Consider the following 144,179-nt stretch of genomic DNA (forward strand, 5'->3'; position numbering starts at 1 on the left):
GCTGGTTGATGTTTCCCTCTTGTCGATGTTTCTAACTCTCTATCTCTCTCCCTTCCTCTCTGTAAAAAAATCAATAAAATATATTTTTTAAAAAATCAATAAAATACATTTTAAAAAAATCAATGGAAAAAATATTCTCGGGTGAGGATTAACAAAACAAATAAATGGAAATATTTTGGCATGAAATTACATTATTTTCTTCTCCACAACAATCATCTTTCTACTCAAATAAGGTTACTCTATCTCACTTTAGTCTCTTTAATTTCTTCCCCCTTTTGGTATGCAGAGGGAAAATACAGATACCCACTTTAAAACAAAAAATATCCTCACCTGAGGATGTGTTATTATTCATTTGAGAGAGAGAGGAACATTGATCAGTTGCTTCCTGTACATGCCCCAATCGGGGGTCAAACCGGTAACTGGGTATGTGCCTTGACTCACAAACCTTTTGGTGTATGGGATGATGTTCCAGCCAACTGAGCCACCCAGCCAGGACTGATGTCTACTAATTTTAATGCATGATGTCACAATTCAAATTTGGTACTCATGAAGGAGAACTGTGCTCTAGTAATGTAACAGAAAAAAAACCCACAAAAGTTTCCTTTTCCTAACCTCACATCTGGTTTGGTGTTTTACTAGGATCTTAGTAAGCAGTAATGCCTAGGGCTGACTCAAGGATAAGTATTAAATTATAATTATTACAATTGCAAAGCCATGTGTTTGCAGAAGATGCTCCCTCTTGTTTTTAATTAAAAGATTAAAAGGTAAGATTGAACCAGGAGATATGAAGTCTAATTTCCTCGGAATGAGGAATGAAAAACCAAGACAAATAAGCACTGTAAAATTGTTTTTTTAATGGCAGGTCAAATATCCTGAAACATACATATAGTTTGATAGTCTTCTAATCCCAGTTGAGTTCAAATATTAAAGTAACACACACAAGCTAAGAGAATTCAATATTGTTCCAAGGCACTTACTGAATCTCCATGACTAGATGAAAACAAGAACAATTAGGATAGACAATTAGACAATATATAATATAAAAATAACTTTTTGCTTACAATTTACAAAATGTATTATTATTACAATCTTTGATTTCTGATAACCTGCAATGCTGGCTGCATGAATCCAGCAATTTTAAAATTCAGAAACTATTTTCTAAAACTTCAGGGCAAATAATTTACAAATAAAGTACACAGAGATTTAGACCATGCAGAAATTTTACATCTTCTGTTAATAATATTTTATGACTACAACTTTGTCAAATTATATACCTACTTGCCCTGTACATATACAAAATAATGCATACATGATAAAACATTAGCAAAAGAGTAGTCCTTAAACTCAATTTATAATAAAAGTATTACTATATTAACATGTCTACAAGCAGCGTGTAACAGGGTTAAGAGACATTAAGGCAATAATACTTGAAGTTAACAAAAAAAACACACACAAGAAAAAAAACTCCGTATGTAATACTTTTTCCTAAGTGTATGTAGTAAAGCAGGTAGATAGTCCCGGCAAAAAATGCAAAGGTAACAATCTACACTGCGGTTAGTCCCACATTTTAAAGAAGGAATACTATAAATCTGGCTTTCAGTGGCACTTGAATTTTCCAGTATAATTTAAAGTGGTTTTTGGCTCCCTGAATCATGTCCATTCTGAAGGTGGACCTCTTGGTCCTTTGGGTTTTCCACAGCGATTACCAAAACCTATAAAGACACCACAATAATTGGTCAGTGTTCAGAAATATTTTATGCTGTATAGACCATGTCAAACATCCTTATCTTCTTGAACAAATAAATTTCCACATGGGAATTTAGAATTTAAACTAAGCAAAACTATAAACACAAAATCAACTTTCAACTTTTGGAAGGACACATATGTAATATCTTAACCAATAAAATATATATATATATTTTAAAAAAAAGAAACTGAATAAATCATAGCACAACGTTTGATAAACTTTGCCTTCAGGAAATCCTGGAATGATGGCAAATGATTTTTTCTCATTCTTGCCAGTATTAATGACATAATTCAAGTTTTAAAATTACCAATATCGGTGGCTTTTGTTGGACTTTCTGGTATTGGATCTTTCTTGTTACTGGAAGTAGGTGGACATTCTGTACAAGTCTCTGGGTGAATACCTCCTGCTGGATGATATAAAATGCAAAATAGAGCTACTGTTAATCACCATTATTTGTAGCATCCTATGTATAATCTTCTAATTGTTTTAATTTGGAAAGTAAAGAATAAGTTTTCTCTTGGGGACATCATGATTTTAGAAACCCAAATAAATATAAATGATGAGGTAGAGAGCACAGGAAATCATACTAAGTGTTCTTCATGGCACCTAGAAATCTGCAGTGAGTACTTCTGCAATGTGAAGATTATCCTTATGCTCTGACTTTATTTAATAAATCTGGATCTTGGCGTATTTTATTTCCTTACATTAGTTATACTGTGTGCTAATAACTGCAACTGAAATGCTTTTTATATGGAAACCAATGAACTTACTATTTGCTACTATAAATAAGTTTTACATTACTTAAGTTTAATCACTTAATTATTAATGTGTAAGATTAGTTAACCAAAGAAATTAACGGCTATGATTCATCCATTCTTTCACAACCTTTATCACATCCCTACGCCTCTGTAAGAAAAACTTTTCTGGAAACTTGGAGTATAAGTCAAATGACCTTTTAATATATGTTAACTCCTTTTCGGTTTCCCTCCCTTCCCTATCCAATCTAGATACTATCCTGCATCGTTCCAGTCACACTTGCAATGATCCTCAACTTTATGACCCTTGTCCTTAGGTGCTTAAGGTCCAAATAGAGGGTCAGCAAACTTTTTCTGTAAAAAGCTAGAGAATAAGTATTTTAGGCTTTGCAAGCCAATACAATCCTGTCACATATTCTCCACTGATTTTTGTTTCTTTGTTTTTAAGCAACTCTTTCAAAATGTAAAAATCACTAGTTTAGATCAAGGGCAGAACAAGAATAGAAGCCAATGGCAGGATTATGCCTGTGTGGTAGTTTGCCGTTCCTGGTCGATTAGGAAAGGCAGAAAAGTACATTAATTATTATAGTAGTGTGATAAATTTTATAATAAAATTATAAAAGGGTGCAATGGGGCAGAGAAGAGAGGTATGTAGGTGGAACTAGTAGTGGTGAGGTATTCAGTGCTGGCTTCTAGGAGGAAATGATGATCTAGTCTGAAGACCTCAATTTTCTCAGCAAAGTAAAGGTCATTTGCTAAGAGTTAGTGGGATGGATGATTTTAGAAGAAGTAAAGATTTGGACAATTCAGGTACAAACTAGAGCATTTAAGATAACCAAGCAAAGCTGAGGATCCAACTGTGGAGAAGACCAGAATTGTAGGCTAATCTACAGTATTCAGTAAGCCCAAGGGAAAAAATAATATGGTATGGGAATTAGGAACAAGAAAATTTGAAGATAATTTTCAGTGTGACTAGAGCAGGGGTCCTCAAACTACGGCCCTTGGGCCACATGCAAATACAAATATTGTATTTGTTCCTGTTTTGATTTTTTACTTCAAAATAAGATATGTGCAGTGTGCATAGGAATTTGTTCATAGTTTTTTTTTAAACTATAGCCCGGCCCTCCAACTGTCTGAGGGACAGTGAACTGGCCCCCATTTAAAAAGTTTGAGGATCCCTGGACTAGAGTGATGGAGGATAGTAATTAGATTGGTTAGAGAAGGAAGAGGAGCCAGAAAGGAGTTAACATATAGTAAGAAAATAAAAGATTCAGGGATCCAGCCATAGCAGTAATAGTAATGTAAAAAAGATAGTCATAATAGCATTGCTGCCATGTGAGTGCCTCTCATGTGCCAGGCAGTGTTTGATACTCTATGTATGTGATTCAACAATCCTCTAGAGTAGGTACTATTTATCTCCATTTCACAGAGAAGAAAACTAAGGCTCTGAAACATTAGGCAACTTGGGCAAAGCCCACATGGTAAAAATGAGATTCCAGTCCAGATGGTCTTGATTCTAAAACGTTTGCTCTTTTACATATAATATGTTGCCTCAGAAAAGTAGATAGAGAGTAATAGCTGATATGGAGCCCCATTAGGCAAACATCCGGAGAGAGAAGCTGAAGCAGAATGGAGGATAAAGGCAGAAAATGATAGATGAATTGAGGAAATTACATAGGCTAGGATGTTTGATGAGCTGCTTACATGGTCACTGATTTATAGGAATTAACAATAACTTGACCTATTTTAGCATGACAGTAAAAAGTAATGTGGTAGGAAAAAATTTTAACTTATAACACTCGGTTGAGCTACATAATCTTATGGTCTTCATAAATGTATTAAGTCCTAAAAGATTTCCAAAACAATCTATTTTTAGGGACCTAATTCAATCACATAGATTAATTACAGGGCATTTATTTAAATCATTGCCAGATCTAGATTCTAGGTGGTTTTATAACCAACAGAAAATAATACACTGGGAAATACATTAAAATAATTTCTTTCCTATCAGCCTATAACTATTAATAATAAATGCTGTTATTTTCCAGATCAATAATAATCTCTGGAATAGTAATTAATTTGGAAGAATTATACTACATAATTCTGGTTTTAGGTGTCCTACATATCTTCACGTACAAAAATAAACAAGTAAATAGCATATACCATAAGACATGCTATTTTATGAAAATTAATCTATGTAATCTATAGCAAAAAGGAACAAAATCTAACTTACCACATTTTTCACTCCCAGAGGTTATCAAGCCCTGTAAGGATGACATTTAATAACTTTATAAACAAATAGGAAAAAAATTTGTTATGAGTATCTATCCCAATAAATTAAGCTTTATCAAGATACTCAGTGTCAAGGGAAAAGAAAACAATGATGTTTGCAATTAGGCTTAAAAAAATTTCCTCCCCAATAAACTAATTTTATTTATTTTTAAAAATATAATAATGTTACATGCAATAGACATTAGTATTTCAAGACAAATAATCTTAAATATGATGTTACATGCAATAAACATTAATATCTCAAGAGAAATGATTTTATCCCTGGCCGGTTTGGCTCAGTGGATAGAGCGTTGTCGGTCTGCGGACCAAAGTGTCCTAGGTTCGATTCCATCAAGGGCGCATGCCTGGGTCGCAGGCTCGATCCTGACTAGGGGGCATGCAGGAGGCAGCTGATCCATGGTTCTCTCTCCCTCTCCCTTCCTCTCTGAAATTAATAAAAAAATATTTTTAAAAACATGACTTTAAATATGTTACATGCAATAAACACAATTACTCAAAAAAAGCAATCTTAAATATAATATTACATGCAATAAACATTAATATTTCAAGAAAAAAAGGATTTTAAGTATAATATTACCAAAACTGTACTACCATAGTATGATATCACAAAAGTTGTAGGAAATATTAAAAATCTGCAAATAACAGGATTACCTCTATTATATTCTAAAATATTTTTTTCCCTCTCGATCTATTTTTGTTCATCAGTTTATGTTGTTCATAGGCTTAAAACTTTTAAATGTATGGTACTTTATATTGGGAGTAAAAGGATAGGGAAATTCCTTTTTTCTTCTGGATGAAAACTGAAAATGCAGGAGCTGTTACACAAAGGAATATACACACTACTGCATTTTGTCAGTCTTTTACCATATTCATCAAATTATGATACCATGGATTGTAAGACATACCGTCATTCTTACAGGTTACCACTATTTTATGTGAAAAAGTATATCAATGGTTTTTAATCAACTGTAAGATGTACCCTAATTTCAGTGATATTAAAATATGGGAGAAATAGGAAAAACATTAATGTTAGCAAAAAAACACATTTTTCCACAGCTAAAATATTTAGTTACCAATACATTTCCTGAATGTGAAAGGAAACCTCATACCTAGTGTTATAATGGAAGGAAAAAAGTCTAGGAAAGTACTAGGACCCTGAAAATAGTAAGTCCAGTTCCATTCATACCTCCAGAATGATTTGGAACATGGCACAATTTATGAATTTCAAAAGCAGCTTGGGAAAATAACTCAAGTGTTGGGACAGTTATATATAGACCATGTTGCCCTTGTAAAAACTCCAGATCTCACATTTCATCTGTAATCTTTGCATAAGAAATGCTGTTAAAAGTTTTATTTAATAGTCTTAAGCTACAGTTATTATAAACTAACAATATGGAGGCATGGAACAGACTGACATATCTTGATGTGGGGGACGAGAAGAGATAAACCAAAGAATTTATAAACTAATATGCATAGTCCATGGACACGGGCAATAGGGTAGTGAAGACCTGGTGGGGGAGAGGGAGGGTAGGAACTGGGAGGAGGGGGGTAAAACTATCAACAATAAAAAAATATTTAAAAAGAAAGTAAAAATTTTAAAAAGCACATACTAAAAAAAAAAAAAAAAAAAAAAGAAAAGATAAACACAACAGCAAAAATATTGAACTCTTGCTGTTTTAATACCAAAAGGACTCACTTCAGATTTTTTTTCAGATTCTTCCTGACTTTGAAGTTCACTCCATTCAGATCTTACAGGTGTATCTGAGAAAAATGAAATCTTACAATTAAAATTAACATCTTTACTTCTTGAAATTTCTTGCATTAGGTAATATAAAAACATCCTATAGATTTTTAGAAATTATCACACTTTCATAAAAAATTGTTTCTATCAATTTAAGAATATTTCTTTAAGTTTCCCTCCTTAAAATATAATTAAAATAATTTACTCATCAGAGTTTAGTATAAGCTCACTATAATCTATAGATTTGACAGACTTAGATTTAATATTATTGAAGTATATGGCTTCACTGGTCTTAACATTCTTAAAATCAGTTAAACAGATAAAGAGTAGTGAGCACCTCTGTGAATATATTAATAAAGCTGTTTCTGTACTCTTTCTGGAGGGGAAGGAAGAAAAATACAGTATCAATGCTTTGAAATATGACCACTTTTCCCAGTTCTCACCGGTAACTCTTGTGGCCTGAAGTGTCCCTCAATTAACACAACTGAGTGATACTAACCTACAACCCAATTTAATGTGTACTTACCTGAACTGGCACCAAGTGAACCAATCAATGTCTTTTCATAATGAATGAAAAGATACCAAATTGAAAATACATTTATAATTGCGTTTAACTGGATTATAGTATCTAACATAAATGCAGCCCATTTTAGCAATGTTAGCAAGGAAAAATACCATTTCTAAAAAGTATTTTTCATACAAGGAATTAAAAACAGTTGTCAATATCAATTCAACCTTGTTTTTGAATTTAATTATGTAGTTCAATAGCAACTAGATTAAAATCAGCCATGTTTCCCAGAGTTTAAAGTAGAGTATGAAGTATTTTTGTAAAATTAGAAGAGATACTCACTATGTTCACTTGCTAATACAAAAGATTCAGGAGTTCTTTCAGGGAGAGGAGGAGGTAAATCTTCACTAACATCAACATCTATATTAAATACATAACATTTAGACAAATTATGAACTTGGTTAAAATGTTGACTCATTAAAAATGAACTTATCTAAACAAAGACCTTTCTTAAAATTCTAAAACTCACTACCACAAGTATCTGAGAGAACTAGTTTTTTAAATGTGAAAAATAAACAAGAAATCTTTACCACTTTACTTGTTATCAAGAATTATGACAGTCTTCATTCTTAAAGCCTTTTTTTTTTTTTTTTATAACTGTGGCCCTTTCTTCTCAACTAAATGTTCCTCCCTGGATCTCTGGATTGTATTTTCTACGTTATAGAGGTTATTCAACCAAATTTTGCAAATCATACACTGTGTGGGAGCCTAGTGTAGCCAAGTTTGAGAAATCTTTCAGGACACCCGAGCCAGTTTTAAAATCAGAATTCATAAACAGGAATTTTTGTCAGGCAGTAACTTATGCCAAAGGTTGTTTTAGGTATCAAAACAAAATTATTCTCTTTAATTTCCTAACAAGTTCTACTACAAGGTAAATAATTAGCAACATTAAAAACAGGACTGCCCTGGCTGGTGTGGCTCAGTTGGTTCAGCATTGTCCTGTGCATTAGGAGGTTGCTGGTTCAATTCCCAGTCAAGGACACATGCCTGGGTTGTGGGTTCGATCTCCAGGGGGAGGGAGCGGGGGGCATTCAGGAGGCAGCCATTAGATGTTTTGCTTTCACATCGATGTTTTTTTCTCTCACCCTCTCCCTTCCTCTCCCTAAAAATCAATCAACTATGAAGAAGAAGAAAAAGGTCTGCTTATAGTTATGTTGCAGCACAGAATGCTTACAAAGGAAAATCTTCAGTTAATACCAAACGAATGTAGCATAGTCAGGGAAGGGTGAAAAGAAACCTGAAATCACAAATTTCAGCTATCTTTGCTTTGAAATACAAACAAAATAAAGCAGAAGTGAGCTGCTATAAATAGAGTGCTTTTAACTATCCCTGTTCAGTATTTTAAAGAAACTCCTGTTATCACCAAAAGACTGGACATGTGGCAGAAAATTTAACAAGCATATCACATCATGCATCCTTCCTGTCCTCACCAAATTCTATTTCTAATAGTCATTAAAAAAAAAAATTTCCTAGACCAAGACACATGCCTGATATCACCCCCCCCCCACAAAGCACCCCAAATCCCCAAATGAAAATTTCTTATCTACACATTTTTTTAAGTAGTTACAACTTGGTAGTTATATTTCTTTTTATTTTTTTAAAAAAATATTTTTATTTATTTCAGAGAGGAAGGGAGAGGAAGAGAGAGATAGAAACATCAATGATGAGAAAGAATCATTGATTGGCTGCCTCCTGCACGTTGGACCGAGCCCGCAACCCAGGCAAGTGCCCTTGACCAGAATCGAACCTGCAACCCTTGGATTCGCAGGCCGACGTTCTATCCACTAGGCCAAACCAGCTAGAGCAAGGTAATTAAATTTCAAACTCTGAAGTTGAGGGAGAAAAATATATCAACAAATTTAAATTATGGCCAACTGGTAAAGTAATATTTATTGTGGTAACCATTATCTTCTGAAGATCCTTCAAATAAAACACAGAAGAGTCAAGAATATAGAAAATCCTAAAAATTTAGGAAACTAGCATAGAGTCTCATCTACTCTACCAGATACATTCTCAAGATAAAAAAAAAATATAGTATGTCTGAGTTGGAGAAAATAAAGGTACAACAAAGGTGGTACTTATTGGGTCAGAAATAGAAAAGGAAAATCACCTTTCAGGTTCACAGTACCTTTTATGCCAGTACATTATAAATAAGTCTGTACATGTCAATTATAAAAGTTCACTGACAAGTAAATGACCACTGATAATCTATCAGTAAATAGCTTTCATGTTTATACATTTGCTCTCAACTTTTTGGTCTGTTTAAGAAAGCAGCCATGATTACTTTCAGCAGATCAAATTGTTTCAAGAATCAATAATACATATTGGGAACTGACCACATGCATTATGTTGAAATACTAAGACTGCTTAATTAAATAAGAGCAGTGATGACTAAATACAGATATATCCCACTCACTACTGAATGGATTAAAATTCAGTCTGCTGAGTAGTTGCAATATTGCTTCTTACATTAAACTCAGAATTGAAAGCAGCTTTTTCAAGAATTTAGGAAGTTTTAAAAAAATTTTGTAGTTAAAAGAGCATCAAAAGATAACAATTAAGTATTTATTATAGACATGAGTGGAATTAAATGGCCAATCAAGCCATTCTACAATATTTGTGCCACTGTTACTTCAAGCAATTATCTTTCTTAAATTATTTCTATTATACAGATTTTTGACCCATGTAAAATACTAAAAGCTATAATACAGAAAAAAAGATAAAATTTTTCAGTTACAACAATTGAAACATTTTGAAAACACAAAATCCAGCAATGCAATGTGATCATATTAAGATAATAAAAGCTTACTTAAAAAAATTTGTCTAAAATAATGAAATTTTGCTGTAGGTTTTACAGTAAAGTGTGGAATAAAACATAATGAATTAGTAATACAGCTAAAGTGCTTAGCACAGTGACTGGCACATAGTAAACATATTTAAGTGTTAAATACTATTATTACCTTTTTCAGCACCTGAATGTATTGTTCCTGCTATATCATGCCTAGCAATGGACATTGGCAATACTTTCCTTGTAGATATGCTTTCAGTACTAGTGGAAGCAGAAACTGTGGCACTTGCTGTTGAAATATTAGTTTTATTCTTGGACACAGCACTATCACAGTTCCTTTCATCTGAGTCTGAGTCATCCGAGTGAAGAGGATTAGTAAAACTGAGGGGTGCTCTGAATAGAGGTGAACTGCTTTGATGATCCACAAGATCATGGGTTTCGACTTGTTTTGTGGGGCTTGGTGTTAAACTCACAGTTTTCATTGTTTGACAGTGGGTATCTGAGGATATCGCTTCAGATGAATCAGACAGGGGTAAGGTATTTTCGGGTCCATGAAATGACCACGTTACATGTCCTTCTTCATCAAGAGGCAAGCAGTCTGGCCTTGGAGGTGTGTCTGAATTCTTCTGTGATTCTTCTGGTGGGATAACTGAAGCTTTATTTGACAGTGTTCCACTGCAGTCCACACAAGAATTCTGAGAAATATCAACTTTCAGATCCCCTGAACCCAATTCCTGTGACTTAGAGATTTTATCAATTATACAAGGTGAAGCTGATTTAATTTTAATTGCATGTCCCCTATTCAAGAGTGTGTTCCCATCAAAACTTTTTGGTCCCTCTTGGAGAGGGACCTTCTTAATTTCAAAACTTAAATTTCGCTCCAATTTTTTATCTATATGTTCAATTGATTCATTTTTCCCTGGAAGTTCTGCTGATTTATTATAATTTCTGTTGAGGTCTGTTGAATGTTGTTCTGATGAAACCACATGCAACACGGGCTTCGGATGGTATCTGTCATTGTCCTGCCACACAGTAGTGACTGTTGGAAAAGCTGAAGGGGGAGAAGGTGTCAAAATGGGTGGCACTGGGTGAGGCTCTGGTGGCTGCAGTATTTCTTCCTTAGCATCCCCTTCTACGAGGCAACTGAAAAAAAGCATGAATAAAAGGCTATTGTAAGAATGTTCATCCTTTGTAAAATAAGTTGATAGGTAACTAGTATATAGTTAAATCTATAATATTAAGTCAGTAGAGTCTATAATTTGTATGAACAAAAAAGTATAAGTTGTCAAACTAAGAAAATTTAATGTTTAACAAGGTAATACATGTACACAATTATACCATGATTTTATATCTCTTCTTATACACATTTTTGTGTTCCCCTGCTAAATGATTTGGGTTTCTGATGGATTGGTTTTCTATGTATCATCAGTAATTCAGCCTTGTAACTTTCCTTCAGATTGGTATACCTCTCTCACCTAGTCAAGCACATAGGCATCCCTCTTAGAAACTTTGGGCCTCCTGCTTTAGTGTGGGCTACTGCCTCTCTAGGCTACCAGAGTTGAGGTTTTCTCCTGTTTCCCAGGTCCCATCCTCCTTATTCTGGGTATACTCCCTTATTTTGGCGGGTTACATCCTCCTCTAGTTGCTTAAGAACTATATTTAGGAGGCAAATTTCTTGAGGCCTTGTATATTTAAGTATTATATTTTCAAGGTTATTCATTTTTTAAAAAGGTATATAATTCTAGATTAGAAATAATTTTCCCTCAGAATTTTGTAATTCTGATTCCTGTTCCTTTAAATGTGAACTTGTTTTTTTTGACAGACCTCCTGGTTTGATTCTCTAATTTCTTCTCTCTCCGATTAAAAAAAAATGTTTTTGTTGATTTTTAGAGAGAGAGGAAGACAGAGGGAGAGACAGCAAAATCGATGAGAGAAGCATCATCAATCGGCTGCCTCCTGCACGCCCCCTATTGGAGATTGCTACTGGGGATTGAGCCTGCAAATTGAACCAGTGACCTCTTGGTTCCTGGGTTAATGAGCCACACTGGCCTGGCTGATTTTCTATCTCTTTGTATTTGTTCATATTCATGGAAGATTTCCTTATTCTCTCCCAACCTTCTGTTTAATTTAATTTTTTTTGCAATATTTCCAATAGCTTATTTTTTACCATCAGTTCTTATTTCATGGTATCAGTATTTTCTAATGAATGAAAAAAAAAAGGAAAAATATTTATCCCTCCCCGCCCCCCCCCCCGCAATCTTTATTCTATTATGTATTTTCTTCCCTTTTTCCTGCTTTTTGGGGGCTGTCTTTCATAGTAGGGGATTTGTCAAAGGTCTGATATTTCCTGCTTTGGTTCACTCTGTAAAGTGCATGATTGTCTAAACACTATGCATCTGAGGCTAATGCAGAATGGTGTTGAATATAAACTAATTGGGGAAAAAAGTATACATTAAAAAATTAATCTATTAAATTCCACCTGAAAAAGAGAATGAAATATGAAAAATGACTAGAAGATGTGTATGTATAATGTAAGAGGGGAGGGCTTGAGTCTTAGTGATTGTCTCACTGCATGGGAACTGAACATAGCTCTTGCAATATCTATGGTAGGCCACAACCATCAATGATACCTTTCTTCTCTTGGGATAGTAGTTTTTCAAGAGAGAGATACTGTCAACACCAGAAGTAGCTACCAATATTCTGGGAGCCAAATAAAGGGTAAGAGCAAGGGAGCTGGAGAATCTCATTATTCAGCATGCAGATTCCTGTTTTCAGTAAGACACACAACCCCATCATCAATTGGACCTGATGTCCTTGAATCTAAAGCAGCGGTTCTCAACCTGTGGGTCGCGACCCCTTTGGGGGTCGAACGACCCTTTCACAGGGGTCACCTAAGACCATCGGAAAAACACATATATAATTACATATTGTTTTTGTGATTAATCACTATGCTTTAATTATGTTCAATTTGTAACAATGAAATTGGGGGTCACCACAACATGAAGAACTGTATTAAAGGGTCGCGGCATTAGGAAGGTTGAGAACCACTGATCTAGAGATTCCCTGGTTCAGCCAATCCAGAGTAAATCCCTCATACTGTGTGTGCCCAGGATGTGAGAAGCAGTCATCTGTCTCTTCAATCTGATGAAAGGAATCTGGGGTTGTAAATACTCTTATAGTGCCATTCAAGTACTCTTCTTGTTTTCAGTACCATCTTACACAAGAGCCTTAAGTAGGATCTCCAATTTCTGAGCCTCTCTGGGGATTTTTTGAAGAGAATTATCCTGCTTCTTATTGCTTTGCCCACCTACATGGCAGCAAGTTTTAACTTTCTTTGTTCTGTTAGGTCCCTTTTCATTGGTCAATGTGCTCCTCACTTCCCTATATTTTGTCAGCACCTCATATAATGACATTATCTGCTCCAATTTTTTAAAAAAATCTTTACATATTTTTATATTTCTTCACCATAATTTTAGGAAGTTTAGAAAGGGACCAGAGATAAGTATTCAAATTGCCTTATTTAACCAATAATCTTAGAAATGCTTTTAGAAGAAGTAGTCTATGCATGATGTTGACATGTACATAGTAAAATATTCTTGGCTACTCACATTTTTTTTTAAAAAATATGTTTTATTGATTTTTTTTTTTTTTTTACAGAGAGGAAGGGAGAGAGATAGAGAGTTAGAAACATCGATGAGAGAGAAACATCGATCAGCTGCCTCCTGCACATCTCCTACAGGATTGTGCCCGCAACCCAGGTACATGCCCTTGACCGGAATCGAACCTGGGACCTTTCAGTCCGCAGGCCGACGCTCTATCCACTGAGCCAAACCGGTTTCGGCAGGCTACTCACATTTTAAAAGGTTGCTTTATTAAGGTATAACTAATAAACCAAAAACTACATATTTAATGTATATAATATGATGAATTTGAACATGTGCATATACCCATGATACTATTACTGCAATCAAGGTAATATCCATCACCTCTAAAAGTTTCCTTGTATCCTTTGTGGTATTTGTGGCTACTCAAATTTGATTGGTAATTATAATGACAGACTTTTTTCTTATCCTCCCTTATTTTAAGGTTGGTTGAAACAAGGCTTAGAACACTTTACAGTATTTTCATGTGCACAAAAAATGATAAGCCCAGTCACACAAAAACATGCTAAATTCTGATTTACCACTATAGTAACTAATATTCATATTTTCACTACTCTAAAATAAAAAAGTTCCAGTGAAGACATACAGTATGATTTGCATCATTCTTTTTATAAATATTGTTCTTGATTTCACCTGTTCTGACGAAGGCATTTTTCACTCCTCAAAAATAAAACAAAATATTCAGAATCTACTACATGCTAAGCTAAGCATTATTCCAGTTCCAGAAGAAGATAAAACAATGAATATAACAGTTTGGGTCCTTATGGAGTACAGAGAAATATTGAAAAATAAGGTTAAAAAGATAGGATGAAGCTATCCTATGAAGGCCCAAAATTTCACAGTAAGAAGTTTGTACTTTATAATAAAGAAAATTTACATTTGTTTGACCACGTTTTAAAATGAGTAACACTACAACTTCTGTTTCAAATTTGTATTTTATAGGAACTTATAAAATTACTTTTCTTATAATAATTTAGGTATTAGGCATGTATAAAGCATAATCACATGACAGATTAAATCTAACACAACAAACATGTAGTCTAAATAACCAGTTTACTTACTGCAGCCATACTGAAAATCAAAGTATACCATTCTTACTTTTTATTCATCTTATGCTCTTGTGGTTTTATTTTCAGTTAACAATTCTATATAATAAAAGCCTAATATTTTTGAGGAGTGAAAAATGCCTTCCTCAGAAGAGGTGAAATCAAGAACAATATTTATAAAAAGAATGATGCAAATCATACTGTATTTCTTCACTGGAATTTTTTACTTTAGAATTATCAAGGGAATCACTTAGAAAATTATATAATTTTCTAACCACTATGCATACACCTGAAACTAAGAAAATCTACACAGTAATAAACTCATCTTTCCTATAATGTTATAAAACATCTTCACATAAATTCTTCAATTTGCATATAATTTTTGGCAATCATATTACCTGTATAGTATGAAGAGAAATTGTAATCTTTAGAATATTTAAAATTTTACTTGTTGCCGAAACCGGTTTGGCTCAGTGGATGGAGCGTTGGCCTGCGGACTGAAAGGTCCCAGGTTCGATTCCGGTCAAGGGCATGTACCTGGGTTGCGGGCACATCCCCAGTAGGAGATGTGCAGGAGGCAGCTGATCGATGTTTCTCTCTCATCGATGTTTCTAACTCTCTATCTCTCTCCCTTCCTCTCTGTGAAAAATCAATAAAATATATTTAAAAAAAAAAAAAAAAAAAAAAAATTTTACTTGTACCACATACCAAAACATGATTATGCTCACTGTTCTTATATATTATTAGTAGCCCGGTGCACGAAATTCGTGCACATTAAAAGGGAATTAATTGCCCTAACCGGTTTGGCTCAGTGGATAGAGCATCAGCCTGCGGACTCAAGGGTCCCAGGTTCAATTCCGATCAAGGGCATGTACCTTGGTTGCGGGCACATCCCCAGTGGGGAGTGTGCAGGAGGCAGCTGATCGATGTTTCTCTCATCGATGTTTCTAACTCTCTATCCCTCTCCCTTCCTCTCTGTAAAAAATCAATAAAATATATTTTTTTAAAAAAGGGAATTAATTAGCAGAGATATTTTAATATTGCTATTTGCCCTTTCTCTACAATAGAAGTGTGAGAGATGAAAGGAAATTAGTAAAATGTATATGAAAATAATATATAAATTTATTAATAAACAAACAGTAACAAAAGGATATAAAAACGACGAAAACATATGAAAACAACAAAAACATGATATAAAAACAACAGTGATGCAAACAATGACTGATAAAGTGATTCAACTTATTCTAATATCTCCCTGTACACCACATTAAGAGTGAAAACACTTTCAGAGTGCTTGACTAATTTCCCTTGTGATGAAGTACTTAGAACTTTAACTGTAACATCACATGCTCTTCAAACTTGAGAGAAAGCAACATATAACTGACCATAGATTCAGGTAGGAATATGCCTACTTTGTCTAGAGTTTGTCCTTGTGATTTATCAATAGTCATCACAAATGCTGGCATCCCAGGAAAGCGTCGTCGAATCAATTTAAATGGGAGGCCAGAGTCAGATGGGAACAAATTAATTCTTGGAATCAGAACAACCTCTCCGTCTGCAGATCCTGTTAATACTTCAGCTTCGATAATGTTAGGTCGTAATCTTAAGATAATAAATCTGGTACCATTATAAAGACCCCATTTACTATTGAGATTTCTCAATAGCATGGTGATTGCACCCACTTTCAATTTTAATTTATGACACGGCATTCCCAAAGGAGTAATACTATTAAGAAATTCGATGGGAAAATTTTCCTTTTCAGCATCATCTGTGGAATCAATGGACTCATCACTCAAATATGTGTGAAAATCTCCATCAAGTATATCCAAATTTTCTTCATTTAATTTTTGAACATACTCATTTTTTGGACAAAGAATTGCACGTTTAGATATATTTTTAATATTATCTATAGCAGTGGTTCTCAACCTTGGCTGCACATTAGAATCACCTGGGAATCTTTTTAAAATCCTGATTCCTGGGCCTCATCCTCCGGAAATTGTTTCTTTGTTGTGGGGTGGGGCCACAACATTAGTAACAAAGAAACAGATTTAAAACTTTATTGTGGGGAGCCGCTACAGTGTTTTGGACAGGTTCAAGCCTTGGACTGATGAGAGGGCACAGTCCTCTCTTTGACACGTGCAAGTCCCAGCTTGGAGAGCAGGTCCCTCCCGGCACAATTACAGCCAACAGCTGTAGTTGTAAGCTTGAATATATGGTCCGAACACGTGGCCTCACGTGCCTGAGTGATGTAGGCTTGATAGAGTTCAGGTGCATGTAGTTGAGAAGGATTGAAACCCAGGAGAATGTTGTAAACATCTTGGTCACACACTTACTTTGCCTTGTAGCATCTGCTATAAAATAAAGGCATGGCTGTGGGTATGGTCACTGTCTCTCAGAGAAGCGGCATCCCACCGAGACCTGGCTTTCATTCTCTTGTCTGTCTTTTCTAAGCCTTTCATCCGCCCCCACTCAGGTTTACCCCTTGCCATGCTGGCGCGGCACACTTTAGAAAGATATGCCTCCACGCTCCCAGGACAGGTTCCTGCCTCAAACCCTGCCCTTACAGGAAACAGCTCCGGGAAACAGCTCGGGGGAGGGCGCAGCCATTGCCAAGACAACCCCTGCAGGACTGACTTCCTTCCGCTTGGTCATGGCGGTTGTGGTCGTGATGAGCACCACCCATGGTTTTTATATAAGTAGATACTACTGAAATTTTATCAAGTGAAACAAAATTTATGTAGTACAATAATAAATTAATTGTTATACATATGCTACATCCTAAACAAAAGACTAATAAAAGTTATGAAGAAAACTTAGAAATTAGTCAGCATTTGTTATTTTAAAAAACAGTGAGTAAAATAAAAGTGTCCTTTAATAGAAAATTCGACATACAATACCTGCGAGTCCTTGGTGGTTTTGGAGGGGGAGAATCTTGTTTGTCAGAATCTATGGAGCTGACCATATTTTCAGTGTTAATTTCATTCTGCCAAGAGAGGAAAATGCTTCATTAAAGTTAGGAAAAAATTAAGTTTCTTTCCTCATATTTCAAATAAATTGTTTCTGGGCTTTTGAAATTTTCAAATATTACCAATTTTTCCAAGTAACAAAATGGGCCTTATATATTCCATATTATAGCCTGAGGGGCTAACAAACCCGGTCCATCTCCAGTTACTGAAAAATCAATTGTGTACAGCAGCATTTCAACGTACTTCAAGTGCTTCAAGTGCTACTATAAAAAGAAAACAGACTTTCCCAGGTTTCAGCACCAAAAAAAACAAAAAAAAAAAACCCCAAAACCCAAAATAACAGATTTCCTAAGGAAATAAAGATAAAAGATATCTTTTTTAACACATCACTACGCTAGAAACTTAACATTCAGTGGGAAAAAGCCAACAACAAAATAAGGCTTATACCCTTCACCCTCCCAACCTATTGTGGACCTCTATTGCTACCTAGTACATTTATTAAACAGGTCCCAGAACTCATTTTAATCATTCCTTGTCCTACTCTCCCTCTGTCACTACATTAGTGTCCATTACTGTAGAGAGCCCTATATCACTGCAGATCAATGTTTATCTCTCTCCCTAAAATCAGTAAACATATCCTTGCGTGAAGATTAAGTCATGGGATGTAATGTACACATAACTACAATTAACGATCTGTATTGTATATCTGAAAGTTCCCAAGAGAGTAAAGTTTAAAAGTTCTTATCACAAGAGAAAATTTTTTTTAACTATGTGTGGTAATGGATGTTAACTAGACTTATTTTTGTGATAATTTCACAATATATACAAATATCAATCATTATGCTGTATACCTGCAACTAATAGTCTTATATGTAAATTATAGCACAATAAAAAATAATTTGAAAAAAATTTTCTATATGATTAAAAATGTTATTGGTTGGGGGCAAGGGGAGGTGCAAAAGGGTATAGGGAGATAAATGGTGGTGGAAACTTGATCTGGGGTGGTAAACACAGAATACAGTGTACAGATCATGTGTTGTGGAATTGTGCACTTGAAACTTGTAAAATTTTATAGACCAGTGTCACCCCAATAAATTCAATGAAAAGGAAAAATGGTTAGAATATTTTTCATTTCTATATACTAAGGACATGAGGGTTTAAAACATCTGTATTTCTGTAGTATAAAAACCTTAAACTTTGAAATTAATATTGCATTTATGGGGGGAAAATTGGTATATTTTTCAATTAAAGTTTAAAGAAAAATGCACACATATTTAGCTTTTTGAAATATTAAATGAATCCCAAATTAGGTAAGATTATATGCAATAATATGTTAGCATTCTATTCTATATTATAAACTATTTGGCTACATTTAGCACAGGTTATAACAGGCTTTAGTTAAACTAAAGGGAAAAATGATGACAATGTATGAGGCCTAGTTGTACAATCATTACTCTGTTAATGAAGGAAGTAAGAATGAGGTCACATAAATGAATTTTTACAAATCTGAAATTTTCACTTGGCTTATAAAGGAAGAATACAGTTCCTACAACTCATGGATTAATGTTAGATTATACTAACACACTGAGATCAGCATTTGATAACAAATATCTCATTTAGAAAACCAAGAAATTTCAAACAAATAGTCTGGGAAGTTGCCAAAACCATGGAAAGAGGAAAACGAAGGTTACAAATTTTGCAACTCATTTCCTCATTTTACTTCAATTATTGGAGCTAAGCTGGTTTATCATGTGATAGTTGTCTTAGGGTTAAATGATAAAAATGTAAAAAAATTTTACTAAAAAATAGCCCCCATATCTTTAAGGACAAGGTGATTATATAGGGAGGAAAGAAGAGAGCTAGTTTGAAAAACAGGCAGAAAGGAGAACAATATAAGAACATATATTTTTATCAGGTAAAAAGTTTGGATATCTGCCTGGTATGTGCTCGATGGTTGAGTTTATACCTATGAACCAGCAGGGCACAGGTTCAATTCCTGGTCAGGGCACATGCTCAGATTTAGGGCTCGATCCCTAGTAGGAGGCAGCCAATCAATGATTTCGCTCATCCTTGATATTTCTATCTCTCTCTCCACCTCTCCCTTCCTCTCTGAAATAACTAAAATATATATGAAAAACAAGAAAGTTTCGATATCCAATAAAAACTTTTTACTAAAATTTACCTTTATCGTTTTCATTTTTTAATTTTCACCTGAGGAGGATATGTTGATGTTTTCTAAAATTGAATTTTAGCCCTAGCTGGTTTGGCTCAGTGGATGGAGTGTGGGCCTGCGGACTGAAGGGTCCCAGGTTCGATTCCGGTCAAGGGCATGTACCTTGGTTTCAGGCACATCCCCAGTGGGAAGTGCGCAGGAGGCAGCTGATCGATGTTTCTCTCTCATCAATGTTTCTGACTCTCTGTCCCTCTCCCTTCCTCTCTGTAAAAAATCAATAAAAAATATTTTTAAAAAATTGATGTTTAGAGGGAGACCAAGATGGCGGCGTAGGTAAACACCGGAGACCGCTGCCGCAAACAACCATTTCAAAAATACAACTAAAAGACTGAACGGACATCACCCAGAACCACAGGAAGGCTGGCTGAAGAGAGACTCTACAACTAGAAGGAAAGAGAACAGCAAATCGAGGCTCAGAGGCGGCGCAGTGTGGAAAATACAAAGGTACCGAGGTGCGCGCGCAAAGCGGGCTGGTGGCTGAGGGCGCGGTTGTCGTTTTCGGTCGGGAGTGAGTCTCAGACTCTGGGCTCCAGATCCGGGCGAGTCTCTAGGGACCCAGACTCAAACGGGAGAAGCGGGATTATCCGGCATCAGTTGGAACCTGAGGGCAGCTTTCTCTCCGAAGTTTGCAGCGGCTGCCGGGGTTCTGAGAAGCAGAGCCTCTGGGAACGGGACTGAGCGTGGCCATAACTGCTCCCTCCGCCCGCCCTGTTGATCCCGCCCCGCCCAAAGCCTGCGCACAGCCATTTGCCGATCGCCTCAGGCAAAGGCTGGATTAGCGCCTCCCCAGAAGGCAGACGTTTTCCTTACAGCTGATTCCTATAGCCAGTCGGCCTGGGGGTCAAATCCCTCTAGTGTTAACTACAACAATTAAGGCTTGGCTAGAACAAGACTGCGCACAGAGACCACAAGGGGGTGCACCAAGAAAGCATAAAAGATGCGGAGACAAAAAAACATGACAGAAATGGAGGATATGGAGCTAAGAATCGCAATTTTGAGGGCTTGCCATAAATTTGTGCAGAGCCTCACGAAAACTAATGAGACCCTCGATGCTACGATAAAGAAATTAGAAAGTAAGCATACACGGACTGAAATAAAGAATATTATACCCAATAGCAGACCAGAGGAGTACAATAATCAAACAAAAGATTCGACAAAAAACACCCAATTGGAAAAGCAAAATGAAAAAAGAATCCGAAAGTGTGAAGATAGTGTAAGGAGCCTCTGGGACAGCTTTAAGCGGACTAATATCAGAGTCATTGGAGTGCCAGAAGATGAGAGACAGCAAGATATTGAAAACCTATTTCAAGAAATAATGGCAGAAAACTTCCCCCACCTGGTGAAAGAAATGGACTTACAGGTCCAAGAAGCGCAGAGAACCCCAAACAAAAGGAATCCAAAGAGGACCACACCAAGACACATCATCATTAAAATGCCAAGAGCAAAAGACAAAGAGAAAATCTTAAAAGCAGCAAGAGAAAGAGGCTCAATTACCTACAAGGGAATACCCATACGACTGTCAGCTGATTTCTCAACAGAAACTTTGCAGGCCAGAAGGGAATGGCAAGAAATATTCAAAGTGCTGAATACCAAGAACCTACAACCAAGATTACTTTATCCAGCAAAGCTATCATTCAGAATTGAAGGTCAGATAAAGAGCTTCACAGATAAGGAAAAGCTAAAGGAGTTCATCACCGCCAAACCAGTATTATATGAAATGCTGAAAGGTATCCTTTAAGAAGAGGAAGAAGAAGAAAAAGGTAAAGATACAAATTATGAACAACAAACATGCATCTATCAACAAATGAATCTAAGAATCAAGTGAATAAATAACCTGATGTACAGAATGAACTGGTGATTATAATAGAATCAGGGACATAGAAAGGGAATAGACTGACTATTCTTGGGGGGAAAAGGGGTGTGAGAGATGCGGGAAGTGACTGGACAAAAATCATGCACCTATGGATGAACACAGTGGGTGGGGAGTGAGGGTGGAGGGTGGGGTGGGAGCTGGAAGGAGGGGAGTTATGGGGGGAAAAAAGAGGAACAAATGTAATAATCTGAACAATAAAGATTTAATTAAAAAAAAAAAAAAAAAAAAAAAAAAATTGATGTTTAGAGAGAAGGGGAGGGAGGGAAGAAGGGGAGAGAGGAAGAGAAAGAAACATCAATGTGAGACACATAGATTAATTACTTCATATATGCACCCAGACCCAAGATCGAATCTACAGCCTACGTATGTGCCCTAACTGGGAATCAAACCTGCAACATTTCGGTGTATGGGACAATGCTCCAAGTAACTGAGCCAGTATGATCTTTTAAGGCTAAAATAACATTGAATTAAGTCATGCCAAAAAGGGACTCAATTGTGGTCCTATAATTCTACTTTTTAAAAAACCATGTACATTCCTATATAATAAAGAGCTAATATGCAAATGGTCATCACGCCCTCAAGCCCTTGTACTGGGGGACCTGAGGCCACGCCCCCTGCCAGGGGACCTGATGCCACACCCCAGCCTGGTGGGGCTTGACAGGGGACCTGAGGCCCCACCCCCTGCCCGGTGGGGCTTGACGGGGGACCTGAGGCTGCGCCTCCCTCCTCCCCCCCCGTGGGGCTTGATGGGGGTGATTTTACTAATTTTTTTTCATCTCTGACACTTCTATTATAAAGGGCAAATAGCAATATTAAAATATTTCCTCTAATTAAATCCCTTTTAATGTGCATGAATTTTGTGCACCAGGCCACTAGTGTAACATTGTCATGACCAAAAACAAAATAAAATTCATGTAGAACCAACTTACAATTAGTTGGGGGTGGCAGCAAGAAGAGAGAACCGTGAAGGAAAAGGGGCTGGCTACCTGGCAGGCCCAACAAGCTCAGTAACTGAAGGTAATAGCACAGGATGGTTTCTTTGTTTGTTTTTTTTTTAAAAATATTTTATTGATTTTTTACAGAGAGGAAGGGAGAGAGATAGTTAGAAACATCGATGAGAGAGAAACATCGATCAGCCACCTCCTGCACACTTCCCACTGGGGATGTGCTCGCAACCAAGGTACATGCATGCCCTTGACCGGAATCGACCCTGGACCTTTCAGTCCGCAGGCCGAAGCTCTATCCACTGAGCCAAACCGGCCACAGCGCACAGGAAGTTTTGATCATAAAAATTTCTAAATCAACAGGTTATAATGGGAAGTCAGGTCCTAGGTCTATGTGATAGATTAATCTTTACCTTGAGGAGGTCCTATATATTGTTTTTGTGTATCTAAGGTAATATATTTAAAATGTCACAATATCTTCTCCCGCCTTGAGAGATAAACACGGGTACTGGGGCAAGACACCCTTAACATTCCTTATTGTTATTTCTTATCTGCATATCTTTGTAAACTATGTATATTAAATGTTAACTATCTTGCACCCACCAATGTAAAAGAAATATGTACCTTTCCATTTTGCTTTTTATCCAATCCTAGAGATTTCCTGCTTTACTTTCCCCTGCCTCCTCCTACCACCAATGGATTTACTGTCAACTTCTTTACATCTGCTTTGATTCTACTGTATAAAATAAACTCCAAAATGGTCATTTTCCAGAGTATTTTCTCAATGCATTGAAATTTTGCTTCCAAGTCTGGCCCTCAGCCTTGGCTCAAATAACCTCTTTAAGCCTTTCTTTAGGTTTGGAACTCTTGTTTATGGAACAATGCAGCTAATTTTTTAAAAAGTAATTTACATTTGAAACAATAAAAAATATGAATTTTGACATAAGAACTACTTTCCTAATGTATTATTTATAATATTATGTAACTTGTATTGGAGTTATTAAATATGCATCATAGTTGAGTGTTTCAAACAGGAAGGAAAGGAGTTAAAATCAAGGTTAAATAAAAATAAGAACTGTCATAGATATTCTCATGTTATATAAGACACAAAATGACAATTAAAAAGCTAAATATTACATCTTGGTAAAAGGATTTCTAAAATTAATAGGCCAACAACACCTACCACTCCATCAGCAATTTTTTGGACTCCATGAATTTCATACAGTTGTAGCTGTTTTTCAAACAATTGGGCAATAGCTCTATGAACAAGCTCATACTGCTCCTATTAGAGAGATGAAATGATAAACAAAGGAAAAACATTAAAAAACCCCAAAAGGCAAATCTAAAAATATAGTTTATAAAGTAAATTAAAAAAACTATACCTTAGTTTGTACTGCAGAATGCCTCTGTGTTCTCATTTCTTGTATTAAATTAAATACATTAAACTCCTCTGGTATTTTCTAAAACAAAGAATGTAATACATGAACTCTAAATAACTCTTCAGAAAAACACTAAAATAGTCTTCAATTTTTCATATAGACCTTATACACGTGCTGGCTAACTGAAAACATTCTGAATACCACCTACCTTGTTCAGAAACTGCTTGGCATTGTAAACTTAAGCTCACCTTGACTCTCAACAGTCAAGCTAGTGAGCCAGATACGTGAACAAAAAAAAAGAAAAAGTCCAGCCAAGCCATGACTGTAGTGCAATGGGAATAAAAATGCTGTGACTAACTCTGATTGGTGTATGGAATGAAAAGTGAAGGAAATATAATCTATCTGGAGAGTTGAGAAGCTTGATGTGGATAAAGCCTAAGACTGAAAGAAGGAGAGGTATTCAAGAGAGGAGAGAAGATAGGCTACTTGGTTGGGATCATACTATCCTATATAATAAAAGCCCAGCCACCGAACGGCTGAACGACCAGAATGAACGATTGACCAGTTGCTATGATGTGCACTGACCACCAGGGGGCATATGCCCAATGCAGGAGCTGCTCCCTGGTGGTCAGTGCACTGGCATAGTGGGAGTGCTGCTCGACGGACAGGGATGAGCAGCGCTCCCACAGCGGACCGATCCCTGCAGGCCATGCCCTCCCACCAGTGCATGAATCTGTGCACCGGGCTTCTAATATAAACATAATAGAGTTTAAACTCATTCCACAGCCCAGTGTTTCCTGGGCTAGCTATATAAGGACTGGCTAAGAGAGCTAGGAAAAATCAGATCTCTCAACTACATCCCTGGAGACTGTTTATCCTAGACAATTCTTTTGTACATTTGTAATTAGAACTACTGAAGTATGCAACCCTGGCATGAACAAACTTTATATTCAAGCAACTTTTGTAGCAAAGAAGATGGCATTCTGAAAAGAAGAGAAACTTGGTAGAGGTATAGCAATATTTTAAAAAAGATAGAAAGGTAGAAACAGATTGCAGGCACATTTCTGAGGCAAAACTATTAGAAATTGGGAATCAATAAGAATATTTTGGAGTGATAAAGAAGACAGAAAAGAACAATTCCCATTATTTACTGCCTGGGAGTCTTTGCATATATAAAAATATTTCTTTTTAATTTGTAAAAACTTATTTATAATGAGAGAGAAATAGATTTGTTGTTCCACTTATTTACGCATTCATTGGCTGAATGATGCATGGGCCCTGACCGGATATTAAATCTGAAACCTTGGCATATCAGGTGGACTCTAACCAACTGAGCCACCGGCCAGGGCCCATCAAAAGATTTTTACATCAAGTCCTAACCTATGGCCCAAGACTATATTTATGTTAAGTCAAACTGAATCAAATGGGGACTATGTTAAAAAAAATACAACTTTTGAAATGATCAGGAGTTTATTTTGCTTGCTGCTATTCATCTAAATGCCTCTTCCAATTCCAATTTTAATTTCTGACTTTTATGTTAAAGTCAGAATCCTATCTAAATTGTATTCACTTACAATTTTTCAATTGAGCATTAGATTAGTTTTGAGGAATACAAAAATAAAACTTAATCCCAGAGGGTTTTATCAGAAACTGTCTAAAATTTAAATATAACCTAGCAAAAGTGAAAACTGACAAAAAGATAAGGGAAAGAAAAAGAAAGAACGGAAGGGGAAAAGAAGGAAAGAAATAAAATACTATTAATCCTATTTTATACAAGACATAGATTGACATATTCAGGAAAATCATAAAGCTATGAGGAATTAAAAGCTTTTCCCTAATGCATAGAAACCAGACATATTATAGAATCAACAAATGAACCAAATCTATGTATAATAAGGAGATTGTGTTTTTCAAATCCATAATGAGAGCTGTGTCTTATTTATCTCTATATCCTCCATATACTGTTTGAAAACAGTAGTGGTAATAATAGCAGCACTAGTAATAAAAACGAATACTAAACTGAGCATTTGCTATGTGCCACACATATAAAGAATTTTACAATGGTTAACTTAATTCTTATGAATTATTAATATTATGATTTCCATTTTTAGATCAAGAAATTGAGGCACAATGAGATTAAGCAATTTGACCAAAATTCCACAGCTGGTCAATGATGGAACCAGAATATTAATCTGGGCAATTTGGCCAACGAGGATTCTGTATTTTGAAAAGTCAATGCAGATTTTACATCCCCAATGCAGGTATTAATTCACAGAGAACAAATGGGTGACATGTTTACCTTGCTCCCAGTGTATTATCTCAAGTAAAATGCATCATTTATACCTTTTTGCTAACCTGTATTTCATACATACCAAAGCTACTTCTAAAAAAGTAACAAAGCATATGGTGTAATTTACTGCAATTAGTCATTATATTTGAAAATCATAATAGATCAATTGGATATAATGTTACATAAAAATATTCTTACCCCAGCTTTTAATAAATTCCACGTATAATCTATGGCACAAATGGCACCTGTTCTTCCACAGCCTGCACTATGAATACAGAGTTTGAAAACACAATTTAATTTTTGTAATAAAAAAACTGTAAAATAAAAAGCATGTTAATATATTTAGAAGCAAAACATTTTTTAAGAAATTTGACAAAATTCTTCTTAGAGTACTTAAAGTACTGTATGTGCACCTTAACATTAGTATTTAGATCTTGTTTTTATTAAGTTTAAAGAACTTTCAAGAGTGACTCACAGAATACCTAGGAGCCTTTACTGTGGAAGTCCAATTCTACCTCAGAAAACCTTAGTTAAGAAAATATCTTGCAGAGATAAATTCATTCCAAAAATATAAGTAGTTTGTTAAACACATAATCCAGAAAGTTCTGATAAAGTACATTATAATCAACTTAGTATGATCTTAAAAAAGCTCTTAATAATGAATAGAAATAATATTCATTTTAAATTGATACATTTGTCAATTCCACACATTTCTAAAACATTTCTAGAATTTTAGAGTCTAGAATTACAAGGGCTAAATAATATATATTTAAAACTTGATGGTTAAAAGTGTAATAAATACAGAGACATAGACAACTAGATAAATGAAACACAACAGAAAGTTCAGAAACAGATCTGAGCATATGTAAGTATTTATTACATAATGGATTCTTCAATCAAAGGGGAAAGACTAGACCACTCAATAAATGATAAGGGAAAGTTAGCTAACAATGGAGAGCAAAAAGTGAATTCTTACCTCTGACCTTAATCACAAAAAAATTACAGATGAATTAAAAATAAAATGTTAAAAAAATATAAAGTGCTAAAAAATATAGGCAAAACTTTAAGTGCTACTGTGTTAGGGAAGGACTTTCTAAGCATATCTCAATAGACATAAATCATAAATGAAGAGAGTCATAACTCTGACTACATAATTTAAAATTTATACATGGCAAATCAGGCAGAATAAAAACCATGAAAAACCACGATCTAAAGTTAACATCCTCCAATATATAAAGAATTTGTAGTGTATAATTATTAAGAGATAAATTACTACTACTATAAAATAACTGGCAATGTATACAAACAAGCAATTCACAAAAGAACATAAATGACATAAAATAAAAAAGGGAAAGCTTGCCCTATCACAGGCATTAAAACAAAGTACTGAGGCAACTCTGGAGAAATAGGCACTCACACAAACTGGCAGTGGTAGGAATATTTCTAATTAACATCAGCTTTATGGATAACAAATTTAACAATATGTATTAAAAGAATTAAAAATTTTACATCCTTTGACTTAGATATCCCACTTCTAGATCTATTTCCTGCCCTGGCCAGTATGGCTCAGTTGGTTGAGCATCGGTGCACTGAAAGTTCGCCGGTTCGGTTCCTGGTCACTGGTCGGAGTGCATACTGGAGACAACTGATTGATGTTTCTCACATCAATGTTTCTCATTCCCTTCTACCTTCCTCTCTCTCTCAAATCAATAAAAAACATATCTTTTATATCTATCCTTATGAAATAATTACAGATGTGCACAAAGATTTTGCCATTGGATGTTTAAACTGTTTATAATTTCAACTAATTTGTAAAGAACTCAAAGAATTTGCTTTATCTTTTAATTTTACAATTAAGTAGGTCTTTTTTCTTTTTAACCAGTCAACTACTTGATTAAAAGGTCAACCAACCACTCAATTAACTACAGAAAAAAAAATTTTTTTAAATCTTCACCAAGGATACACTTTTATTGATTTTTAGAGAGAGGAAGTGGGAGGTAGGGGAGATATGTGAGAGAAAAACAGTGATCGGTAGCCTCTTGTACAAGCCCTGGGGATCAAACCTACAAGTATGTGCTCTGATTGGGAATCGAACTGGGAGCTTTTTGGTGTATAGGACAATACACTAAACTGAGCCACCGGCCAGGGCCATAATAATATTTTTTAATTAATCAATTTGTTAATTGACTGTCACATCTCCATCAACAAGTCACCTTTTCTGGCCCCAAAATAAAAAAGCAGCCCTTCTACTAACGTAGGCTTTACAATCAGATCAGTTAGATAAGAAAATAACTTTAGTATTCCATTTAACTACTGAATTAATTAACCAGTAAATATCCAAGTCACTTAAAGAGATAAATTGATAGCAGTTTTATGAAGTAAGTACTATGGAAGTCTCCTAAAATAAGCTAATGTAAATGAGAGATTAAGGGAAGAAAAATTGCCTCAGGATTCAGATAGCTTTTATGATTTGGGAATCCGTATAATGACCTAATGCAAATTCAAAAATTAGGCTCCAAAATACAACATATCACCCATATTATAAGGCCACCTATATTCCAAAGTATTTAAATATTTGGAAAATTCTTTTGTACCTGCAATGGATACAAATAGGCACATCTTCATGTTCTTGGTATTTCCTCATTAAGCTTATCATATCCAGAATAGAATCAAATGATGAAGGAACATCATGGTCTGGCCAGTTCACATAATGAAACTGATATAGCCTCCGAGATTCCTTCAAGAATAACAAAAATTCAATAATTATGAAAATACATTTGCAAATTTTAAAACATAAAGAAAAGCTGCATATCTCACTTTACTGCCATTTCAAGATAGTTGTATGGTATTCAGTGTTACATTAAAAAAACAAAGTAGGTTGCGGGTTTAATCCCCAGTTGGAGTGTGTACTGAAGGCAATCAATCAATCTCTCTCTCTCTCTCTCTCTCTCTCTCTCTCTCCCCCTTCCCCTCTCTCTAAAAACAAAGCAATAAAAATATTTAAAGAAAAATTTAAAAAACAAATTAGTGATAGTCTACATTTATTGACTATTTACCATCTACCTAGTACTTAATTGCCATATAATGTCATAAGAAAGGTACTGTTAATACTATTCTCATTTTATAGGTAATAAAATTGAGATAACCTGTTTAAAATTTCATAGCAAGTAACCAATGTGGGATCTGAACTCAGGCAGTCTTACCTCCAGAGCATGCTCTTTAAACATTACACTGTATATACTATTTAATTAATCCAGAGCATTAGGTGGATGAACAATATATCATAAGCAATGTTAGAATTTACTGCAACTAGAAGACTAATAGAATATTTAAACCGAAAAAGAAAATTAGAAATGAGCCTGTTTAACCCCAAACCCACTTGTCTTCTTTCAGATGAGTCAGTATGTATGGGGGAACTCCCAACCCCTGACACTTTCAGAGGATCTGTGAGTTTTAAAATATTTTCATAGTAGTACTAATGTATTCTCTATTTGCCTTTTCACTCTCATTCTCTCATGTGTGTACAGCAGGGTCTTCCCAAGACTACTTGACTTATGATGATGTGATCACTTTGACAGCTAATAGAATATATGCTTGTGTATTCATGCTTTTAAGTTTTCTTCTGTTTAAATTTCCAATATAGTAAATATTGAAAGATATAACCCACATAAACAAAAGATCTTTGAATCTTCAATAATTTTTAAGAATGTAAGAGTTCGGCTATGAAAAAACCTTGAGAATGGTTATTCTAAGTGTTTAACTGAAAGAACACCTGCTCAGAATCCAGATTAAAACTGTATTAAAATTCAATTTCTGCCATTTACTGAGTAACTTTAGGGAAGCTAGTTAACGTGTTAAAGACTCTATATCTTCATTAATGTGCAATGGAGATAACCACTATTTGAAATGCCTGATACATTACTAAATTTAATAAGGTACCTATCATTATCACCATAAAATTAAAAGTAACAACCAAAGTATAATAAATAACTCAACTAAAGGAACATGACTAGTCAAGTCAGAATGGGGAATAAGAGTACCAGTACCATGTTTTCTTATAAATAGCAAAGTAGGAGTTGTAAGTTTGTTTACAGATGCATTAGTTGGGGAAGAATGATGAACTTCACGTCAAGCTAAATTATATAATATGGTTTCAAAATTAAGCTAATAAAAATAGAGAAATTGAGGAAGAAGTCGACGAGCATTCTCTAATGTCCATCAGATTTTTTCTTTGATTTCTCCCTAGACAATTATCATTCCATATGGCTCTGAAACACTGAAGTCAAGGGCCCTTGAGTGAAAACAATATGTATCTAAATGATTACTTGGCTTTGATGGTAGTTTGTCTCTTTCTAAAATACTATAGACTGTAAAAGTGGGTAATAATTACCTAAACAATGCTATAATATGCTATTGCAATGAATACATTTGTAGCAACGAAACTAACTATTCCAAATACAGTAAATTTAATATAGGGAGAGCTGTTCTAAGTTAGTTAAAATTTACCTTATTTTATTTATTTTACTAGAGGCCCGGTGCATGAAAATTCATGCACTAGAGGGGAGGGGGTGGGTGTCCTTTCACCTGGCCAGCCCCCTTTCACAGTCCGGGAGCCCTCAGGGGTGGGAGGCAACCTGGCGATCAGGGGAAGGTGACGCCCCCATCACATCTCTGCTGTTGCCACTGCCAGCAGCGCAAGCCTCGGGCGGCCCTGGGCGGCTGGGCGGCAGCCATATGAGGCTTGCCTGCGCCTCAGGCTGGCCCTGGGGGGTTGGGGGGCTGAGGGGAATGGGGGACTTGTGAGCACTTGGTATGTGCCACACATATAAAGAACTTTACAATGGTTAACTTAATTCTTATGAATTATTAATAGTATGATTTTCATTTTTAGATCAACAAATTGAGGCACAATGAGATTAAGCAATTTGACCAAAATTCCACAGCCGGCGGGGCTGAGGGGACTGGGCGCCGCCATCTTTGAGGGTATGGCAGTCAATTAGCATATTCCCTCCTTATTGGCTATAGGTGCCGCCATCTTTGCAATGGTGTGAGGGTCAATTAGCATATTCCCTCTTTATTAGATAGGATTATTATTTATATTACATTACTATCTAACTTTATAAGCATAAAGCTCAAGATACTAAATAAAACATTACTCTGATTTTCTTCATTATTGTACATAACTAAAACGTTTTTTAAGTCTCCTTAACTATGTAAGACAGTATACATTATTTATGCCTTCTCTTTAAAAATTATCCTTAGAGTCCTGGCCGGTGTGGCTCAGTGGGTTGGGCGTCATCCCATGCACTGAAAGACAGCTGGTTTGATTCCCAGTCAGGGCACATGCCCAGGTTGCTGGCTAGATACCCGGTAGGGGATGTGCAGGAGACAGATTGATGTTTTACTCTCACATCGATGTTACTCTCTCCCTTTTTCCTCTCTCTCTAAAAAGCAATACAATAATCTTTTAAAAAGTTATCCTTAGAAATTATCTCTAAATGAAAAATACTTACATTCTGGAATTCAAGTAAGAGTGTCCTAATGAAGTAGTCTGGTCTTGCTTGTTCAGCTTCCTAAATAAAGGGGGAAACACTTGTGAGTCAGTAACATTAAAACATATACAGTAATCACCAAAACAAATAAGAAACTCGTAAAGCCTACACTCTAAAATTAACAATTACTTGGTGTACCTAGTAATTGCAAAAATAATCATTCTAAAAGCCATGAACTTAAGCTTTATATATATATATTTTCCCATTCAACAAAAGGGAAACTTTATTGAGGCCTCAGGGCCATGGGATTGAGGCAGAAGGCCACTATGTGGGCTGAGGAGGTGGCAGAGGGGCCTCATTTAACCTTCTTGGGGCACAAGTTGTTGGTGTGGCTGCACTTCTTCTGGCAGTTTACAGTGCAGGGGTGCAGGCAAGTGTAACAAGTCACAACTGTACTTCTGAGTGAGCTAGCATAGAGACGACTTAATTGCTGCCACCCCACAGACAAAGCACCAAGTCAGGGTGGACTCTTTCTGGATACTGAAGTCTGAGGGAGTGCAGCCATCCTCCAGCTATTTGCCCGCAAAAAATCAGACGCTGCTGGTCAGGCGGGGTGCCCTCCTTGTCTTGGATTTCACTTTGGTATTCTCAAATGTGTCACTGGGCTCAACCTCAAAGGTGATGGTCTTGCCAGTCAGGGTTTTCACAAAGATCTGCAACTCTGCGTCTGCTGAGGACGCTATTCCACCGCATAGTTGAAGAGAAAGAGGGTGGTGTATATATACTTTTAAATAGAAGTATCTGTTAATTCCTTAGCTAAAACTCTATCTTCCAGTAAAAGCAACAAACATCACCAGAATCATGTAATAGAAATAACACAAACAAAACGTCACTTCTTAGTACCTACTACCACCTACAACCATTACATCTTTCCATAAAGCTTTCCTTTCCCTACTTAACACTCAACTTTGTTAACTGGATCCAACTATAGAAGGAAGGATACGCTCAGAAATTGCCAAATTGTTATTCTGATTAAGGATAACATTACCACTTTAAAAGTCTTTTACTACCATTTGTCAAAGTATTAGAATAAAACCTCTATGTCAGTTTGTCCCTAAGCAAACTATGCTTTATTTCAGTAGTTAAAACCATAGGCAATGACTGTCAAGAGCAACATATTGTTTTATTGATAAAAAACAATCCAATATTATTCTGCTTTAATTTTTAAAGTCATCCTAATTTACTTTGAACTTTTCAAATAACATTAAAGGAGAAGTATTTTTGTTTATTTTCATCTAAAATAAGTACGAATAAAAACACTGGCCCAAGACTTAATTTTTTTCTTGTCTGTAAAGCTAGTAAATATTTTTGGCTTTGCAGGCCATAAAATCTCTGTCTACTCAACTTTGCTATTGTGATAGGCAAATATGTACATTAATGGGCCTGATTGTACTCCAACAAAACTTTGTTTACTAATCAGGTAGTGGTTAGATTTACCCATGGACAGTGTGCTAACATCTGGTCTAAGTGGATTACATACAGCAACTATGATCCGTGACTGAGCTCCTGCTAGCCACTCCTCTCACTTCCACCGACTCTTTACCCTCCTCATTCCCAAACCAAGAGAGCTCCCGATACTGTCCTTCCTTAGTCTCAAACTCTGTCAAATAATCAAGTCACTTACTATGGTTACTTTCATCAACTTGTTTCTAAATTTTATTTTTGTTTACATCAGTAATAACAAATCCTAAGTTGTCTGAAACAATCACAAGACAAATTACCTTCCTTTAAAAAAAATTTTTTTTAATTGATGTCAGAAAGGGAGAGGGAAAGAGTGATACGAACATCAATGATGAGAATCACTGATTGGCTGCCTCCTGCACAACCAACACTGGGGACTGAGCTCGCAACCCAGGCATCTGCTTTGATTAGGAAGCCAACTGTGACTGCCTGATTCATAGGTTGATGCTCAACCACTGACCCACACCAGCCAGGCCAAATTATCTTGCATCTTATAAGAAAAAATTTGTTTCTTCAGCAAGAATCAATCCCAATGCTGACAAATCAAACCAGCTGTTACGAACCAAATCAAACCTCATTAAGGACTTTGTAATTATTTTTAGTTCAATTGAAAAATTACCCAAAAACTCATCTTTTTTTCAAATTATAAACTATGTTGGAAATTTTAAAGTTGTTTTGCTGTTGAATGTTAAGCACTATGTATTTTCACCTGAATTTTAACACTGAGTACAGTTATTACATTAAAATTTGCAAATGTTCAACGCAACCACACTGCACAGTACTGGACTGTCAGGGAGTTAATATTGTAGAATACTTCCTGGGCTGGCGAGGGGGGATGTGTTCCCTCATAGAAGTAGAAAATATGGTATGTATTGATTTTTATTAATTTCAAATAATATGAAATGCAGTATGATTTTTAAAAATGCTTCTATTTAACACAACAAACAGTTCATTCTAACCAGGACTTTAGAGTATTGACTTTATATTAATTCCAGGCAGTTAACTCTGAGTTATAGTTAACATTACAAAACCACATTGTATTTATAAAGGAGACTGTAACATAAGTTGAGTCCTTTCTATATCAATGTAGGAAGCACTAAGCTTTGGGTATGCATCAGAGGAATTCACAAGTTATAAGTACAAATAAATCATAAAATTATGGACTTCTTAAACTCACCAATTACAAGTAAAATCATAGAAATTGTTTATCATTGAACCATGAAAAACAAAGTAAAAAGCAAGCAATTCTGAAATGGGGAATGTGATAGTTAATTTTATGTGTCAACTTGACTGGACCATTGAGTGATTAATATCAAATGTTTGATATTTGATCAAAATTATTCTTGGTGTTTCTGTAAGGGTGTTTTTGGGTGAGATTAATATTTAGATTAGTGGACTTTACGTACAGCAGATTGCCCGCTATAATATGGGTGGCCCTTACCTAATTAGTCAAGGCCTAAATAGAACAAAAGGAGCAGACCCCCCCACCCTCCCCCCGCAAGTAAGAGAGAATTCTCCAACAGACTGCTTTCATCTGCAATATCAGTTCTTCCTGGTTCTACAACAAGCTGTCTGAACCAAAACTGAACAACAGCTCTCCTGGGTATCCAGTTTCCTCACCAACCACCCTGCAGATTTTGGACCTGCCAGCCTCCATAATAATGCGAGCCAATTCCAAGTAAAAAATCTCTTTCCTTTTATAGCAGTGATGGCGAACCTTTTGAGCTCGGCGTGTCAGCATTTTGAAAAACCCTAACTTAACTCTGGTGCCATGTCACATATAGAAATTTTTTGGTATTTGCAACCATAGTAAAACAAAGATGTATGTGTGTGTGTGTGTATTTTATATTATATTATATTTTATGTGCCTCAGGCATGAAACAGCTCTGGCCACTGACACAGGCATCAAGCTAGGATGAACTAAGGACTGCACATCTGCTCTGCCCCTGACTGATATAAGAGCAACACCACCAATCAGGTGTCTCCTTGCCCATTGCCAGGGGGTAAAGGATGTATATTTTTGATATTTATTTTATATATTTAAATGTCATTTAACAAAGAAAAATCAACCAAAAAAATGAGTTCGCGTGTCACCTCTGACACGCGTGTCATAGGTTCACCATCACTGTTTTATAGATACACATGATATTGGTTCTCTTTCTCCAGAAAACTCTGACTAATATAGGTAAGTTACTGAACTTCCATGTTTGCTCAATCCTGGATCTTTCGAATTGAGTAAATAAGAAAATACACTTCCTTTAGGTCATTAAAAAAGGTGCCATCATGTGTAACCCAAAGCAAATTATTGTTACTATTTTAAAGCTCGCTTATATTTAACTATGTTTTTTCTTCATGTTTTGTTTTTAAATTCATTTTCTCAGATTTCTGTTACGTTATTTTTAGGACTTCAATTTAATTCATTTCCAAAGCTCATTAAATAGTTACATATTTTAAGTTTCTTATCAAATTGTCTGCCACAAAGATCAAACTTTATGTCTCACATGGCAATTCTTAAACCTATCTTTGTATGTAATTAGAACATTCTGGAGAGAATATCAGATATGAAAAATTAACATGATCAATACATGTCAGTCATCAAGGGTTTCAAATAGATCACCCAGATGACAGCTATTCCATTTACTCAAATATATACACTTACTATCAACTTTGATATTCAAAGACTAACAGAGAATTAACATAAGGTACAAGTGATTTATATATTTATGAAGTCATTCCAAAAACTTCTAAATTTTAAAGCAATATAAAAATGATATTACTATTTGTTTAGTATAATTAAGTGTAGATTTACAATGGAAACACTGAGTGTGTGATTTATATAAAACTGGGTTTGTACCATATTATAATTTAATTATTCATCAGTCTAGCATGCCAATTTTCTGATTAAAGTAACATACATATAAACAGGTACTTACACAAGAAATTTTAAATGGTGCAAATGTTATAGGGTCTTCTTCATACAAAGGCCAATAGCGCTCACACTTTTTCTGTTGTCAAACAAAAAAACAAAAGTGAGTAAGTAATCAGTGACATAGTTTTTCTTGAACTTTTATTAATATTTTGTGCGCAGGTGTTTAGCTTGTCGTTCCTTCCCAGAAAACAGAAAAATTGCCAGCAGTAGGCAAGGAGCTGAGACAATGCATACTTGTCCAATTGTTCTTTTTTATTATTACCATTAAATATACTTTTTATTGATTTCAGAGAGAGAGAGAAACAGAAACATCAATGATGAAAATCACTGATTGGATGCCTCCCGCACACCCCACACTGGGGATCACGCCTGCAACCTGGGCATGTGCTCCCGATCAGAATTGAACCCGGAACCCCTCATTCCACAGGCCAATGCTCCATCTACTGAGCCAAATCAGCCAGGGCCCAATTGTTCTTAAAAATGAGTTACTGTGGGAGAAACCAAGATGGCGGCATAGATAAACACCTGAAATTGCTGCCTCGCACAACCACTTCAAAAATACAACTAAAAGACAAAAAAAAAACATCATCCAGAACCACAGGAAGGCTGGCTGAGTGGAAATTCTACAACTAGAAGGAAAGAGAAAAGCACACTGAGACTCAGAGGAGGTGTGGAAGTAAAGTGCAGAGGTACGGAGGCGCACAGAGAAAGGGCTGGCAACTGAGGACGCGGCTGTCTTTTTCAATCGGGAGGGAGTCTCAAGCTCCCGACTGCTCTCAACTCCAGTTCCGGGTGAGTCTCTGGGGACCCAGACTCATACGGGGAGAAACTGGACTGTCTGGCATCGGTCGGAACTCAAGGGCGGCTTTCTCTCAGAGGTGCCTGCAGCGATTACTGGGACAATGAGACTCGGGGCCTCTTAGGGTAGGACTGAGGATCAGCCCTAGCTGTTTGCTCCACCCTGTTGATTCCCTGAGACCCCGGCCCACCCAAGCTGTGCACAGAGGCTTCTGCATATGAAAGGCCTGGCCCTTTGCAATCTGAAAATTACCTAACAAACTGCAGCTGGGTCAGAGAGACCCAGAACTTCCAAAAGAAGGCTCAAGGCCCCACAGCAGCTTGCATTGCTTCACAGCTGGGCCTCATCTGGGCACCTCCAAACCCAAAAAAGAGGAATCTGCAGATCTCTCCAAAGGTGCTGCTGGGTAGTCTCAGGCAGAGGCTAAATTAGCACCTCCTTAGAGATCCAAGAGCCAGTGTACCCAGTGGTCAGAGTGGGACCATCCAGATTACAACTCCTCAGATCCATAAGGGACACACTCGGGGGGCAGAATCAGTGAGCACCAAAGCCCCATTGAAGCAAGTCTTGCCCCAGAAGGGTGTCTCCAGCACAGAAGTTCTCCCACCATAGACACAGCTGGTTCTCACAGCCAATTGGCCTGGAGGTCAATTCCTCCCAGTGATACCTACAACAATCAAGGCTTAACTACAAGACTGTGCACAAAGCCCACAAAGGGGTGCACCAAGAGTGTCCACCTCAGGTAACTGGGGAGGCTGAGCCACTGGGCACTATATGACACCTAGCACACAAAGCCACTCTATCAACACAGGGAAGCATAAAAAATGCGGAGACAAAGAAACAGGTCACAAATGACAGAAATGGAGGAAAGCAAACTACTGAATATAGAGTTCAAAACCACAGTTCTAAGATTTTTCAAGAATTTTCTAGAAACAGCCGATAAATTTAGTGAGACCCTCAAGAAATCTAGTGAGACCCTTAAGGATATGAACAAGGACCAACTAGAAATTAAGCATACACTGACTGAAATAAAGAATATTATACAGAGATCCAACAGCAGACTAGAGGATTGCAAGAATCAAGTCAAAGATTTGAAATACGAAGAAGCAAAAAACACCCAACCAGAAAAACAAAAAGAAAAAAGAATCCAAAAATATGAAGATAGTGTAAGGAGCCTCTGGGACAACTTCAAGCATACAAATATCCGAATTATGGGGGTGCCAGAAGAAGAGAGAGAGCAAGATATTGAAAACCTATTTGAAGAAATAATGACAGAAAACTTCCCCTACCTAGTGAAAGAAAGAGACTTACAAGTCCAGGAAGCGCAGAGAACCCCAAACAAAAGGAATCCATAGAGGACCACACCAAGACACATCATCATTAAAATGCCAAGAGCAAAAGACAAAGAGAGAATCTTAAAAGCAAAAAGAGAAAAACAGTCAGTAACCTACAAGGGAGTACCCATACGATTGTCAGCTGATTTCTCAACAGAAACTTTGCAGGCCAGAAGGGAGTGGCAAGAAATATTCAAAGAGATGAATAGCAAGAACCTACAACCTAGATTACCTTACCTAGCAAAGCTATCATTCAGAATTGAAGGTCAGATAAAGAGCTTCACAAATAAGAAAAAGCTAAAGGAGTTCATCACCACCAAACCAGTATTATATGAAATGCTGAAAGGTATCCTTTAAGAAGAAGAAGAAAAAGGTAAAGATACAAATTATGAACAACAAATACACATCTATCAACAAGTGAATCTAAAAATCAAGTGAATAAATAATCTGATGAACAGAATAAAGTGGTGAATATAATAGAATCAGGGGCATAGAAAGGGAGTGGACTGACTATTCTCAGGGGGAAAGGGGTGTGGGGGGTGCGGGAAGAGACTGGACAAAAATTGTACACCTATGGATGGGGGGGGGGGGTAAGGGCAGAGGGTGGGGGGGGAACCGGGTGGAGGGGAGCTATGGGGGGAAAAAAGAGGAACAACTGTAATAATCTGAACAATAAAGATTTATTTTTTTTAAAAAAAGAGTTACTGTGTTCTCTCCAAGATTAATCATAAGAACATTATTAACATCCTCCTCTAGGGAAAAAAAAAAAATAAAACCTACTTTTAAAAAAGTGCCTGGCACAAGATCCATTTCGAATGAAGAGTTGTCAGGCAAGTTTTAAAGCCTATAAAATGGCATCCCCTTCATATCTGGCTGAATTCTCATTAAATGTAAAATCTGTGGCATAGTAGAAAGAGCATTCTACTTGGTATCAGAAGAATTTCACAAGTACTAATTTTCCTGTTTAATTGATCTTTAGTTCCTTTACCAGTAAAAATGGGAATGATCCTAATCTTATATGATTGTTGTGAGTACTAAATAACAATACATTTCAAATGTTCTATTGATGGCAAAAACTCATTAATTAAAGTTTAAACTATCCACTTTTATTTGAAACTAGAGACCCGGTGCACGAAATTCCTCATGAAATTCGTGCACTGGAGGTGGTGTCTGTCAGCCCGGCCTGTGCCCTCTCACAGCCTGAGAGCCCTCGGGGGATGTCTGACTGACGGCTTAGGCCCGCTCCCCGCAGGAAGCAAGCCTAAGCTGTCATTCGGACATCCTTAGTGCTAATGCAGAGGCAGGAGAGACTCCTGCCACTGCTGCTATGCTTGCCAGCTGTGAGCCCAGCTTCTGGCTGAGTGATGCTCCCCCCGTGGGAGCGCACTGACCACCAAGGGGCAGCTCCTGCATTGAGCGTCTGCACCCCTGGTGGTCAGTGTGTGTCATAGCAACCAGTCATTCGCTATTCGGGCAATTTGCACATTAGCCTTTTATTATATAGGACTAGAGGCCCGGTGCACAAAAATTTGTGCACTCGGGGGGGAGGGGGGGGGGGTCCCTCAGCCCAGCCTATGCCCTCTTGCAGTCTGGGACCGCTCAGAGGATTTCCATCTGCTGGCTTAGACCTACTCCCTGGGGGATCGGGCCCAAGCTGGCAGTCAGACATCCCTCTTGCAGCCTGGCAGCCCTTGGGGGATGTCCACTTGCCAGCAGGGAGCAGACCTAAGCTGCAGTCAGACATCCTTAGTGCTGCTGAGGAGGCAGGAGAGGCTCCCGCCACCACCGCTGTGCTGGCAGCCATCAGCCTGGCTTGTGGCTGAGCAGAGCTCCCCCTGTGGGAGTGCACTGACCACTAGGGGGCAGGTCCTGCATTGAGCATCTGCCCCCTGGTGGTCAGTGTGTGTCATAGTGACCAGTCATTCCCAGTCGTTCTGCTGTTAGGGTCAATTTGCATATTACCCTTTTATTATATAGATTACAGAAAATGTAATCCGTTTCCCCTCTTACCTTCCTGTTTTAAATAGGTATAGAAATAAAACACTCAATTTTCATTGGTTTTCTAATATCAAAGCCGATCATTTTAGAAAATCAGGTAAGTAAATGAAAGCCCAATGTAATAGAATATACAATGATTCTGATGCTAAGAAATGACACAATTTATCAAAACCCAATAAAATGAAAGCCTTTAAATAAGAATCTAACTTAAACTTTCAGGCAATAGGAAATGTATCAGTTCTTACTAAATTCCTATAGCTTCAAATATCGTAAATGGAATTATTACCTACAGCTTGGAATTAACCATAAGCTAATAATATTGCTCAGAAGGCAACAAATTTGACCTATCTAGTATTGTTAGTTTGACTTACAGCAACACTATTAGTATGTTAGAAGGCTAAAAACTACACACCTCCTTTCCCAGAAGTTTATAGAAACTGATAAAAATAATTAAATTATTTTTGAGGATTGTTTTTGGTCTTCTACCTGGTAGTTTTAACATCTTGAAACAGAGAGAAAACAAATTATACAAGATTAATTTAGTAAGAATTAAAGCTGTGTGACTAACACCACAGTAACAAAGGGTTATATTGGTATTTATATTTCAGGTATAAACTAATGACTATTAATATCAAAAACTATTATGTTAAGCACTATACATACATTACCTATAATCATATATCATTCATGTTAGGGGTGAGAAAAGTGAAGCTCAGAGAAGAGTATAAAAACACCATTATTACAAATTTGGGATTAAAGAAATTCACTGTACCATGGTCAAAAACTAGTTAAGTGTAGATTTGTTTGATTTCATTAATTATGCTCTTTCCATTAGGTCACATTCTAAGTAAAGGTTATCAAATAAATTAACAGTCACTGACTGCTTACTACAAACAAAGCACTATCATTTTCAAAATCTTAGTTTCAAAAAGCTTTTCATAGGCCTGCCCAGTATGGTCCAGTGATTGAGCGTCAACCCATGAATCAGGAGGGCTTGGTTCATTTCACCTGGGTTTTGGGCTTGATCCCCATTAAGGGGCAGGCAGGAGGCAATCAATCAATGATTCTTTCTCATCATTGATGTTTCTATCTCTCTCCCGCTCCCTTCCTTTCTGAAATCAATAAAAACATTTAAAAAACAAACACAAAAAACCTGCACTCAATTCAACTTAAATTTTTCATCAAGTATTATTACTAATATACAATGGGAACTTATTAAAAGAATGAAAAGAACCGGTCTGGAGTGGCTCAGTGGTTGAGCATCAACCTGTGAACCAGAAGGTCATAGTTTGATTCCCGGTCAGGGCACATGCTCAGGTTGTGGGATCGGTCTCCAGTGTGGGGCATGCAGGAGGCAGCTGATCAATAATTTTCTCTCATTAATGATGTTTCTATCTCTTGCTCCCTCTCCCTTCATCTCTGAAATTAATAAAATATCCTATATAATAAAACCCTAATATGCAAATTAACCAAACAGCAGAAGGGCCAGTCGCTATGATGAGCACTGACCACCAGGGGGCAGACGCTCAATGCAGGAACTGTCCTCCGGTGGTCAGTGCTCTTCCACAGGGGAAGCACTGCTCAGCCAGAAGCCAGGCTCAAGGCTGGCGAGCACAGGCAAGCACAGCGGTAGTGGCGGGAGCCTCTGCTGCCTCAATAGCAGAGTTGAGGACCCCTAGGGGGATGTCTGTCTAAGCTGGCAGGCAGACATGCCCTGAAGGGTCTCGGATTGCGAGAGGGTGCAGGCCAAGCTGAGGGGATCCCCCCCACCCAGTGCATGAATATCATGCACTGGGCCTCTAGTCTATACTAATAAAAAGGTAATATGCTAATTAGACCGGGTCAACTGGCCATCTTCCAGACATCTGACTTCCTTCCAGACAAAGTCATGGTGGTGGGGGATGAGGCAGACAGAGGCAGTTAGGGGCTATCTAGCAGGGGTGGGCAGTTGGGGGCGAGATCAAGCCGGCACAGGAGGGCAGTTGGGGGTGATCAGGCAGGCAGGCAGAGAGAGGTGAGGGGCCCTACTTTAATTGATGAATTAATAAGTATAAAGAAAACTTCAAATCACCATATAACTTGTTTTGTAAGTTTGATTTGTGTTACACTTATAGAAAAGGACACAAAGTTTTATTTAATATCTACTTTATAAATATGTTATCCCCTCTGACAATGAAAACATAGTTGATGATGCGAGATCAAGTGAGTTTAAAACTAATTTCACTTGTACAGAGTATAAAAACACCATTAAAAATTTTGGATTAAAGGATTTTCTTTGAAGATAGCATAAACAAACAAAAAATGTATTGGTATTTGAAGGAAGAAAAATAAAAATATTCAATTTATAAATTTATAATAATTAATCAGAATTATTTTATTTGGCTCATTTTCATTGCTCAATTTTATTCCTGTTTTTAAAATACCTCTCTACTTTGGTCCATAAATAGTATTCTATTTACACCACCATTACATATTTGAAGATTACTAAGCAACAAAAATATCTATTATTTTAATTATATAATAAAATAAACAAACACAAAAAAAAATAGCATCTACTTTAGCTACTAGAGCTCAGAACATAATAAAAGACCAAGAATATATATCCATAGAAATAAAGTTACAAAAAGGATATGCCATAATTAGTTTAAGTGTTAATAGGTATACATACCCTTCCCATCTCAAATTCTCGACAGGCCATTACAATGATCTAAAAAGAAGTGGGGGTGGGATAAGAGGAAGAATTTATCAGTTAAACACAACTTTCTCTTTTTAATAAAATATAAATTTCAAGAATTACTTTTTACTCTGAGCACAAGTACACTTGGCTTGCCAAAACAAGTAGTTTTAATATGAAAAGTATGAGTTAAAAGGGCTTTCTAGCAAGAAATTATATTTTATGAATATTATAGATTTATTTCTGACTTGAAATTTAGCAAAATTAGCTAAAAGTTAAATGCATTCAACTGTCTTTAAATGTAAGGGTATTACATTTGCTTCTCCACTCCAACATTTTATAATGTAACTAGAGGCCCAGTGCACGAATTCGTACATGGGTGGGGTCTGGCCGGCCGGCTGGGATCGGGGCTGGGCTTGTCAGGAGGAGATGGCGGGAGGTTGGCCAGCAGGCCCCATCCCTGATTGGGAGCAGGGCTTGCTGTGGGGAGGGGCTGTGGGCAGTGGGCCGGTTGCCCCTGCCCCGATTGGTATTGGGGTGGCTGACTGGGGACAGGGCCATAGCTGCTGGCCTTGCCCCTGATCGGGGTCAGGGGGGGCCTGATCAGGGATGGAGCTGGCTGGGGGGAGGGGCCGTGGGCCAATGCGGGGGGCCTATCTAGGGTGAGGGCGTGCAGGGGGATGGGCTGCAGGTTCACCAGCCTGCCCCGCCCCCTATTGGGGTAAGGGGGGCAATCAGGGGCGGGGCTGGCAAGGGGGAGGGTTCGCTGGGGGGTTGGCTGGCCGCCCCACCCTTGATTGGGCTGGGAGAGGCCGACTGGGAACAGGGCCTACCCGGGGGAGAGGTCGCGGAAGGTTGGGCGCCAGATCAGGCGGTTTGCTGGCCACAGTGGGTGTTATAGTGACAGGTTGTTCCAGCGTTCTGGTCGCTGGCTTTTTATATATAAATAGTTGTTTTAAACATAAAGCAAAAAATAATTTTACAGTAAACACTATATAACTGCCATCTATTTTCTACAATTAATATTTCACTATACTTGATTTATCATATAGTTGTCTCTCTATCCATCTGACTATCAATTTAGGAGCTGTCTTATTAGTTACTGACATAATACAAGATTTAAAGTGTTATCACACCCTCTTTCTACCTAAATTAATGCGACATCCTAGAATCAGCTTCTGGCTTTTTAGTACACATTAGCTATAATTAAGATATCATTATGGCTAAAAAGTGCTTCCATGTCTTAATTCAGTAAAACATTCTAAGTCACTACATGTAATACTTCTCAAAATAGATTGTGAAAAGTAAATTACTTACTACAACATTGTACTCCCATATCATCCTCCAAAAATCTATTACTGTATTTGCTAAAGGACCTTGGGTTGCCACGTATGCTTTTGGCCCATAAACACCCTAAAATGGTTAAAAGCAAATTTCATTATCATCACCAAAAATATTTCCTTACCTAAATTTCAAGGTTTCAAATTTTATTAGTAGTACTGCTGTTTTCACCTAAAAGCATTTTCAAATAATTTTTCTTTCATAGTACATAAAAGCATGACAAAATACAATCATTTCACTTCAGCTTTTTAAAAAATGCTATTACTTTTGTGTATTTATTAGACAAGGTACACAGAATTAGTATTAAACTGCCTTATGCTAACTTAAAAATTATTATTTAGCCGTAACCAGTTTGGCTCAATGGATAGAGCGTCGGGCTGCGGACCGAAAGGTCCCAGGTTCGATTCCGGTCAAGGGCATGTACCTTGGTTGCGGGCACATCCCCAGTAGGGGGTGTGCAGGAGGCAGCTGATCGATGTTTCTCTCTCATCAATATTTCTAACTCTCTATCCCTCTCCCTTCCTCTCTGTAAAAAATCAATAAAATATATTTTTTTAAAAATTATTATTTAGCTAGGAATTAAAAACAAAAGCCCCAATTTTAAGCCAACAAAGTTAACTATAGCAGAAACATAAAAACATCCTTTGATTCTAAAAACAAAACAAAACTAAAACTAGCTAAAAGTTCTTCCTTAGCTAGATTCTTCCATGGCTACCTTTAATTATTTATTCAACTTTAAAGTTTATTGCATGCCTACTACATGTTTCTAATAATGAACCTGAGAATAAAACAAATAAGATAGCAGACTAAAATACTAAACCAGTATGTAATGGAATCATACAACAACTCAGTGTTATTAAAGTACAATTAAAAACTAGAACTTTTTAAACAAATGTCCTTTTATAAACATTTAACAAATGTTTATAAAATAATATAAACATGAAAAAATATCTGAAATAGCAAATCACTTTTGTATTAGTTTTTGTTTAACCTATTTGTTTTGGGTTTTGTAATAAAACTGTTGGGAAAAATAGGTTTTTATTTGAAACCCTACTGTTCAATATTGACATAATATTAATTTTACCATATAACTCTTACTACTTAATACTTTTTGTCAACAAAATACTGTATCAAAATTTGTATAAATATCACATATAAAATAACTAAAATTATTCTATCATATAATTAGAAACATTCAAAAACAGAGCAGCTAATGGAATAAAGTAGTCAAATACAGTTTGAATTTGTCTCTCTATTGATAACCATGTAAGAATTTAACTGCTTTTGATCAAAGGTTAACTATATGAAGACTATATTTAATCTTACATTTTGGGTCTCATTTGAAATGGTGGCAACTGCCAAAAGTTTTAAATTTAAGTTTATATTCTAAAATTTTAAATCAGTATTACCCAGTAATTTCAGCCCTGGCAATTTATCCTAGGAAATTTTTCAAAAGAATAATACTATTCATTGCAATATTACCATTAAGAAAAACTGAAACAACCTATGATGTCACAATAGGGAATGATCATATACATCTGTGTACATAAACTCGAAGGGACAACAGAGAAAATGATTTAGTGATAGATAAAGTGTTTATAAGTCCTTAAGGTAAAAAGAAGAAAACTATGGCAAAACTCTTTACCTTTATGAAAAAGGACACTAGAAGGCAAAGTACGTAAAAATGTGTCAGGGCTGTGATTTTATTTTTATTTCTTTTGCTAGTATAATGTTTAGTCAATTTAAAACAATTTAATAAACTAGTATGAAGAAAGACATTAAATATGGCAGAGTAAGATTTAAAGCTAATATATACCTTAATAAAATTTGCATTGATATAGTCTGAATCTTGAGAAGGAGTCTTTAGAGTCAACTTAACTCGGCTGTGATCAACTACAAGAAAAAATATTTCACAAATTATGTTCTGTTGGCAGACATGTGCTTTCTCATGAACCATAAGTAAGATTAAATAAATAAGTAAAAATATTTACTTTGAAAAACAATTAAAATTGACTCTGGGTACAGAAGAATACTTTTTAACATCATATTGACAGGAAGTCTTTTTTTTTTATCCTCACTCAAGGATATTTTTCCCATTGATTTTTGGAGTGTGCGAAGGGGAAAGAGAGTAAGGGAAGGAGGAGAAAAACATCGATGTGAGAGATATTCATTGGTTACCTCCCGCATGTGCCCCAACTGGAGCCAGGTATAGAACCTGCAACCTGGCCTGGAATCGAACCCAAGATCCTTCGGGGTGTGGGCTGATGCTCTAACCACTTTGCTACACTGGCCAGAAATATTCTTTAAAAACAAAAATCTGATGATGTAAACCTCTGTTTTAAAGATGCAATCGGTATAATCTCAGGAGCTCTTTTAACATACAAATTCCTGGGGATCATCCCATATTTTCTAGACAAGAGTCTGGGTTTTAAACCTCTGAAGCTTTTAACAAGCATATATGTGGTTAGCACTACCTACCAATACACAAGCTCATTTGCAAAAATTCTTACTAGGAAAAAAAGCTTTCATATTTCGCAAAAAGAATAAAAATTTAGTAAATTGTGACAGATGAATGAATTAAGTTGATATATAAGAGTACTCAATACTGCACTTGGCCAATACTATTTATTATTAAACTAGAGGACCAGTGCATGAATTTGTCACAGGTGAGGTCCCTTGGCCTGGCCAGTGATCGGGGCCATCTTGCCCAGTCCCAATCGGAACCGATCAGGGCTGGCCAGTCGGGGGGAGGGACTGCAGGAGGTTGGCAAGCTGCGGGAGGTTGGCTGTGGGAGTGCACTGTCCACCAGGGGTCAGGTCCTGAGTTGAGCATCTGCCCCCTGGTGGTTAGTGCACGTCATAGTGACCAGTCATTCAGTCGACTGGTCGTACCGGTCATTTAGGCTTTTATATATAGAGATAAATCTCTACTTGTAATAAAAAACAATCTTTACAGTAAAGTCCAAAAATATAAATTTCATAAAATTGTGGTTTATTTCTAAAATAAAAGTAATACATGATTTTCAAAAATTAAATCTTAAAGAAAGATATAAAATGAAAAGCAATCTTTGCCTGTCCTTGAATTCCAGGGCTCTCTCTTTCCCAGCAAAGATATTAAGGTTCTTTTTTATCTTCCAAAAGTAATTTTTATGCATATACCTAAATAGTTGGAAAAAACTACACAAATACAACGATACTATACATGTTGTTCTTTATCTGTTACTTTTTCAGCCTCTATTCAAAGTATCTTAAAGGTAGAGACTTTGTATAATAGTTGATTGACCACCTGAATCCTCAGTAAATGTTTCTGGGGATTGTGAATCCAAATAGTAACAGTGGCTCAGAAATGACAGTCATGACTGGTGCTGCTGGGCTGCTATATGCAAGATGAGAATTGTAAAATTTTCCTTGATGGAAAATTTTATGCATATACAAAAATATAATAATATAATGGATCCCCATATGTCCATTACCAGGCTTTAATAATTATTAACATTTTGCCAGTCTTTTTTCTTCCACCTGTAATCAGACAACAGCTGGGGGCCGGAGAAAGCAAGTTAAAACACAAGATCTCTGAGTCCCATACTGCAACAAATTGAATTTAGTAATTCAAGATGGGGCACAGAAATGGCTTTTTATAAATTAACTAGAGGCCTGGTGCACAACATTCGTGCACTGGGGGGCATCCCTCAGCCTGGTCTGGGACGCCCTCTCGCAGTCCTAGGACCCCTCGGAGGATGTCTGCTGAGGGGTCCTTAGTGCTGCCGTAGAGGTGGGAGCTGCACTTGCCAGTCTGTGAGTGCGCACTGACCACCAGGAGGCAGCTCACGCATTGAGTGTCTGCCCCCTGCTGGTCAATGTGTGTCATAGCGACCGGCTGTTCCACAGTTTAGTCAATTTGCATATTGGGTTTTATTATATAGGATAGAACAGTGATGGCGAACCTTTTGAGCTCGGCGTGTCAGCATTTTGAAAAGCCCTAACATAACTCTGGTGCCGTGTCACATATAGAAATTTTTTGATATGTGCAACCATAGTAAAACAAAGATTTATATTTTTGATATTTATTTTATATATTTAAATGCCATTTAACAAAGAAAAATCAACCAAAAAAATGAGTTCACATGTCATAGGTTCGCCATCACTGGGATAAGATAATATGCTGCTTATTATATAACATCATCAAGTACATTTTAACATTCTTCATTGGTACTCCTATTAAGCATAAAAATGAGTAGATAGAATGTAAAGAATAACAAAGCAATGAAAATAATCATTTCTCCCCATGGTTTTGCTGGCTGCCTCTACAATCTCTTAAGAATTCAACTCCAAATAGATAAAAATCTATGTCGCCTACCCAAGAGGCTCTTTAAAGCAACAAATTTTTTTTCTTTTTGAACAAATACCGACAACCTGTGGCAACAAAAAGAAAATAGATAAGATTGTTACCAAGGAAAGAGAAACCACAAGAGACTAAATCCAGGTCTAAGAAATAAAAGGATCTACATAATTAACATTAGATAGGCAGAGCACCCTGATACATCACTGCTAAAGGCTAGCCAGCTCAGTTTTAGCCCTCTAACACACAAAGCACAGGTCATTCTTGACACAAGGAGTACCTAGAAATTTCTTAATTCTGGTACTGGCTTCAATGCTCTAGTATAAAATAAATCAGACATTCAAGATAGCTCCAGAAAAAAACTAATTTTTCTTTGAATAGTGATGAAACTACTTTTAATTTATCAAAAGCAAGGATGTCTGCTCTTGCCACTTTAAGTTAACATTATACCAGCAGTTCTAGCCACTATAATAGAGCAAAAGAGAGATTCATATTAAAAAGTAGCAAAATGAAAAAAAAAAAGTAGCAAAATGGTCATTTGCAGATGACATGATTTTGTATGTGAAAAATCATAAAGGATCCACAGAAAACTACTAAAGTAATAAATGAGTTTAGGAAGGTCGCTAGATTTTTTAGAAATCAATATACAAATATAAATTGTATTTCTACACAGTTGATCCTTAGACAACGTGGGAGTTAGACACTCACTACCACCACCCTTTATGGAGTTGAAAATTCACTTACAACTTTTGACTCCCCAAAATTTAAGTTGTCCCTTGAGACCGCACCTCCCCCACCTGTGAATACTAAAATCTGCAGATGCTCAATTTCCCTATATAAAATGGCACAGATCATGCATAATTGGCCCTCTGCATCCATGGATTCCCAACTTCAAATCTAAAATAGTAGTTAGTTATTGAAAAAAATTCATGTATAAGTGGTCCCATGTAATTCAAACCCATGCTGTTCAAGGGTACTAGTAAAAAAGAAATGTGAAAACAAAATAACAATAATTTCATTTACAACAGCTTAAAGAAGTTTTTTAAAAGAAATACAAGACTTGTACACTGAAAATCATATAACATTACTCAGAGAAAGGAAAGAATCCTATATAATAAACCCTAATATGCAAATCGACCAAATGGTGGAATGACTGGTCGCTCTGAACTGACCACCAGGGGACAGATGCTCAACGTAGGAGCTACCCCTTGGTGGTCAGTGCACTCCACAGGGGGAGCACCGCTCAGCCAGAAGCCAGGCTCACGGCTGGCAAGTGCAGCGGTGGTGGCAGGAGCCTCCGCAGCAGCACTAAGGAGCAGCAAGCAGGCGGGCGATAAGGAGCGAGGGGTCCCGGACTGCGAGAGGGCGCAGGCTGGGCTGAAGGACCCCTCTCCCACCCCCAGTGCACAAATTTCATGCACCGGGCCTCTAGCACAGTGATGGCGAACCTTTTGAGCTCAGTGTGTCAGCATTTTGAAAAACCCTAACTTAACTCTGGTGCTGTGTCACATATAGAAATTTTTTGATATTTGAAACCATAGTAAAACAAAGACTTATATTTTTGATATTTATCTTATGTATTTAAATGCCATTTAACAAAGAAAAATCAACCAAAAAAAATGAGTTCGCGTGACACGTGTGTCATAGGTTCACCATCACTGCTCTAGTATCTATATAACTGAGAGACGTTTTCTGTTCATAAACTGCAACAGTCAGTATGCCTTCAAATGACAATTTTCTCAAATTGATCAATAAATTCCTACTGGGATTTTTGCAAAAATTGACAAGCTGATCCTACAATTTATTTTAAGATGCAAAGGACCCAAAGAACCAAAATAATTTTTAAAAATAAGAGCAGAGTTGGAGGAATTACACTTCTTGCTTAAATTTTACTATACAACTGAACAGTAATCAAGATAGTGTGATACTGGCTTAAGAATAGGTTAATGGAATAGAATTAAATGTGTGGGTCAAATGATTTCCAACAAAGCTACCAAGGCAATTCAATGGAGAAAGAATAGTATTTAACACATGGTGCTAGAACAATCCCACATGCACAATTATTTTAGATCCTAACCTCACACCATGTTAGAAAAAAATAGTTTTACAAATCATGTATCTGAAAAAAACACACCCACTTGTAACTAAGATATATAAAGAATTTTTATAACTCAATAGTATAAAAAATCAAATTTTAAAAAAGTACAAATGGTTTCAAGACACTTTTCAGCAAAGAAGATAATAATTTGTATGGAAATGTTTATAACAGCATTGTTCATAATGCTCTTCAACTGGTAAGTGGTTAAACAAAATGTGGTATAAATGGAATATTAACTGAATAATAAAAAGGAATGAACTACTGATGTTACAACACGGATGAATCAAAAAATATGCTAAGTGAAAAAGCCAGGCACAGAAGACTACATATTGTATAATTACATTTATATGAAATTTCCAGAAAAGGAAAATCTATACAGACATAAAGCAGAGCAGTGGTTGCCTGCGGCTGAAGATTGCAAACTGGCATATCATCTTATTGGAGTGATGGAAATGTTCTAAAATTGTATTGTTTTGATGGTTGCACAACTCCATAAATTTAGTAAAAATCACTGAATTGTACACTTACTATGGGTAAATTTTATGGCATGTAATCCTATATAATAAAGAGTTAACATGCTAATTAGAGTAGACGGTGAAACCACCTGCCGGAACCACGTGCCAGAATGACAGTGGGTGGGGGGCGGGGACAGTGAGCCTGCGCTGCCAAACTAGCCATGGCAGTCCCGGTGCCTCCCCCCCCCCCCCCCCCCTTCTGCAGAGGCAACGGGAGAAGGGGCTGCTCCGTCCTGGTCCTGGCACTGCGCCTTCCACAGAGGCAGCTGCAGGGGAGCCGGCGTAAGCCGCAGTTGGACATCCTTCCAGGGCACCCAGGCTGCCAAAGGGATGTCTGACTGCCAGCTTAGGCCCAATCCCCCGGGGAGTGGGCCTAAGCTGGTAGGTAGACATCCCTAGAGAGCTCCGGACTGCGAGAGGGTGCAGGGTGGGCTGAGGGACCCCCGAGTGCACAATTTTTTGTGCACTGGGCCTCTAGTTATATCAATAAAGCTGTTTTAAAAAATACTGTGTCTGCAAGCACTGGCCATGCTAAACATGTAAAAGAAACTGACAACTTTAACATTATGCTTTTAACAATAAATAAACATACATCTATAAGTACAATTACTTTCAATATAGTTTTCTAAATTAAAGTGACTACAAACTTATTGGAAATTGACTTATCAAACCTTATTATGATTTAAAGGAAAAGACACTGCCACTCTGACTATAGCCCATAGCTCAGGTTCTAGGGCAAGGATTCTCAACCTTAGCACTATGGGCATTTTGGCCTTAGATAATTCTTTATTGTGGGGAGGAGGCTTTGGCCTCTGTACTGTACACATCCTACACCCACTAGATGCCAGCAGCTACCTGCCTACTGCACAACCAGTTTTCACAACCAAAATGTCTCTGACATTGCTAAATGTCATTTCAGGGGCAAAATCATCCTAGATGAGCACCAATGTTCTGAATATAAACTGCCTGGCCTTAAATTCCCATCCACTCTATTACCTGTATGACAAGCTATTTTATCTCCCTGTCTCAGTTTCTCATCTGCAAAGTAGCATATTACAGTATCTACTTTATAGTTTTGTTGTGGTGATTATGGCAAATAATCCATTCACTACAGAAATTGGCAAATAATAAAAAATTAGGGCTTTCATTTTTCAAAGGGCCAATTTAACAACACACTACTGATACCCCCCTATTTAAAATTGTAAAGCTTCCCCATTCTGTTCTCAGCTTTCTCTATGCTCCTCATTTTTACTATATTATTCTCAAAACAGCACTAGTCACCATTTGACAGACCACCCATGCTATTTGTATTCATTATCCAACACCATGACTAGAATATAAAGTTTTATAAGGGCAGGAAGTTTTGTCACTTTGTTTTCTATAGTATCCCCAGAGCACAGTATAGGATCAAAATATTTTATAAAATCAATGAATGAAACATAAAAAACAGAAACCTGAAGCTGTTTAAGATTCATTTTCCCAGATTATAGAAAAAGGTGGAGAAACTGTCTTTTTTTAAGAGTATGTAATTAATTCTAGAGCACAGTTAAGAGTATTTTAAGATTATCTTGCTTAACACTATCCAGAAGAAACCCATACCATCCACTATTCTGAGGTGAATTGGAAGGAAAGCGGAGTGTATTTTCCAAAAGCTTAATGAGTGGTTACTATGCTATTTAAGAATATAATTACATTATTATTACTAGAATATAATGCTATCAGTATAGGGTTGGGGTAAAAGTAGGTCTATAGTTGTTAGTATTCGAAACAGAGTTTAATCAGCAAAGTTTTTTCTTTTCTTTTCTTTTTTTAAAGAAAGTTTGACTCTTAGAGGGAGAGGGGGAGAAAGAGGGAGAGAGGGAGGGAAGGAAAGAGAGATTGAGAGAGAGAGAGAGAGAGAGAGAGAGAGAGAGAGAGAGAAACATTGATGTGGAAGTGCAACATCGACTGGCTGCCTTCTGTACACCCTGACGGGGGATCCAGCGTGCAACCTGGGCATGTGCCCTGACGGAGAATCAAACCAGCAACTTTTTGGTGCCCGGACAACGCCCAACAAACTAAGCCACATCAGCAGGGCTCAACAAAGGTTCTAATTGTGAATAAACAACAAATAAAAATTAATAATTTAGCATTTAAAAAAATTTATTGCCCTGGCTGGTGTTGTTCAATGGCTAGAGTATCAGCCTGCAGACCGAAGGGTCACAGGTTCAATTCCTAGTCAAGGGCATGTATCTGGGTTGCAGGTTTGATTCTCGGCCCTGTTTGGGGCACATGTGGAAGGCAACCAATCAATGTGTTTCTCTCACATCAATATTTCTCTCTTTCTCACTACCTCCCTTCCACTCTCTCTCTGGAAATCAATAGGAAAAATATCCTCAAGTGACAATTAACAAACAAACAAACAAACAAACAAACAGTTTTATTGAAGTATCTGTCTATATTATTTTACTTTTAATTTATTGATTTAGAGAGACATCAATATGTTGTTCTAATTTATGCATTCATCAGTTGCTTCTTGTATGTGCCCTGACCGGAGGAGATCAAACCTGCAACCTTGGTGTATCATCAGGAACATGCTCTAACCAACAGAGCTACTCGGCCAGGGCCTATATTATTTTATTTTAATGAAATAACTTTGAATAGGGAATCCACAAAATTTTTGGATTTTTCAGTATTTAAAAGAAAGTTAAGCCCTGACTGGTGTGTCTCAGTTGGTTGACTATCCCAGGCCCAGAGGGAGGTTGCTGGTTCAATTCCTGGTCAGGGCACATGCCCAGGTTGTGGGCTTGATCCCTGGTAGGAGGTGTCTAGGAGGCAGCCAAGTGAAGTTTCTCTCTTACATCGATATTCCCTCTCTCTCCCTCTCTCTCTAAAATGAATGAAAACATATAAAAAAGAAAAAGAAATTAGTACCAGAGTAATTGTAATGCTTAGAAAATTAAACAATAAAAAACATAACAACAAAAACTACTCAGAAGGAAAAACAAGAAGCACAAAATCAAATTGTTATCTTGTAGTGTACCTTGAGAGATTAATTACTACCTCATTAATACTCAAATTCATTAGAAAAACTAAAACTAGTGTAGGCTACAAATTGCTAATTAGCATTTCCATTTCTATGAAGGGCATTTCAAACTTACATGGCAGTATGTCCTTATATCTGTTCTTTTTAACATTTTCTTCTTTTTCTCCAGTGGCTGTGGGATAAATCTTTTCTGTTCTGTATTTGGTAGACAATCTTCTTAGTCGCTTAAAATACAAAAGAAAAAGAAAATTCAAGTTTAGAAAAACATTAATATTTTCAAGTTTTTAATGATTTACAAATAATTCTTCACTGAATTTTGCTAACTCCAATTCCTCATAACTCATTTCCCAAAGTTTACAGTATCTCACCACCCCTTAATAATTAACCCCAAGGATGATTTTTATTAAGTGCAAACAAAAGATTAATATCACAAAGTAGCAATGAAAGAAAACTAGAATAACTTAGTCATTTTAGTTAAAGAAACCATTAATAAGCTGAATCAGAACATTTAACTCAGTCCTTAACTTATTCAAGTTATATTTGTTTTAATAGGGAGTTTCAAAAACCAAGTTTTAAAACCATGCCTAGAGACTTCCCTTTGATGGCAGCGTAGGTAAGCGCCGTACTTGCCTCCTCCCACAACCACATCAAAATTACAACTAAACTACAAAACAACTATCAGTCAGAACTACCTGAAATCTGGCTGAATGGAAGTCCTACAACTAAGGAATTAAAGCAGCAGCCCCATGGAGATTGGTAGAAGGGGTGAAGACATGAAATGGGCTAGATAAAAATTGTGAGGTATATCTCAGATGCACAAATCCCTCCACCAGGCCCCCCAGACCAGGGTTCCAGTGCCAGAAAGAGAAGTTCACATTACTTCTGGCTATAAAAACCAGGGGAATTTAGAATGAGGGAGTTTGAGGGTGGCTGGAGTCCCAGGCAGTTCTTCTTAAAAGGTCTGCACAAAGATTTACTCTGACTCCCTCCTTCTGAGCTCCATTGCTGAGGCAACAATTTGAAAGACACCGGAGACATATGGGGAGGAACTGAATTGTCTGGCATCAGGGCAAGAGCTGAGATGGGGGGGTCAGCTTTCTTCCAAAAAGAAGTCCTGGCAGAGGCCACTGTTCTTTTGATGAGCCCTCCCCCCACAGAGCTGTCAGACAGGCATCTTATCTGAGACTCCATCAACCCGGCTCACAAAGTTTGCCCTGCCCTGGTGATTAATATTCCAAATAGCACCCAATTTTCAGGCCCACCAAGGCTGTTTCCAGTGGTTTTTCCATACAAGTGACTTGTTCTTGACTCATGCTTCAGATTTTCCTAAAATCTCTCAAACAAGTAGCATATGGCCTCAGTGTGCCCCATACCTCTTGCTAAGTGGCCCCAAGCCCTGAACTAGCAGCAGCAAGCCTTGGTTTGCAGCTGGGCCTTGCCAGGGCGCCTCCAAGCTCAACACAAGTAGCAGCCACCTGCAGATCACTTTGTAGCTCATACTGAGTGGCCCTGGGCAGAACACAGGCAGAGGCTGACCTTGGCCTGCAATCTTCCAGGATGACCCAGAGCCAGCACAGCCAGACTCAAACCACACTGAAGCACCATAACCAAACCACCTCCCAAGCAACACACTCAAGGAGCAGACTCAGCGGCATCAGAGCCCGCTGATCCTCCACAGTGGTGGAGCCAGTCTTGGCAGCTAATCGGCCTAGGTGTCAATCCCTTCCATTGAGGTGACAAAAGAAAGCAATGCTGAACTACAACATGAGGGTGTACACAGCCCACACTGTGTGTGGGGGGTGGGGGGGTGGGGGGGGGGTACATCGAGTGCCAAGCTTAGGTGATCAGGAAGACTGTGCCACTTGACCCTATAGAACACTTACTACATTAGGCCACTCTACCAAGCTAGGGACATATAGCAGTTTTACCTAATACATAAAAACAAACACAGGGAGGCTGCCAAAATGAGAAGACAAAAGACCCAAGTTAAAGAACAGAACAAAACTCCAGAAAAAGAACTAAACAAAATGGAGACAAGCAAACTATTAGATGCAGAGTTCAAAGCACTGGTTATAGGGATGCTCAATGAAGAGTAGATGAATTTAGTGAGATCTATAATAATAAAAGCATAATATGCTAATTAGACCGGACAGCCGAATGACCTTCCAGATGAAGTCGGGGCTGCGAGGGCCGAGCCCCTTGCACAAATTTCGTGCATTGGGCCTCTAGTAGGAAACATAAAACAGAGCAGAAAACATAAAAAAGAACCAGTCAGATATGAGGCCCAGTGGGTGTGGCTCAGTGGTAGAGCATGGACCCATGAAACAGGAGGTCATGGTCATGGTTCAATTTGGGGTCAGGGCACATGCCTGTATTTCGGACTCGATCCCCAGTAGAGGGTGTACAAGAGGCAGCTGATCAATGATTCTCTCTCGTCACTAATGTCTCTCTCTCCTCTCCCCGCCTTCCTCTCTGAAGTCAATAAAAATACATTTAAAAAGAAAGAAATGAAGATACACTAGCTAAAATGAAGAATACATTACAGGGAATCAACAGTGGAGTAGATAAAGCAGAGAATCAAATCAGAGATCTGTAAGATAAGTAGAAAACATCCAATCAGAACAGCAAGAAGAAAAATGTAAAAAAAATTTTTTAAAAAAATGAAGATAGTATAAGCAACCTCTGGGACAATTTCAAGTATGCCAACATTCCCATCATGGTGATGCCAGGAGAAGAGAAAAGGTAAGAAATTGTAAGCCTATTTGAAAAAACAATGACAGAAAACTTCCCTAACTTGATGAATGAAATAGACATACGAGTGCAGGAACCATAGAGTCCCAAACAAGATGAACACAAAGAGGCCCACACCAACACACATAATTAAAATGTAAAAGATAAGGACAAAGAGAATCATCAAAGTAGCAGAAGAAAAGCAGTTAGTTACCTGCAAGGGAGCTCCCCTAAGATGTCAGCTGACTTCCCTAAGACTGTCAGTGTGGCAAGCATGGTGGCCATGGTTCTTCTACTCTATGCCTCTGATCTGCTGCTGCCGCCAGGGGCCCATAAGGCAGAGGTCTGTGCTGGTAAGCCTGGAGAGGCTTGCCCATTTCCCTGCAAGGATATCTATGATTATGATGATGCGAACATGGCACATCTTCTGGAACAGTGGAAGAAAGATGATGACCTAGAAGTAGGAGACCTCCCAGAGCACAAAAGACCCTCAGTACCTCTGGACTTCTCACAGATATCCCAAGCAAGCCCAAGACCATATTTAAAATGATGGAGAAAGGGAAGTTTCTCATGTTTGTCACCATATCAGGAAGCCCCAGGGAGAAAGAGAGGGAGGAAATCACCAGCCTCTGGCAAGGCAGCCTTTCTAATGCCAACTATGACATCCAGACATTCATCATGGATCAGACCCTGCCATCTTTATGCCGTGTGATGGGAGCTATGCCTAGAAGATCAAGGACTTTTTGGTCAGTCAGAGCAGGGGTGCTGATGTCACTCTGGAGGGACAGGTGTCATCAGCAAAGGAGGAAGAGGCAAAGAGAAAAAACAAAGCAAAAAAATGGCAAGGAGAAGAAGGAGGGAGACCCAAAATCTCAGTTTTCAAAGGAAGGCAATGGAGCTGAAAATAAACAAGAGACCTGTAACAGGGCAGCTGTGGCCTCTGCCTGGAATTCATGGGACAGAGCTCAGTCAGGGCTAGTGGGGTGGGGTGGGCGTGGGAAACCACACAATGGACAGAATTCTAGTTTTCTCTAGAGAGAACCTGCCACATGACCAGTCTGTGGTCAGAGTAAGAATTACTATTGAAAGGCTTCAAGTAGGAAGACAGGTTTTGTATTAACATTGGACACTGCCAAATTCAGATTTACTATAAAATCACTTTAGATGAAAACTTGACTGTTGCTTTTTCCTATTTAAATTTGGGGGATTCTTGCCTGGCCAGTGTGGCTCAGTGGTTGAGCACTGAACCATGAATGTCAGTTTGATTCCGGTAAGGGCCCATGACCAGGTTGCGGGCTCAATCCCCAACGGGAGGCATACAGGAGGCAGCCAATTGATGATTCTCTCTCATCACTGATGTTTTTCTCTCTCTTTTCCTCCTCTCCCTTTCTGTTAAAAAAAAAAAAATTAAAAACAAATGAATACATTTGGGGGAGTCTCTAGTGTTGTGTCACCACCCCGTCAATACACCTGTTATGATGGCATGTCCTACAGTGTCCGTGCTTTTTATTTTCTACTAATTGGAAGGATGCTAGGTTCTAATCCAGTGGTTCTCAACAAAGCTACAAAAAGAAAAGAAAGACACAGATAGCTCTAGCACAGTGGTTCTCAACCTTCCTAATGCCGCGACCCTTTAATACAGTTCCTCATATTGTGACCCCCAATTTCATTGTTACAAATTGAACATAATTAAAGCATAGTGATTAATCACAAAAACAATATGTAATTATATATGTGTTTTTCCGATGGTCTTAGGCGATCCCTGTGAAAGGGTTGCTCGATCCCCAAAGGAGTCGCGACCCACAGGTTGAGAACCGCTGTAGACAAACATTAAGACTTGATTTAATTGAATCAGGCTCTTCACACTGCAAAAAACATCATTTCATTACTATGAAACTAAAACTTGCCATGGGAGCACTGCATGGAACTCTGGTATTTAAATACCCAATCAGGATGCCAGGATGTGTAAATCTCACATCTTCAAAAAATGCAGAGAACAGAAAATAATGTAACTTGGAGATGTTAAGTATTTCCTTTGAATTTCTTGGAATTAAAGAGAACTCCTCAGACCATCTAACTCAATTGTTAGGTAGTCTATGAAGTTCAGGGATCCTGTTCTGTGTCCTTATTTAGGAAACAGTATGCTGGTGATGAGGTTCCTATGTTCTTCTTAATGTGACAATTTTAAAAGGTGTAAATTGGGAATCAGCTGAGTCCTTCACAGAGTGTGGCATAACCTCTTTTCATTTGTAAACATGTTTCTTTTATAAAATGCCTAAATTTGTGGCATTTCTGTATTGTATTCACATGATCCCCTACCTGTTAATGTCGGATTTTGCTGTTAAGAGTTATGGAATTTATAAACAAGTGTCATTTTTAAGAACTAAAATTGTTTGTAAAAACCTCCCACTGTGATTTTTAACAAAATAGCATATGTACATGGTTAGAAAATGCCATTGTTAAAGAAGGGTACCGCTCTAACCAGTTTAGCTCAGTGGATAGAGCCGAGGCCTGCGGACTCAAGGGTCCCGGGTTCGATTCTAGTCAAGGGCATGTACCTTGGTTGCAGGCACATCCCCAGTAGGGAGTGTGCAGGAGGCAGCTGATCGATGTTTCTCTCTCATCGATGTTTCTAACTCTCTATCCCTCTACCTTCCTCTCTGTAAAAAAATCAATAAAATATATATTAATAAAAAAGAAGAAGAAGAAGAAGGGCACCAAATGGAAGGTCTGTGCCTAACCACTGCTGCCACAATTGTCTCAGATGAAGCTGCTATTAATGTTTCCAAAAACACATATTTACCAGCTTGGAAAAATAAAGAAATGTTAGTGTCTTCTTTAAGAAGAAGGAAAAAAAAAAAGATAAAAAATATGAACAATTAAATGGCAGTGAGTACACATCTATCAGCAATTGAATCTGAAAAAACAAAGGAAGAAACAGAAACAGAGATAACAGAACATTTTGACAGTTGCCAAACGGGAGGAGATTTTTGGTGGTTGGAAAAGGTGAAGGGATTAAGAAGTACAAATTGGTAGTTAACAAAATAAACTGATGAACAAAATAGATCCAGAGACACTGAAAAAACAATAACAATAACAACAACAACAAACTGGTAGTAAAAAAATAGTCATAGGGATATAAAGTACAGCATAGGGAATATAGTCAATAATATTCTAATAACTATTAGAGGGTGCAGGCCGGGCTGAGCACCACCCCCGCAAAGTACACAGATGTCGTAATCAATAATATCGAGATAACTATGTATCAGATGGGTACAAAATTTATCAGAATAATTATTTAGTAAATTATGTAATGCCCAATCCCTGGGATGTACAACTGAAACTAATATAATAATGCATATCAACTCTAAAAGAAAATTAAAAAGAAATGGTTTAAAATTAAAACAAACAAATAAAACCATGCCTAAACGATTATGTGTAATTTTCTTTATTCTGTCTTAAACCTTGAGCATTAATGATTGTGCCAGGCTCGTTCTAAAGCATAAGCTAATAATTACTTATAAGACACTACAAAACAAAGTTCTTTCACATACTGAATTGGAAATGTCCAACAAAGACCAATTCTGCTTATTCACTGCATTACAGAAGTGGTTTGTGAGTTAGTGACAAATTCTTACCACATATGGCAGAAGGGGATGTTCTATGGGCTGGAATATTTCTGCGTGTCAGTAATACACTTCCTGCTTTCAGAAGCACTGAAAGTCAGCATTGTGAATTGTTTAAATGCACTGCTGAACTACATTGATGAAATTTAATTTCACAGGAGCCTACTTTCTCCCAGGCTTAAAGACATATTGAAGGTATTCTGGTTTTACTATTCAATAAATTATCAAATACCAATGAAATGAAAAACTCTAGTAACATTTTAACTTTTTCACCATTTTACTTTTGCTACTTGTGATGCTGATATTTAAGCAACTAAGACTATTATGTCTATATTTTTTAAAAATCATAGAACTTTCAAGATTCTTAACTTAATCTTGTTATAATATAGTTTTAACATATAGCAGTTGAAATAATCTTACAAATAGGCACTTATATATAAAATAGTGAGCCTTTAGGTTTTCTTTGAAAAACTAATAAACTTTATCACCACAATCGTAGAGGCCCAAAACAAGAATACACTTTTTTCCCTTTAAGATGAAAAAAATGCCAAAGTAAAATTCCTCACATTTATGATGCTGCTTTCTTTGGCAAAGTTCTCAAAGTGTAGTAGGGAGGGAAATTGTATCTAAAAGCAAATGAACTGTTGGTGAGGGCATGGGAAAACCAGAACTTCATTAAATGCTAGTAACAAAGAACATTTTAGCATAACCCTTAGAAAGGTGATTTGGCAATTACAAATAAACATGACCCCTTAAACCAGGAATTGTACTTCTATAAATTTGTCCTCTAGATAAACAGCACACAGAGAAAAGTATGTATGTACAAAGTTACTTATTGCAGCATCCTATATAATAGAAGCCTAATATGCTAAGTGTCTGGTTGTTCGTTCAACCAATCAAAGCATAATATGCTAATGATATGCTAAGGCCACTCAACCGCTCGCTATGACGTGCACTGACCACCAGGGGGCAGACGCTCCAACCAGTAGGTTAGCTTGCTGCTGGGGTCTGATCAATCAGGACTGGGCAACACAGGCTGAATCCGCCCTGGAGCCCTCCTGCAGTCCCTGCCTGGCTGGCCAACCTCCCACAACCCCCTCCCCAAGGCCAGCAGGCGGACGTCCCCAAGGGGTCCCAGACTGCGAGAGGGCGCAGGCCGGGCTGAGCACCACCCCCCCAAAGTATACGAATGTCGTAATCAATAATATCGAGATAACTATGTATAGGGCCACCAACCACTCTGTAAAGTACATCACTTTGCTGTACATCTGAAACTGCTATAGAATAATACTGAATATAAACTGTAATTGGAAAATAAAATTTTAAGAAGACATTTTCAATTAATTTTACCTTTAAAAGTATTGAAAAAAATCAGATAAACCCCCTTAAATAATTTCATTTGTATCTCAGCGTTTCTGTTCTAAAAGACAAGTATGATAGTTTTAATTTTAGCCCCACACATATAAATCCTCCAATGTGTCTATCATCTTCAAGATAAACTACCAATTCCTCAGTTTAAATACAACATATTTTGAATGTTTCCTGTCTAATTTCCTAGCTTTTTTTTTTATAGCACTCTCTTACTTAGAGTTTGATGCTTCAGCCCTATAGAATTACCAACACCACAAGCACCCCTCCACCCTTTTACATCAGAGTTTCACAATTTTTACTCATGTTGATGAGTTAATAGGACTCTGGCTAGAGTGCTATTTCCTTTCTGAAGCCTTGCTTAAACCACCCTTCTTAACCACCCCTCAGCCTCCAGCAGAGTAGTCAATACTAGATTGCTCTATTACCACTTGTGAAAAGTATTTCAGTAATTGTCTATCTCACCCACCAGACTATAAAACTGACGGCAGACATTGGACTATCTTATTGGACTTTATAAACCAGTATGCAATGCAATACAAATCACACTGAAAGGGTTAGTTAGCTAGCTTAATTAGAAAGGTTTGCCGAGTTTTAGGAATGAGGAGGGCCCATAGGAGAAGAATACATAAATGGAGACTGGAAGACACCAGGGTGCTTATCTTCCTTATACAGAGGATAGAGAAATGCCACAGGAAGAGGGGTCCAGGCAGATGGAAACATTTCTGGCCTGAGGAATTAAACAGCCATAAACCTAGGACAGACAGGGGTATCTCTGGCCTGAGTAGTTAAAGTGACCATAAGTTAGACCAAAAGAAGCCCTGACCTGAGCAGCTGGGAAAGCTGTAAGATAAGGCTTTCTATGCCAGCACAACTGGGAGAAAACCATAAGATAAATCAGAAGTGACTCCAACCAGCAAGATAAGGGGGTGAGAAAATGGGAGACACCACGTGGGCTTTGAGCTTTGAAACTAATTCTATGTAACAGAATGACCAAAGAGGAAAACGTGTGTGCGTGTATGTGTATGTGTGTCCCAAATTAAGAAAAGGAACCAATTAAAAAAGGTCAGATTCAAACAAAGAACTGCAGCATATATAAACTGGAGACAAAGGGACATGAGGCAGGGGATTTTTTTATTTTCCCATTAGAGAAAGAGAAAGCAGGCTTTTCCCATTGGGGACACCCCTGCCCAGATGGAGTTTGTATCTGCTTCCAAAAAACTTCTACATTTTTGTATTAAAGAAGCCGTTTGTCTGTGAGTTTATTCTTCAAACTTCATGAGGACAAGAACCCACAGGGAAAAAAGTCTGCACTCCGAACTCCATGTTTCAACATTAAAAATGGGTAAATTTAAAAATTATTTGAGCCTTCTCAGACAAGTCACAGAGATGTCTCTAATATTAGAATTTTTGATGCAAACAAAAACAGAGTTTAATATTCAGTTTCAAAATTCCAAACAAATTATTTTCACTTTGTCTCTTAAGAGACAAAACATTTTATTCCCTTAAACCTAAATCAGTAAACAGAGACTCAAAGGCCTCTAAAAGTCACACGCAGTATGACTATTTTCTTTAAGGTACCCTTTGTGTGTCAAGATTTAAGTTCTTTAAAAGAGTATAAGTTTCACTGTTTATCTAACAACCAAAGCTAATGAGAACATGTTGTGTGATGTTTATTGAATCTCTCTAAACAGCTGTCTAATGTATTGTCCACTGAGTGTCTCATGGGCATCACAAACCTCCAAATAGTACCACCATTCAACAGTTACTCAAGGCTAGGAATCATTCCTTCACTTACCTCCCCCTCACCCTAGATATCCAATACATCAGCAAACTGTGTTAGCTTCACCTCTAAAAAAGATCTAAATTTCTTCAGTCACTGAACAGACTTAGAATTCAGAACACATTAGGCAGGGACAAGTATTAAATTTAACTGTTGGCTAGATTTTAAGTCAGGACAAAGAAAAGAAAGGGACACCAAAAGAAATAGAGCTAAAATGGAAATTAAGCCAACTCAAATTCTTTTTGTAATAAGATGGGATATACATAAATTAAATATTGGAGCTCAAGACTTCCCATGCTCTGTTACTAGTCCACACACTACTGCCCCAAATTCCTCAATATCAAAACACTTAAACAGTATGAGTTTCATAAGACAATACTTTTAGTAAATATGCACACAATATACAAATCTTAAACTGTACCTTAAAAGGAAATAAAAATGTAATTACTTTAAGCCTAAGAGTTACAATAGGCAAAATATAACAATAACTAATCCATAAAATAGCATGCTTTTGCTATTGCTCTGAAAATTTTCTAAGGCAATTACTGAGTCAATCTGGAATTTTAATAGGTGGGGGGCGGGCACATAGTTGGCATTCAATAGTAACTATTAAATGAATAAATTCATCTGGTTTGATAACTGAAATATTTAATTGTCCTACATCACAAAGCCACTCAATCTAATACTACTAAGTTAACCCTACCACACAAATTGCATAATTATTAAACTAAAATAAAGTCTGTGTAAAATCCAAATAGCAACAAGTAGTAATATCAGAGTAAAATTTCCACCAAAAGCATACTCATTCTGACTGTTCTTAAATCTTTAAAAACATATTTATATAAAAACAAGAGGCCCGGTGCATGAAATTCATGCAATGGGGGTGGAGGGGGGGGTCCCTCAACCCAGCCTGTGCCCTCTCACAGTCCGGGACCCCTCACTCCTTATCGCCTGCCTGCTTACTGCTCCCTAACCCTTGGCTCGCTGCTCCTTAGTGCTGCCACGAAGGTTCCCACCACCTCCCCTGCACTCGCCAGACATAAGCCTGGCTTCTGGCTGAGCGCACTGACCACCAGGGGGCAGCTCCTACGTTGAGCTGTCATTCCACTTGTCATAGGGACCAGTCATTCCACCATTCAGTCGATTTGCATATTAGCGTTTTATTATATAGGATATGCATATCTCTAAATAATATTACAAGCAACTAAAATAACCAAAGGGTCTATCAACTATGCAATTGCAGCACCCACCTCTGATTACAAAATATGCAACTGTCCTCTCAAAATTCATATTTTTATCTTTGCTCACACTTTACCTACTGCTGCATAACAGACTAACTTGCCCGCCATTCTTTTGCAGAAAAGCATGGTTGTGAATTCTCATATGAAGCTAAGTCAGGACTGATGTTAAAAGAACATAATTTGAAGTAAATAGGGGCCAATCTTATGGGTCTTTGGGTAACAAATGATTTTTTTCTTTGTTCATGTTGATTTCAATGCTTCAGTTATTTTCCTAGTAGTCTGCCAAGCAAACTCCTTGCTTTCTTCTAGCTCAATATAGAAATCATCTTGCTGAAACATTTCCTGAGATTGCACTAGCACCCATCAGCTCCATCTTCCACTTCCTCCAAAAATGTTTCTTTATCTCTAATGACAGCTCTTCAAATACATCTCTAATATAGGACATATCCCAATGTACAATAATTACTCATATATGCACATAGTGCCCCTGACAGAGCATGAATTCCCTGAAGATCCAGGCCCTACCTTCTTTTTCTACTATACCAGCTAGTACCAGCATAACCCGTGACAAATAGCATCAATAAACTGTTTAGGTCTTCTCAGGTGGTAATGCTCAGTTTAGAGAAAACAGATGCAAATCAGAACTGACCAGTATATTTAAGAAACTATTTCCCCTCCCCTCTTACACTTCATACTACTTCACAATGAAGTAGTAATGAGTCAGAGCACAATGAAATGCTCTGAGTCAGAAAAGCTGGGGTTCAATTCCATCAACCACTAGCAAAAGAGGTCTCAACACAGTTGTTTTATAATCCTCCCTGAATGAGTGCAGTATTAAACTTTAATTTAGAGAATATATATCTAAATAAAATTTTGTTCTACAAACATATTTAAAAACAAATATGGGGAAGCATAAAAACTAAAAGGAAAAAGGTAATATAAAAATTTCACAACAAGTTTAATTGATTTTTTCAACAGCCTAGACAACAAGCAGATGCTTTCTTTCTTTTTCTTAAAGCTCCTGTTTTGATTGGGGAAAAAAGTATTTCTGTATAGTGTTTTCTAAGATCAAAATAAGTTAGGAGGTGTAACCCAAGTTTTCTCCATGCTATATTATTATGGAAATAAAGTAGAATCGCATTTGAATTGAGAACAATAAAAATATTGTCATATATATTATTTTTAGTGAACTGACTATATTTAATACCAAAGAGAAAAGTGCTCCTGAGTTTGATTATTTTATTTCCATTTGTTCCTATTCACAAAGCCATCACCTTCTCTTTCATCCTTTTCATCATCATCTTTATCTATTTAATGCCCCTCTAACCATTTAACTCATGAAACCAGTGGTTCCACAATTTCCAAGTCTATCTAGCAAATTGCTCAGAAATTCTGAAATCTGGGTATTAAAACTATGGCTCCTGACTATGCCACCTTTCATCTGGTTTGGTGTCTTGATTTAAGAAAAGAAAAGCACTATAATCCCTTTCAGCCTTCAGACTCCAATGCCAAAACCAAACTCTCAAAAGTAGTCCAAAGTGCCCCGCTGGTGTGGCTCAGTGGTTGAGCGTCGAACTATGAACCAGGAGGTAACAGTGTGATTCCTGGTCAGGGCAAATGCCAGGTTGCGGGCTCTATCCCCAGTGTGGGGCATGCAGGAGGCTGCTGATCAATGATTTTTTTTCCTGATCATTGAATGTTCCTCTCTCTCTTCCTCTACCTTCCTCTCTGAAATCAACTTAAAAAAATTATTTTTTAAAAAAGTAGTCCAAAGCAATCCATCACTAATCTCATTCCTTAATATGTATGTAAACATACAGTAAAATTGAGACTATTAAGTTCCAGCTTTAACATATTAGTATCAACTGTCCAACTGAAAAATAAAGCAAAGAAGCCTCCCAAGTTAATAGTATGCATGCAGAATTCATATTTATCTTTGCCAAAACAAATATAGCACAGGAAGAGTCACCTTTGCAGTTTGAGAGCTCAATACATACATATTACCACTATATGGAAATAAATGATGGTTTGCTTGGCCAGACTACCACTAAGCTGTGGTCAACAGACCAAACTTTTAAAGAGAAACCTACACTTCCTGGTGAACCATTAACCCCTGAATCCTCTGAAAACATTCTGAAAGTACTTTATGAAGTTACCAATAACCTTTAAAAAGCATCTAAATCTCAAAACCACACCATATAGTTTTCTTTTTAAAACACAGATGAGTACTTAACTCCTTTCTTAGATTTAGATTCCATTGAAACAACTGTCTCTTACTTTTTCTCTCACCAGCCAATGAGTCCTTTCTGGTTCCTCTTCTTACAAGCCTCTAAACATTGGTGTTCTCTGGAACTGTTCTCTCGTCAGATTTCATCTTTTAGCAAGTTTCTCTTCTCCCTATTGTGCCTTTAACTTTTACATTTCTGAGTATCCCAAAATCTCTACTTCTAGTCCTGACTTTTCTCTTCAGTTCCAGTTCCAAATTCAAACTGCTTACTGAACATACCAACAGAAATTAAAACATAAATAGAGAAAAATAAATTCATCTCGTTTTTCAAATGCTTCTAGGTCCCTTTCTATTTTCATGGCACTCCTGCCCTCCTTATCCATTCAGGCTTTAAAACCTCCTAGTAGCTTTGGACTTTCCTCCCTTATTATCTAGGCACTTGCTTCCCCTCACATCCAATAAGTTTCAAGTTCTGATTAGTCCACCTTAGTAAACATCTCCCAAACTTGGCCCTAACTTTCTAGACCCGCTGCCCTAGAAGAAAGACAATTGTTTTAGTATAGAATCATAGGTAACAACTTTCTTTCAATAACATTGTCATTTGAATTAAAAATAAAAAGACTGAAGAAACACTGGCCCTGGCTGGTGTGGCTCAGTTGGTTGAGCATTGTCCCATGCACCAAAAGGCCTTGAGTTCGATTCCAGGTAGGGCACATAACCAGGTTGCAGGTTTGATCCCTGGTTGGGGTGCATATGGGAGGCAACCAATGTTTCTCTCTCACATCAATGTTTCTTTATCTTTCTCCCTCTCTTTCTCTCTCTCGCCCCCTCTCTCCCACCCTCCCTCTCTAAAAATCAGTAAAAACATATTTAAAAAGAAAAGAATCCATGTGTCAAGGAATAGAGTCAGGAGAAATGCATTTATATTCGTTAAATCGTGTAAGTACCCTATACCACACCTACCATAGAGCAGGCCTTTAAATATGTGAAAACTGAAATGAGTATGTAAGATTTATTAATAGATGAGGAATTTTAAAAATTAATTTATTTTCTAACTACACTTGACATACATTATATTAGTTTTAATTATATAACATAGTGACCACATTCATATACCTTATGAAGTGATCACCCTAATAAGACTAGTATCCATCTGACACAATATATAGTTTTACAATATTATTGACTATATTCCTTATGCACAGATGAGGAATTTAAAATTATAATTAGCTACCTCAGATTAGCTGAACTCTTCTTAAAACTAGAAAATACCAAAATATATTTATTTGTACATTCAAATACTGCCAAATTTTTTTGTCCTTAAAGAAGATTTTGATCCCTTTTTGTGTATATTCTAGAATTTGGTACTTTACCTGAGTAGGATAGTTAAGATCACATTGTTCATTACCAGCCCCAGTTCCTGCTTAAAAACTCAGAAAACAATTTCTAACGTACATTGCAAGTTTATTTAGATTGCATTAGACAAAATAAATCATGGGCCAAATTCTAGAATGGCAAAGGAAACTGTTATTGATGTTCTCCCCAATCCTTCCATTATCAATCTACACAGAGATCAGAATCAAGTCTAAACTTTAATATTTCCAAAAGCTTAAAAGTTACCTGGCAAACTACAATAACTTTATAGGCTATGTTTTTGTACGTTCCCAAATTCCCAGGTCTAGTAACACATAAAGCATTGCTATTAAGGGATATGCTGTGCCATTTCTTTCTATCAGTGCATAAATATGTTCTTAATAAAGAATCTACTTTGACATAGCATTTTCACTTTTCAAAAAGAAAGAGACCAAGCAGTGATAAAATCAAGATAGGTTGCCAAACTTTTGTCTGTAGAATTGTTTTAAATTCTTAATAGAAACAGAAAGTGGCAATTCCTCAAAAGGTTAAATATAGTTACCATATGACCTAGCATTTCCACTCTTACGTATATATACCCAAGAGAACTGAAAACACAGCCACAAAAAAACTTGTACACAAATGTTCATAGCAGCATTATTCGTAAGAGCCAAAAAGTAGAAACAACGCAAATGTCCAACAACTGCTGAATAAAACAAAATGTGGTATCTACACTAATAAAAGAGAAACATGGTAATTGGCGTACGACCGCTACCCTTCCCATTGGCTAATCAGCGTATCCTTATGCAAATTAACTGTCAGCCAAGATGGCGGCCGGCAGCCAGGCAGCTGATGCGAACAGGGAGGCTTGCTTCCTTCAGTGACAGAGGACTCCAACGTTCCCCGCCGGCCTCTGAGCTTCAGTTGGAAACATAGTAACATTTATAGAAGATAAACAAAAGCCCAGAAACCTCCTGTCAGTCAGCCGGGATCTCAGAGCTGGAGTCGCAACATTGTTTCGAATACAGAAAACAAAGGCCAGAAACCTGCTTTCAGCGGAGCCTCAGAGAGAAAGCCGGCTCTCAGCTCCACTGACAGGCATAGAAGGTAAATAAATGCCAGAATAAAAAAAAAAGAAAAAAAGGAGAGGTTTGGAGCTCCAGTAGCCTGCCAGCCTGAAAACGGCCCTCAGCCCCTCACCCAGACTGGCCAGGCACCCCAGTGGGGACCCCCACCCTGAAGCAACAAGATGGCGGCTAATTTGCATACTGAAGGCAGGTGGCAGCAGGCAAGGCTGTCTGCGGTCTGGGACCCCGATCTGTGACCCGGCCGGGTGGGATCAGAGGAGCCTCGGGGCCTCCCGGCACCAGGATCAGCGTGACAGGGGGCAGTGCCCAAACCCCGATTGCCCTGCGGCTCTGTGTGTGACAGTGGCGGCGCCCCAACCCCCCCTCACGGGCCCTGCTCTATGTGAGACGGGGTAGAGCCATACCTCCCCATCGGCCCTGCCCTGAGTGTGACAGTGGCGGCGCCCCAACCCCCTGATAGGCCCTGCTCTGTGTGTGACAGGGTGTGGCGCCCCAACTCCCCCCCCCCCCCCACAGACCCTGCTCTGTGTGTGACAGGGGGCGGTGCCCCAACTCCCCTATTGGCCCTACTCTGTGCGTGACAGGGGGGAGCTCCTCAACCCCCTGATCGGCCCTGCTCTGTGCATGACAGGGGGGAGCTCCTCAACCCCCTGATGGGCCCTGCTCTGTGCGTGACAGGGGGGAGCTCCCCAAACCCCTGATCGGCCCTGCTCTGTGCGTGACAGGGGATGGCGCCGCAACCTCCCCATCGACCCTGCCTTGAGTGTGACGGGGCGGTGCCCCAACCCCCCAATCGGCCCTACCCTGAGCGTGACTAGGGGTGGCATCGCAACCTCCCCATCCGCCCTGCTCTGTGCATGACAGGGGGCGGCGCCCCAACTCCCCAATCGGCCCCGCTCTGAGCCCGACCAGGGGCTGCACCTAGGGATTGGGCCTGCCCTCTGCCACCCGGGAGCAGGCCTAAGCCAGCATGTCGTTATCTCCTGAGGGGTCCCAGGCTGCGAGAGGGCACAGGCCGGGCTGAGGGACCCCCCTCTCCCCCTCCCCCCGAGTGCACAAATTTTTGTGCACCGGGCCTCTAGTATCCATATAATAGGATATTATTGGGGCATAAGCACTAATATAGGGTATCCCCCAAAACTTCTGTAACTCTAACCCAGGACCAGGAAGACTGAAAATAAATGAATTAAACCTGAACCTGGGTAATTAAGAAAATATGTGTCCTTAAAAGTTTTAGTATATTTCTGCTGTTAAAAAGAAGGAACTCTTACCATTTGCAACAGCATGGATGGAACTGGAGAGCATTATGCTAAGTGAAACAAGCCAGTCAATGAAGGAAAAATACCATATGATCTCATTCTTTCATGGATAATTAAGACCATTACAAACTTTTGAACAATAATAAATACAGTGGCAGAGCTGCCTCAAACCGATTGTCGGACTTCAGTGGTAAGGCCAGGGAGGGTTGGGGGACAGGAGGGAGGGGAGTAAGAGATCAACCGAAGGACTTGTATGCATCCATATAACCATAACTAATGGACATAAGACACTGGGGGGTAAGGGAGGGCAGGGGCTTGTCAAGGGTGGGGGGGAAAAAAGGACACATATGTAATACCCTTTGTAATGCTTTAAGCAATAAAAAAAAATAAAAAATAAAAAATAAAAAAGTTTTAGTATATTTCTTTGGAGAAATGAATTGGAGGTTATATTTGATACCAAACATTCAGATTCCTTGCAAAAAAATATTTCATTCTAACACTGTTATAGAATTGGTCCTGAAAAGTCAGACCTCCACTACTACAAAGATATGTGTACCCCAAGAGCATGATTTTGTCCTTATATATGTATCTCTTTGTAATAATGATAAGCAGTGCTACTCTTTCATACAACATGTGAAATCAAACAAACAAAAAGCCCAAATCTCAATCATAATAAAAACTAGGACCTATCTATTTACATACAATTTTCAAGATTTCTACAGTATTTAAAAAGCACAAACTCATGATCTAGATATTTTTCATAACTAAAAATAATGTATAAATATAACCTAGAATGGGTTTCTAAATTATTTTTAAAATGGGCAAAGGACCTACCTAATTATTTTTTTTCCAAAATAGAAGGGAGCCAGGTATCAAGTTATACTAAAAAACCACTGTAATCAAAACAGCCTGATTCTGACACAAGAACAGACATATAGGTCAATGTAAAAGAACAGAGACACCAGAAATCGACCCAAGCCATTACCCTCAATTAATATTTGACAAAGGAGGCAAGAGCATACAATGGAGTCAAGAGAGTCTCTTTAATAAATGGTGTTGGGAAAATTGGACAGATACATGCAAAAAGTGAAACTAGACCACCAACTTACACCATATACAAGAATAAACTCAAAATGGATGAAAGACTTAAATATAAGTTGGGAAACCATAAAGATCTTAGAAGAAACCATAGGCAGAGAAATCTCAGACATCTCTCGTAGCAATATGTTTACAGATACATCTCCAAGGGCAAGGAAACTAAGGAGAAAATAAACAAATGGGACTACATCAAAATAAGAAGCTTCTGCACAGCAAAAGAAACCATCAACAAAACGAAAAGGGAGCCCACTATATGGGAGAACATATTTGGCAATGTTACATCTGATAAAGGGTTAATATCCAAAATATATAAGAAACTCATACAACTTAACAAAAGGAAGACAATCCAATTTAAAAATGGGCAAAGGACCTAAACAGACACTTCCCCAAAGTGGACATACAAATGCCCAAGAGACAGATGAAAAAATGTTCAAAGTCACTGATTATCAGAGAGATGCAAATTAAAATGACAATAAGATATTACCTTTCACCTGTCAGAATGGCTACCATTAACAAATCAACAAATGACAAGTGCTGGTGAGGATGTGCAGAAAGGGGAAACCAGTACAGTGCTGATGAGAATGCAGACTAGTGTAGCCATTATGGAAAATAGTACGGAGTTTCTATTTTAGAAAAAAAAAAAAATATGAAACTGCCATTTGACCCAGTGATCTCACTTCTAGGAATATATCCTAAGAAACCCAAAACACCAATCATAAAGAATGTATGCACCCCTATGTTCATAGCAGCACAATTTACAATAGCTAAGATCTGGAAACAGCCTAAGTGCCAATCATTAGATGAGTGGATAAAAAAGCTGTGGTAGCCCTAACTGGTTTGGCTCAGTGGATAGAGCGTCAGGCTGTGGACTGAAAGGTCCCAGGTTCGATTCTGGTCAAGGGCACGTACCTTGGTTGTGGGCACATCCCCATTAGGAGGTGTGCAGGAGGCAGCTGATCAATGTTTCTCTCTCATTGATGTTTCTAACTCTCTATCCCTCTTCCTTCCTCTCTGTAAAAAATCAATAAAATATATTTTTTTAAAAAGCTGTGGTACATTTACACCATGGAATACTAGGCAGCAGTAAAAAAGAAGGATCTCTTACCCTTTGAGACAGCATGGAGGGACCTGAAGAGTATTATGCTAAGCAAAATAAGCCAGTCAGAGAAAGACAAGTATCACATGATCTCACTAATATGGGGAATCTAATGAACAAAATAAACTGATGAACAAAATACATCCAGATACATAGAAGCATGGAACAGACTGTGGAGGCTCAGAGGGAAGGTGGAAGAAGATGGGCAGGTGGGAAGAGATCAAACAAAGAACTTGTATGCATATATGCATAATCCATGGACACAGACAGTATGTGGGGTGGGGAAGGGATAGGCTAGAAGAGGTCAATGGGGGGAAAAGGGTACATATGTAATCTTTAACAATAAAGATTTTAAAATAAGATATTTTAGAATCCATAAATCGAAATAAGCCAAAATTTTAAATAAAAGATGTGACAGTGTGACAATTTTCCAAACCATGGTCAAACTCTAAAGAGAATTTACTAGTATTTTGTCCAGCAGAAACTTTACTGAGACACAAAGAAGGTATGGTCAATCTGTATAGTAATCTTGAAGGAAAAATAAGTAATTTTAGCTAATTGTAATAACAATTAATTAAAATGGAGTTATGAAGTCACATTAGCTATCCTATATGATAACACTTTACTTTGAAAATGCATCACAAGTATTGTTTCATTATGATTGTTAAACTTTCATAAACTGGTGCTTCTCTTTGTGTTAAAGATGGATATGTAGAAACACATGTAGAATCTTTATGATATAAAAAACTGTAACTCAACAACAAAAAAATGCAATAAAAAAATGGGCAAAGGACTTGAGTAAATACTTCTTCAAAGATATACAAAGGCTGTCAAGCATATGAAAAGATCATTAATCAGCAGGAAAATCAAACCAAAACAACAAAATATCACCTGGTACCCATTACAATGGCTATTTTTTCAAAAAGTGTTGGTGAAAATGTGGAGAAACTGGTGGACTGTTGGTGGAAATATAAAATGGTGCAGCCACTATGAAAAACAAGTAAGTCAGTTCCTAAAAAAATAAAATAAAATAAAATTTGAATTACCATATGACCCATTTATTCCACTTCTGGGTATATACTGAAAGAATTGAAAGTAAGGTCTCAAAACAGATATGTGTACACTCATGTTCACAGCAACATTATTCACAATAGCCAAGAAGTGGAAGCAACTCAAGTGCCCATTGATGGACAAATGGAAAAACAATTGTGGTTTATACATACAATGTAATATTATTCAGCCTTAAAAAAGAGGGAAATTTTACACGTGCTACAACATGGATGGACCTTGAAAACATTATGCTAGTTGAAATAAATCAACCACAAAAAGATAAATATTGTATGACTCCACACTTAAATGAAATATCCAAAGTAGCCAAAGTCATAGAGATAGAAAGTAGAATGGTGGTTGCCAGGACCTGGGGAGAGCAGAGAAATGGGAGTACTTTAATGGGTATGAAGTTTCAGTTTTACAAGATGAACAGTTCTAGAGAATGGGTGTACAACAATATGAATGTACTTAACAATACTGAACTGTACACTTATAAATGATTAAGATGTTAAGTTTTATGTTATATGCATTTCACCACAATTAAACATTTCTTTTAAAAAAGGAAAATAAAGCCAGTATAGTTGTTTACATAGAAATTAAATGTCCTATCAAGTATAGTAAGGGGAACCAGCTGGTTGTGGGTGCCATAAAAGTATCTCAGATTACCAGGCTACACACTATCCATATAACATTAGATAGCTATGCTCTACTCATAACTATTAAGATTTTTTAAATCTATTTTTTCAGTTTGCTGACATACTGGGTCCAGACATTTACAGTAAAAGAAAAAAGTAAGCCCAGATGGTGTAGCTCAGTGGTTGAGCATCGAACCATGAACCAGGAGGTCACGGTTGATTCCTGGTCAGGGCGTATGTCTGGGTTGCAGGCTTGATCCCCAGTAACAGGCGTGCAGGAGGCACCCGATCGATGATTCCTGTCATTATTGATGTTTCTATCTCTCCCTCTCCCTTCCTCTGAAATAAATAAAAACATATTTTTTAAAAAGTAAGATTTAATTATCACCTTCATGAGAATGACTGGTCTCATCGTTTTCTCCTAACCCCGTGGTCGGCAAACTGCGGCTCGCGACCCACATGCGGCTCTTTGGCCCCTTGAGTGTGGCTCTTCCTAAGCCTTAGGAGTACCCTAAGTAAGTTAATAACAATGTAACTACCTATATAGTTTAAGTTTAAAAAATTTGGCTCTCAAAAGAAATTTCAATCGTTGTACTGTTGATATTTGGCTCTGCTGACTAATGAGTTTGCCGACCTAACCTATCCTATATACCAGGTACTCTTTTAGGTCCTACAGATACAGTGGTGACCAGGACAAAATCCCGGTCTTCATGTAGCATACAAAAATTTCAAAAGTACATGCTAGTCATAAGTATTTTTCATTTCTGCCTTTTATACCCACCATATGTTTATACATTTTATCTTATTACTACCACCAATGCTGCCACCCAAGATTTTAATTCCCTGTCTGCCCGAGGTGATTTTTTATATTTCTATTTATTCCCCCATAGTACCTAGTGTCTTCCAAGTATCATATATTCAATAAAGCATGGCAAGCCTTTTAGACATAATGGGCACTGATTACCACATCCAGAACATCAGTCAGAGAACTAGCACCTTACAATCACATTTATAACACATTCAGTTCCATAAGTTGAGATAATATAGTTTGTATGAACTTAAAATGCTACTTGAAATTTGATCTTTGTAGTTTACATATGAAACTGATAAAGTATAATTTAAATAATTTATCTGAAGCAATATCTCCTTGTCCAAAATAACTCAAGACATTTCATATCCTTAGAGATGATAGACATGTGTGCTTATGCATACATACACACACATAAACATGTTAAATTTACTGTTTTTAAAAAATTATATAAATAATTCATGCAGATGCTAAAATATTCAAACCATACTGACAGGTTGTGTCATGGATTCCCAAGACCACCTTCAGGTTTGTTGTTTCACAAGAAAAACTCACAGGACCATACAGTCATATTCATAGCCAGTATTATTACAGCTGAAGGCTACAGAACAAAGGCAGCAAAGGGAAAGGTACGTGAGGCAAAGTCCAGAAGAACTAAACACAAGCTTTCAAAACCCTCTCTAATGGAGCCACACAGACCCACTTAATTCCTCCAGGAATGAGTTGTGACAATACCGGTGAATGTTGTCTACAGAGAAGCTCATTAGAGATTCAGCGTCGTTTTTTATTGGTGGTTGGTCACAGGCACACTGCGGGTAGTGCAAACCAAAATTCCAGACTCCCAGAAGAAAAGTAGATGTTCCTCATTAACCATATTTGTATAGTCAAGGCACAGTGAGCCACTCTTACCACAGAATGATACCTCCCAAAAGTCCAAGTTCCCAAACATTAGGCAAGAGCCAATCTTGCAAGCAGGCCTTTCTGAGGTTTACTCTTTTCTATACCCAATTATAAAATGAAAAATAACCCTCCCACCATCTCTTTCTCCTTTTAAGTAGCCAACCATGTTAAGCCTGCTTACTAGCAAATATTTTATGTTGTTTCACAAAAAATCGATGCAAATAACATAGTTGGACATACTATTTTATGCACACATGCAAATATTTTAAAGATCCCTAGAAGTTGACATGCTGGGTCAAAGAATATGCACATTATCAATTCTATTAGAAGTGGCCAAACTGCCTTCCAAAAAAGACTTCACCAATTTACCTTCTATCAACAGATCCAAAATAACAGTTTTTCCATAACCTTGCCAACACTTGCTATTATTAATTTCTGAATTGCCATGATTAACAACTTTGAATTTTACCAAATTTGGTAGAATCTGGTAGATTCCTCCAAAAGTTAATGGACTCAAAAGTTCATGTTGACTATTTGCATTTTTCTGATTATTGGAGAGATTGTTGACTTTTCTTCCTGTGTTCAGTAATTATTTGCATTTTTCCTCCTGTTAATTATGAGTCATAGCATGTGCTCATTTTTCTTTCAAAAAAGCCTATATAATAAAGTGGTAATATGCAAATTGACCCTCACACCCTCACAGAAGATGGCCATCCCCATGTAGTCAAAAATAGCTGCCCCCATGTGGTCAAAGATGGCCAGCAGGGGAGGGCAGTTGGGGGCAACCAGGCCAGCAAAGGAGCAGTTAGGTATCGATCAGGCTGGCAGGGGAGTGGTTAGGAGGTGATCAGGCTGGCAGGCAGGCAAGTGGTTGGGAGCCAGCAGTCCCAGATTGTGAGAGGGATGTCTGACTGCCGGTTTAGGCCCTAAACCGGCAGTCGGACATCCCGAGGGATCCCAGATTGGAGAGGGTGCAGGCTGGGCTGAGGGACGCTCACCCCCCACCCCCGTGCAAAAGTTTTTGTGCACTGGGCCTCTAGTTTAAATATATTTTTTATTGATTTCAGAGTGGAAGAGAGAGGGAGAGATAGAAACATAATGATGAGAGAGAATCACTGATTCACTGTCTCCTGCACACCCCCTACTCAGGATCAAGCCCATAACCTGGGCATGTGCCCTTGACCAGAATAAAAACTGGAAACCTTCAATCCACAGGCCGATCGATGCTCTACCCACTGACCCTAACTGGCTAGGACACATGTGCTCATTTTTATACTGGAGTGTTTTTATTGATACAGAGGTTACTTAAGCATGTTAGACAATAACCCTCTAACTGTTAAAAGTGTCAAGATACTTTATCTTTATTGCTCATCTTTGCATTACAGATTTTTAAAAATTTTTTGTAAGATCACACCTGATCTTTATTATAATGTTTTTGCTTGAAGTATGTCAGGACAAAAGGCACTGATGTTACCCCTAAATGTTTCATCAATCTCTTTAAATTGGCATACTGACTCCCTCTAGACAACTATTTCATTAAACAATTTCCCCAAATATGATGACTATGACATTTTTGTTTTATTTTGCTAATCCTCCTGAGGATAATTTTTCCATTGATATTTTTAGAGAAAGTAGAATGGATGGAGGGAGAGGGAGAGAGAGAAACATCATGTGAGCAAGACACATTGGTTGCCTCCCACATGCACCTGACTGGGACCTGAGCGGGTTTGAACCTGCAACCCAGGTACGTGCCCTTGATCGGGAATCAAACCCTCAACCCTTTGGTGTGTGGGCTGATGTTGTAACCACTGAGCAACACCAGCCAGGGCAGCTATATCATTTTTGAACTTATTTTAAAAGAAAATGAAGAAATCTTATGATTCAGCTACCATTTTATATTACAAAGGAAAGTCCTAGGCAAATGGTCTTCTCTTGAATCACTTTGTGAAGTTACAATTCTTAGAGACCAGCTAATGAGGCCGTTAGCATGACAATACTTCACTACAGCTGACTTCTTTGAGTCATACAACACTGTTTAAGTCTTAATACGTAGTATGGGTACACTGGCAATCTCTAGGATTAAATTATTTTAGAGCATGTCTCCTATAATCTAATAACATATTATTTAAATTATTCTACTGGCTAGAACATACCATGAATGAGAAGCCAAATCAACTTTTACCTGTGGAAAGCTGACTTAGCATTTATTCTAAAACAAATTCCTTGTTTGTTCTCTTAAACTTTATAAATTCACCAACAGCCCTAATTAGTTATTTCTATAATGTTCTTTTTGATTGCTCTTGTTTACTTAATGCTGCTACTAACTGCTGTTCCCCTAAGTCTCTTTATTATTGCCACCTGCTTTTGTTTGCTCAGTGGGTTTCCTCTACTTGTTAAAGTACCCCCACCAAACTTCCCCTATCCTTCTGGGCTCATTCTGAAGGTCTTCTTATAAAGCATGACTCCTAACAGTACGTGAATTTTCCCTTTTAAGAATCCACATTGGACAACAATGTTAATGTACTTAATGCCTCTGAATTATATACTTAATAATGGTTACAAATGTTAAATTTTTGTTATGCACATTTTACCACAATAAAGAAGCTGTAATAACAACAAAAAATCCTCATGGAACTTTGTCCCATAATACTGTGTTCAGTTTTGCATTTATTTGCCTACATCTTCATATCTCCATCTCTATTGAAAATTCCCTCAGAACAGGGTTATAAAGCCCCAGTGCCATTCAAATAGGGTGAATTTACCAGAAAACTCAGAATAACTCACTCCAACTCTGATGTTTAAGAAATATAGGTGACAATTTAATATCTGTTTATACAACTTTTGTAGGCGAAAAGAAACCTATTTGTCTTACTTTTACATACTAAATTAGTGCTAAACTGTACTCTCAACAGAAAATTTTAGGTTTCAATTAAGTTGTTACATTGATAGAGCAGACTTTAAAACCACTGGAACATATTGTTTATCAAAATACACATAATTAGTAGAATACTAACGGCATATGAACAGAAATGTTTGCAGAGATGAAGCCACCTCTTTATCCCACCTTGTGATTAAAAATAATTTATGCCAAGCATTTTTAAAAAATCCATTTTAATAGACATGGGACATTAACATGTTCAATCCACACTCAACTATAAGGCAAAAGATTCTGACAGCTGACAGCCTGTAGTAATGTTAAATTCCATGGTGTCAAGCAACCACTTATTTCAAAAGTTCTCTCCCCCACTCACCCTTTCTTTCTTCCCTCCCATCCCCAGAGTTAGGAATGGATGATCATGCTGCTGGTGCCCATAATGACTGCACTGAAAGAGGCAGTCCCTTCCATATATATACATCTAAACAAGGTCCCTACCTTGGTCAACTCCACACATTTACATTAAAATACCCATATTTCACTGGCAAGTTAGTTAATTCTGTCTGGAATGTTAAAGTGAGACAGTATATCAATTCTGGTCATTCTGAGCTCTTCCTCTAACCTGAGATAAAGTGAATGAGACAGAGTGGTCACCATAGGAATGCCTTTATTCAGCACATGCAGAGAAAGATAACAGTAAACAAGCAGGTGCACAGAGAAGTAAAGGCAAGTATCCAAGAAGCCCTAAAGAGACAAAGAAACTGATAAATATGGAGAACCATAGAAAGACAGGAGATGGAATGAAGAGTCACCTAGGTTGGGGATGGCTTTCCACTTTTTGGTTCCTGTCCTTCAAGTAGCTCCAGGTTAGTATTTTACTGCAATAAAGATATTTTCCATTTAAACTAGTTTGGAAGTAGACAGCAACCAAAAATCTCTATCGACAAATAATTTTTCTGTAATTTTCACAATGTTTATGCCCCCCTTTCATTTATTGACTCTTTCCCCTAATAAGAATATAACTGTTGGTTTAGGCAACATCATGTCATAAAAAGGGGATCTGCTTTGATAATTGGTACAAACTCAGCTCCGCTAACTTCTAAATATAAAACCTATGACAAGCTCCTTAATTTTTAAACAGATTTAATGTTTCTTTTAACCATATGACTTATTTTTTTAAAATATATTTTATTGATTTTTTACAGAGAGGGAGAGAGACAGAGAGTTAGAAACATCGATGAGAGAGAAGCATCGATCAGCTGCCTCCTGCACACTCCCCACTGGGGATGTGCCCGCAACCCAGGTACATGCCCTTGACCGGAATCAAACCTGGGACCCTTCATTCCGCAGGCCAACGCTCTATCCACTGAGCCAAACCGGTTTCGGATAACCATATGACTTATGAGTAAATTGTACACACATCGTGGGGAGATGTCCAGAAAAGCTTTTTCCTATGTTTTTGTAGTATGGGATCTAAAACTCCCTTTCTTGTCCTATAGTTCTGGTCCCAAATGTGTGTAATCTCAAAACCTCTGAGGGCCATTTCCTGGAAAACTCAAATTTGCTGAGGAATCCAAACTAAGCAAGAGGCCTGGTATTATAAATAACTAGAGGCCCGGTGCACGAAATTCGTGCACTGGGGGTGGGGGTGTGAGGGGCGGTCCTTCAACCCAGCCTGCCCCCTTTAGCAGCCCAGGAGTCCTCGGGGGATGTCCGACTGACGGCTTAGGCACAAGGAGCAGGACTAAGCTCCAGTAGGACATCCATAGTGCTGCCACTGAGGCGTGAGAGGCTCCCGCCACCGCCGCTATGCTCGCCAGCCATCAGCCCAGCTTCTGGCTGAGTGGCGCTCCCCTGTGGGAGAGCACAGACCACCAGGGGCAGACACTCAATGCTGTTTGGTCAATTTGCATAATACCCTTTTATTATATAGGAGGATTTTCCAGGTCCTAAAGATTTTTTTAATGAAATTTTTTTTACAGGGCACTTTTAACAGAAGCCAATGAAAAACACTAATCTAACCATTTAAGAACTACGTACATACATAAAGTACTACTTTATATACCTGGGATAAAGTCAAATTACTAGGTTAAAGAACACTGACCATATGGCTTAAAGTTGATTTTTAAAAGATCCTTCCTACCAACCAAACCATACATTATAAGACTAAATAACTATCTATACTAATAAAAGGGTAATATGCTAATTAGACCAGACATTTTCTGGACGTCCTTCCGGACAAAGCCACGGTGGTGGGGGCCGAGGCAGAGGCTGTTAGGGGCAATCAGGCCAGCAGGGAAGGGCAGACAGGGGTGATCAGGCCAGCAGGGGAGCAGTTAGGGGGCGATCAGACCGGCAGGCAGAGGCGGTTAGGGGTGATCGGGCAAGCAGGCAGGCAAGCGATTATGAGCCAGTGGTCCTGGATTGTGAGAGGGATGTCCAACTGCCGGTTTAGGCCCGATCCCACAGAGATCCCGGATTGGAGAGGGTGCAGGCCAGGCTGAGGGACCCCCCCCTGCCCTGTGCACGAATTTTGTGCACCGGGCCTCTAGTACTATAATAATAAGACATGAAAACACTTCTCACCAGCTCTAACTGGTTTAGCTCAGTGGATAGAGTGTTCGCTACAGACTGAAGGGTCCCAGGTTCAATTGCAGTCAAGGGCATGTACCTTGGTTGCAGGCACATCCCCAGTAGGGGGTATGCAGGAGGCAGCTGATCGATGTTCCTCTCTCATCGATGTTTCTAACTCTCTATCCCTCTCCCTTCCTCTCTGTAAAAAAATCAGTAAAATATATTTTTAATAAAACACAAAAAAACACTTCTCACCAAAACATTCAGGAATGTAGAGGCCAATTTCATATTCATCACATATTCAGTATGTATGTTTTTCTCCCATAGGGAACTCCCTCCTATTATTTGGGTATATGGGCTTTGCTTATTTTACATACTGCCACCTTGTTCCTCACATCTAAAACCCACAGTTCTTGTCATCTTTATGTCTTTGCAGGTACTGTTTGTTTTCTATATCTGAAATGCCTTTTATCCTAGTCCACCTGACAAACTCTTCCTTCAAGAATTCAGCTCAAATGGGGCCTCTTTTTATTTATTTATTTTTTCTTACAGTATTACAGATGTCCCCATTTTCCCACCTCCATCCAGCTCCTGCCCCATCCCAGGCCTTCACACACTATTATCTGTATCCATGGGCTATACATACATACATACATACATACATATAAGTTCGTTGGTTAATCTCTTTTCATCCACCTCCCACCCCCCACAAGCCCTTCCCCTCTGAGATGTTAGTCTGTTCCATGCATCTATGACTCTGGACCTATTTTGTTTGTCAGTTTATTTTGTTCATAAGATACCACATATAAGTGAGTTCATGTGATACTTGTTTTATTTCACTTAGCATAATAATCTCCAGGTCCCTCCATGCTGTCAAAGGGCAAGAAGTCCTTTTTTATAGTTGCCTAGTATTCCATTATGTAAATGTACCACTGCTTTTTTATCCACTCATCTACTGATGAGACCTGGGCTGTTTCCAGATCTTAGCTATTATAAGTAAGGCTGCTATGAACATAGGGAGTGCATATATTCTTTCTGATTGGTATTTTGGGATTTTAGGATATATTCCCAGAAGTGGGATTGCTGGGTTAAATGGAAGTTCCATTTTTAATTTTCTTGAGGAAATTCCATACTGTTTTCCAAGTGGCTGTACCAGTCTTCATTCCCACCAGCAGTGTTCTTGGGTTCCCTTTTCTCCACATTCTCACCAGCAAAGAAATCACTATCAAAATGAAAAGGGAAACCACTGTATGGGAGAACATACTCACCAGTGATACATCTGATAAAAGGTTAACTTCCAAAATACATAAAGAACTCATACACCTCAACAAAAGAAAGACAAACAATTATTACATATGTATATGTATATGTATATGTATATGTATATGTATATATACAAAGGACCTAAATGAACACTTCTCCAAAGAGGACATACAGATAACTAATAGACATGAAAAAATGCTCAACGTCACTTATCAGCAGAGGATGCACATTAAAACTACAATGAGGTATCACCTCACACCTGCCAGAATGGCTATCATCAATAAATCAACAAAAAACAAGTGCTGGCGAGAATATCCAATAGGGCCTCTTTGCAGAAACTGATTTTTCAGGCAGATTTAGTCTCTTTTGTCTCTATGATTTCAGTCTTGAATACATGTACATTAGAGTAATATGATGTCTTAAATTATTATTGCATACCTTCTACATACTTCTATGTAAGATTCACATACATATTATCTTGATAGGTATTATATCCCCAATTTCCCCAGATAACCTGCTTATATCACAGCAAGGCCAGGATAGAAATTAATTCCTATATGGCTCCAAATTTCGCTGTCTTTTTACTTGCCTAGGCTTTTGAAACCCAAGCCCTTGAGAACCTAAGAGCTATGAACATTTTTCTACTCCATGCTTTCCCCACCCAACCCCACTCCAATGGGCTTACACACAAAGTATTATGTATAAATTGAAAGGATTTACAAACCCCCTGAAGCGCATCTACTACCCCCAGGAAGATTTCCTGCTGCTTCTCACGAGTATGTTGACAACAGGTAAACGGACTGTCATATTTTCAATTCCCAATTCTAAACACAGTGCTTAGGCCAGTGATGGCAAACCTATGACACGCGTGTCAGAGGTGACACACGAACTCATTTTTTGGTTGATTTTTCTTTGTTAAATGGCATTTAAATACATAAGATAAATATCAAAAATATAAGTCTTTGTTTTACCATGGTTGCAAATATCAAAAAATTTCCATATGTGACACGGCACCAGAGTTAAGTTAGGGTTATTCAAAATGCTGACACGCTGAGCTCAAAAGGTTCGTCATCACTGGCCTAGGCCATGTGTGCATTGAATGAATACCTTTTGTATGAATGGTAGATGGTAGGATCCAAGATAACAGGGCACATTTTTTGCATTCCTCTGGAGTCTATCAGGGTAGCTACTCAAATGTTAAATAGCTTTTCAAGTGTAGGTTACATTTAAAAACAGTCATTACTGGAAATGTAGATATTAGCATACATCCCAAAGCCTGAAATTAACAGGATCCACACTCCACATTCTCCATGAAAAACTTTTAGGGAGTAACTATGTATATCTGCCATAAGCCAGTTCACAGACACTATAATATTGTACAAATGGAAACAAGATTTTATGTTATTTCAGAGGGAAGAAGACTATTGATTGCATAAATTTAAAATATTTAAATACTACAGGAAATATAAAATGCTAGGAGAGGAGTTCTAGTTGGAAGAGATTAGAGGTTTAGAACAACTGGTTATCACTGAACATGCCTTAGCACGTCAGTCTTCTACTCAACTCTAATTAAAGGCTTTCCCCCCCATGGTATTAAAAATCAAATTTTACAATGGAGAACAAGAGCTTAAAATAACTGGGCTAAAATATTTATTTATCCCAGAAAGTGAGAATTACATTTTTGCTTCTGACTTCTCAGTGTATGTGGTAAAGTCATTCTAAATTTTTAGTGTTCTGATTCAAAGTACTGGTCTACAAAACAGAAGAAAAATTTTCCCAAAGGGAAAAAGTATGTTCAACAGTACAACCACAGATAAGCAAGATTTAAGTCATTCAGCAAGTATGCTTCAAGGACAAGAAATGGCTTATTCCAAAAGGTAAGAGAGATACATACTGCAGAGTATATGGATTTAACACTGTAAAGGTAATGTTAAGGCGGCTCTGGAATGCCAGGCTAAGAAGTATAGACTTTATCCTACTGTCCTGTATGCTAAACTAGGGCAAAACTTACAAAATTGGGGGTATAGAAGAGAAATTGAAACAGGCAGCCGAAACCGGTTTGGCTCAGTGGATGGAGCGTTGGCCTGTGGACTGAAAGGTCCCAGGTTCAATTCTGGTCAGGGGCATGTACCTTGGTTGCGGGCACATTCCCGGTGGGGGATGTGCAGGAGGCGGCTGATCGATGTTTCTCGCTCATCAATGTTTCTGACTCTCTATCTCTCTCCCTTCCTCTCTGTAAAAAATCAATATAATATATTAAAAAAAAAAAAAGAAAGAAAGAAACAGGCATACAATTACAGTTTCAAAAAAGCAGAGCTTGGACCTGATGCTTTGAATTGGCGTAAGTATTTAAAATTCCAATTATTTAAATGGTCAAAGGGAGCTTTGAGGGTTTTTTTGAACATATTTTTTAATAATAAAAACAAAACCATATGTTTCCAAAATGGTCCAATGTGAATATATTAAAGAAACACAGAACTAAACAATTACACTGGGACTCAAATCCAAATCTCCTGATTTTTCAACCAGTAGTATTTCCTTTACTACACACTTGAAAGCAGTATTTTAGGACTGGATGAGGTAAGAAACTAGAGGCAAGAGAAAAATAACAGCTATTTCTGTAACCACTCCCCAAATTCCCACATGTTACAAAATACGACTATTTTTTAAAGAGATTCCAGTGATATATCTGGATTTTATTAATTCAATCTAAAACCAAAAATTAAGCCCTACCTGGTTTGGCTCAGTGGATAGATTAGAGTGTCGGCCTGTGGACTGAAGGGTCTCGGGTTCTATTCCAGTCAAGGGCACATGCCTGGGTGTGCACTCGATCCTCAGTAGGGGATGTGCAGGAGGCAGCCAATCAATGATTCTCTCTCATCATTTATGTCTATATTTCTCCCTACCTCTCCCTTCCTCTCTGAAACCAACAAAAATATACTTGAAAAAAATTAAAAGTGGACATTTTATTAAATTTAATATTTTAAGTTAATGTCCCCACAGTTGGGGATACACAAGTAGTCATTTGAAGTGGTTCCCTGAATCCTTACGCACACCAGCCAGTGGACAAAAAAGTAAAAATGTATTGAACTATTTTCTATATTTATGTAGAAGATACTACAATTAATAAAATAATATGTACTTAAAAATTTTATTGAATTCAGTCTAGTACTTTATCTTGTATTTTCTTTTACAGTAGATATTGAAAATACAACCACAGTTGTGTACTAGTAAGCACACCTGTACACATAGAAGGCGGAAAAGCAATTCTCACACTGATCTAAGAGACAAGTCCCCTGGACAACTTGAGGAATCCATCTGCAGAATAAATGTCTTACAGCATTAAGGTAGCTACAATTTCTGCTCATGCAATAGTCATTAATGCCTATTAAATACTAAGCCCTATATTAAGCAATGGGGACACAGAGATAATTAAGTACCAGTCTCTAGCCTCAGAGGCTTTCAGTCTGGAAAAGTAAAAAAAAAATGTAAATGTTTATTTTTATAAATCTAATTAACTGAGTGCTATAGAAACATGGTAGTGTTTAACATGAAAAAAAAATTAATCTATATAAATGTTAATGTCTTTCAAGTTTCAACCTTTCAAAAACCTTTTCTAAATTAAATGTCAAATATTGAAGGAAAAAAATCAGCAATATTCTAAAAACAAATGCAGTAAACCATTCTTTAGAACTAACACTTGAGGTAAATTTTTAGTGGCTGTTTCAATGAGCAATGCCTGGAAAGTCACTTTAACAAGTTCCCTTCCACTTGTGAAGTTAATTAAATCTATATTATAAAAACCCAGTGGCCCTAACACCGTAATGACCAAAGACTGGCGTGGGTGGGCGGGGCTGCACAATTTCATGTGCTGGGCTTCTAGTATTAAGTACATTTGGCTGGACATCCATTAAAGGATGGATAAGAAAAACTTAACTAAACCAGTAGCACTGGAAAAGCATTCAGATTACCTCAAATGCAAACACTGCAAAATATTACCTATCACTCTGGCTTTGAAAGACACGAGACATATAGCACCATATATGTGAACTTACTGAGTTATTTTACAAACCTATGAGACCACCACAATATACCACTTCACACTCACTACATGGCTATAATAAAAACGACAGACAGTAACAGTGCTAGTGAAGATGTAGAGAAATTGGTGGGAATATAAAATGTGTATTCTCCTGGTGGGAATGTAAAATGTGCAGCAGTTTTGAGTAACAGTTTGGAAGTTCCTCAAAATGTTAAACATAAGAGTTACCATATTAACCAGTAAGTCTACTCCTAAGTATATACCCAAGATAACTGAAAACATATATCTTAACAAACACTTGTACACAAATGCTCACCATAGTATTATTCATAAAATACAAATTATATTAGATTTTATGTATTACTGTAGAATACAAAATACTCCAAAGAGTGTGAACAACTCATATGTCCTTCAATAGATAAGTGGATAAACAAAATGTGGAATGTCCATACAATATTATCTACTAGGGGCCCGGTGCACGAAGATTCGTGCATGGGGGGTGGGTCCTTCAGCCCAACCTGTACCCTCTCCAATCTGGGAGCCCTCAGGGGAGCCCTCTCCAGTCCAGGATTTTCTGTCTGTCTTTGCAATCATATGAGCGAACTGTCTGAGACCCCAACCCCGTTTGGTTTTGTGCTCACAGAATAGTAGAGGTCTTTTTTTTTTTTTTTTTTTAATATATTTTACTGATTTTTTACAGAGAGGAAGGGAGAGGGATAGAGTTAGGAACATCAATGAGAGAGAAACATCCATCAGCTGCTTCCTGTACACCCCCTATTGGAGATGTGCTCGGAACCAAGGTACATGCCCTTGACCGGAATCGAACCTGGGACCCTTCAGTCCGCAAGCCGACACTCTATCCACTGAGCCAAACCAGTTAGGGCAGTAGAGGTCTTTTTTTTCCTTTGCTCCATTGGTGATTTCCTAGAAGTTGCAGGAATCTTCTTTTAATTTTTCCTTGACACTCTGACTTTACTTATGTCTCTCACCTTTGCTTTCCCTCCACCCCCCACCTGCAACAGTAACTTGCTCCAGGCTCACTTTGCTCTAGTGCAGTGGTTCTCAACCTGTGGGTTGCGACCCCTTTGGGGGTCGAACGACCCTTTCACAGGGGACGCCTAAGACCATCGGAAAACACATATATAATTACATATTGTTTTTGTGATTAATCATTATGCTTTAATTATGTTCAATTTGTAACAATGAAATTGGGGGTCACCACAACATGAGGAACTGTATTAAAGGGTCGCGGCATTAGGAAGGTTGAGAACCACTGATCTAGTGTTTAGGATATCCCACAACACGTCTGCCACCAGAACTACGATTCCCAGCATTCCTGGAGCTCCCCGCGCTCTGGGCTTCGGCTTCCAGTCCAGGGGCTGTAGAATCATAAAGGACTGGGAACTTCAGCGTCCCCTGACAGGACCGGACACTCCAGTGGCATCCCAGGGATCCAGGCCGCTCGGTGCCTGTGTGATGCAGAGGGCGTTCCACCCCGCCCCCCAGCCACTTGGCGCCTGCACCTGTGCATGCTGCCCACAAGCCCGCCATCTTTGTTGGGTTAATTTGCATACTCACTCCTTATTGGCTGTGGGGCATCACAAATAGACAGTCAATTTACATATTTGTCTATTATTAGTGTAGATGTAATAAAGAGCCAGGGTCGTAATGACCGGTTACAACCAAAGGCTCAACCAGACAGGAAGTCAGCGCTGGGTTGCCATGGTGACCCAGCACTGACTGGGACTTGTGCAGGTACCCTGACCCAGAACAGACTGCCAAGGGAGCTGCTGATCAAGCCCGGAGAGAGGACTGCAGAGAGTGAGGCAGGGTCTGAGCCATAGTCTCTGTGGCAGCCGTTGATCAGAATTTGTCTCTCTTTCTCTCTTGGCCTGGCCAACAGCCGCACCTCCATTTCTCTCCAGGCCTCCACCAGAGCTGCTGACCAACCCCGCCTTTCTGATCAGGGCTTGTTGATAGGCCTAGAGACACTGACTGGCATAGAAACTGACCAATCAGAACCAAATTGGCCGGCAGAGGAGGGCAGTTGGGGGTGAGATCAGACTGGCAGAGGAGGGCCGTTAGGGGAGATCAGGCAGACAGAGGCAGTTAGGGGTGATCAGGCCAGCAGGGAAGAGAAGTTAGGGGCGAGATCAGGCCGGCAGGGGAGGGCAGTTGGGAGCAAGATCAGACCAACAGGGGAGGGCAGTTAGGGGCAACCAGGCCGGCAGGAGAGAGCAGTTATGGGCGAGATCAGGCTAGCAGGGGAGGGCAGTTAGGGGCAATCAGGCAGGCAGGCAGAGAGGTTAGGGGTGATCAGGCAGGCAGGCAGAGGGGTTAGGGGCGATCAGGCAGGTGAGTCCCAGATTGTGAGAAGGGTGTCTGACTGCTGGTCGGATATCCCCCGAGGGATCCCCAATTGGAGTGGGTGCAGGCTGGGCTGAGGGACCCCCTGCCTCCGTGCACGAATTTCGTGCACCAGGCCTCTAATTTTTTATATATATATATATATGGCTAATATGCTAAGTGTTTGATCGGTCAGTATGACGCACACTGACCACCAGAGGGCAGACGCTCAACGCAGGAGCTGCCATGACGCGCACTGGCCTTTACAGAGAAATGGCACTGCAGACTTAGCACCCACAAAGCAACATCCGGCTTCCCCCAAGTGGGAACAGGCCCTGGAGTGAGAACCCACCAAATCGCAGCCGATGCTGCAGAGACCCCATGGCGCAAAATGCAGCCCACAGCCCAGCCCAACCCGGAACGGTGGCTGTGGGCACCAGGTAATGACTTCATATAGCAATGCCTGGCTTCCTCTCCCTAGTAACAGGCCATCCTAGATAATAAAAGCCTAATATGCAAATTGTCCCCTCGACCAGGAGTCCAACCAAGAGGCGAGGCCGGCCAGCCAATCGCTGGCAGCCCCTCCTCCCTGCCAACCCTGCCCTGCTAGGGACCCCACCCATGCACGAATTTCGTGCCCTGGGACTCTAGTTCAACGGTAAAAAGAAATGAAGTATTTTTGATCCCAACAACAAAACATGAGGGAACCTTGAAAACATTGTATATTAAGTAAAGAAGTCAAGTTATAAAACACCACATTCTGTATGATTCCATTTACATACGTCCAGAAGAAGCAATCTATGGAGGTAGAAAATACATTAGTGGTTGCCCAGGGTTAGGGACAGGATACAGAGAGGAAGGGAGGAATGACTGCTAATGGGTATAGGGTTTCTTTGGGGGAAGGGGAGGAATAAAAATGGATTATGGTGATGGTTGCACTATTGTGTGAATATACTAAAAATTATGAAATTGTACAGCTTTTAATAAATGCATTTTATGTTAGGTGAATTACATCTCAACAGAGTTGTTATTAATTTTTAAAACACCTACAAGCCACAACATCAAAGAGTTTAATAATAAAAATTATTATACTTATCAAATCTGTGCAGCATTTTAAGATCTTGCCAGGCTTTCAGTCTTTCCCGCTTTTCTAACATTTCAAATCCAAATTTTAAATTAAAAAAAAAAAATCAGAGGTCTTAATTAATCAATAGACAAGTTATCTGTCTTTAAAAATTGTAAACAGCCCTGACCAGTTTGGCTCAGTGGCTAGAGTGTCGGCCTGTGGACTGAAGAGTCCCAGGTTCAATTCAGTCAGGGGCGTGTGCCTTGGATGCGGCCATGTCCCCAGCAGGGGGGTGTGCAGGAGGCAGCTGATCTCTCTCATTGATGTTTCTGACTCTCTGTCCCTCTCCCTTCCTCTCTGTAGAAAAATCAATAAAGAATATTTAAGAAAAAAAAAAGCATATACATGTAGATAATAATGAAAATTGTCTCTATCCTATCTTTTTTTTTAAAGCATAGGAAGTGCTCCTTCAACCTGTATCTTGCTCTAACTTCTGCCATCTACTTTCAGAATGTTAAAGTAAATGAAGGAATTTATACCCACTTCACCTGTTTTTTCCACAACCCACTATAATCTGGCTTCTTCCCAGACCCCAACCCCAAACTGCTTTTTCTAGCCACCAAATCACTCCTACTTGGCAAATAGAATGGGTACTTTCTAAATCTCACCTTACCAGTCCTCCCAGAATTATTTGACTTTGGTAACTACTCCTTTTGTGAAACTCTCCCAGGCTTTCTGACATCCTTTGGGTTCGCCTCCTTCCCGACCATACCTTCTCAGAACAACCACTGGTACTTCCTTTTGGGGATGCTCTTTAAATGCTGATGCTCTTCAACCTAAAGTTGGTCATTCTATATACTTGTCTGGATAAGCTCACCTACTCCCATGTTTTCAACTATCTCTTACATGCTTATACGATGACTCCCAAATCTTTAACTCCATCCTGTCAGCTCTCTTGAGCTCTACACATCTATTAGGTGTGTCATAGGCACCTCAGTTTTTTATGTTTGTTTTTAGCCCTGCCAAAGCCAAGCCTAAAAAAATTGAATATAAACTCAGAATTGTTCCTCTCCACGGAAATCTTTAGTAAAAGGCAAAATATTTATGCAATCTGAAGAGAAACCAGAGTATGGCACCTCAGTTTTAACATGTCTAATTTCCTTCCATCATGTCCTGCTTGATCCCTTCTACTTGTTACTCCCCCTTTACTCTTTATCCTACCAAATATTTTCTAATTTGGGTGACAGTACACCAAGCTACAAACCTAGTGGTCATACTACAATACTCTTTGCTCCTTTACTACCAACATCTAGTCCATCATTGAGATTTCTTTCTTAATCCTTATCAGATCCTCTATTCCATTACTTTATTTTTTTAAATCCTCACCTGAGGATACACTTTTCACTGATTCTAGAGAGAGGAAAAGAGGGGGAGAGAAACATCAACATGAGAAACACTGGTTGCCTTCTATATGCACCACCCACCAGGGATTGAACCCTCAATCTGGGTATGTGCCCCGATGGAGAATGGAACCTGTGATCCTTCGGTGCACAGGACAATGCTCTGAGCCACACTGGTCAGGGATCCACTAGTTTTAGTTTAGTTTACTTCAGACCCTCACCTCCCTTCTTATAGTTTAACATCCAAAATGCTCTTCACCTACTAATTCATCCTTCATACTGTCATTACAATCAACTTTCTACAACACTAATCTGTCATATGACTGCTTACACCTTTCTTTAAAAAGGCAGGGGCTCTCCAGAGACCTATAGTAGGGTTTCAGCTTTCCTACCAGAGCTATCTGAATGATATTAATTGAAGGCTGTATCACAGTAAAGCAGGCTGGAAAGGAGAGGGCTAGGGTGGTCGTGGCAGTTGGAAGTGGGGAAATACTGCTGGGCTGTTGGCAGCTAGCATGTCTATTTTTTTACACACCTGCCCACTTTCCATGTGAATCTAAGAATTGCAGTGTAGAACTGTTAAAAATTACTATTACTGATATGTAAAATAGAATATATCATAGATGCAACCATCTGACCCCCTACCTAATTTTCTCAGCATTACCTTTAGCCTATATACCATTTATTATCTCCCTGGTTCTCAAAGTATGGTTCAGGGACGCCCAACCCGAGATCACTAGAGAGAGCCTATGACATCAAAACTCTTTTCCTAATACTGTTATGTTTCCTCACTTGTAAATATGAGAATGCACACACTTTAGTATAATAATTTTTTATCACTTTCATTTTCTTAGGTGTGTACAGTGGAGTTTTCCAGAGGGCAACTGACACATGATACTGTGTGAAATGTGACATTTCAACATTATGAATGTAGCAGTATGAGAATCCAACTCTCTTCTATTAAACCAGATATTAAATAAATCTACAAAAATATAAAAACAATTCTTCAAACTAATTTGTTTTGAATAATTAAAATATAGTATACAAGTTAATATGAAATGTGTTTAATATCATATTTTAAAGCAAATTATTTTTTTAAATGCCCTGTTGTAATTTCTAATGTAGTAAAGAGACAAGAACTCTTTAGGGTCCTCAATAATTTTTAAGATTGTAAAGGACTCTTGAGACCAAAAGGTATGAGAACTGCTGCACTACTTATAGCAGATTACCTATCCCTCCCTAAACATGTTCAAATTTAAAACCTTCACCCTTTTGCATGGTGTTTCGCCCCCCACCACTAGCCTAGTCCCAGCCAGGTCCTTAGGGACCTCAAATGCATCCTGGAGAAACTGGATAAAAAGAAGAGAGGTTTTAAAGTCAGGCAAGATACTTCTCAGACTGTTTCCTCATCTGTAAAATACAGGTTATATCTATCCTATAAATTGTTGATATGTTCAATAAGACTGTAAAATAGGAGCCCTCATACACTCTGGTGGGAATGCAGACTGGTTCAGCCACTGTGGAAAAGAGTATGGAGTTTACTCCTCAAATAATTAAAAATGGAACTCCCATTTGACCCAGTAATCCCACTTCTAGGAATGTATCCCAAGAAATCAGAAACACCAATCAGAAAGAATATATACACTCCTATGTTCACAGCAGCACAATTTGCAATAGCTAAGATTTGGAAACAGCCTAAGCGCCCATCAGCAGATGAGTGGATTAGAAAACTGTGGTACATCTACACAATGGAATACTATGCTGCTGTAAAAAAAAAAAGAAAGCACTCTTACCATTCGTAACAGCATGGATGGACCTGAAGAGCATAATGCTAAGTGAAATAAGCCAGTCAGAGAAAGATAAATACCACATGATCTCACTCATTTGTGGAATATAGAGAACAACATAGACTGATGAACAGGGGCAGATCCAAAGACAGAGAAACAGCAATCAGACTATCAATCCCCAGAGGGAAAGTAGGGGAAGGTGGGGGTAAGGGGAAGAGATCAACCAAAGGACTTGTATGCATGCATATAAGCCAAACCAATGGACATGGACAACAGGGGGATGAGAGCATGGGGGGGGGGGGGGGGGGAGGTTGGGAGTTTATGGGGGGATGAGGACACATTTGTAATACCTTAACCAATAAAGAAATTAAAGATAAAAATAAAAATAAAAAAACAAAAAAAAAATAAACCGTGATGGAGTGGGGAAAAAAAAGGGAAGGAGAGACAAGTAATATGATCTATTATTTTGCAATTAACTGGAGACTAGCCCCTGTCCACTGTCAACACACACACGCGGCTAAATCTCCAGATACCCTAAATTAGTTCTTGGCCTCTCACACTCAGGGGGTTAAATCAGCCTCACCTCTTCCTGCATGAAAACTTGGCTCCCAAGACCCTGGAGGACCAGGGTACCAGGTCCTTCACTCACCTGGGAGAATGTTAGCTCGCGATTTCATTTATATTCACAGGGTTGTAAAGTATAGCATTTACCCATATTTCTCTTCCATCACTGTTTCATAATTCCTGTTTTATGACATGAGTTTAATCATGCAAATTAAATGCAAATGATTAGAAAACCCAAGTTTTCCTAACTCATTATATTTGTCTTTAATTACAACTACTAATTGGTCCAGCCTCCTAAGAAAAGACTGGTTGCCATCAATTATATATTTTACCAGAAAAGCAGACCAAATGCGTATTAGTTTTCCATGCCAGCTAATTAAATAAAAATTCATTGCAAAAAAAAAAGAGCATAATGCTAAGCAAAATAAGCCAGTCAGAGAAGGATAAGTATCACATGATCTCAGCCATTTGTAGAATATAATGAACAACATAAATTGATGAATAAAAATAGATCTAGAGACACAGAAACATCAAACAAACTGGAAAACCTCAGAAAAAAGGCAAGGGAGGTTTGGGGGGTGGAGGGTAAGAGATCAACCAAAGGACTTGTATACATACATATAAGCATAACCAATGGACAGACAGTAGGGGGCTGAGGGCATGTGCTGAGGGGTGGGAGGGGCCTGGGAGAGGTCAAAGGGGGAAAAAGGAGACATATGTAATAGTTTCAACAATAAAGAATTAAAAAAAAAAAAAAAGACTGCAAAATATCTGGCAGCCCTACCCGGTTTGGCTCAGTGGATAGAGTGTTGGCCTGCAGATTCAAGGGTCCTGGGTTCAATTCCGGTCAAGGTCAGATGCCCAGGATGCCGGCTCCATCCCCAGTGGGGGGGCATGCAGGAGGCAACCAATCAATGATTCTCAGGAATCACTGATGTTTCTATCTCTCCCTCTCCCTTCCTCTCTGAAATCAATCAATCAATAAATATATATATATATATATATATATATATATACACACACACATATATATAAAATATATATCTGGCATAGTGTTTAGCATATAGTAGGAAGGAAAATGTTAATTTCTGCCTGGCTAATGTGGCTCAGTGGCTGAGCATGAACCAGGGATCAGTTTGATTCCTGGTCAAGGCACATGCCAGGGTTGTGGGCTCAGTTCTCAGTGGGGCGCATGCAGGAGGAAGCCAATCAATGATTCTCTCTCATTATTGATGTTTCTCTCTCTCCCTCTCCCTTCCTCTCTAAAATCAATAAAAAAAATATTTTTTAAAAAGAAAAATGCTAATTTCCTTTCTACTTAAAATAATTTATAAAATCACTAACATTCTGTAGTAAAATAAAAACAATACACTAATTACTTAATTATAACAAAGCAAGCAAACTGGTTGTTTTGAGCAGTTCTGTCAGAATTACTATTTGCAAAAACATGTTTGTTATAGCCTACATCCCTTGAAATTCATAAATTATGATAGTTCTGTGGTTACCTTTAATTGATAAGTTAAATTCAAATTAGTTTAAAATATCAGTTATTTCAAATGCATTTTAAAATAGGATGGTTTATATCTATAAATCCTCTACTCCCAATGTTTCACAAAATTAAGTACTATAATTCACAACTCTGCTGAATCCTGTTTTTTAAATACTACACTGAGTATACTCATTAAATTTTTGTTTTCATCTTTGTAAGTGGAGAGAGAACTGGTTGTTAAACTGAAATGGCCATACTTACTTGTATCTTAAGTGTTATCTTTTGTGATTTTTTTATATACACGTCTAATGCACATTAAACTTTACCCTGATCAGACCAAATCTATTTGAGATTAGACATGAAAAAGCTTTAAAAAGCCAAAGAAAATGACTGAAAACAAAAGCCCAAATACTTCTTTCCTTCTATCTCTAGTTATCTGTAACTGAACATATATATTAGCTATATGAGGATATATAGACCTTAGCACAATAATTTGTTAGACAAATATGAGTCCCATACTTCAGCTCTGTAAAGGAGGTACATTATTCTTCTTTTAAAGATGAGAGAACTCAGTCATTTCATTTTCTGTTAAGTGGCCTGCCCAAAGCTAGGTAGCTAACCAATGGCAGAGATGGGAGTAAAAGACAGGTGTAACAGCTCATAGACTAGTTAGTGACAGATGGAAAAATTTCTACCCTCACTAGTCATCAGGAAATTCAAATTAAAACAAGATACCATTTTTCAACCATCAAATTATCAAAGATCAAGATAATTATATGAACACTTCTACATTACTGACAGTTGTATAAATGACACTTCTTCAAAAATTACTTATAAACATGTATTAAATGTTTACTTCCAGTACTAGAAGATATCTTATGCAATAATCCAAAGTTTTATGCATAAATGTTCATTACAGAAGTATGACATATAAGAGCAGAAATAAATGGCCTAAACATTCAACCACAAGGAAATGGTTGTTACCATTAGTCGCCAGGTGAAATATTATGAAGCAGCTTAAAACAATTTTTTCAAATGAAAAGCACTTATCAAAATGTTGTTAAAAAAAACAACCACCAAGAATATAAAATGATATATGTAGTATGGCCACAGAGAAGCAAGAAAACATTATCAAACAAGCCCAGCCTCATCGGCCCAGGAACCAAGAGGTCACAGGTTTGATTCCCCATCAGGGCATAAGTCCAGGTTGCAGGCTCAATCCCCTGTAGGGACATGCAGGAGGCAGCCGATCAATGATTTACTCTCATCATTGATGTTTCACTCTCTCCCTCTCCCTTACATTCTGAAATCAATAAAATGTATTTTGAAAAAAGAAAGAAAACATTAACAGACTTAATGTTGTCAACTGTACTTTAGTAAATATTTTTTAAAAGGAACTATACTGATCTACATATACTTATAGACTCATGTCTAAAGTAAGATATAAACAAGCCTATTTGGATAAATTAAAATGTTATATAGATATTTTTTAAAACATTAAAAAAGATCGCCTTTCAGTGATGGGACTATAGCTGCGATTTTCAACCAGAGTGCTACAAGAATTTTTAAAACAAGGAATACCTGACTATTTAGTCAGGGGCACTGATCTCTTTTCCCTTCAATTGTCAAATTTAAAAATGACAACAGCCAACAGAACAATAGCCATCTGGTGTGAATGAAATCAAAATTATACCGTTTTTGTCATCAGCAAAAAATACATTTTTTGATGTGCTGCAGGATTTTAGTAAATAGTTTATGTGCCACAAGATGAAAAAGGTTGAAAATTGCTGGACTGTGGGAAGGCTGGATAGAATAATGGAAAGAGCACAGTTTATTTTTTATTTTTATTTTTTTTATTGATTTTAGAGAGGAAGGGATGGATAGAAACATCAATGATGAGAGAGAATCATTGATTGGCTGCCTCCTGCCCACCCCACACTGGGGATAGAGCCCGAAACCCGGGCATGTGCCCTTGGCTGGAATCGAACCTGGGACCCTTCAATCCACAGGCGGACGCTTTATCCACTGAGCAAACTGGCTAGGGCAAAAGAGCAGTTTAGATGCTTTTCTAAGGGTAGGGCATTATTTTAATTATTATTCTGTAATTTCCAGATTTGAAATGATGAACATTATAATTGAATAGGGTTATACTAGCTAGATTATATCTAAGGCTCAGTTCTAAAATGCTAAAATTTTTAAATGTATTTTTTAACCCACATCACAATTTAAGAATAACAGAACAAACAGTAAGCTGATCTTCCACTCTATGTTATAGACTATTCTCTCTCTATGGCAGAAGGTAGTTTCCCCCCAATCTTCCAGGCAAGGGGAAAAGGAGCACCAACTAGCAGCCTTAATTAGTACTGCTTATCAAGTCAGGGAATTAAAAGCAAGCACTACAAAATAATGGCCTTAGTCATCAAATCTCAAATGTACAATCATCTAGCTATTCCTAGGTATTATGGAAGAAAAAGGAAATTCATTCAGTCCTTGAGAAATGAAATTTTCAATAGGAATCCCTGACTCATCCCTAAAGCATGAACCCTAGAGCTACTTCCCCAGTACAGTTCAGAGATTGGGCACCTGTCCTGATGGTCCGCATCACCAAACAATGCTCCTTCCTGACAGGATATGCATAGGGATAACAAGATGACCAGCATGCAAAGAAGTGGCCAAAGACCTCACCTCTTATCCTTCCATAACCAAAATCAGCCTGCAAAAGACTAATTTTAAGTGTTTTAAATATTCTAAGTAAATATATTCTTCTATTTTTGCTATAGTAAAACAGGGACTCCATCCAAGTATTGACATCATTCAAAGATAGCAACACCATCAAAATTCTCTGTATTAAGGGACAAGTCCTCTTTTCTTTACCCTTCTCTGATCAAAAAGTAAGTTTTAAAAAATACATAAGCTAAATATTAAGAGAAAATGCTTAAAATAAGCATAGGTTATTTAAATCTATATTTTTCCACCGTCAAAAGATACTAACAAAACCTTACTCCTGTCCTCTATTACTGATCTACAAAGGCGGGAATCACAAAGCTCAGCAGACTGTGGATCTATAAGTTGTTCATTTTAACGCCAAAGCTTTACTAGACCGAAGTCTCTTTAAAATGTGAAAAGGCACCTCAGTACTAAAAGTCATTTCACCTGCACAATGTAAACAACTAAAACTACTTTGAAGCAAAAACTAAACAATGTTTGCTGCTCACTAATGTTCTATGCCTTCGCTGTGCACACTTTTCACAATCCAGAAACAGGGAGTTCAGTGGTGATTCTTGGGAAGGACTCTGCCCAGGAACAGCATTTCCCCGAGCTGATCTCCCATTCCCAAAGCCCGCCGAGGCCAAGAAGGAGCCACTTCCCAAAGTCCCACTTCCTCTTCCATTCCCCAGACCTCCAGGGTTTCCAACGCCCCAGTCTTGCGCAACATCCGCAGGAGCAGCCGCCGCCGCCACCGCCTCCTAAGCCGGGAAACAACCCTAAAGGAACGTTTGTCCGGCAGAAAAATAAGGGGGGGTGGGGGGGGCGCCAGTGTAGGAAGTCGACTTCGGGTCCCACGCCTTCGGATCCGACCCCCCTCCAAGGGATGTTTCCAGACCCATTTCATCCACTAGACTTTTAACCTCCTTCCCAGCCCGCCAGCACGAGCAGAGGGCGGAAAGGGGGGAGGGGGGAGGCGGCGAAGGTTATCTCCCCGCTCAGGGCTCCGGCCCGCCGCGTCGCCTCCGCCCGCCAGGACTATTGTTCCCAAGCTCCCCACCCCCACCCCGGATAGGAAGCGATAGTCACATCCCCTCCGCCTTCGGCCGGATCCCCCGGGGAGTGGAAAGGTTTCCTTCTGGACAGCCCTCCCTCCGCCACACACACTCCCCCCTCCCCCTGAAGTCACGCTGACCCCAACTCTGCCTCCAACCTGGTGCTCAGGGGGCTGGAGGCCGGACCGATACACGCGGGAATAAGGCAAACCACGAGCCACCTTATAGGCGACCCTCTCGCAGGCGGCGGAGATAACAATTGCGAAGCCAGTGCGCACGACTTCCACCTCGCCCGCCTCTGAGACCAGCGGGGGGACAGGGACCCCACACAGGAATGCCAACCGCAACGCCCCCCGCCCCTCCGGCAGCCGCGATCCGCGCTCCCCCGGAGCAGACGCCCTGCCTCGACCCTCCCAGGAGGAACAGGATGGATGGGGAGGTGACGAGAGACCTCACTCGCCTCCGATTCCCGGCCCGAGAAACAATAGGTGGTCGGCGGCGCGGAGTGCGGACCCGGCCCGGTGGCCTCTCCCTTTGCGCCCAGAGCGCAGGAGGAGGGGAAAGGAGGCCGAGGGGCGGAGGCGGTCTCCCCTCCCGCCGGCCCCCGAGACCACCGGGTCCTCGGGGTGGGTGCGCGCCTCTCCGCCCCTCTCCTCACCGGCGCACACAAAGCGCTGGCGGCCCGGCCCGGCCCGGGAAGGCGGCGGGAGACTCCGGTGCCGGCGAGAGGAGGCGACAACTGGGGGAAGGACTCACCATGAAGTCCCGAGCGAAGTTGTCCTCCCCATTGTGGTCCGGACTCTTCATGGCCTGGACCCTCTGGATGAATTTCCTCAGGATCTCCACTTGCTCCATCCTCCCGCGTCGCCCCGGCTGCGGTCGCTGGCCGCCCCGCCGCCGCCCGCCCGCCCGGCGCAGAGCCCGCTCCGTCTTCCCCAGCTCGCTCCCCCGGCTCGCTCCCTCTCCCTCCCGACCCCCGCCAACCCCCGCCGCTGCCCCTCCTCCCCGCCGCTCACGGCGGCGGCACCGGCCCGGCACCCGACCCGACAACTTCCAGAAGCCGCCGCCGCTCTCCCCCAGGACGCGGCGAGCCGCGGCAGCTAGCGCCAACCCCAACCCCCCGCTTGCTCCATCCTCCTTCCCCGCCCTCCTCCGCCTCCTCCTCCTCCGTCCGAGACGCCGCCACCGCCTCAGGAACACGGCTCTCCGCTCGCCCTGCCCCCCTTCCCGGTTCCTCCTTTGGACTCCCCCCTCCCCACGAGCAGCCGCCGCCGCCGCCGCCTCTCCCCACGGGCGCGCCCCCAGCCGCCACCCAGACGCGCGGCCCCGCGTTCGGCTCCGCCCCCAGGCGCTACGCCACGCCCCCTGGCCCCGCCCCTCCGGCCCCAGCCGGCTTGGGATTGGCTGGAAGGCGCCTCGCCTGTCGTCTGGACGACTTGATTCCACTTCCGGGGCGGGTTCCGACCGGGAAGCTCTAGCTCTGAGGAGAGCTGGGCGGAGGGAGTGCGACTCTGAGCAGGACAAACCCTAGTGAGCCGCAGTAAGAGTTTAGTTGGGACTTGGGTCTCACCGCCGACTAGGTGGGAAAAGCGTATTCCTACGGCGCTTCCGTACCGCCGCCTGCCTTGGGCCGGGACTACAAGATCCGGCGGGCGGGCGGGAGCCGCGGGGCGGGGCGGGAGAGGGCGGAGGTGGGGAGAGGCATGCTGGGAATTGTAGTCGTTTCGGCTGCAGGTTCACAGTCGGTAGGTCTTGGTGACTGCTGACGGCAATTAGACCTTCCTGCTCCTGGGAATGGCTACAGCCAAGAGAAATGAACTGCCTCTTGCGTGAAGGGACTTGTGCTTTTTGCAAATCCGTCTAGAGGCCCTGGCGAGTGAGGGCCTGAGATTCGAAATGCGTCCTAATACTGCACATATCACGCTTAGGGTGGGGGCCCAGTGTTTGCTGAACTGAAAGGGAGTTAGTCGTCCTGCCTTTAGATTCGCAACACTTTGAACTGAACAGACTTTTCTCCGTAGAATGGACTTTGTGAGTCTTTACACATCTTTGTAAATCTTAGTGATCAGAGAATATCCTAGTCTAATCCATTTTACAAAGAAAGTGGTTTGTCCAAGGTCTCCCAGCCTATTCTTAGTAGAGCCAAAAAATGAGAATGCAAGTCCTTTTTTGCTCTCACTACAACACCACTAAGTCCTTTCACTAAGGACTATAAACTTGTGATACTGTGACAGTAGTGAAGGACTTGATTCGTGAACATAGACCCACAAACATTTTTTACAGATCAAATTGGTCAGTGAATTTAGTTAAAATAGGGAATATCTGTGGTAGGCCCCATATCCCAGGTGAATGCTTAGAAGTAGCCTGGGGCTGAAGGCTGGTGAGCATTGAATACCTTGCTAAGGATTTGAACTTGTTACCTTTGGCGGTGGGAGCCACTTCTGAGGATAGAAGCAACATTTGAAAAATATTAATCTGTCACTTTTGGGTCGATTGTGAATTATTAAGGGAAGAGAATATGAGAGATATTGGAAGCCAGTACATGAAGCAATAAAAGCAGAAACTAAATTCATAACACTGCAAATAGAAAGACTCAGATAATCTCTCTCTCTCCCAATTTGGGGGGGAGGCAACCATAATTTTTGGTGGCCTTGTTTCAACAAAGCTAAAAAAAGAAAAAGACACAGATAGCTCTAGCACAGTGGTTCTCAACCTTCCTAATGCCGTGACCCTTTAATACAGTTCCTCATGTTGTGGTGACCCCCAATTTCATTGTTACAAATTGAACATAATTAAAGCATAGTGATTAATCACAAAAACAATATGTAATTATATATGTGTTTTCCGATGGTCTTAGGCGACCCCTGTGAAAGGGTCGTTTGACCCCCCAAAGGGGTCGCGACCCACAGGTAGCGTCTAGCAGGTTTGGCTCAGTGAATAGAGCATTGGCCTGTGGACTGAAGGGTCCCAGGTTCGATTCTGGTCAAGGGCACGTACCTCAATTGCATGTGGGAGGCAACCAATCGCTGTGTCGCTCTCACATCAATATTTCTCTATCTCTGTCTCTTCCCTTTCCCTTCCGCTCTCTAAAATTCAATGGGAAAATATCCTCTGGTGAGGATTAACCAGCCCATCTCCCCCCCCAAAATTAGCGTTTAGAAAGATGCGGATAGAGGTGAGAGAGACTGAAAGAAATCACAGAACAAGGTGACTGACTAACTTAGTGGGCAAGAAGGAAGGTAGATGAAATTACCAGGTTGGCAGAAAGTTTAACAGAACTTTAACAGTGCATGGTATGGGCAAATGAGGACATTCATACACAGATGGTAAGAGAAATTGGCACAACATTTTTGGAGGCAGTTTGTCCATAAGTGTGTCATGCATGCTTTGACTGAAAAATTTATAGGTACCATTTACAGCTGTGTACAAACATAAATGCTTATTGCAGCCTTATATGTAATGGAAAGAGTGGAAACAACATACCTGCCTATCAAAAGGACACTGGTTAAAAAAAAATCACATGCATATAATTAAGTTCTATTACACTTTTTAAAAATGAAAAAAATTATAATGTTGCTGTGAAATAGGCTACAAGATCTGTTTATTAAATGAGGAAAGCTAGACACGTGTATTCTTCCACTTATGTACATTGGAGTATGGATAAAATGCTTGAACATACATAGAATTTTTTCTGAAGGATACTTCAAAATCTTAGCTGTAGTCACCTCTAGGAGGGCCTTGAGAATCTTTGGTAGAAAAGAGACAACTTTTACCGTGTGTTACTCTTACAACAAAATTAAATCAATTTATTTTTAAAAATTTTAGACTTTCAATCAGGGTGAGAAAAAGATTGCCAGTATCTTGCATAGAAATATGCAAATAAAAGAAAAAATAACAGATTTTATTTGGGAGATTTTTTAAATGGCATAGGCTAAGTTTCAGAATTTCCACCTACTTGTACTACAGTTCTCAAGGAACTTGGCTGTCCTGCTCAGCCTTCGCCACAGCCTAGGGTTTGGGCACTTGACTCAAATTAACCAATCTATGTAGACTGGCCAGCAATCTATTGCTTTGAGTAGAAGCATGATCTGGTCCAATCAGTTCTCCCTAGAATCTGAACTAGGACACCTAGAGAGAATAAATCGTTAAGCTTGCAAAGGGCAAAAGCCGAATGCCATGGAGTAGAGTTAGGGATTTGGCAGGCTGAAGCCTTGTGGGAGAGTAGAAAGTATAAAGAATCTGGTTAGTCAGGAAAGGAGTGTTAAGCAGGCATGCAGAGATATGTAGAGATGTCATGATATAACCCAGGTAGCCATGGCAGAGATGGGGAGAATCCCAGGAACAACTTGACTTCCTCATAACTTTCAGGACAGGTTTGGTTGACATTTTTATTCCACAAATAAATTTTGATTTTCCTGAAACAGAATAGGGCAGTAAAAAGTGAGAGCGGTTCAAAAACCCACTTCATTTCTTACTCAAGGAAAGTCTCTTAACTTCTCTAAACCTCAGTTTCATCTTCTAGGAAAGCTACCTCGTGCTGTCTTAAGGCGAGTTTCAGAATTAGTGTATTTGTATCTGTCCTCTTTTTAGGCTCATTCCCTACACACAAGTCACCTGCATTCTGGGTAAATACATGAGAGCTGAAAAGAAAGCCAAATACCATTTTCAAAAATCTCTCTTCTTAGTACTTTTGTGAAGGTGTGAGTGGGAGTTTAAAACTAGTAATCAAAAAGAGGTTTCAGAATTACCTACCTGTTTCATATTCACAGTATCCCTTTCCCCTCTAGCTCAGATAAAAGTAATGCTTTATATCTGTATAAAAATTTAACTTTTGGAGTATTTTCACAACTTTCCTCTCATGAAAGCTACCTTTTTTTACAGTTTTTATGGCATTACAACTCTTTGTGAGTTCTATTTTTTTTTTTTAACAACCTTGGGAAGTAATTTGGCCAGTTCACTTATAAAAAACAGATGTCAGTCTCATGGCCAGAACCCACAGGTCTTGAGTTTCCAGCTTGTTGCATAAACCACTGAGTCACAATGCTTTTATACCTGTTGTAATTTAAGTGAAACTACAGATGAGGATTCAAACCTGAGGTTCTCCCAAAGTAACATTTCTAATATTAACTTGTCATTTCATTCTGCATCCCTCAGCACTCTCTATACTCCCAAATTAGACTCATAGCTGGGAAGTTATGGGAGAGTGAATAAGAAAGAAGGGAGGGAAATTCTTCTCCAGTTTATTCTTGGTATCCCTTACTCCCTCATTCCTAGACCTAGTCACAGCAAAAAAAAAAAGCTGTTGACCAATTTTTAATTGTGAGTTTATTATTGAAATGTGTTATCCAATAGATAGGGACTCGGGGAATAAAGAAGCACAACTTTTTAGTCCAGGGCAGCATGACACTTTCAGCAGAAAGGTGTATAAAAATGGAGAATTTGGAAAAGATGAAATACAGTACTATATATTTCTAAAGCTAATATTTCAGAGCTTTTTCAGGTGATACTCCCTGTTTATTCTCATAACTAAAGTAGGTAGACCAGGTACTATCTCCACCTTTATGCATTAGAATTTTAGTGGGGATAATAATGCCTAAACTTAAAGAAATTGAAAGATTAACAAAGGTCATACAGAGGGCAAAACTGGAACGGAAACCCAGGAGGCTCTCCACTCAATGAAAACTTCAGTGTTACGCAACAAAGGCTAAATGCTGAAGTGTAATAATAAATACTAAACTGCAGAAGAATGTAGTAATTAAATCTACACTCTTCTCTAAATTTTCTATCTCATATTTCTTATGCTGTTTCATTTAATATTCAAAGAAAAAAATTAATATTTTATAAATAACTTCAAAGTCAAGTACTACCTGAGCATTTAATTAGTGACTCTTCAACATGATGACATTTAGTTTCTGTATTCAGGAACGGATCATTAACAAGAGCTGTGAAATATGATTGCACCATATAATTCAGTATATTGATTGAGCTCAGGCTCAACTATCATCAAAATGCTCCAGAAGAAAACAGGCAATTTCATTCAGTAACTGCTAATATTTTAGATTAAAAATAAATTGTAGATAAAAACAAATCCAGTATGATCTCACTTATATGTGGAATCTGAAAAAAAAAAAAAAAAAACCTCATAGAAAAATAGATCAGACTTGGGGAATCAGAGGCAGAGGGTGGGAAGAGGCAGAATTGGGGAAAGGGGGTCAAAAGGTATAAATAAACTTCTAATTATAAGATAAATAAGTACCAGAGGTATAATGTACATCATGATGACTATAGCTAACACTGCTGTGTGATTAATAAGAAAGTCTTTTTAAAAGAGTAGATTCTAAGAATTCTCATCAAAAGGAGAAAAAAATTTTCTTATTTATTGTATTTTTCTGGGATGATGGATGTTAGCTGAACCTACAGGGTTGGACAAAAATAGGTTTACAGTTATGAGTACACAAAGCAGAGTTTATTCTTGTATTATTATTTATTAATTTTGGTATTATTTTTCATACAAACAACTGTAAACCTCCTTTTGCACCACCCTGTATTGTGGTAATAATTTAATAATACATATAAATCAAACCATCATGCTGTGCACCTTAAACTTACACAGTAATATATGTCAGTTATTTCTGGAGAAAAATAAAATTGTGATTCCACTTATACAAGGTATCTAAAGTAGTCAAGTTCATAGAAACATAAAGTAGAATGGTGGTTACCAGGGGCTGAGGGTAAGGGAGAAAGTGTAGTTATTGTTTAATGGGTATAGATTTTCAGTTTTGCAAGATAGAAAAGTTTTGGAGATCTGTTTCATAACCATGTGAATATACTTAACATTGTTGAGCTACACACGTAAAACTGGTTAAGAAGGTAAATTTTATGTGTTTTTACCACAATATAAATAGATAAATTATATTGTTTGGGATGATTAAAAAAAAAAAGGACTGGAGATGGATAGTGGTGATGGTTGCACAACAGTGTGAATGGACTTAATGTCACTGAACTGTGTGTACTTAAAAATGGTTGCCTGGCTGTAGTGGCTCAGTTGGTTGAGTGTCATCCTGTGCACTGGAGGATTGCCAGTTCAATGTTTTTTTTTTCTCTCTCTCGCCCCTTTCCTCGCTCTAACTATGTCCTCAGATGAGGATTTTTTTTAAAAAAAGGTTAAAATGGTAAAAAAATATGTTAGGTGTATCTTATCACAGTTTAAAAAAAACTGTATTTAAAGTACCAATGTGATTTTACCTTTTTAAAAAAAATGTATCTTATTGATTTTTTTGCAGAGAGGAAGGGTGAGGGATAGAGAGTTAGAAACATGGATCAGCTGCCTCCTGCACACTCCCTACTGGCTATGTGCCTGCAACCAAGGTACATGCCCTTGGCCGGAATCGAACCTGGGACCCTTGAGTCCGCAGGCCGACGCTCTATCCACTGAGCCAAACCGGTTAGGGTTGACTTTAACTTTTTATCCCATTCACTATTCTGTAAAAAAAACTTTCCATGCTTCTGTGTAGGCCACTATAAAGCTAAGTCAAACATAAATAATCGATGTTGTTAGGGAGATACCCAGATCTAAACTAAAATCTATAGAGGGAAATTTTATTTCCAAGACTTATTATCACATTATGCAAAAAATCTTTTAATGCCATAAATTCCACAAGGCACATTACCTGCGTATTATGTTTCATTCAGTGGAATCATTAGATGATTACCTTGCCTCATCAGCGACTATCACATTTCAAGATGTCCATTTTGTAGACATATTCAAGTTTATCCTGTAGTCGAAAATGTGTTTAAAGGCATTTACTGTGAATAGCTAGCTACTCATTTTTCTTAAGTTTCAACTAATAAGCATTCAAGGTTTTAAAATTATTTTTGAATTTCCTTTTAATGTGCTCTACCAGTTACTTAAAAAAAAGTTATTGATTGATTTTTGAGAGGAAAAGAGAAACCTTGACTTGTTGTCCCACTTATTTATGCATTCACTGGTTGATTCTTGTATGAACCTGTAACCTTGGTGTATGGGACAGTGCTCTAACCAACTGAACTACCCGGCCAGGGTTAACGACAACAATAAAATTTCAAAAATAATTATTGTAAACTTTAAGGCATATATTTCCTTTTTTCTCAAAGAAATAACTATGTAATTCATCAAGGCAACTGTGATCTACCCTCTTCTTATCAGTTTTTAAGTAGTTTCATTATTTCAAAATTCTAGTGAAATATTTGCTTCTATCTTTCTTTAATAGTAACTTGTCTCCTGGAGATCTTTCATTTCCTTTTCCTAGTTGAATGTTTGATATTTTATGTATCCTCAATAGATTTCAATCTGCTCTTTCTCCAGTTATCCCTGACTGATCTTTCTGTTGCATGTTACATAAAACTATTTTAAGTATATTCATAATATGTCACGAATCCAGTATCATGTGTCATACAGATGGTACTATGCAGTCATTTTATTTCTGATTAACAATTTGTCAGACAATGTTAATTATACAATGCTTTTAACAATTAGCTTTTTCACTTGTGGATTTGTGTGGGGTGGGGGTGGGGAAGATATTTATGATTTCCACTAAAGCCCTCAAAACCCAGGCAGCCTTGTTATTCATTCATGGTGAACTCCTATGACTCCTCAAACCCTACTTCCTCATTCCTAGAGAAAATAGGAGTTATCAAGTGTCAACTCAATCACTCCCCACTCCAAGTGAAATTTGGAAATCATAAACTTATCTCTATATTTATTTGTTTCTCTCCAATATTACTATTTGTAACCCTTTCTGAGGCTAACCCCTCCCTACTGATCCTGTGTATCCTCTTCTATCTCTTTCTAGTCTTGCTGTACAAATATCTCCTCTCCTATATCTCTCTGCAGTCTTTCCCTCTCCACTGACTCTCCTTATCCTACAAAATGCTTCAAGACTCCCTTAAGCCCTTGCACAGGGCCGTCTATTGCAACCCATAACAATCTGGCTACTAGCACACTTCTCCTAAAAGGACCTCCTACTTGCCAGGTCTAATGACATCTTAATCTATATCCTTCTCTACTTTTCTGTGGTATTTGGCCCTTTTCAATAAATACCCGTCCTTCTTGAATTCTCCCCTTTCTTAGATTTAGTTTTAACTCTAAGTGAAATTGACATAGCATAAAATGACCCATTTTAAAATGAACAATTCAGAGGCATTTAGTACATTCAAAATGTTGTGCAGCTACCACCTCACCTCTATCAAGTTCTAAAACATTTTCATGACTCCAAAAGGAAAGCCCATACTCATTAAGCAGTTGCTCCCTATATCTCCATCCTCCCAACCCCTGGCAACCACCAACCTGTTCTGTCTCTATGGATTGACCTATTTTGGATATTTCATATAAATGGAATCAAACAATATGCCCTCTTGTGTCTGGCCTCTTTCACTTAACGTAGTTTTGTTTATTTTGAATCCTAGTATTTTGCCATATTTGCCTTAGATTTTATTTAAATAACAAAACATTACAGAGAGAATTAAGATGCCTTTGTAGTCCTACACCCATTAAACAATAACTGTCCTTTTTAAACTTTTTATTATGGAAAATTTTTAATTTGTAAAAGAAAAGAGAATAGTGAAATGAATCACTATTACTCATTAATCAACTTTGACAGTTATCAACATAGGGCCATTCTTGTTTCATCTAAATTCCTTATACTCCCTCTCTGCACTGGATTATTTTGAAGCAAACCTCAGAAATAATTTCATTCATAAATACTTTTCTGACATTTTTAAGGGAAATATTTGAACATCTTACCCAATAATAGACAAACATGTAAATTGACTGTCCCTCTGCTACGCTCACCAGCCAATCAGGAGAGTATGCAAATTAAGCCGGCAAAGATGGTGGTTAGTTTGCATACATAGGGGCAAAGCGACGGAGCAAAGACTGAAAGCTCTGGCCGGAGCAGCAAAGGCCTGGGTCCCGGGTGCCGGAGGAAAACCGGTGCTGGCAGCCAGGGGAAGGAAAGCCTAATGCACGAATCTCTTTGTGCAACGGGCCTCTAGTTAAGTATAAAACTTTAGTGTTCCTGGGGTCAACTATCCAGAACCTTCAATTAACTGCCCTCCAGTTTTAAGAGTACAAGAAAGTCATAAGAAATCATTTGCAGTCTCAGATCTTAAAAAATTCATGTTAGTAGATTCTAGTTTTAAAACAAATCCAGCATAATCTCCTAAATTCCTATACTTACAAAGGCTCTCAAATGACAAACTAATGTTCCTTACACTGAGCTTAAGGTATTACAAGATCTAAATCATCAAAGAAATGGCCAAGATAAAATATGTTACTTAGGCAAGAAATATACTTTTTGAGGTAAAGTTTAAAAACACACATTTTTGTTCAATTTCATTTCACCAGAAAATAATGTTTCATTATATTAGATATAAAATGGCACAACTAGCCCTGGCCAGTTTGCCTCAGTGGATAGAGCGTCGGCCTGCGGACTGAAAGGTCCCGGGTTTGATTCCAGTCAAGGGCACATGCCTGGGTTGTGGGCTCCATCCCCAGTGTGGGGTGTGTGGGAGGCAGCCAAGCCATGATTCTCTCTCATCATTGATGTTTCTCTCTCTCTCTCTCCCTTCCTCTTTGAAATCAATAAAAATATATATATTTTTTAAGAATGACACAACTAGAGCCCCAAAGTGGTTTTTACTTATATTGAATAATGAATTAGTGTTATATGATTATTGTTAAGAATAATGGAAACTGCCCTGACTGGTTTCGCTCAGTGGATAGAGTGTCAGCCTGTGGACTGAAAGGTCCCAGGTTCGATTCCGGTCAAGGGCATGTACCTTGGTTGCGGGCACATCCCCACGAGGAGGTGTGTAGGAGGCAGCTGATCGATGTTTCGCTCTCATCGATGTTGCTAACTCTCTATCTCTCTCCCTTCCTCTCTGTAAAAAATCAATAAAATATATTTTTTAAAAAAGAATAATGGAAACTACTACTCTTTACTTCTTTGAATCTAACCTTTTTAGCTCTTTCTGTTTTCTACATGTTCTTGGGGGTAGGGGAAGGGTCTGTTTGAAAGTTTCAAAGGTCTTTTCTGATACATTTGATGATTATCACTTTGCTACTCCCTAGGTCTAGCCACTATCATCTCTCATCTGCCTTTTATGATAATTAGTCTTCTAACTGGTCTCTCTGCATTGGCCTTGGCCTGCGTCTGCCCCAAAGGTCAGAACAGTCTTTTTAAAACATGTCAGATCCTATCATTCTTCTGCTCAGAACCCTCTAGTGCAGCCGTGGGCAAACTACGGCCCGAGGGCCGGATCCGGCCTGTTTGAAATGAATAAAACTAAAAAAAAAAAAGACCGTACCCTTTTATGTAATGATGTTTACTTTGAATTTATATTAGTTCACACAAACACTTCATCCATGCTTTTGTTCTAGCCCTTTGGTCCAGTTTAAGAACCCATTGTGGCCCTCGAGTCAAAAAGTTTGCCCACCCCTGCTCTAGTGGCTTCCCATCCCACAAAGTCCCACTATAAATAATTCTCTCTCATTCTGCATAACTTTTTAAAAAATCAATTTCAAGATAATTTATATAAAATAAAATGCATCAGTTTGATGAGTTTTGACAGATGTGTACACCCATGTACCATCAAGGTGTAAAACATTCCCATCACCACAAAACGTCCCCTTGTGTGCCTTCTGCGTGACCTTCGAATGTTTTGGACATTCTTGAAGGTGAAAAATCTGTTTATAATGATCTGAGCCTAGAACCCAACTCTATTTATATATAAATACAAAATATTTTTTGCATAGTTTTAATGTACACCTGATTTTCCAGAAATGCAACTATCATCTAAATTGAGGGAAGGTGTGGTACTGTAACCGGAACTCAAGGTTAGCTGCCTGCTGCCCCCCAAAACCAAACTCATTAGACAGACACTAGTGAAAAAAGAAAAAGGTTTTATCCAAAATTTGACTCTTGCCAAAAAACCCATCTCCATATCTTCGTGCAGGTAGAGGTTGTTATAAGGAGGTAGAGGGAGAGGAGAACAAAATCAAGGGGCAGGGGTTGAAAAGTTCCTTACGTGCAGACTGGCATAGTCCATTCCGATAAGGACCTGGAAACTGGTCCAGAGATGGTCTGATGTGCGTCATCCTGTTTCTACGTCATCCTGGTTTTACATTTGAAGGTCAGCAATTTCCCGGAACTGAGATGACTGAAGGTCGGAATGTATATCTTCTGAAGTTAGTTCCTTGAATTCTTACGCAAACATGCTGTTTATCTACAAGCTACACATTAGAGTCAGTATTTACAGAAACAATGTCAAAAGAATAGCGGGGCGGGTTACAATATTCCACAGTTACAGTTCTCTGTTCAGAATTTTACCTGAGGTTTGCCATTTTGGAAAATGATGTCGGAGGTTCTATCAACATCACCATTTGTGGCATTTGAGTTTCCAAGAGAATACTCTTCTATTCGCCTGCATTTGTCACATGTTCAGTGGTTCTACATAAAGGTGAAATCCTTCATTATGTCTTTTACAGTGTTCATGAACATTTACATATTGAAATAGATATTATTTTATTATAAATTACTTTCATATATATGAGAGGTTTGGCATTATATTGGTTCTTTTGAAGTTGGGTGTGTAGACAGGATATTTATCTGTGAGTTTAATTTCAAGCTAGTAAATGAAAAGTATTAACTATTTGTTATAAGAAGAGAGCATTGGCCTATTAGATTAGAGAAGCACTGCCCCTCTTGTCCGATCACCTCTCTGATGGAATCTACTATTTACTGTTTATTCTCCTCTGTACTCCCTACTTCCCTCCACTGGCTTCCCCGCTGTTCCATGAAAGCCTCAGGCATATGCCCACCTTGGGACCTCTGTCTTCAGTTGCTGTTTGCTTCCTGTGCTGGAACACTCTTCTGATGAGGATCTAAGTCAGTGGTTCTCAACCTTCCTAATGCCGCGACCCTTTAATACAGTTCCTCATGTTGTGGTGACCCCCAACCATAAAATTATTTTCGTTGCTACTTCATAACTGTAATTTTGCTACTGTTATGAATCGTGATGTAAATATCTGATATGCAGGATGTATTTTCATTGTTACAAATTGAACATAATTAAAGCATAGTGATTAATCACAAAAACAATATGTAATTACATATGTGTTTTCCGATGGTCTTAGGCGACCAAAAGGGTCGCGACCCACAGGTTGAGAACCGCTGATCTAAGTGATTCATTCCCTCCCTTCAGTTCTTTGTTGAAATGCCACCTTTTCACCGAGGCTTTCCCTGATATCCTGCAGCATGCCTCGTGTCCCTTCTCTGTTTTATTTCTCTTATGCAACTTTCTACTCCCTGGGCAGATTTTATATTTTACTCACTTGTTGTTGTTGTTTTTGTTACTGTTGTTGTCTGTCAACCTGTCCTCTACCGTTTACCCCTCTCCCCTCCCACACTAATATGTAAACTTCATGAGGACAGCTGCAAAATGTGGGTTTGTGCTGGTGAAAAACAATTGTCCAGTTATCCAGCAAAATGGCATTTGTTTTGATTTACTTCATAGTTGGCCCTCGGCTTCCTTCTTATCTTCCAGCCTGGTATGCTGTCCTAGTTTCCCCACTGCTTAATCCTCTTTATAAATGCAGCAGCATCCTTAGAGTTTAGAAGAGTGCCTATCACATATTCAATACATATTTGTTGAATGAACGAATGTGTGCCAAGATAAGTGTTTTTATGTGATTTTATCTGAAAGTTTTAAGATTTAAATGTTTTTACCTTTTTTTTTAACAATTTTAATTTTTTTAAAATACATTTTATTGATTTTTTTTACAGAGAGGAAGGGAGAAGGATAGAGAGCTAGAAACATCGATGAGAGAGAAACATCGATCAGCTGCCTCCTGTACACTCCCCACTGGGTATGTGCCCGCAACCGAGGTACATGCCCTTGACCAGAATCGAACCTGGGACCCTTGAGTCCGCAGGCCGACGCTCTATCCACTGAGCCAAACCAGTCAGGGCAACAATTTTAATTTTTTAAAAGTATATCTTTATTAGTTTCAGAGAAGAAGGGAGAGGGAGAGAGAGAGAGAGAAACATCATTGATGAGAGAGAAGCATTGATCAGTTGCCTCCAGCATGCCCCCACTGGGATTTGAGCTCGCAACCCACGGCACATGCCCTGACCGGGAATTGAATCATGACCTCCTGGTTCATAGGTTGATGCTCAATCACTGAGCCATGCCAGCCGGGCAAGAGCAATTCTTTAAGCATCCCTTCTCTCAATTATGCTAGATTCTGATACCTTACCCATTGCTAGGTTGTCAGGTGCTGGCATCCTGTTCAGGAAATCAAGCAATCCTGCTTGCTGCGGAAACAGTTACCACCCCAGTTGTTCTGTGTGGTAACCAGCTTCCAAGACAGCACCCAGAGATCCTGACCTCCTGATTTTCACACCATTGTGTAGCCTCTTCCAACACTATACCAGGGTTGGTCTGTGTGACAAACAGAATCCTGGGGAAGTGACAGATGGTGACTACCGAGACCAGGTAAAAAAAAAAAAGACATTGTCACCTCTGACTTGCTCTCTTGAATGTCTCCCTGCTGGGAGACTCAGACAGCTCTAGGAGAGGGCCACATGGTGAGGAGCCGAGGCCTCCCCCCAGCAGGCAGCACCAACCCGCCAGCCCCGAGGGTGAGCCATCTTAGAAGTGGATTCTCTAGCCCCAGTCAAGTTTTCCGACACCTGCAGCCATGGCCAATGTTTTTACTGTAACCTTACGGGAGACCTTGAACCAGAATTACCTAGCTAAGCTGTTCCTGAATTCCTTACCCACAGAAACCATGTGAGATAATAAACGCTTGTTGCTGGGTTAAAACAGTTTTGGAATGGTAATATGTCATAGAGCAATACATAACTAATTCAGCATGGCTCGTTCAGGTCCAAACATTGTCTTTTGCTTACGTGACACCCCAGGAACATAGGAAGTCTCCTGCTGTTTCATGAGGCACTGGAGTGTGGAAATGATTGTGCAGTTGTCTATGCCCTTTACCCCCCCAACACACCATGTGTTTCTCCACTAGGATTGTACCTTCCTAGTCTCTCGGCTCAGGAAGCAAAGCCCAAGTTCCCTCCTTTCCTAGAAGCACAGACCTATTTGCAGACCTGTCATCCTTCACCCCCAACCTTAATCTTGTTTTTTGTTTCTGTCTTGGGGAAATCCTTCTCTACTTTTATGACCATAATATTTTGTACTTCAACCTTCTCACCCTCTCCAGGACTTTTAGAAATAAAAGTTAGAAACAAGCTTATCTTTTTTTTTTTTTCATGTTATAATCCCTTCCCTGAGACAGTGAACACATGGCTCTCTCCTTGTCAATTCTGAGTGGTAAGGAAAGAGGAAAATGGAGGGAAGAAAAATCAAGGTCAATATCTCAAAATACTATCCTACCACAATTATCAATATGTGTTGGGTATTTACCCTGCACCAGACACTATAATGAATGCTTTAAATATTTATCTCACTGACACCTTACACTATCCTATGAAGTAAGTACTATTATGCTCATTTTACAAACAAGGAGGTCATGTTTAGAGAGTGATTAACTTGCCTGAGGTCTAAAAACTTGTAGGTGGCAAAGCTGGGATTGTACCAGGTATGTGTTTTATTGGGAAGCCCAGGCTTTTGACCATTACCACGCACTGTCTTTCCTTGTGGTTAGGGAGGGGAGAGGGTGGACCTTATTGGGCTCCGTTTGTTCACATAAATGAGTATGCCAATCATAGCTAAGATTTATCTGTTCATTAAGACGTTACTGATAGTAGCTTCTACTGGCAACACTTTTCAGGCAGCCGTACCTACCCTGTGCACCTGAAAATCAGACATTTTATTTAGTTTTTTAGGTCATCCATCCAGCCAGCAAATGTTTTCCAAGTGCCTTTGCTGTAGGTACTTTGTGTGATGCTGGAGTTACCAAGCGAAGTTAAATACTCACCATGAGCTATATGTGTGTTTGGATGGTACAGGCATATAAACTAATAATTATAGGAGTGAGATAAGCTCTGTATCTAAACAGTATATGAACTACATGTTCTGGAATGCAGAGGAGAAATACTAATCTTAGCTTAGGTACGACAGGGAAAAATTCCCAGAGGTAACATTTCAGCCTTCAAGGTGAGTAGAAAGTCACCAGTAGGGCATCCTGGACAGAGGAAGTGACATGGGCAAAGGTGCTCGGCGATAACTGAGAATAATTGAAGAGCAGGAGGGATGCTTTGTAGGGATCAGATAGTGAAGAGGTTTGTTATACTATGCTGGCGAGTAAAAAGGATTAGAACTCTTACCCCACGGGTGGAAGCTTCCCGCAGATAGGCCTTGTTTGTCAGTTTTCAAAATTAGATTGCCTGCAGTTTTCTGTCTCCTCAGGCCACCTCTCCACATTATATTTTGCTGGACTAATAACATACTTAGGATTCCTATCTACCCCTATAGACATTTGAGTTTACTTCTGCTACAGCGATGCGAAGTCACTGAAGAATATTTTAAAGCAAGATAGAATTTTCTCTTTTAGAAAAGGCCATGCTGGCTTACTGTGGAGGATGAATGGTGAGGCCACAAGCTTAAGTACAAGATTAAGAGACCCACTGGATGAGGAGGCTGAGGGAGGGGGAAGAGTCATGATTCCCAGGTTCTACTGGATGAATGGTGGTGCCATTCACCCAAAATAAAGTAAAAAAGAAAGGTTTTACTTTGTATGTTATATAAAGTAAAATTCCTTGGGAAGGATTGTGGAGCGCTTGCTAGAGTCCACTTACTAGCTCTCAGGAGTACATAGATGAAGTTCACCTGGAGACTTTTCAAAGGTGACATAAATGTGCCAATAAATATTGTGATATATTTATGTCACAAATCATGATACATTTAGGACATGTTGGAATGAGTAAGAATTTTTCTTATACTGATGGTATAAGAAAAATGAGACATAATGTTTAAAATGGGGACTGTTCTGGAAAATCTGGTGTATATGTTCACTGGGTATAAAAATTACTTTGTCGTCTCATCCATGCTCACTTTAATAAAAAGTCTTTCTGAATGAAAACACTATGTACATAGTATTAAAATAAAATGTACATGTTATAAAAACAGAAAATTTAAAAAAGAATGGACATGTTTAAGTAAACATGTCTTAGTTACAGCTTATCAATCTATGGGTATTCTCATCTTGAAAATAATTTACCATACTTTTCACCAGTTATTATTGGGAAACCCCATTAACTGACTTGAGTTTTCTCTCCTTTTCCCAAGCTCTCATTCACTAGTGAGATATATATATATAAGTATCAGTAGAAAAATATCCTGATATATATATATATCGCTAATCCTCACCCCAGGATATTTTTCTACTGATATTTAGAGAGAGTGAAAGGGATGGGGAGAGACAGAGAGAAACGCCAATGTGATAGAGACACATTGATTGGCTGCATCCTGCACATGCCCTGACCAGGGTCAGGGCTCAAGCCTGCAACCTACTAGTAGGTATGTGCCCTTGACCAGAATCAAACCTGGGACCCTTCAGTCTGCAGGCCAATGCTCTATCCACTGAACTAAACCGGCTAGGGCATTAAATATATATATTGATTTCACACCCCCATCACTGGGGATGGAGCCCACGACCAGGAATTGAACCACGACCTCCTGGTTCATAGGTCTATGCTCATCCACTGAGTCACACTGGCTGGGCAAATTTATTTTTATTGTTGAAAGTATTATAAATGTCCCTTTTCCCCTCCCCATTGACCCTCTCTAACCCACTGGAGAAAGCAGCAATTACAATGAACATTTATGAATTTCCATATGCAAAAGTTGGACCTGGCAAATAAAAATTAAATTTTCTTTAGGAAAAATAAATTTCAATTTAACACATTGATCTTCAGAGAAAACAATATATACATTTTAAAATATTTTTATTGATTTCAGAGAGGAAGGAGAGGGAGAGACAGATAGAAACATAAATAATGAGAGAGAATCATTGATCGGCTGCCTCCTGCACGCCCCACACTGGGGATGAGCACACAACTAGGACACATGCTCTACCTAGGAATTGAACTGCAACCTCCTGGTTCATAGGTTGATGCTCAACCACTGAGCCACACTGGCCAGGCACTATATACATCTATAAAAATCATTTAAAATATTTTAGATTTGTTTTCTCTGAGAATTTAAGAGTTCTGGGAATATGATTAAATCTTATTTTTTGGTATTTAATATTTCAAAAGATAAAAGGGGATCTTGAATGTTTTACTTTTCCTTCTTTACTAGGAATGTGAAATTCTTTATATGTAATAATCAAAATATGCTGTTTTCTCAAACAACATAAAAGTGGTACTGTTATTTGGATTTGCATCATTTCTATATTCTGAACTATGTGTGTATATATTCATTTTAGGCTATAATTTTGGATTCTTTAAAAAAATAAAACAGTAAATTTTCTTTATAAAACTAGAAAACAACAATTGCTAATTTATGTCTTATATTTTCCAGTTGAGAATGTGGCCATGTGTGTCACGAGGTGGATGAGATCATTCCTATGTTGTGGAAGCTGAAGTGCTTTTCTAAGTCCATGGGTGGTCTGGCCGGATTTCCGAGTTGAGTTAGAACAATCTTTTATGTCATGGGATGCCTTGCCCAGGTTGTGCAATGTAACCATTAAAACCAAGCAAACCTGTTACTCAACTACCTCATTTCTATTTCTTCTGTATCCAAATTAGGTTATTTCAATACAAACATGATTCAATAGAATATTTACCAGGTGATAAGGATTGTAAAAATTTCTGTGGACTTACCGAATTAAAAACACACACAAAAAAACAAGTTTGAAAATATGCTGTGAGCCAGGTGGGACTTGGAAGGCACTCTGAAAAAGACTTTATTATTTAGATAAAATCCAGGTTCAACCCAGAACAGGTGATATCAAAGTCACTAGTTTTTTACAGGTGGTGCTCCTTCTCTCGTTTCTACCCACTTGGGATACCCATAAGCTCCCTTTATGTCTCATCCTGGGACTATGTCACAGGTGTGGTAGGTGTGGCCCTGCTACTGGCATAAAGCTTCTGCTTCCCACCAAGGCCCAAGAACAGGTCATTGGAGTAGGAATGGATGGGGCTGTTCTTGCTCTGGGTAGAAGGTGGGAGAGAAAGCAAGACGAGTACTGTATATGAATCATCCTAACAAGAGAGCTTTTTAAATTCTTGTTTCAATCGTTCCCTATTTCTTTAGTTTTTCCACAATGGCCTTAAGAGTTGGTCATCTATTTCCTTTAAAGTAGAAGATTCGTTTTTTTATTGCTTTGTGTTCTGCCATCCAAATTTATTTTGATAAAAATGTGGATCAATTAACTTTGAACTCAATTTTAACTGGTACTTAATTTATTACCTTCTCAAGTATTACTTCCTCAAAGAAAAATAAAACAAGTATGATCCTGAAAAATGGATTTGGGGAAATTTTATTTTAAAAAAAGAAATTGCTAACATTTCTTTGGGCAGTTCTGTGCTATAACTTTCCACTGTCAACATCTGAAATTTCCAGGGTTTCTTTACAAAAACTGCTCTTGCATAATATTTTTCTTATCTGTTTTATTCTATAACTAGAGGCCCGATGCATGAAAGTCATGCAAGAGTAGGCCTTTCTTCCCCGGGCTGCTGGCACCGGCTTCCCTCTGGCACCCGGGACCCGGGCTTCCCTCGCAGCCCCGGCTTCATCTGGAAGGTAGTCCAGAAGGATGTCCGGTCTAATTAGCATATTATGCTTTTATTATTATAGATGTTTCAAGCCCACAACTACTTTGCTGCATTCTGAGGACATTTCAGGGTCTAAATCATGTAGAGATATACAGATTATTGATTGTATTATTCACTGTATATACTAAACATGATTTTTGAGTGCCTACTATGTGCCAGTCACTGTCTGGGTGCCAGAGATACAAAAATGAAGCTAATTGGGGGAATATATACATATTTGAATAATTATAAAGTAGCCAAGGAAATATTAAAAGAGATCTACAAAGTACAACTAGGACTAGACAATGGAATAACTAATTGTGCCAAAGAGAGTCAAGGAATGTGATAATATTTGATCACGGTATTAAAGAATGACTAGAGATTCGCCCAGTGGGTCTACCCAGTGGGAGTAGGCATTCAATTACAGGGAACATTGTTTGCAAAAGCAGGGAGGCCTGAAATGCAAGATAAATCCTGAAAGTGGCCTGGAATCACTGGAATTTAGGGTACAAAGATTAAGCATAAGTTCCTTTCACCAGTTGGCCGGCTCTCCCAGCTGCCTCTCACATTCTCCTCTTAGTTTCATGCCTGCTTCAGCTCCCAATACTACAGAGCTCTTTTTCTCCCCCAGCACCTCTGGTCATTGAGTAGGTAATTTCTCAGCTACTTTATGAGCATGAGACTCCTTTCATGAAAGGGACACGCCTTGTGCCTCATATTACTTTCTTTAACAAAACCAGCCACTCCCAGTCTGATTACTCCTCCTACTTACTGGGGTTTATTTCCCCAAAGACTTGACTGTTTTCAAGTCAAGGCCATCTTGGAAGAGTGAAGATTTATCATCAATTGGGATAATTAAACAGTATATAGCAAATTCTGAAAATAACCCTGAGAAGTATTCCAAAAATATTTTGAGAAATTCTAGCATCAATTATAGACTCTAAAGAAGATTCTTTGAAAAGAACACTCCACTGGATGTGCAAATTCTAGCGTGTTTTAAAATAGTCATATTGTTAATTTTTAGGTGTGATAATGATATTGTGGTTATCTTTTTAAAGTCATATTTTGGAGAGACATATTGAAATAATAAGGTGAAATAGTGTGGGATTTACTTTAAAATAATCCAGTGATGGGAGGAAAGGTTAAGTGTGGGGAGTAGACGAAATAATATTAATGGATAGACATCTGAAGCTCATTGCACTAGTCTATTTTTGCATGTTTAAAACATTCAGTAGTAAAAAGTCACCTTACCTTATAGTCACATTTCATCTTGTCCTTGTAGGTGAAAAAGAAATAATCATTTTTACAAATATAAAGGCACATAGAGTACTTTAATATCCTCAATTCATTAGCCCCTACAGAGGCTGAGATAGTCCGAGTTCTCTATAAGGGCTCTAATGCCTTTTGCTGTAAAGGATTTTACATTTATATGTAAATAAATAACCTTTTAGTATTTCTAAAGATAACTAAGTAGGCAATTAAACATGCAAATCTAACAACACTAAAAATTCTACCTTTTATCCCAAAGAGTGCACCATTTCTTATTTTAGCTTGTCATTGTCTTTTATTTTTACAGCACATCTGCACTATAAACATTAATGAATAAAAATTACCTAGTGTAATTGTAATTTTCCTCCTGTTATAATGTATCAAGTTATATTGATTTATTTGTCTTCTTTACAGTGCCTTCCTCCACCTACTTAAAAATTTTGTAAAAGAACTCCAGGCATTTTTGGAAAATAAAGATCTTGTTAAAATCAGGTCTCTTTAATTCAAATTGTTTAGCCTGTAGAATAGCTTATAGCACGAGATGTTTTAGCTTCTCTTAAGCATGTAAATTGCTTTGTTACAGGAATGGTCAGGTGACTCAATGGGTCCTCTTCTTGCCTGGGTGAGCACAGACTCCAGAGCATAGGGCGAGCTCACCAGGCTGAGCTACATCGGACCTCAGAGATGCTGGAGATGAACAATGACCACAGGCAAGTTTGTGCTCTTCTTGTTTAAAACAATTCCAGCCTCATAATATGTGCATTTTGTAGTGGTCCTCCTTGCTCCAAATCCAGCTTAACCAACACACCTTTAATTCTTAACTTTTTCATTTTATAGATCACCTCTACCAGTTTCAATTTATACATTCTCCAGGACACTTTCTCTTTAGGTGAATATTTCCCAAAGTGTAACCTAAGGGCCACTTCTGTCCAGCTGCGTGGAGTGCTGCCCCCCACAGGCATTCTGGGTCAGAATCTCTGGAGGTGGGGCCTGGGAATGGGGCTCCAGTGCACATTATCAACTGGCAGCAAAGCTTAGGAGGAAGTTTTCGTTTGGCTATGGAATGGCAGGACCAAGCACAGTAAACCACTACTCCTCTTCTGCCTACCTACCCTCTTCTTTAGAAGTGTATTTCCTCAAGAACTGGACTCAGCCAGGCCAGCATAGCTCAGTGGTGAGCATCGACCTATGAACCAGAAGGTTGCGGTTGAATTCTCAGTCAGGCATATGCTCAGGTTGCAGGCTCGATCCCCAGGGGGGAGCATGCAGGAGGCAGCCAATGATTCTCTCTCACCATTGATGTTGCTGTCTATCTCTCCTCCTCCTCCTTTCCTCTCTGGAATCAATAAAAATATATATATATTAAAAAAGAAATAGACTCATAAACAGAAAACAGATGGTTTGTCAGAGGGGAGAGGGCTTGGGGGACTGGGTGAAAAAGGTGAAGAGATTAAGAAGTACAAATTGGTAATTACAAAATAGTTATGGGATGTAAAGTACAGTATAGAGAATATAATCAATAATAATGTAATAACTATGGTGCCAAGTGGGTACTAGAAATATTATGGAGAATACTTTGCAAAGTATATGATTGTCTAGCTACTATGCTGTACACCTGGTAGTAATACAAAATAATATTGAATGTAAATTGTCATTGAAAAATAAAACTTAAAAATAAAATAAATACTGGTTTCAATGGTTAGTCATTCTCATTCTTTTAAAATTTTAAACATTTTTGAGTATTTTATGTCAATGAGGAGATACTACTTAGGCAAGTTGTGCTGTTTTAGGGTAGCAGTCTTCAAATTATACCTATATATACTATACACACACACACACACACACACACACACACGATGGTATAGGAAGACTTTTCAAGAGCTATGAAGGCCAAGGAGAGTTTTAAAGGATCAGGATTCTGGACATTCAGTTTCCCTTTGCACTACTTAAAACTATTCTGCAAAAATAATGTCGGAGAGTGGCCCAAGAGGGCAAAAGAGGAGGCTCCTCTTGAGCTCCCATCCCCCTGTGGATGCACTGGTAGTACAGCCACATGTGGAGCAATTCCCTCTGAAAGAGATCCAGAAACTAGCCAAGCAACTCCCACACATCAGACAAATAAGAAAATACCACATCAAAACAGGTAAAAGCTGAGACACACTGTTTCCATAAACCTCACCCCCCAGCGCTGCACCATACAACGAGGAGGGAACCTTCTCCCTGAGGCGTGAAGGGTTTGGACTCTATACTGAGTGGCCCAACTATAAAGACTCCCACTCAATTGGCCACCAAAACCCCCAGCTCTTAAAGTCAATGGGCCTTGCTTCCAAGAGACCCACAAGATCATAGCAAACAAACATAATATTATCAATAAATGGTGATGGGAAAATTGGACAATCACATGCAAAAGAATGAAATGGGATCTCGATCTCATGCTTACACAAAAACAGCTCAAAGTGGATTAAAGACTTGAATGTAAGATCTGAAGCTGTAAAACTCCTAGAAGAAAACAAAGGCGGTGGGGGGGGGGGGGGGGGGGAGGAAGTTCTTTGATATTGGTTTTGACTGATTTTTTTTTTTTGGATTTTACGCCAAAATCAAAGGCAACAAAAGAAAAAGTAAACAAGTGGGACTACATTAAACTAAAATGTTTTGCACTGCAAAGGAAACCATCAACAAAAAGAAAAGACAACCTTTGGAATGGGAGGAGATATTTGCTAACCACATAACCAGTAAAAGTTTACTATGCAAAATATGCTAGGAACACTAGCAAAAAGGGAAATAACCCAATTTAAAAATAGGCAAAAGGATCTGAATAGACATTTTCCCAAGGACATACAGATGGCCCAACAGGTACATAAAAAGGTGCTCAGCATCACTAATCAGCACAAATATAAGTCAAATCAAAACCACAATGAGATATTACCTCACACGTGTTAGAATGGCTATCCTCTAAAAGACAAGAAATGTGTATTTATAAGGATGTGGAGAAAAAGGAACTCTTGTACACCATTGGTGGGAATGTAAATTAGTGCAGCCATTATACAAAACAGTAAGGAGGTTCGTCAAAAAATGAAAAATAGAACTACCACATGAGTTAGCAATCCCGCTTCCGGGTATATATCTAAAGGAAATGAAATCACTATCTTGAAGAGATATCTGTACTCCCATATTCATTGCAGCTTTAATCACAATAGACAAAGTGTGGAAACAAATGTCCGTCACCAGGTGAATAGATCAGAAAAATGTGACACGCGCGCACACACACACACACACACACACACACTGGATTATTATTCAGCCTTAAAAAAAATAAGGAAATCTTGTCATTTACAACAACATGGATGAACCTGCAGGGCATTATGCTAAGTGAAATAAGCCAGACAGAAAAAGACAAATACTGCATGGTACCGCTTATATGGGGAATCTTAAAAAAAGCCAAACTCATAGAAACAGAGAGTAGAAAGTGGTTTACAGCGACTGGGGGTTGAGGGAAATAGAGGTTGATAAAAGGATACAAACTTTCAGTTACAGGATGAATAAGGTCTGAGGATCTAATGTATAACATGGTGACTACAGTTGACAACTCTGTAGAGCATAATTGAAATTGGCTAGGAGAGTAAAACTTACATGTTCTCACCGTCTTTCTCCACCAAAAAAATAAATATGTGAGGTGATGAATGTCTTCATTAATTTGATGGGACAAATGCTTTCACAATGTATACTTATATCAAATTATCACGTTATACACTCTATTTTATAATTTTACCAATTATCTATACTAATAAAAGCCTAGGTGGTCCTCACGCCTTCACTCGACACCCTCACATCATCCCAAGGTGGCCGCCCTCATGTCACAAGATGGCCACCCTCATGGAACAGGATGGCCACCACAATATGGCCACCACAAGATGGCCAGCAGGAGAGGGCAGTTTAGGGCGAACAGGCCAGCAGGGGAGCAGTTAGGCGTCAATCAGGCAGGCAGGGCAGCGGTAAGGGGGCAATCAGGCAGGCAGGCAGGTAGCATTTAGGAGCCAGCGGTCCCGGATTGTGAGAGGGATGTCCGACTGCCGGTTTAGGCCCGATCCCTGCGAGATCAGGCCTAAACTGGCAGTCAGACACCCCCCAAGGGGTCCCAGATTGGAGGGGGTGCAGGCTGGGCTGAGGGACACCCCTCCCCTCACCCCATGCACGAATTTCATGCACTGGGCCTCTGGTATATTAATAAAGCTAAAAAATAATTTTAAAAACCTGATCTGCCTGAGGATAAAAAATTTCCACCTCTTCTTTCACACATCTCTTCCCAATTATGTCAGATTTCAAAGGAGAAAGGCCCCTTCCTACCCTAATCTTTCTATAGTGTATCACTATAGAAATACAGTAGAAAAACCTCTGTAATCCACAGAGATATTTAGAAACACCGCATAGGTATTGGTATTGTGTTGAGAAAGGAGTTACATTAATGAATGAGTAACAATTCCATTTGCAATTAGATGGTTTTCTATTTCACTTTCAAAGATCTACAATCAAGTTCTCAACTGAGAGACTATTAAAAGCAAATTTGGTGCTAGGTTTCCCCATGATTTTTGCCCTATGATTCTGAGAGTGCAAAAAATTGTGGGCATTGCTGTAACAAAATTCCTATTTCTACTTACTTATTTACAAGAACAAATTTTGCTCAACATTTACATTAGTAATAAAGCACAAAAAGATAGGGGAATAAAACTGAGGTTAAACCCTATCTCCATTTAGCCATAAATAATTAGTAATTATGCTAAATTGATACCTGACCTAATTTTAACAAAAATTACATACTTGACCTCATTTTAGCCAAACCAGCCAGTTCTATCCAACTCATTAAGCGATACATTAAAACAAAATTAGCTTTTTCTTATTAAATATATTTCCTTATAAAATATATTCATGTTATTTTTATCAATAGTATGCTGATAATAATTGAAATGATAATCCAGGATAATTATTAAACACAGCTTTAGGGTCACCCAAAAATTTTTAAATGTAATTTCAATGGATATGCTTTTTGTTATGATAATTAAGGTAATTGACAAAAGACTTTCAAAAATAAAAATATGTCCTACTAGGATGGAATTCTTTGGTATAAGCAGAATAAAAATATGAGTTCAAAGAGAGAAAAAGAAAAGATTCAAAATCTCTGATTATTAAAAACAGCTTGGTCAGCTCTAGCTAGTTTGGCTCAGTGGATAGAACATCAGCCTGTGGACTGAAGTGTTGCAGGTTCAATTCCAGTCAAGGGCACATGCCTGGTTGTGGGCTCAATCCCCAGTAAGGGGCGTGCAGGAGGCAGCTGATCAATGATTCTCACTTTTCATTAATGTTTCTATCTCTTCCTCTCTGAAATCAATAAAAATATTTTATTTATTTACTTATTTATTTATTTATTTTTGAGCACAAATTCTCTAAAATGAAAAATTTTAAAAAGAGTTATCTATAGTTCAAAGCTCATTTCTATGAGGTGTCACATCCATCACCCTTTTATGAGACATAAAATTAAGAAAGGATACCTCCAGAAACTACCTGAACATTTCAGCTAACGGTTAAGATAAAGTTAAGTGTGTTTTCACACAGAAATCCAAAGACGACAATGAGAATGAAACAAGTTCCACATGGTCATTCAAATCTTGGTAAAGGAACTAGAGTGGAAGCCCAAGCTGGTGAACAAGTGGGAGCAGGAAAGAAAACATGGCTCAACAGATCACATGAGGAAACCCAGTACAAATGCTGGCTTTGGCATTACCTAGGTAGCCCCTATTTTTTTGTCACAGGCGACTCTATTAAGTCCTATTGTTGCAAAACCAGTCCAAATCCTATCAAGTTAAAAAGAAGTCCCCCAATGACTTGTTGGGTGTAGGCGGTAACCCATGTCCTCCCACACCAAGAGACATCAGTTCTGGCAAGAAAGTTCCAACGTGCCTTTATGGCGCTGTTGATAGGATGCCTTAGGCCAGGCACGTCCCGGTGATGTTCTGCTGGCTGAGATACAAGGTGGGAGGAGAGTAGGCCTTATTACTCAGTCAACTTCCTGGCCTTGAAGAAGCGGCGAAGGTAGAAGACCTGCCAAGTGGCTAGTCCAATGAGACGGAACATTGAAAAGATGCTGAAGTACAGGACCCGGGTGTTTGTTGATTCACTGGAATCGCGCATCTCCTCCTCTCGCTTCTTCGTGTAGGCAAAGTCAGTAACGATCGATTCTGACAGGTCTTCTAGGCGTCGTAGCTCTACCTCTAAAGATGTGAGCTTCTCAACTTTTGCAATCGCTTTATAATTTTTCGCCTCCATTCCATGCTTCATGTCGAGGATCAAGAGTTGGTCAGGTAACCGCCCTATTCCCTTGCTCTCAAAACACACTTCGAACATGTCATAATCTTCAGTGGTAAAGGCAAATGCCCCCTTGGTTGCATCCTCCTTGGAGTACAGAACATGGCCAGCAGAATCTGTGACCTTGAGGTGGGTGCGCAGGCCACCAGCTCCCCCAGATTGGTCGGTGATCTCTATGCGCCGGTCACCAGCAGGTCCGCGTGGATCTCCTTGCAGAGACACTTGTGGGAGTTGATGGGCAGATGGAAGGAGATGGCGAGAACCGAACTGGGGCCGAGCAGGAGGGGTAAAAGCAGTAATGCTAACTGGCAAGGGCCATGCTGGGCTTTAGGCCAAACGAGACTGTTCAATAAAAATATATTTTAAAAAATAAAATAAAAATATGTTAACAACAGCTTGTTCATATATTTAAAAAAATAGATGACATGATATTTAGATTCAGTATGATATATTTTTTAAAGTGCTGTAATATTTTTTGATGACAATATTTACAATACACTGGAAGTTACATCCTTTGCAACCATTTTAACTTGGGATGAAAAGCTTTACATGTCAGCTTAATAATGTGCACAAGGATACAGAGTATTACAAAATTCTTTTGAAAGTATTTGCAAGTAATAAGTTTGAAGACCACTATTTTAGAAAACCTGGTTAGAGATCAGTGTGTAGAAGGGACTAGAATGGAAAAGAACGAGGAGAATTTGGGCAGGGCAACAGTGAGGAGACAATTGATTTTTTCCAGATATAAGGAATTTGAACTATATTAAGTTCACAGTCATGGAAATGAATGGAAACAGACTGGAAAGCAAATGCTACTAAGAAATGAGAATTGTTAATGTCAGTCCCTGCTTCATTTCATATTAAGTTTTGAATACTGACAAAACAGAATTTCCCACTCCCGATTTGGTCCCTCCCTTCCTTCCTTCCTTCCTTCCTTCCTTCCTTCCTTCCTTCCTTCCTTCCTTCCTTCCTCTATTATTCATCAGTTTGCTAAGTGCTTGGACTTCTGAAACAGTTAACATCCATCAGGTCTCTGGCCTCTGATAGCTTCCGGTCTAGTAGAGGAGTTTACAGGTGAGTATGATGCTGAGAGAGATATCATCATTTGTGGCCCATATTATTCCACCTCCCTCCCCTTGTAACATGCTAGAGGATAGAGAGCTGGAGCTTCCGTTCCCAGACTTCCTCAGATTCCACATGTGGCCCAGTCTCTCTGGCAAGGCAGACATATGAATGTCATATTTTGGAAGATAGAGGTGGCACTTCTGCTGTTTCCACTAGCAAGCACAGATGTGGAGGCTCTGGTTTTTCTATGGCAATGTAGCAGAGGCCCCACTTGTTCTGGTTGGTTCTCTCTTTGGTGAGCTGGGGTCTCTCCTGCCCTGTCCTGGTGAAGGCTGTTCATGAATATATCTAAATGGTGGCTTCAGAGTATTGAACCCGTACACACTGTTTATGGCCTCTGTTTTTCTGCCTCTACTAGTATGTTCGTTCCATCCACTTGCCTTGGACTCCATTACTGCCTCTTGTGCCCTATGAACAGGCTGCCTTCTCAGTGTGTCTTTTCTCAACTGGGTCATTTCCTTTAGAGTAGTCTGTTTAGTTGGCCTAAGAAGTTCCCTGGAGAGCTAATTTAAAATGCAGACCCCCCCCCCCTCCCCCCCATCCCTGATTCAGTAGTCTGAGATGTGGCTGGAAGTCTGCATTTTTAACAAATGCAACAGGTCATTCTGATCCATTGGCCTTGAACTGCACCTTGACAACTCTCTGATGTCAGCGGTTAGGACAGAGTAGGCCCTTGCTCCTTCATTCTTCCATGTACTGTGGAGGACGAGAAAAGAGGAAAGTTAAAGGTAGCACCAGGTTGTAGGTTTGGCTGACTAGGACTATAATTGTAGCACTTGTTCACACAGGAAAATTAATAAGGTAAACCAGTTTGTGGAGGAAATCATGAATATTATTTGAGATTTGTTGGTTCTTCCCAAAGAAGATGATATATTGTTGGCAGCTTGTAATGGATTAATGACTCGGCCCTGGAGGTTGGTTATTGGGATGGATTCTCTGTTGAGTGCACTTCAGAGAATTACTACTGTAGCTAAATTATTTCTTTAATGTGGTGCAACCAGGATTGTCCTAAAGATGACATACATCTATTGGCATCATTCCCAACATGACATGGAGTCAAATATTTTTGCATAAGAGGAAGAGTGAGAAGAATCATGATAGAATACTCAGTACTATAGGTTGCCTAAGAGATGCCCAAGTCCCAGCTCTCTCCCTAGATCTTCCTTCCCCTCTCCCATAATCCTTTCTTCCCCTTTCTCCAGCCCAGTGGTAAATATATATTAGCTGTGTAAATTGTGGAAGGAAAATTATGTAGGATACATGTAAGAGAAGAGAATAAAAACTAAATTTACAAGTATTATTACACATGTTTCAGTTGGCCCACAAACTAGGTAGGGTAAAATAATGCTGTTTCTGAGCTGTCTCACAGGTCTTTGTGTAAAGGAGGACTCTGGACTCATATTCCAACATATTGTAAAAGATCTGTTTCTTCTCCAGGACTTAAAGCCATTGTTTTAGAGAGGCCTTCAAGCTCTTTTTTCAAGTGAAATCTTATGCAGAAATAATATGTCAGGAATGTAACTATACTTGATTGAGTTCAAATACATAACATTTATTTATTCTAAAGCTGTCTAGGTTCATGAGAACAATGTATCTATTTCTATGAAGATAAAAATTTAAAACCAGGGTATATGGACAAGGGGGGTATGTGGGCAAACACATTTCTTTCCAAAGTTATATTGATGAAGTCCTGACTTATTCAGAAAAGTGGTTACAAATGGAATAATTTCTTTTAACAACATGTTTTGCAATCTTGGAATACTGTAAATAAACAGATATGGTACAAGAACCCTAATTCTGAAATCTACCATATAATGACTTAACCTTGTCAGTGGATCAGTCATAAATATTTATTGAACACTTAGTATGGTCTAGATCAGTGATGACGAACCTATGACACGCGTGTACGCGAACTCATTTTTTTGGTTGATTTTTCTTTGTTAATGGCATTTAAATACATAAAACAAATATCAAAAATATAAGTCTTTGTTTTACTATGGTTGCAAATATCAAAAAAATTCCATATGTGACACAGCACCTACTTCTGCACATGGGCCACGAAATTTCAGTCACACTGTACGTGCGCCCACACGTGGCATTTCGTGGTATTTTGTGGAAGAGCCACACTCAAGGGGCCAAAGAGCCGCATGAGGCTTACGAGCCGCAGTTTGCTGACCACGAGCCTAGTAGGATAGATAGTCACTAAACAAATAATTGTAAATAATTATAAGTGCATAAATTATGAATGGAAAGAAATTCTAAGTGTGCTGGGAATATATGACAGGAGATCTAGCTTGTACAAACGTGGTCAAACATGTTTTTCCTAAGGAAATGATATTTAAATTGAGACATGAAAGGTGAATAGGCAAAAGGAAGGGCAAAATAAAAGTATCCCAGGCAGATGGGCCATGATGTGCAAAGACCCAAGGAGCAGCCAGATATTTTCCAGTGTGGCAGAAAGTGACACTGAGGAGCAGGCTGACCAGGAGGGTGCTGGTGAGGTAGTGTACACACTGAGGCAGCAAGTGTCTAGAGAAGGAGGGACAAGGGATCAGTATATATTGGGGTGGGGGTGGGGTTGGAGCCCATCAGTTAATATTTCTTATATCATCCTGACATATGTATGTTAAGTATTTGAGCCCTATTTAAAAGATAATGGAAAGCCACTGAAGGATTTTAAATAGAAACCTGAGTTGGTGATATCCTTCTAGCTGGGTATAGAGAATGGTTTGAAGGAGGTGGGACTGATCTAGAGGGAAAACTGCTAGAAAGATATTGCAATAGTCCAGGCAAGAGGTGATGGTAGTCTGTACATGGATGGTAGCAGTGGAGATAAAATAAAATGGGCAGTTTATAGATAACTGTCTTAGTCTGCTCAGATGCCATAATAAAATAAATAATAAAGACTGGGTGACTTAAAAAGCAGTTTATTTTTTCACAGTGTGGAGGCTGGAAGTCTCAGATACAGGTCCATTTGGGTTGGTTTTTGGTGAGAGCTCTCTTCCTGGCTTGCAGATGACCATATTACATGGCAGGTCTTTCTCTCTCTCTCTCTCTCTCTCTCTCTCTCTCTCTCTCTCTCTCTCTCCCTCTTCTTATAAGGCTCCAACCTATGACTTCATGTAACTTTAATTGCCTCCTAAAGCCCCTATCTCCAGATACAATCACAGCAGGGATTAGTGCAACATATGAATTTTAGGGAACACAATTTAGTCTGTAGCAATATCTTATATGTTTCAGAAATAGTGCTTCATTGGATGTAGGAATGAGGTGGAAAAGGATAGGGAAGTCAAGGATGACACTTAAGTTTGTGGCATGAGTAGAAATGATAATTGCCATTTTTGGAGACTGAGATTACTGGAGGTAGAGAATATTTGGAGGAGAAATATCTGAACCTAGAGTTAAACGTGTTTATTTTAAAATATCTATGAAATATCAAAAAAGGAAATGTGGAATTCAGAAAAGACATCTTGGGTACAGAAAGTAGATTTAGGACCCATCTGCCTAGACATGGCTGTTAAGCCATTGGAGTAGGCGAGAATCCCAAGGACAGTGGTTCTCAAACGTAAATGTACATCAGAATCACTTTGGGTAGCTTGTTACAACAGATTGCTTGGTCCCACCCCAGAATTTCTGATAACACTGTACTTTCAGATGCTTATGAATATTTTAAGACTTTTAAAATATAGTGGTAAATTACTTTCCAGAGAGCTCAGAGAAATTTATATAGTATAGAAAGGTCATCTCACTGATCCTTTTATTGCATTGAATATTGTAATTTTTTAATATTAGAGGCAAAAAAGTGAACTCATTGCAATTTTGCACAGCTTTGGTTATTAGTGTGATGGTGAACATTTTAAAATGCTATTTGCAAGTCTTTTGGTTTTTGGTTAAAAACACTCTCTGTTTTTCCATATTTATATTTTAACACATTTATTCTTTGGCCCCTTCAATACACCATTGCATTTTATGATCAGCATATTTGGGAGATAATTTGCACTGATAAAATGTGAATCATCACAATTAGGCAGGTCTTTAATATTCACCTTTGTGAATATGAAGAAAATACTACTACTTTTGCAAGATGAATAATATAAAAATGTGGCCTATATAGTGCTAGAGACAATTTCCATGTATATGTAGGGTAAGTAAAACCAAGACATTGTCATTCTAATTGACCTTAGGTTGTCTTGTGGCCTTTTAAGGGGGCAGAGGCCCAGAAATTCTTCCTCTTTTTCTAAATGTAGAACACACTTGATTAACTCTGGTAAACTGGCCATGACCTAATGTTCCATCTTACACAATGCTATTGCATGTGAAAGCCAGCCCAAATGCTTAGCTACAGAGCAGTGAAACTGCTGATGACAAAACCAGATCCTGCTGGGAGCTCAGCTGTCTTGACTCTGTGGCTCTTTCAGTCAAAACTAGGTTACTTTTCTGACAGCCTCTTTCAGTCAACAATGTTAGATGACTTGAAATTATACTACAATATATGCTTCAAACTCTTCATCACTCTTTCCTGGCCTGCAGCCTCCTTAATTTATCATAACATCTGCCTTGGCCTCCTGTCGTCACTTCTTTTGGCATCTGACAATCTCAATGCAGTGAAGCTGGGATTAGGTCTGGTTTGATGACTGTAGAGCAAATGTTCCCACAGTCATCATCACATTGCATTTCTTAAACACCCACCCTAGAGTGAGTTAATCATAGAGATAATTTCTGGCTCTCTGAAGGATAGCCATCAGATTTTGCAGATGAAATGCACAGAGGCATAATCTGGCTTCAAAGCAAGGCTAACTCTCTTCATATCCAAAGGACATTGGATTTTACAGTATATTTTTACTCCGAATGGAGATTTTGGGATCCTCCACCTCTTCTTAAATTGAGGAAAGAGCAGAACATGGCGAAACAGGCTTGAACTTTGAGATTAGACAGACCAGTCTTCTGGCCGTGTGACTTTAAGCAGCTTTCTTCATTTCTCAGAGTTTGTTCCTTCATATGTGAAACGGGGTAATGTGTTTCTTACAGGACTGTTGTGAGGATGTTGAAACATGTAAAACACGTTGCAGGTATTCAAATGTCAGGTCCCTTCCCTATTGACTAGGAGTAGCCATCATTCTATGAAAAGAGTTGTCAGTACATGACTAAGATTCAGAAGGTAAATTCTTTAATGAATAGCCTGATTCTTGAATAATAATGGCTCAGTAGCAAGGGCTTGAGTAATTGTTTTATTGCTTTGAACTTCCTCTGACACAGGGCCCCACCCAGCCCTTATGAAAATGAATACTAGTGAGCAGCCAAGTGTTCCTCAGTTGTGAGCACTTTCAACACAATTTTTTTTATAAAAGAATTTCATGGCCAGGAATTAAATAACTATAATTGAATGTTGCATATGAAGATCAAGATTTCCAATAAATTGAAGGACTCTCGTGTGTCGTATCCTCAGCATAACTATCTCCCGTGTCTTTTCACATTCCGTGATGGATGATATGAGGAGATAAAGAACTAGAGACAGAGAAAGTTCCTGTTTGGGTCTCCACCGAGGGTCTCTGATGCAGTTTCCTGCCAAGCCTCCACTTTCTTTTTGCTGGAGATATTTTACAACTACGGTAACACCACAATTAGAACTTCTGAAAATCACAAATGAGATAAAAGCTGGCTTTGCTTTAGACCTCATTGATGTAGGGTGTGATGGAGCATGTGATATATACTGATTACTTATCACCCATATCTACTTATTAAAACAGAACCTCTAATCTCTAAGCAAGTCATGGTCAGCTTAGTCTCATTGCTATGTTTAAACCAAAGAAAAAATTCTAAATTAAAAAAAAAAATTTCATTTTTTAAAAAATGTAAAGTGACTCTTTTTAAAAAAACATGTATTTTTATTGATTTCAGAGAGGAAGGGAGAGGGAAAGAGAGATAGAAACATCAATGATGAGACAGAATTATTGATCAGCTGCTTCCTGCATGCCCCCTACTGGGGATCAAAGCCACAACCCAGTCATGTGCCCTTGAGCAGAATCGAACCTGGGACCCTTCAGTCCACAGAACAACACCCTATCCACTGAGCCAAATCTGCTGGGGCAAAAAAATTTCACTCTTTTGATTAATTCAGGTTATGTGTACACATAACCTCTGGCCCCTTCAGGTTCAAATTTGACAAATGTAATTATTTGGATGTATTTTTCTTTAAGCATACTGAATATAGATATGAAAATCAGAATTTATATAAAATATAGTATAATTTAGAGGCTGGTTATTAACTTTATGAAAAAGATTTCCTCCTCTAGTTGAAACTTCTCTGGTTTAACAAAGTTGCTGATAAGAGCATGGAAAAGCCAGGCAGGGATGCTTGGGAAGAGCTCTGGTCTAGATTCTAGGGCCATTACCAACCACTTTTGTTTTGTTGGTTATATCACATAATCCTCTGGTTCTCAGTTCTTAATGTAGAGGTCTAAGCAAAATAATCTCCTTGGTTTCATCTGTAAATTTAAGTTACAAGAACTTGTCCACTGTATAAACCAGCAGTGGGCAAACTACGGCCCTCGGGACAGATCAGGCCCGTTTGAAATGAATAAAACTAAAAAATAAAAAAGACCGTACCCTTTTATGTGATGATGTTTACTTTGAATTTATATTAGTTCACACAAACACTCCATCCATGCTTTTGTTCCGGCCCTCCAGTCGAGTTTAAGAACCCATTGTGGCCCTCGAGTCAAAAAGTTTGCCCACCCCTGGATAAACCCAGGCCCAAATTTCTGCCTTGGACATTAAGTCACTTAAGGATAATGGAGTCAGAATTTCCCAAACTAATTCCCATTTCTTAATTGTACCATTAAGTGCCACTGGTAATAGAGTTCTAAATATTTTATTATAAAAACAGAAATTTGACACTAAATGCAAGGGCATATAAAGGAAAAAATGGTTCAGGTTAAAAGCATGCTAATATGTTTCATAGGCTAACGAGCTTATTAAAAAAGCTTGCAAAGTCTCTAGTGCAATATTACATTTTACAACTTATATTTATAAAGTCTGTTGAGCCTTTCCTTTCCTATTTGATTCAAGTGTTGCAAGTTGACATTAATGCATACACTTTCCTTCAAATCACACCTATCGTAGCACATGACTAAATTTAAATTCATATTGCATTACGCATTGCAATTCCCTTGCCTTCCTCTAATATACTTAAGAAGTTTGGCAGAATTACTCAACCACATTTTTGGACATTTAGGATAACTCTCATTATTTAAAACACATTTGAGAACTGAAACTCCACTAACCATAAGAATGGCTTTAAAAGTGACTCACCCAATTTGGTGGTCAGCCTGTTTTTTAAAAGTTAGGTTTGAATGGAAAATTGAGAAAGCGAAGGACTATTAATAATGACAGGAGGTGGGTGTCTAAACAGGTGTAGTAGATTGTGGTGACAGAGTTGTGAAATTGCCACAATTCTAAAGAACCACATCCCCATTTTTTTGGTCACCTTCTTAGCAACTGGTGGTTTTATGATTCGGAAAAAGATGCACTGGTGAGAGATAAGACCATCAGAATCTTAAAAAAAAAAAAAATAGTGGCTTTTGAGAATGAGAAGAAACTTTAAAAGAGCAAAAATAAAAAATAAATTCCTTTAAAAAAAGAATCTTTTCATTCAAAAGAGTGAAAAGATTTCAATATAAAAATTTAGGACTCAAAAATAAGAATGAGTATTATTTGTTTTCATTAGAATTTTATACTAATCAAGCATTTTCACAAACATTTATAATGATCATGACCAGGAAGCCCTTCCTTTCTCACATCCAGAAAGTTATCAGGCCTTACTGACTCTCTGTCTCAAATATCTTTATTTGCATCCTCTTTTCTTTGTCTTCAGTGTCACCACCTAGTTGACACCATTACAATTTCTTACCTAGCTGACTGCACTAACTCCCAGCTGCTTGCCCTGTTTCCAACATTGTTCTCTGTTCTGCCAACAAATGACCTTCTAAAAGACAAACCTGATTATGGCCCTCTTCTGTTTAAAAGCCTTCAATGTATTCCAATTGCCTCGAGAATAAAATTCAAACCTTTAGCATGACGTACGAGATTCTTTATGGTCTGACATTTGCCCTTGTGTTGTCTTGCCTGTCAGCACTCTCTTCCTCTCTCCAACTTAACTTCTTGATCAACTAAATTTTAGTTCCCCGAATTCATGTTGCCTCTTCACCACCCTTCTCTGCACAGTCTATTCCTCTTACTTGGGATGTCTTTTTTTCATTGATTGGCTGCCTCTTTCACATCCCCCACTGGGGACTGAGCCCGCAACCCTGACTGGGAATCGAACCGGGATCTCGTGGTTCCTAGGTCGATGCTCAACCACTGAGCCATGCCGGCTGGGCCATACTACACTCTTGGCTGGACATTTGGGTTGTTCCCAGTTCTTCCCTGTTTAAATTATGATGGTTAGGAGAACTCAGGAAAAATCTCTTTTTGTGGGGCCTGGGCCTTCCAAGCAATTTCCTATTGTAATGAGACCTCCTTTTTGCCATCAGACTATCTCTTAAATTAGCTGAAGCTAGAGGGTGTTAAGTTACAAGCAAGGTTAAGCAACTCTGTTACTGTGCAGTGGTTTGAATTTAGGAGCAAATGTTGTAGTTGACCAGTAAGACTGTGAGTGGGTTATAGCATTGTAATTTGAGGTCGCATGGGTGATCCAGTCCATGCATGCTTAGCCATTGTTGACAAGACCCATGACTATATCTGGATAGTCCCATACACATCAGAACCCTTTGGCTCTCTCTTTCTCTGGGACAATCTGGAATAACAGGATGCAGGTCAGTTGCATGTGCTACACTTGCTGGAACCTGCAGAGAGCACCACTTTCCTCTCTTGTGGGTGCAAGGCAGACCCTGTGATCCTGGGAGACTCATAGGCATCCAGATGCTTCTAGTCATCTCCACTGATAGTGTGCTCTTGCATCTCTCCTGGAGTGGTGAGGTTATAACCCTCACACTCTCCTGGGGTAAGAGCCCTCCCTTTTCTAGCCCTTTGAGACTACAGTGGGCAGGAAGTGGCATAAAGCTTGCTTTTTTTTTATCATATATCATATCATGAGTCTATATTCTTCATGTACTAGAAAGGGCTCACTTGATTTGAGAGAAAAAAACAGGTTTTAGTTAATTTCCTACTTGGGTAGTAGGAAGTTACTCTGATTTTCTTTAGTCAGGATTAATCTCTCTATGGGGTTAGATTTCTCTCCAGAAATATGGTTCCAATGTACATTTCCACTAAAACTATATTAAAATGCCTGTTTTACTACACCCTTACCAGTAATTCTCATTTGTAACATTCATTAATTTGACAGATGAAATATTTTTTTTGTTTTAAATGTTTATTTCTTTAATTGCCTGTGAAACGGAACATTTCCCCATGTTCACTGCTAGTTGATTTTCCTCTCTTGAATTTTCTGTTCTTGTTCATTGCCCATGTATTTCCCCACAGCTCTTTTTCTTTCTTTTTAAAAAAATATATTTTTACTGATTTCAGAGAGGAAGGGAGAGGGAGAAAGATAGAAACATCAATGATGAAAGAGAATCATTGATTGGCTGCCTCCTGCATGCAACCCAGGCATGTGCCCTTGACTGGAATCGAACCCGGGACCCTTCAGGCTGCAAGCCGATACTCTATCCATTGAGCCAAACCAGCTAGGGCTCCACACAGTTCTTAAGTGTACATATTTAAGATTTAACATTTTATACTTATCGTTTAGAAAAATCAGAGTGGAAATATAAAGAAGTATAATGAAAGGTTATTCTCTAGTTCTGAAATAATTTTGCTGCATGCTTTATTCTAGGTCTACATAGGAGAATGGTAGCAAAGTTTTCATTAGCAAGTGAAATCTAAAAAGACTCCAAACGCCTAAATTAAGATCGGGAGTTACGTTTTGTTCTTCCAACTTTTTGATCAAACAGGTTCCAACGCTCTCTTCTGCCCTGCCCGCCCTCTGGTGGAGGTGCTAAAGAGCAGGCCAGGAGATCAAGCAGCCTTAAAGGGAAGCAGTGAAAAAGACCTGAGGTTTGCCTACATGGCAAGCCAGCCCTGAATAATTAAAGAGCCAGTGTTTGACTAGCAAACCTCTGCTCCTTGGTTTTCCTAACATTAAATGAGGTCGACAGAATTTACCGTAACACTATTTATTATTCCCAAGTAGCACTTTTCCATAGATACTGCTTTCCATCTTTGGTCTTGTTGACCTGGTTATTCCTGCACTGGGGAAAAAAAAAAAATTCCCCCTAATTCTATATCTAGAAAAGTACACGGGTTGGTATAGTATAGAGAACAGTGAAGTGAGGATTCTGTTCCCAGCTCTGGTACTTGCTAATTAGTTGACTGGCATTGGATAAGTCCCTTACCCTCCCTGAGTCTGGGTTTCTTTATTTGTAAATTAATAACTGATTTTAATAGGTTTATTCTGAGGTTTAAATGAGATAATGGTAGTGAAAGTGCTTTGTAAACAATAAATCTCTTTACAATTTTCAACCTTTTCATCTCATGGCATCCATAAATTAAACTACTAGAGTTCTGTGGCACACCAAAAAATATATGTATTTTTGCCCATCTAATAAATAATAGGTATAATTTGGATTCATTCACATTTGATGGCTATTGCTGTGATGTTGTTGTCATTTTTTAATTTGACAATCTAAGGGAAGAGAGGTCAGTACCCCTGACTGAACAGTCAGGTATTGCTTGTTTTAAAAATTCTTGCGGCACACTGTTTGAAAATTGCTGATCTAGGGTAATATTAATAGTGTTGACAACTCTTCTTTCTGAATCAATGTTCAATGTGACAGTTGCCTCTGTATTTTATTTTTCTATTTGTTTTTTAATTTATCTTTATTATTGAAAGTATTACAGATATCTCTCTTTCCCCCCATGGACCCCTCCTCCCTCCCTCGCTCTTGCCCTTTCCCCTCAGGCCTTCACCACACTATTGTCTGTGTCCATGGGTTATGTATATATGCACATAAGTTCTTTGCTTAATCTCTTCCCGACTAACCCTTTTCCCCTTCCCTTTGAGATTCATCAGTGTGTTCCATGCTTCTATGTCTCTGGATGTATTTTGTTCATCAGTTTATTTTGTTCATTAGATTCCACATGTGAGTGAGATCATGTGATACTTGTCTTTCTCTGACTGGCTTATTTTGCTTAGCAAAATGCTCTCCAGGTCCCTCCATACTGTCTCAAAGGGTAAGAGATCCTTTTTTTTTTTTTTTACAGCTGCCCAGTATTCCATGGTGTAAATGTACCACAGCTTCTTTATCTACTCATCTACTGATGGGCAGTTGGGCTGTTTCCAAATCTTAGCTATTGTAGATTGTGCTGCTATGAACAGAGGGGTGGATACATTCTTTCTGATTGGTGTTTTGGAATTATTAGGATATATTCATAGAAATGGGATTACTGGGTCAAACAGCAGTTCCATTTTTAATTTTTTGAGGAAACTCCATACTGTTTTCCACAGTGGGTGCACCAGTCTGCATCCCCACCAGCAGTGTACTGGGGTTCCCTTTTCCCCACATCCTTGCCAGCACTTATCATTTATTGATGGTAGCCATTCTAGCAGGTGTGAGGTAATACCTCATTGTCATTTTAAATTGCATCACTCTGATGATCAGTGACTTTGAGCATTTTTTCATCTGTCTCTTGGCCATTCGTATGTTCTATTTGGAGAAGTGTCTATTTAGGTCCTTTGCCCATTTTTTAATTGGCTTGCTTGTCTTCCTTTGTTAAGGTGTATGAATTCTTTGTATATTTTGGAAATGTACCCCTTATCAGATGTATCATTGACAAATACGTTCTCCCATACCATGGGATCCCTTTTCATTTTGTTGATGGTTTCTTTTGCTGTACAGAAGCTTTTTATTTTGATGTAGTCCCATTGTTTATTTTTTTCTTTGTTTCCCTTGCCCTAGGACAGTGATGGCGAACCTATGACACGCGTGTCAGAGGTGACACGCGAACTCATTTTTTTGGTTGATTTTTCTTTGTTAAATGGCATTTAAATACATAAAATAAATATCAAAATATAAGTCTTTGTTTTACTATGATTGAAAATATCAAAAAATTTCTATATGTGACACGGCATCAGAGTTAAGTTAGGGTTTTTCAAAATGCTGACACGCAGAGCTCAAAAGGTTCGCCATCACTGCACTAGGAGATGTATCAGCAAACATATTGCTATGAAAGATGTCTAAGATTTTGCTGCTTATGGTTTCTTCTAGGACTTTTATGGTTCTGACTTACATTTAAGCCTTTTATACATTTTGAGTTTATTCTTTTTTTCTGTGTTTATTAAGGTATTACATATGTGTCCTTATCTCCCCAATGCCCCCCCAACCCAAACCCATTCATGCCCTCACCCCCCTGGTGTCTGCTTGAGTTTAATCTTGTATGGAGTAAGTTGGTGGTCTAGTTTCACTTTTTGCATGTACTTGTCCAATTTTCCCAACACTGTTTATTGAAGAGACTGTCTTTACTCCTCCTTTGTCAAATATTAGTTGAGAGTAATGGCTTGGGTCAATTTCTGGGTTCTCTATTCTGTTCCACTCATCCATATGCCTGTTCTTGTGCCAGTACGAGGCTGTTCTGATTACAATGGCTTTGTAGTATTGTTTGATATCTGGTATTGTAATCCCTCCTACTTTGTTCTTCTTTCTCAAGATTGCTTCGGCTATTCCCGATCCTTTTTTGGTTGCATATAAATTTTTTGAGTATTTGTGGGAGCCAAACCAGCTCTCTCGCACCTCCACACTTCCTACCAGTCTGGATGTTGCCTCCTCTTTATGTTTTTGGTGATAAGGGTTCTCTCCAGCTAGTCTTCAGTTGGTTATTCAGATGATTTTTCTATGTTTTAGTTGTAATTCCAGGTTGCTGCTGGGAGAATGCCAGTGTAGCTTCCACTTAATCCGCCACCATCTTGGAATCCTGCCTCTGTATTTTGGAAAAATAAATAATCAGTTTATCCTTTTAATCTTTAGCAAATAAATGGAGCCTTTGGTGTCAGATCCATAGAAAAAGCAAGTTACATGTCCTGATGTGACTCAGATCTCTGTGTGTACTCTCTAGTACATTTTTGTTGTAATTATAGCATTGAAGGAGTGGAAGGTTTAAAATAGTACCTTTCAGAATCAGTCATTATTTAGTGGCTCTCCTTTTCAAAAATATTGCTATGCCTTTAAAATAAATGACAAGTTTCTTCTATTGTTACTTTGGCCCAAATACAAATTTATCGACATGGTGATGATACTGATTTTTAGTTTGTTAAAAAACATTTTCTTGAAGCTGTAATAACTAAGAAGATTTAATTATTTAAGCATGTTTAAATTAAGTTTAAAATTTTAGATTACATTGCTTACCTTTTTTTCCTGTGTGGCTGAAGATAAATGTGAAAACACTTAGAATTATTTAACTAGAAGAGTTGAGAGTTCTGCATTTCTTTCCCTGGTATACACACAATCTCTCTCCCCCTCCTCTCATCCCACTTTAGTATGCTATACTAGGAGAAAAACAAAAACGGTAGCTATCTGAAAAGAGAGAAAACTGTCAAAGGTACCTGGTCCAAGTCACCGTTATTCTTGCCTAGATATTTACAATAGCCACCTTTCTGGTTTCCCTATTACCATCTGTTCATGAAAGAGCAGCCAGAATGATTCTGTAAAAATCCAAGACAGATGATGTCACTTTCATGCTTAAAAACTTCCGATGGCCTTAGTCCTATTTTCCTGCTCACTTCTACACTCCCTCAGTCCAGCCACACTGGCCTCCTTGACCACACCATATCCACTTCAGCCTTATCCTGGAATGTGCTTCCTTCAAACATCTGCATGAGTGGCTTCCTCACCTCCTTTAGGTCTACTTATCTTCCCTGTGGTATCTTCCCTATCACCTCTTTTACCGTAAAATTACAACTCTGAAACCACCCCTTTACCCCTTCCTTCCATAATAATTATCAACATCTAACATAAAATGTTGACTTATTTCTTCTGTTTATTATCTGTCTCCCTCTCCAGAATATGAGCCCTAGAAGGGCAAAGGGCTTTGTCTGATCTGTAACTGTTTTGCCAACATCCAGGAGAGTGGCTGGCTCATAGAAGTGGTCAGCAAATGTTTGTTGAATGAATGAATGAAACAAAGATAAGTCATGGTCTTATTTGATTTGCAACACTACACTGTAAAAATTGCAGTTTTCACCACAACTTTTTAAAAAGCCACAAAACTTTAAATACCTTCTGATGATGAGACCTGGGATGTTGTTGCTATAACATCCAAGTTACAGTGTTCTCTTCTACCCTGCTCCAAATATTTTAGTCCTTCTATGTCTTAAGAATTAAGATCTCCATTAATTCATCACTATCCTGTTTAGAGCAAGTATAATCGTGTAAACCACTCCTAGTTTGGCATGAAAGGAGGAAAGAATTGAATAATAATGAAACATCTGTTCTTTGCTTTCTTTGACACTACAGTCTCCTGATGATCTTAGTAGTGGCCACCTATTGTCTTATTTCTCTTTCTCTCCTGTTTCCAGCAGATAGGTCTTATTAAGAAATCTTGTTTGGATGTCTTTTCTTGCTCTGCGTGTTCTTGTGGCTTCTATTATCTCTGTTCCTTAGATTACTCTTAAATTTGTAAACCAAATCTTTTTTTTTTTAAATATATTTTATTGATTTTTTACAGAGAGGAAGGGAGAGAGATAGAGAGTTAGAAACATCGATGAGAGAGAAACACCGATCAGCTGCCTCCTGCACATCTTCCACTGGGGATGTGCCCGCAACACAGGTACATGCCCTTGACCGGAATCGAACCCGGGACTCCTCAGTCCGCAGGCCGACGCTCTATCCACTGAGCCAAACCGGTTTCGGCGTAAACCAAATCTTGACATTTCTTATTGGCTACCAGTTTTACATTTCCCAGGCTGAGTATATCCATCTGGCCATTTTTCAAGTTCTCAAATCTCATGTGTTTAAACCCAAATTTATCTTTTTCCATTAAAACTGGATCCTGTTTTAGTAATTCATTGTTGTTAATGACCCTGCCTTCTTTCAAGTTTGGAAATGCTTCCAAAGTTCATGACTTTTTTCCATATTGTTAATTGTCAAGCCTTGCTGCTTATACTTCTAGAATATCTCTTGATGAGTCGTGTCTGCTTTCAGTAGATTGGAGCTGGGGTCTGAAATGTTGCATTTCTAAATGCCTCTGAGTCAAGCCGATGTTGCTGTCTGTGGACCACCTTTGAGTAGCAAGGGCCTGCTCAAGGGTAACAATGACCACCTGAGCCTAGTCTTTCACTTCCCATTCCATGGCCACTTCTCAGAAAAACTCAATTCTTTTTCAAAACAGAGATCTGCTTTTGTCCAGTCTTGCTTTAAAAGAGGATAGGTCTTTCCCTTGCCATAGAAGATTTGGAAAGTCACAGAGGAGATAAAAAAATTCAAATCAACCGTAATGGTCAATTCACAATTAATCATTAACACTTTGATGCATATCCTTTTAGTCCTTTTTCCTTTGCATGTAACTATCTATTTAGGTTATACCTGTATTTTTAAACCACAAAAGAATCATTTATATCTTTCTTTTGTTGCCCGTGTGTAAATTTGCTCTCCGTGTTGAATCCTCTGTCTTGTAAAGTAGAATCTGCCTTTTCTATATGATAAAAACACTCAGTGCTCTTTTCTCAACCTCCCTGACATCTGGGAACTGGGGACTGGGTGCAGCCACGCAGATGCATCCTCTCTAGACTTTGATTCAGGAGCTGGTGACTCAAAGCAGCAGGAATGACGCAGAATCCATTCTGGCCAGGGGACGGTGGCGATGGCAGCTGCATCCGGTTTCCAGTGCAGCAGAGACAG

General features: G+C 38.6%; 1 protein-coding gene, 1 non-coding gene and 3 pseudogenes across 6 annotated transcripts; 1 reads left to right on the plus strand and 4 right to left on the minus strand.

The window, feature by feature from the left end:
* Positions 1-834: 834 nt before the first annotated feature.
* Positions 835-100,699, minus strand: PTPN12 (protein tyrosine phosphatase non-receptor type 12). Of its 5 annotated transcripts, XM_070424571.1 has the most exons (18): positions 100,535-100,699; positions 54,465-54,573; positions 46,189-46,265; positions 44,349-44,444; positions 43,026-43,064; positions 36,231-36,302; positions 31,798-31,857; positions 28,879-29,021; positions 26,483-26,549; positions 23,998-24,075; positions 23,799-23,897; positions 17,497-17,582; positions 10,064-11,034; positions 7,386-7,463; positions 6,491-6,555; positions 4,736-4,766; positions 2,055-2,153; positions 835-1,712 (listed from the first exon to the last, which is right to left on the minus strand). In XM_070424571.1, exons 1-18 carry the CDS (start codon positions 100,631-100,633, stop codon positions 1,651-1,653), a joined length of 2,331 nt encoding a protein of 776 aa, XP_070280672.1. In that variant the 5' UTR covers positions 100,634-100,699; the 3' UTR covers positions 835-1,650. The 5 variants fall into 5 exon arrangements, with proteins under 5 accessions (XP_070280672.1, XP_070280668.1, XP_070280669.1 ...); XM_070424567.1 differs by lacking the exon at positions 46,189-46,265 and having other exon boundaries at positions 100,535-100,626; XM_070424568.1 differs by lacking the exons at positions 46,189-46,265; positions 100,535-100,699 and adding an exon at positions 57,294-57,372.
* Positions 35,158-35,302, minus strand: LOC139017121 (small nucleolar RNA SNORA48; annotated as a pseudogene).
* Positions 57,315-58,114, plus strand: LOC139016654 (LRP chaperone MESD pseudogene; annotated as a pseudogene).
* Positions 91,793-91,908, minus strand: LOC139017158 (U5 spliceosomal RNA). Its single transcript, XR_011472811.1, has one exon. It is a non-coding gene; the product is annotated as a U5 spliceosomal RNA (small nuclear RNA).
* Positions 100,700-126,361: 25,662 nt separating the features above from the next.
* On the minus strand, positions 126,362-127,517 carry LOC139016020 (transmembrane emp24 domain-containing protein 10 pseudogene; annotated as a pseudogene).
* Between the last annotated feature and the right edge of the window lie 16,662 nt (positions 127,518-144,179).

This window comes from Myotis yumanensis, unplaced genomic scaffold (assembly GCF_028538775.1).
Source record: "Myotis yumanensis isolate MYYU_CA2020_CCGP unplaced genomic scaffold, mMyoYum1.0.hap1 SCAF_9, whole genome shotgun sequence".
Classification (NCBI taxonomy): domain Eukaryota; kingdom Metazoa; phylum Chordata; class Mammalia; order Chiroptera; family Vespertilionidae; genus Myotis; species Myotis yumanensis.

What these genes read in the sequence shown, in the direction of transcription:
- PTPN12 (XM_070424571.1), bottom strand. Translation starts at nt 100,633, where the DNA reads ATGGAGCAAGTGGAGATCCTGAGGAAATTCATCCAGAGGGTCCAGGCC. An exon ending in TATGGGAGTACAATGTTGTA is followed by an intron (nt 43,065 to 44,348) that starts GTAAGTAATTTA and finishes ACTTCTTTTTAG; the next exon opens with ATCATTGTAATGGCCTGTCG. An exon ending in GGAATTTATTAAAAGCTGGG is followed by an intron (nt 24,076 to 26,482) that starts GTAAGAATATTT and finishes TCTTTGTTTTAG; the next exon opens with AAAATACCAGAGGAGTTTAA.